The 144,179-nt window shown below is 41.3% G+C and overlaps 2 protein-coding genes and 2 long non-coding RNA genes across 7 annotated transcripts in view; all 4 read right to left on the bottom strand.

Annotated features, from left to right (window-relative positions):
* The window catches only part of LOC140713613 (uncharacterized), a 15,651-nt gene extending 947 nt beyond the window's left edge, over positions 1-14,704 (bottom strand). Inside the window, exons 1-3 of the long non-coding RNA XR_012095677.1 lie at positions 14,232-14,704; positions 13,537-13,662; positions 1-3,079 (exon numbers count right to left, since the gene is read on the bottom strand). The exon at positions 1-3,079 is cut by the window's left edge and continues 947 nt beyond it. This is a non-coding gene — a long non-coding RNA (uncharacterized lncRNA). The remainder of the gene's footprint in view (positions 3,080-13,536; positions 13,663-14,231) is intronic.
* Positions 14,705-23,142: 8,438 nt separating this feature from the next.
* Positions 23,143-31,403, bottom strand: LOC140713611 (uncharacterized). Its single transcript, XM_073023932.1, has 5 exons — positions 31,254-31,403; positions 30,707-30,831; positions 28,332-28,560; positions 26,901-26,992; positions 23,143-26,622 (listed from the first exon to the last, which is right to left on the bottom strand). The coding sequence occupies exons 1-5, from the start codon at positions 31,315-31,317 to the stop codon at positions 26,512-26,514; spliced, it is 621 nt and encodes a 206-aa protein (XP_072880033.1). The 5' UTR covers positions 31,318-31,403; the 3' UTR covers positions 23,143-26,511.
* A 13,669-nt stretch (positions 31,404-45,072) lies between these two features.
* On the bottom strand, positions 45,073-139,574 carry rmp24 (ribonuclease MRP subunit p24). Of its 4 annotated transcripts, none has more exons than XM_073023929.1 (6): positions 139,459-139,574; positions 120,404-120,501; positions 113,256-113,278; positions 112,969-113,168; positions 57,433-57,656; positions 45,073-49,375 (listed from the first exon to the last, which is right to left on the bottom strand). In XM_073023929.1, exons 2-6 carry the CDS (start codon positions 120,487-120,489, stop codon positions 49,222-49,224), a joined length of 687 nt encoding a protein of 228 aa, XP_072880030.1. In that variant the 5' UTR covers positions 120,490-120,501; positions 139,459-139,574; the 3' UTR covers positions 45,073-49,221. The 4 variants fall into 4 exon arrangements, with proteins under 4 accessions (XP_072880030.1, XP_072880031.1, XP_072880032.1 ...); XM_073023930.1 differs by having other exon boundaries at positions 139,447-139,464; XM_073023931.1 differs by lacking the exon at positions 139,459-139,574 and adding an exon at positions 139,314-139,397.
* Positions 60,361-66,686, bottom strand: LOC140713612 (uncharacterized). Its single transcript, XR_012095676.1, has 3 exons — positions 66,201-66,686; positions 62,910-62,971; positions 60,361-60,634 (listed from the first exon to the last, which is right to left on the bottom strand). It is a non-coding gene; the product is annotated as an uncharacterized lncRNA (long non-coding RNA).
* Positions 139,575-144,179: the final 4,605 nt, after the last annotated feature.

Raw genomic sequence — 144,179 nt, 5'->3', positions numbered from 1 at the left:
TGATCATTGGACCCGAAGTGCTCCCCAACACATACCTCCATCACCGGACCTATTTCATTCCCTAACAGAAGATCCAACACTGCCCCTTCTCTAGTTGGTTCCTCTATGTATTGCTGCAAAAAACTATCCTGAACACATTTTACAAACTCCAAACCATCCATCCCTTTTACAGTATGGGCCTCCCAGTCTATGTGTGGAAAATTAAAATCTCCCACAATCACAGCCCTGTGCTTACTACAAATATCTGCTATCTCCTTGCAAATTTGCTCCTCCAATTCTCACTCCCCATTAGGTGGTCTATAATACACCCCTATAAGTGTTACTACACCTTTCCCATTCCTCAATTCCACCCAAATAGCCTCCCTTGATGAGCCCTCTAATCTATCTGAATAACAATTCAGAATGCTCTTCAATACAGATTCAGAATGGGGTTTGATAAGCAGTTGATTACAAATGGCGAGTGAGATCTATGAAGGGCTGGATACAGACACTGCGAGGGATTTAGTGTGGAGCTAAGCGTGTTTGCTGGGAGGGATTGACTATGGGGCTGGATACAGGTGTTGAATTGGAATTAGTTGGTGTGAACACCGACGTTGAGAAGAGATTTAGGAGGGACTGAATCAAGATGGTGGGACTAGTGAGAGGAGATCTACATTTGCTCAATAGGATTTAAATGAGGAAATGAATTAAGATGGTCATAGAGATTTAATCAGGATCCAAATATAAATGGTGCCTAGGGCTGGTGAAGGGAACACACACACACAGTGACAGGAACTTATTGTAATGGTTAACACAAATATGGAACGGACTTTAGGATCCCCCTGATTCCGGGATGGGGCCTACCTTCTCTTAGAGATTATTATTTTGCAGCACAGTTGAGAGCTGTGATATGTTGGTGCAACCCATCATATGACGCTCAATGGAAAAACATTGAGGAGCGGGTACTTCCCATCCCCATACAAGCAACTTTGGCTGATAACAACCTGCAAAGGTACATAAATACTATTGATAACCCATGGGTGAAATTGACTCTTAAAATATGGAAAACTACTATAAAAGAATATAATCTAGAGGGAGATATTGCAATTCTTAAATGGTGTGCATATGACTTGGATTTTACACCAAATAAATTGGATGCTAGATTTAAGGACTGGGCAGCTAAAGGAATAACAGTTCTTTGCAACATAATGAAAGAAGGAACACTGTTCACTTATTAGAAAAACAAGATTTTTATCGATATTTACAGATGCGACAATATGTTAATAAGACGCTTTAAAATGTAACCAAGGCAAGTACATGCTTGATAGAGCTCTTTAGAAAAGCATATAATTCAGATAATGGTAGTAGAATCATTTCAAGCATGTATAAGGGGTTGTCAAATCTTAAAACACATTCGACTTCATACATTAAAACAAAATGGGAGAAGGAAGGAGGGATAATTATATCTGAGGAAGAATGGACAACAATGTGGAGGTATCAATGGAAGTGTACCAGTTCACAGAAATGGAGGGAGTTTGGATGGAAAAGCTTGATAAGATATTTTATTACACCCTCTCAGAAATCCCATTATGATAGGAACCTCCCTGTTTGCTGGAGAAATTGTGGAAATCAAAATGCAAATCATTATCATATTTTTTGGGACTGCCCTGTTATCAAAAACTATTGGAGGGGGATACACAATGCCCTACAAGACATCTTTAAATATGAAATACCCTTAGAGAGTAAGACCATATATTTTGGATATATACCTCAAGAATGGTTGAAAAGAGATAAATATTTAATGAATATACTGTTGGTGGCTGGTAAAAAGACTCTTACTAGGAAATGGTTATCACAGGAGAGCCCAACTTTAAATACATGGATGGAAATTACAATGGACATTTACAAAATGGAGAAGTTAACAGCATCTGTTAATCATAAGCTGGAACAATTTGATTCATACTGGGAAAAATGGTTTAACTACATAATGCCTCATAGGCCTGATTTTATTCTCACAAATCAATGAATCTGTTGTAAAAAAAAGATCACTCCCTACTTGTACATAGTTCTTTCCTTTTGCTTGTTTTTTCTTTCCACTCTTTTCTATAAGTGTATACCTCAGATAAATACTTTGTGGAAATTTATGATATATATGATCATATGATATATATGTACAATGTCTGAAATACATCTTACGGAAATGTTTGTTTGATGATGAACTTCAATAAAAAAATAAATTACAAAAAAAAAGAATCCCCCTGATTCCAGACAGTCAGTGGGATAGGTATCAGGGTTGAAAACTTTTGTGGAATGTAATTTTGTTTTGAGTTTACTACAGATGAGTGGGATTAATCACAGGTCCAAATTCAGATGGTGACTGAGCCAGAATGGGACTTTTCCTTTTGCTGAGGGGATGATGCCGCTTTTGAAGGGAAATTAGTATGAAATGTGGATAAGTGCTGAATTGCATTTACTAAGAGATTGAGTACAAATGGTAAGTAGAATTTAATAATGGAACATATCTAGAGTATGAGAGAGATTTAGAAAGGGTGAGAATACAGATGTTGAATATCATTCGGGGTGAAGTTCAAAGCTGATAGTGAGTGGGACTGGTAGCAGCTCCCAATTCAGATCGGGACTGTGATGTGGTGCCTGAGTGTTTACTGGAGTGGTATTTAGTGTGGGCACAAATTAAGATAGTGAGTGGGAATTGGTGGGGCTGAATATAGATGTTGAAGGGGGTTTACTGAAAGTTAAAGGTCAAGTTTATTGCCATGGCCATACATCCCCAGGGTGTAAATGCCATGAAAATTCACCTTTTGCAGCAGCAGCAGCACAGTACTTTACAAAGATAATAAGTATGAATGACATAAGTTTAAATTAACATAAACTATGTATAACACGAATGGCAACATAAACATAACAATGTTAGTGTAAGTTGAAGGAAATAGAGTCCGAAGTTTCTTAGGTCAGTTCAAGAACCTGATGGCAGTGGGAAGGTGCTTTTGTTAAACCTTGAGGTCAGAATCAGGTTTATTATCACCAGCATGTGACGTGAAATCTGTTAACTTAGCAGCAGCAGTTTGATGCAATGCATAATCTAGCAGAGAGAAAAATAATAATAATAATAAATAAAACATTATAAATAAACAAGTAAATCAATTACATATGAATAGATTTTTTTAAAATGTGCAGAAACAGAAATACTATCTATTTTTTTTTAAAAAGTGAGGTAGTGTCCAAAGCTTCAATGTCCATTTAGGAATCAGATGGCAGAGGGGAAGAAGATGTTCCTGAATCGCTGAGTGTGTGCCTTCAGGCTTCTGTACTCCTACCTGATGTTAACAGTGAGAAAAGGGCATGCCTTAGGTGCTGGACATCCTTAATAATGGATGCTGCCTTTCTGAGACACTACTCCCTAAAGATGTCCTGGGTACTTCGTAGGCTAGTGCCCAAGATGGAGCTGACTAGATTTACAACCCTCTGCAGCTTCTTTCGGTCCTGTGCAGTAGCCCCTCCATACCAGGCAGTGATGCAGCCTGTCAGAATGCTCTCCATGGTACAACTACAGAAGTTTTTGAGTGTACTGCACAAAAACTTGTGCAGCTTTTCAGGCTCCTGCTCGAAGGCAGCAATAAGAAAGGGGCATGGTGGGTGTACCTTAATGATGAATGTCACCTTCCTGAGATGTCGCCTCTTGTAGAGTGGATAGCAATGGGAGATCTAATACTAAATTAGATTTAATGTGAATTGGATGTAGATGTTGAGGGGGATTTAGTGCAGGAATGGATACAGAAGGAAGGAAGCATTTAGTGATTCTGGATACAGATGTTGATTGGGACTTAGTGAGATACAGATGGTGTGTGGGATTCTGTTGGTGTTGATGCAGACAGCTACCTGCGTGCAGTACACATGAACAGAACTTCCACCTTCCAAGTTTCCTCACAGCAATCATTTCTATATTTATCTTGTGCACAGAGCTAGTCTCATCCAGCATGGATGATTAGAATATCTCCGTGGGGAGTGTTTGGTTTTTCCAGTTGTTGCCTTCGTGATCCTAAGAACAATGAAGATCGGAACAGCTGGAAAGTGGTACTCTTTGTGTTGATTACATAGTAACCGATAAATCTCTCACTTTCAAAAACAGTGTTTTGTATGGCTTTGGAAAGATGGCTGAGTGGTGGTATAATTGGTGTGTGTTTGGTTGTTGGGGGGCGGAAAAGCACCCTGAACATTTAGTAAGTTTAATATTCAGGTGCTGATGGATGAGATAGAACATAGAACATAGAAATCTACAGCATATTACAGACCCTTCGGCCCACACTGTTGTGCCGACCATGTAACCTACTCTAGACACTGCCTAGAATTTCCCTAGGGCATAGCCCTCTATTTTTCTATGTATCTATCTAAGAGTCTCTTAAAATACCCTATTGTATCTGCCTCCACCACCGTCGCCAGCGGTAGATTCCACGCATGCACCACCCTGTGTGAAAGACTTACCCCTGACATCCCCTTGGTACCTATTTCCAAGCACCTTAAAACTATGCCCCCTCATGTTAGCGATTTCAGCCCTGGGATAAAGCCTCTCGCTAGCCACATAATCAATGCCCCTCATCATCTTATACGTCTCTATCAGGTAACCTCTCCTCTCATCCTCTGTCACTCCAAGGAGAAAAGGCCAAGTTCACTCAGCCTATTCTCATAAGGTACGCCCTTCAATCCAGGCAACATCCTTGTAGATGTTGTGAAGTTTGCAGGTACAGCCTGTACATGTATTGAGTCTGGTGCAGTACAGACCTACCAAATTACTTCCTCAAAGATGAGGAGACTGGGCAAAATTCACCTGAAATAAGTAAGTATAGGATGTGATACAAGTTATACCAGCTTCTGAGCAAGATTGACAGAATAGATAGCTTCCTTAAACTGGAAAATCTAGGCGAAGAGACATATTTTAGGACAAGGGACATATACATTTATGGTTCAGGTGAATGAGATATTCATTTGTCATCTTCGGGCAGAGAAATCCATCTAATACAAAAGAAAATAACAGTTTTCAATATCATTTTGTTACTTCTTGGTGTTCTAGTTTCTTCAGTCAACATGCTAACTTCTGTTGCCAGTCCACCCACAGAGAAGGAGAACAATGGAACAGAAACCCAGAATAAATTACCTCATTGCTCATGTAGCTCCCCATCACAGAGAGCTTTTGATTCACTTTGCCCAACTTTAAATATCGCCTTATTTCTATAATCACAAACAAGAGAAAACCTGCAGATGCTGAAAATCCAAGCAACACACACAAAATGTCGGTGGGACTCAGCAGGTCAGGCAGCAAACATGAAAAAGGGTACAGTCGATGTTTTGAGCTGAGACTCTTCATTAGGACTGGAGAAAAAAAGATGAGGGGTAGAGTTAAAGGGTGGGGAGAGGGGAGGGGAGGGAGAAACACAAGGTGGTAGGTAAAACCAGGGGGTGGGGGAGGGAAGGAATGAAGAAAAGAGCTGGGAAGTTGATTGGTGAAAGAGATACAGGGCTGGAGAAGAGGGAGTCTGAAGGCTTCCCCCCTTCAGAACTCCCCCTTCTGCAGCCCTGTATCTCTTTCACCAATCAACTTCCCAGTTCTTTACTTCATTCCTTCCCCTCCTGTTTTCACCTATCACCTTGTGTTTCCCCCTCCCCTCTCCCCACCCTTTAACTCATCTTTTTTCTTCAGTCCTGATGAAGGGTATTGGCTCAAAATGTCAGCTGCCTGACCTGCTGAGTTCCTCCAGCATCTTGTGTGTGTTGCTTATTTCTATAATGTTATCTTTCCATAATTGTATCTTTCAGGATTGTCAAATACTTCAACACTATCAAATCAATATTGCAATGTCTGACTCAGAATTAGATATATATTGTGTGAACGCCCAATACCAATTCTGCAAGTGTTTTATTATGATCAATAAAGCAGTCATACATTTTAACAACTTCAATGTTGCCTCTTTCACTCAGAAGTCTTAAAATTTACAGCGTGCATCACTGAATTCTGATCCTTTTACAAATTACCGTCATTTTCTGATCTCCTCTCCAATTATTTACAGCACATCAATCAGCACATTATCAGTATTTCATCAGTCCACACAGTCATGCATTAAATAAAAATTCATCATAACTGGGAGCCTTCAACCATATGGACTGACCACTAGAAACCTCTGCACCTTCCTCACTCCGATTTCATTGCTATTTAAATGAATGCTGCTTTGACCCAGAAGTCCTAATATTTTCTGTACAACTGAGGTTTGTGCCAGCAGGGCTGAAGATGAAAATTCATTCTGATTAACAAAAAATGGGAACAGTATCAGGGTGGGATTTTGCCTGAAAACTGTGTAATTGTTTCTGCTCAACTTATCCTGTTCCTAAGCTCAGCTGATCCCATCTATCCAGGGACAGAAAAATCTCCCCCCACCCCTTCACAGAGATAAAATATTATTAATCTTTTTCCAGAGGGTAGTGAATCTGTGGAATTCATTGTCACAGGCAGCTGTGGAGGCCAAGTCATTGGGTATATTTAAGGCAGAGGCTGATAGATCCTTGATTAATCAGGACAGTTAGGGAAGGCAGGAGAATGGAGCTGAGAGGGAAAATGGATCAGCCATGATGAAATGGTGGAGCAGACTCGATGGGCCAAATGGCCTAATTCTACCCCTATATCGCATGGTCTTAAGGACAACAATCCTGAACAACAGAGGAAAACAGCTGACCCATTTTTTACAATTCCTAGTGCCAGTTCTATAATGATTGCTATCTTTCCAAGTTGGGACTGACTGGGAGTAACCCTGGAGGAAAGATGGAAGTTTTCCTGGCACAAGCCTCTGTTCTTCCTCTGTTGAACACCTATCCAATCCAGTCTCTCTGGGTACTGCCTTCCTATTGCAACTAGAACGTAACAAGATAAGTATCTCTTTGAATGGTGCCGGACTATTGGATTTTTAACCAGACTAAATGGCTGTTAAAAGATCAAACTAAAATTCGACATGTTGTTCATGAGATGATTGTGGCATTACCCTGACGATTTATTGTTGATCTCCTGGCAATAAACATGCCCCTGATTTGAAGACTTTTCCTTGCTTTTTTCTGAAACTAGCATGTCTCTAAAGATATGATTCAGTTTGTTTCAATGTACAATGAAGAATATTCGTATTGACTTCAGCTATCAGGTGAAGATTTGGATGAGTGCAAAAGGTTTTGAAAAGTCTGAACTCCTGTTTGGTTTAATAGTACATTTATAATAAAATTTTACCACAACCCACTTGAAAATATTTTATTATACCATAAGACTATAAGACATAGGAGCAGAATTATGTCATTTGGCCCACCACATCTGCTCCGCCATTTCATCATGGCTGATCCAATTTTCCTCTCAGCCCCAATCTCCTGCATCCCTCCATGCCCTGACCAATCAAGAATCTATCAACCTCTGCCTTAAATATACATAAAGAGGACTCTTTACATATAAATATGTATAAATAAACATATATATATATACATACATATATATAAATAATATATATATATATATATATATATATATATATATATATAATTTATATATATATAAATATACATATGCCTCCATAGCTGCCTGTGGCAAAGAATTCCACAGATTCTGCACTCTCTGGCTAAAGAAATTGCTCTTCATCTCCGTTCTAAAAGGACGCCCCACTATTCTGAGACTGTGTCCTCTGGTCTTAGACTCTCCAACCCTAGAAAACATCCTCTCCACATCCACTCTGTCAAGGCCTTTCACCATTCGATAGGTTTCAAGGAAGTCAGCCCTCATTCTCCTGAACTCTAGTGAATGCAGGCCCGGAGCCATCAGATGCCCTTCATATGACAAGCCATTCAATCCTGGAATCATTTTTGTGAACCTCCTTTGAACCCTCTCCAGTTTCAGCATAACCTTTCTAAAATAAGGGGACTCACAATACTCCAGGTGGGGCCTCACCAGTGCTTTATAAAGTTTCAACATTACATCCTTGTTTTTATATTCTAGTCCTTTTGAAATGAATGCTAACATTGCATTTTCCTTCCTCACCACAGACTCAACCTGCAAATTAACCTTTAGGGAATACTGCACAAGGACTCCCAAGTTCCTTTGCACCTCAGATTTTGTATTTTCTCCCCATTTAGAAAATAGCCAAGCCTTTCATTTCTTTTACCAAAGTGCATGGCCATACATTTCCCAACACTGTATTCCATCTGCCATTTCTTTGCCCATTCTCCTAATCTAAACCCTCTGCAGCCTTTCTACTTCCTCAAAACTACCTGCCCCTCAACCTATCTTCATATCATCTGCAAACTTTGCAGCAAAGCCATCAAATCCATTATCCAGATCATTGACATATAACGTAAAAACAATTGGTCCCAAACAGACCCATGTGGAACACCACTAGTCACCGTCAGCCAGCCAGAAAAGGCTCCCTTTATTCCCACTCTTTGCCTCCTGAGAGTCAGTCACTGCTTTATCCATCCTAGAATCTTTCCTGTAACACCATGGGTTTGTAGCTTGTTAAGCAGCTTCATGTGTGGCACCTTGTCAAAGGCTTTCTGAAAATTCAAGTACACAACATCAAACGATTCTTCTTTGTCGATCCTACTTGTTATTTTGTCAAGAATTCCAACAGATTGGTCAGGCAAGATCCTCCCTTGAGGAAACCACACAGACAACGGCCTATTTTTTCACGTGACTCCAGGTACTCTGAGTCCTCATCCTTAATAATTGACTCCAACATCTTCCTATCCACTGAGGTCAGGCTGACTGAGCTATAGTTTCCTTTCTTCTGCCTCTCTCCCTTCCTGAGGAGAGGAGTGATGCTTGTAATTTTTGATTTCTTTTCCCGCTCCAGTGAGATTTTCCTCTTACCTACTTTTCTATGTCAGACACAGAATCCCTTTAGATTCTGTTTTTTTCTGTTTATGCATTTTTTTAATATCTGGGTGTGACTAGCAAGACTGGCATTTATTGCTTTGCTCTGATTTCTTGCAAACTAAGTGACCTGCTTGGTCATTAAAGATCCATCACATTGGTGGTTGGAAATTACATAAAGTTTGAGCTGAGAAAAAACGGCAAATTTTCTTCCTTGAAAATAAGTAAGGAAGATGGATTTTTAGAGCAGGCCAATTTTGCAGTAATCAATATTGCTGACTAGTTTATTGTTTTAAATTCCAGATTATCAATTGTTTAAAATCCCACAACTGCCTCAGTGGGAGTTGAACTCGTATCTCTGGATTAGTCGTGGTAGCTATAACCATTGCACCACCACCTGGTGTTGAAAATACCTTGAATAATAATCTAAAAAATAACGAAGTACAAATTCCATCATAGTGGCTTTAACCTTAGAATTCCGTCTTACATATATGGGAATTAATAATTTTGTCAGTAGTGATTAAGTACTCAAGAAACTCTGACAAGTTAATGTGAGAGCCTTCCCTTTCTTGTGCATGAAGAGATAAAGCAAGGTTTCACTGCTTCTTCCCTTGTACCTCTAATCACCACCTGTACAGAGTATGGGCTGCCTTGTGTATTAGCTCAACAATGGTTCAAGCACCATGCCCACAGGTTTAGAAGTTGTGGTAGACAATAGATGGGGATTATGATCTGGAAGTTATGATATGATTATGATATGGAAGTTATCTGGGCAGTTATGATCTGGAATATACTGCTGCAAAGAATGAAGGAACTAACTGATCAGTGCCTCTATAGGGAGATTGGATGGGCATGAATTTGCAGGGTCTTGGGGAAAGAAGGGAGAATTTAAATGATGGGGTAGTTTTATTAGGATCCAGTATAGACTCAATAGAATGGTCTCCTCCTGTGTACCTATTCCTCTAACTCAATGTCAGCAAGACCAAGAAGCTGATTATAGACTTCAAGAGAAGGAAACCAGAGGTCTATGAGCCAGTCCTCATCAGCGGATCAGAGGTGGAGAGTGTTAGCAACTTTAAATTCTTGAATGTTACTACTTCAGAGGACCTGTCCTGGACCAAGCACGCAAGTGCAATTGCAAAGAAAGCAGAGCAGCTCCTCTACTTCCTTAGGAACCTGTGGAGATTCGGTATGACATCTAAAACTTTGATAAACTTCTATAGACGTGTAGTGGAGCAAATATTGACTGGATGCATCATGGCCTGGTATGGAAATACCAATGCCTTTGAATGGAAATCCTACAAAAGGTAGTGGATTCAGCCTAGTACCTCATGGGTGAAGCTCTCCCAGCCATTGAGCACATCTAGATGAAACACTATCAGAGGAAAGCAGCATCTATCATCAGAGATCCCCACCACCCAGGCCATGCTCTGTTCTTGCTGCTGCCATCAGGTAGAGGGTACAAGAGCCTCAGGACTCACACCACTAGATTCAAGAACAGTTACTACCCCTCAACCATCAGGCTCTTGAAAAAAGGAGATAACTATACTCACTTGCCTCATCAATTAAATGTTTCTACAACCAATGGTCTCACTTTAAGGATTCTTTCTGTCAGGTTCTCATTATTTATTGCTTTTTTTTTTGCATTTGCACAGTTTGTTGTCTTCTACACTCTGGTTGATTTTTCATTGATCCTGTTGTAGTTACTGTTCTATAGATTTGCTGAGTATGTCCACAGGAAAATGAATCTCAGGTTTACATATTGTGGCATACATGTACTTCAATAATAAATTACTTTGTATACTTCTACTGATTCCTAGCTTTTTCTATCTCTACTATTAACCATGAAAACACACATGAGTGCCGGCAATGAAATTTCGAAAAGTCAGTAACCTGGAATTTTCATTTGTTACCCTCTGTACAAGAGCTGTCAGAACTGGAATTTTCTGTTTTTATGCCCACAGATTGTCACTTGAAAATATTTTTTCACAATAAGTAAATTGTTCAGAGTCAGTAGAAAGTTTTAAAAGCAGCACTTCTTTTCAATAACTATAAATCAAAGTTTTTTTACAAAATGTCACTGTGTCCTTGAAACCAGTCATTGCAGAGATTTGCGTGTATTTGTGGTACAGGGACCTTGCTTCAGCATTGCTGTGTTCTGGCTTTGTTTATGCTCCATTGCACAGGTACCACACTCTGCAATTACAGCGATTCTGGGTCCAAAGGCATGAAGCAGAAAAAACTGGCTTTACCTCTGCAAGCAGAAAAGCTATTCCAGCGGGAAAAGATCCCCACATTAACTTGTCCGAGTATCCTGAGTATTTCATGTTTTCTCAAATGAAGTAGATTGTTTTGATTGTGATGCCACCCTTCAGGAAGAATATGAAGACTTCAAAAGAATTCATTTCACTGAATATGCCCACAAGAAAATAAGTCTCAAGGTTGTATATAGTGACATAATTGTACTTTGATAGTAAAATTTACTTTGAACTTTTGAGGATTATCAGAATTGCACCAACATTGAGAGATCTCATTTCTATTTCCTTACAACATATGAGGCTATTTGGCCCATTGAGATGAGACAAGCTCTCATGGCAGTGCCATCTGCTTGATTTCCCTATTTACTTCTGTGTAACCTATTCTCTCTTGAACGTCACAAACCACCAATAGATGGAATTAATTGAACAGGCTCTATGTTCTTGATTGTGATCTGTCTGTGGCACAAAGACATTAAACCTTCAATAAAACTGAAGGAGAAAAAAGAAAATAATTTTAATGACCAAATTTTAAAGACCCAATAATATATGGTTAATAGTTTAAGTGACTACTTGTTTATCTTTCCATTCTGCGTATTCAAACTGACCATATCCAATTTCCCATGAAATGTGTTGAAAGTAAGCATGTTGAGAACAAACTCCTAAAAGGACAATGAACGGTCCATGGCCTCCTCTTGTGTCTAGATAAAGCCACCCTCAGGGTGGAGGAGTAACACCATACATTCTGTATGAGTAGCCTCCAACCTGATGGCATGATTATCGATTTCTCCTTCTGGTAAACAAATCCCCCACCCCCACCTTCCCCTACTCCCCACTCTGACCTTTTACCTCTTCTCCCCTATTACCTGCCCGTGGGTCCCTTCACCTTCCCTTTCTACTATTGTCTACTCTCCTGTCCTATCAGACTCTTTCTTCTCCAACTGTTGACCTTTCCCACCCACCTGGCTTCACCTTTCACCTTCCGGCTAGCCTCCTACTCCTCCCCCCGCCTTTTCATTCTGACATCTTCCCCCTTCCTTCTCAGTCCTGAAGAAGGGTCCCAGCCCGAAAATATCGACTTTATTCATTTCCACAGCTTCAGCCTGACCTGCTGAGTTCCTCCAGCGTTTTGTGTGTGTTGCTCTGTATTTCCAGCATCTGCAGACTTTCTCGTATTTATAAGGAACTTTTTTCAAGCACCCAGTTTGTCAGATCAGATCAAATTAGTTTGTTGACATACATACCAGGGTGCCCTGAAATTCCTTGCTTGTGAGAAGCTCACAGCAAACAGCACAGGTGTCCCCCGCTTTACGAAAGTTCGCCTTATGTCACTTCGCTTTTTAGTACCTGTTTTTGCTAACTGAAAGAGATCTGAAGAGGATTTTCACTTTTACTAAAAAAGGCACCTGCTTTAAACTTGCGTTTACCCCAAGAAAGACTACCATGACTGTGAAGCCTAATCAGTTTTTGGCCGAATCTTCACGATTCTGTAAGTGAAACTACACCGAACATACATTATTACTACTTTATATAGGCTGTATATTTATCGTATCATTCCTGCTTTTACTATATGTTAGTGTTATTTTAGGTTTTATGTGCTATTTGGTATGATTTGGTAGGTTATTTTTTTGGGTCTGCGAACGCTCAAAATTTTTTCCCGTATAAATTAATGGTAATTGCTCCTTCGCTTTACGCCATTTCGGCTTACGAAAGGTTTCTTGGGAACATTCTACTTTCAGGTAGCGGGGGAAATCTGTATATACAACTGTAAGTACAGTAGAATGGTGCAATTATCATAATGCAATCTGAGGTAGAGAGAAAGAAATGCTAATGTAACAATAACAGAAAAACAGAGAGAATAAAGGAATTTATATTTTATTTAAATTTCCTAGATTAAGTTCCAAGAAATGAATGTTAAATGTAAAATATAACTATAATGATTTTCCATCTTTAAGATGATAAACTAAAATGGTATTTGATATTGTTTTGATGTTTTTTAAATCATCCCTGGACTTGTTCTGAAGAAAACATTCTGGTTTCTCTAGCTGTGCAGTAGAGTTGAGGACACATCTAAGCTGCAGATGTCACATATAATAAGGACTTCATCATGTCACGAAACACTGTGGATATCGACCACCTAGCAGGACATGGGGAGACACACCTCCATGTGTGTCCACACTGTGTTACATCATCTGGTGGAATGGCCTAAGAGTGGAGAGGAGCCTCATTCGTTGCTTAGCAGCATACCACAGCTGCCTGCTTGTGGTTGCTTGGATGCTGTTAGTGCATCAGGTTTGCTGTTGTCAATTTCTACTTTAGAAATAGTAGCCAACTGGAATCTGTGCATTTGCTTCCTGAAAGTTCCCACCATAATCAAACCAGATCCCTTATACTCACTTCTGGTAAGCAGCTTTGCTACATCTGACCCGGATTTTATGGAGAACTGCAGATTTGTCCGCAAAAATCCTCACGTGTGGCTAAAAGTTCAGGTCTCCAGTGTGTAAGGCCATAAATGCAGAAGTCCTGGACACAAGAGATATGGAAGTTCATTCATGCTTCAATGTTGGACTCCTCTCAGACTTTATATTTAAGATAGCTTTTAAGCAGACTTGTGTTATGATCATTTATTTTTAAATTTTTAATTATATTCCACATTTGTTGATGGCTTTGGAACCTGCTCAGTCGTTTCTAACTTAGGCTTAGTCAATAGACAATAGACAATAGGTGCAGAAGTAGACCATTCAGCCCTTTGAGCCTGCACCGCCATTTTGAGATCATGGCTGATCAACTACTATCAATACCCGGTTCCTGCCTTGTCCCCATATCCCTTGATTCCCCTATCCATAAGATACCTATCTAGCTCCTTCTTGAAAGCATCCAGAGAATTGGCCTCCACTACCTTCCGAGACAGTGCATTCCAGACCCCCACAACTCTCTGGGAGAAGAAGTTTTTCCTTAAATCTGTCCTAAATGACCTACCCCTTATTCTCAAACCATGCCCTCTGGTACTGGACTCTCCCAGCAACAGACAGTCTTATCTGAATGGGACTCACTTTGGCCACTTCCCCAATCCTCTCTATGATGGGACTTACTGCTGGAGGTTACTGTCGGTATCAGAATGTCACCCGAGATACAGTGCACTTCCATGATCTTCGGCGGTCCAGACTAAGAATGTCGTAGGTAGAACTCAAACAGTTTGCGGCCAACCACGAATTCTGAGCCTAATTCTTTGGACTTGATGATAAAGGACCTCAATGGCTACAGAGAAGAAGGATGAATAAAATATACCATTACAATCACTGAAACTTTCTTGCTTGTTAGTTGGCAAAAATGTTTTGCTTTAAAAACACCACCTCACTGTCCCCACCAACATAATGAAACTGCTGCCAAAGAACCACATGACATTAAAGTGACATCAACATTCACTTAAAAATACAGAATATTCACCACCAGGTTCAAGAAGCAGCTTTTTTCCTTAAACCATTCCTGTTTTGAACCTAACTACTACCTTGGTATAGCAATACCAAAACCACTTTGCACAACACATTTTGTTTTCCTTCTTTTTGTTCAAATTGAGTTATTTCCTGCAAAATTTTGTATAATGTTGTTAATTTATGTTTTACTTGTGCATATTGTGAATTTATTTGTCTGCAATGCTACTGCAAGTAAGTTTTTCATTGAACCTGTGCATACATGTTACCTGTGCATACGACAATAAACTCGACTTTGACTTTGTATGGGAGTGTAGCGATGTACTACATACAGAGCTAGAGACGACACGCAGTCGGTAAGTCGTTTCGAGACTAGTTTATTCAAACTTCGCGGCGCTGGCATTTAATCCGTGGCGCCCGCCCTCCCCGGGCAGAAATGACGTCAGAGGTGCATTACCAAAGTCTCTCCCTGCGCGCTGGCTATTTGTGAGCCAGTTCGCCTGCGCAGAAAGTGGGTCGCCACAGGAGTTGGGTTTCTAGCCTGGGTTGTCCCCATTTTCTGAGTCTGACTGCTACTTACTTGGCAGTATGAGTGCAGTGATACACAACCTATCAACTCTATGCATGGATTTCAGCTGGTATTAGAAAGTCTAATACATTTGTACTGAGTGAACATGTTGAGTCTGAGAGTGGCTAGATGGGTGTAGTCCTTAAGAGTGAGCAGGATAAGTAGCCAACAGGAAGGAAGTTCAGAGACTTGTGGAAAGGACAGGAGTTGAACTAGCTGGATTGCTCCTACCTAGAGCCAGTACAGGTTTCTTGGGCTGAATAGCCTCTTTCTCTGCTGTAACCCTTTTCTGTGATTTTGTGCCATTGGGTGACCAGAGGTGGTGCCATGCTTACTCCATTTGTGTTTCTATAGATATGGGGTCATGTCATCCATCAGTGGGGCTCCCAATTCACCAGAGATCAGCTGTGCCCCTGCACTATAACACGTCTTTCAACTCCAATTTCTGCTTTTCCTCTCACCTAGCCTCATTGGCTATTTTTTTTCTCTCTGCACCTACAGCCTTTGCAAGAGCTGCCAACTTCAGGATTAGTATCAAAAAAGATTTCCTTTGTAAGTAATTACATTTCCTTTAGCAGAAATAGGTGCACTTGAAATAACTCCAACAATATTAATAGAAGCAAAACTGGTTAGGCAAATATTATTTTCTCTGTGCACTTGGAGTACCAGAAATTTAAACCTGTTCTGTTTTTTCAGTTTGAAATTACACTCAAAAATGTATTACTCTTCTGTTTAAAATATTTTTTAAAAAGCAAATTAAAATTGTATTACAGTATTAGTAAGAATAATATCAATGGCCTGAAAAATCAGCTCGTTCAGCACCAATGAAGTGCAGCCTTGCTATTGACACAAACTTATCACACTAAAAGCACCGATGCTAAGGGGTAAATTCACACCATGAAATTACCTTTATGAAGGTAATCATGATTTTACCCACATTCACCACATGGAGGCGAGCTTACCACATAATGGCCCTGCTGCATTCAAATACGTACCCTATAATCTGGCATATTTCTAGCAGATGCTTCTGGGCCTGGGAGATCTAATTTCCAGAATGCATATCAGGGATTTAAGTGTGGCTTTAGAATTTCTGGTTCATTTGGTCAGCTTTTGAACCTGAAATTCTGGGAAACCCTATACAAGTACCTCAATCCTGATGCATTTGAGTATCTGCACTCTGTAGGAAACCCAGACTGATTACTGATTGTTCCTTCAGTGGAACAGAGCCAAGTGCCAGGTATTTCCCAGTGTCAGCAAGGTTACTGCTGGATATCGACCATCTAGCAGGACATGGGGAGACACACCTCCATGCAGACTGACTCCATCCACTCTGACCCACCCTCACACACAGAAACAGACCCTGACCCCTCAAGCACCTGGGCCTGCACTTGAAGGACTTCAGAACGATGAGAGGGGAGGGGGATCTCATTGAAACCCACTGGATACTGAAGGGCCTAGATGAAGATGTTTCACTAATAACAGCATATAGCATCTGAGGGCACAGCCTCAGAATAAAAAAAATGACACTCTAAAACTGAGATGAGGAGTAATTTCATCTGCCAGAGGGTTCAAATCTATGGACTTCAATGGCACAGAGGGCTGTGGAGGTCGAGTCAGTGGGTGTGTTTAAAGCAGAGATGGATAGATAGGTTTGTAACTGATAAGGTGTTAAGGGTTCCAGGGAGAAATCAACTGTGATTGGATGGTGGAGCAGAACTGATGGGACTAATTGCCTAATTCTGCTCCTTATGGTCACCCCTCCTCCCCTCACACACACACACACACATTTCACTCACACTCTGACATTAGTGCCTTCACCCAAGCCACTTATATAAATTGTAAAAAGAATTGTGGGCACAGCGCTGATCCCTGTGGCACACCACTCATTTATGGCTACCCTGTTTCCTGTTACCACAACATTACCTCCTAGTCCACAAAATGATACATTCCATAATCACTCTGGAGGTGAAATCTTAAATCAGGGCACTAAAACACAGAGGTTCATTCCTGTTTGCTACATTCTCACCTTTTTGAATGCCTTTCCATATCCTATATAACAATTACAGCATGGAAACAGGCCATCTCAGCCCTTCTATGATGATATTTTAATTAACATTGCTATATAATATTTGTTATTATTTTATGAATTCAGTAAAACCAAACTAAGAGACCAGGGCTCCAATTCCAGCACTCTCTTGAAGCCTACTGAGACCCTGTTCTTAGACTGAGTTCTGTAATCTGGGTTTCTTTTACACTCACTGTGACCCCATTTATTCTGTTTAAAATTACATTGGAAACTGTATTACACTACAGTGTAAAACAAACAACCAAATTAAAACTGTGTTGCAATATTAGTAAGAATTACATCTAAAATCAGCTGGTCCAGTACCAAAGTACAATGTCTTACTACAGAAACAAAGCTTTGTCTCTAAAATCACAAACACGAGAAAGTCTGCAGATGCTGGAAATGCAAAGAAAAAGACAGATAGATAGATAGATACTTTATTCATCCCCATGGGGAAATTCAACTTTTTTCCAATGTCCCATACACTTGTTGTAGCAAAACTAATTACATACAATACTTAACTCAGTAAAAAAATATGATATGCATCTAAATCACTATCTCAAAAAGCATTAATAATAGCTTTTAAAAAGTTCTTAAGTCCTGGCGGTAGAATTGTAAAGCCTAATGGCATTGGGGAGTATTGACCTCTTCATCCTGTCTGAGGAGCATTGCATCGATAGTAACCTGTCGCTGAAACTGCTTCTCTGTCTCTGGATGGTGCTATGTAGAGGATGTTCAGAGTTATCCATAATTGACCGTAGCCTACTCAGCGCCCTTCGCTCAGCTACCGATGTTAAACTCTCCAGTACTTTGCCCACGACAGAGCCCGCCTTCCTTACCAGCTTGTTAAGACGTGAGGCGTCCCTCTTCTTAATGCTTCCTCCCCAACACGCCACCACAAAGAAGAGGGCGCTCTCCACAACTGACCTATAGAACATCTTCAGCATCTCACTACAGACATTGAATGACGCCAACCTTCTAAGGAAGTACAGTCGACTCTGTGTCTTCCTGCACAAGGCATCTGTGTTGGCAGTCCAGTCTAGCTTCTCGTCTAACTACTCCCAGATACTTGTAGGTCTTAACCTGCTCCACACATTCTCCATTAATGATCACTGGCTCCATATGAGGCCTAGATCTCCTAAAGTCCACCACCATCTCCTTGGTCTTGGTGATATTGAGACGCAGGTAGTTTGAGTTGCACCATATCACAAAGTCCTGTATCAGTTTCCTATACTCCTCCTCCTGTCCATTCCTGACACACCCCACTATGGCCGTGTCATCAGCGAATTTCTGCACATGGCAGGACTCCGAGTTATATTGGAAGTCTGATGTGTACAGGGTGAACAGGACCGGAGAGAGTACGGTCCCCTGCGGCGCTGGGAACGCTGGAAGAACTCAGCAGGCCTATGGAAACGAATAGACAAACAACGTTTCAGCCGAGACTCCTCTCCAGGACTGGAACGGAAGGGGGAAGATGCCAGAATAAAAAGGTGGCGGGGGGGGGGGGCGGAGGCTGTAACGTGAGAGATAAAGCCAGGTGGCTGCGAAAGGTCAAGGGTTGGACGTGAAGGAACCTGACAGGAGTGGAGAGTGGACCAGAGGAGAAAGGGAAGGAGGAGGGGAGAAGTCAGAGGCAGGTGAGATGAAGTAAAAGGTCAGAGTGGAGAATAGAGGAAGCGTCGGGGGTGGGATGGATTTGTTTACCGGAAGGAAAAATCGATGTTCAAGGCATCAGGTTGGAGGCTACCCAGACGGAATATAAGGTGTCGCTCCTCCATCTTGACACAAGATGAGGCCATCAATCGACATGTGAGAACCGGGACGGGAATGGGAATCGGAATCAAATTTGAAAATGTTTGCTGAGGGGTAGTACCGTAATGTTTCTGTGGGTGGTGCTACTGAGCAATATTTAAATACACGACAGGGAGGGACTGAATTTCAAGTCGTCACTTTTTATTGTAATTTCGACCATAACTGCTATGTACAGTACACAGTAAAAACGAGACAACGTTTTTCAGGACCGTGGTGCTACATGAAACAGTACAAAAACTACAGTGAACTACGTAAAAACAGCACAGACAAAAAAAAAACACTACACTAGACTGCATAAAGTGCACAAAGCAGTGCAGGCATTACAATAAATAACAAACAAAACAATTGGCACGGTAGAGGGCAGTAGGTTGGTGTCAGTCCAGACTCTGAGTATTGAGGAGTCTGATGGAATCTGAATGAGGGCTGCACAACTAACCACATAGAGCCAATTACTGGCATCTTAACACAAGTGCACGAACTTACGTTAGAATTTGTTAACAATTCAGGCTTTGTTCAATCAGGATCAGCAATTCTGTCCTTATTTAAGGGCAGGGGATTATGACAGACTTTTTTTTACTTGAAGTGGTTTTGCAGCCCTTTCACAAACAAGAAAAGATCCGCAGATGCTGAAAATCCAAAGTAACGCACACAAAATGCTGGAGGAATTCAGCGCGTCAGACAGCATCTGTGGAAAAGACGTTTCGGGCTGAGACCCTTCTTCAGGACTTTTCCATAGATGCTGTCTGACCCGCTGAATTCCTCCAGCACTTTTGTTTTTGTGTTTTGCTGCCCCTCTATCAGCTTGGGTAACTCAACTAGTTACAGCCAGAGGATATTTACTACGGCAGTAATTCCTCGATTTAGAGCCATTCGATTGACAGATTTTTGCTGTAACATCATCGATTGTAAGATCTTATCGCTCCCCGAGGGGCCGCTGCGTCCATGCGCTCCGCCATCTTCAACGAAGATTGTTATGTTTATTATTTAGTGTTGCGTTTGTTATTGTGGTGAACTATATATACATGTCTGGACACGCCCTCCCTCCCCCCCCCGTTGACTGCTCCTGTGGCTCCTCCTACTGACCCTGGTATAAAGGCGATTGAGGCCTGAACCCTGCCCTCAGTCTCCAGGATGTAGCATGGTGGTCAATTGCTGCTTGTTCTTTCTTCCAGTCGAGGTATCGGCTCACGTCTCAGAGTTATTGATAGTGCATCAATTATGATTGCACTGCTCCTGGGAAACGCTGTCTCATTCTGCCCTGCTGAGCTGATGTACGGTTAGAATGACAAAGTTTTTGAATCTTTGGTTTACAAAGCTGTTTTCTGCTGATTTGGAAATTGCAGTATGAAGAATGGAACGAAACCCTAAGAGCCAGCGCCAGCAGCCAGTAGGGAGAGAATGCCTTTGATTAGAGTGACCCAAGTGCTTTCTATCGTTTTGTTGGCTCCCACAGCAGGAAGACAACAATGGATGTTCCGAATAAAGCTGTGTCTGCTATTTTGGCGTTTATTTAACACTCTGTCAAACAGTACACTGAAATCTGAACTCAAGTCCAGCTGTCCTCCTGTTCTTGACAAAGCTTTTTTCTTAATTACTTCTCACGCAAGGAATGCATTGCACCGATTTCCTGGTGCATTTTAATCTTGTCCATACAGATGTTACACTGCTTAAATAACTCGCTTGTGGGAAACATATTAATCGCCAAAGGAAATGGTTATGAAATGCCAGTGAGAGATTATCAAGGAAGTGCTGGAAAACAGTGCACCAGGTTTTCCCCCGTTCTTCCCTCCGCACTCACACGAAAGTCCTGCACGAGCCTCCTTAGTTATAGAAGTCGTGAAATCCCTGGCAGCTGCTCAGCAGACACCCTACGAGGCTCTGCTGATAGAGTTGTGGCGGTCCCTACCACTTGAACAACCTGACCCAGCTATTCCTCTCCTCCACTTATTTTAATGGAGATTGAGAGGTAGAACAGGTTGTTCTACAGGTTGAACAGATCGAGAGGTTTTATTTTTCCCAATTTGTTAATCATGTGATTAATTTAATAGTTTTGGACCATTTATATTGGTTTGAAAGTCAGCTCTCTGCCATGGTTCTTAACACATTTCCTGGGCAGGCTGTTGAAACTTACATGCAGAACATCTCATGGAAGTCTTGGTAATGAGGTAATCTGCCAGTTCTCAACATAATGTGTTTTTGATCCAGAGGTCAACTACTAGCACCAGCAGCTATCACCTGCAAAGCACAGCCAGTTTATCATCTGCATTTCACAGACAGCCGTGGAGGCCGAGTCTTTGGGTATGTTTAAAGAGGAGGTTGCTAGGTTATTGTTTAGGAAGGGTTATCAAAGGCAGGTGAATGGGATTGATAAGGATAATGATGGCACAAACTCAAATGGGCCAACGACCTCATTCTGCTCCAAGGTCTTATACTCTGGGGACAAAGCAGACTGCTGCCGCCAAGTTGGATCTTTATTGCAGAAAAGGAGGGCTTCAAGACCTTCCCGATGGGGGAATGTGCTATGCAAGACTGAACATCCATGGTGAAGATTAGCCAGATGAAAATTGAAGTTGATAAAATGGTGGAAGTCATGCCAGTTGCCCTCAGTACAGGTGGGAAGGGGAGATAGAACAAGGTATGAGGAGGTTAAGTTCAGTGGGGTAGGAATACTGAAAGTCATCTGCTATTTAATTTCTCTTCAAGAAATTCTTCTGCATGCAGAGAGGGAAGAAGTCTGGAATTCCATTAAGTCACAATTAATGTTAACTTTAAAACTGGAGATTAATAGCTTTTTGATAATCCAGAAAATCAAAAAGGGAGGAACTTCTTCCTTTCCAGCCCTAATGAAGGGTCTCAGCCCAAAATGTTGACTGTTTAATCCTTTCCATAGATGCTGCCCAACCTGCAAAGTTCACCAACAGTTTGTGTTACACTGATTGTATTTCCAACATCTGCAGAATCTCCTGTGTTTATGAAACAAGCTTTGCCTGGCCAAGCTATTCTCATATTTCAAGATATCTAAGAATTTCCAGATTTTAATTTAGTATCAGATGGTGCATATGGATCTCTTTTAATACTTCACATTTCCTAATTCAATGGCTAAAATGAAAATATGCCGAAGTGTTCAGGAAAAATTATCAGACTGATTCATGTGGAGACAATTTTTGTTGGAGCTCATAATGAACAGGTTGAAGGCTCATAGGCCACCCAGCATGAATCATATTACATTGTGCATGGTGTTCACTGCTTGCATTTCTCACCATCAATAGTGCTGCATGTCATGAAGATTTAAAACCCATAGGGCCATGCCTCTATCACACCTCAGTTGTGCTCTGCTTACTTCAGAGGAAGAGGAAAATTCAGCCATTTGAAATTAGGGCTTGGCACTTCTGGTGCCAGGTGATGAGTAATCTTTGTCAGAAGAGCTAAATGAGAAAATGACCAAGAAGGAGTCAGTTAACAGTCCAGATGCTGCACACTTTGGGATCTATGAAATTATATAAAAACAGCTGCTAACAAATGCCAATAATCGTGGTAAAAGCCAACAATTGTTGCGTAAAACAATGTCAGACAGCAACAACTCCAAAACTAATTGAAGGTATGGATCCTCTAATTCCCAAACAAGGTAGACTGAGCCAGTTAATGACACCCAGGTTCTCAGTCCAATCAGATTAATTAAAACAAAGTAGCAGGAGAGAACTGGGTAATGCTATGAAGCTGGAAGATTATTGGACAAAAGTATGGAAGAGGAAATAGAAGCTTAACAAAGGTAGGCCTATTGTTGGTGCAGAAGTGAGATCTCTACAGGTACATTGTGTTATGTTGGAACTCACAATGGTCAACCCTAAAGTCTATTACTATTTGCTATCTTCCTCTGGAGAGAAGCAAGTTAAATATCATTGGGTAAAAAAGACCTACAAGATACATTATGGCTAGTAATGGAAGTTCAGAAGCAGGCCAGTCTTCTATGGCAGCCCCGATACTTAAAATGTTTTATTTAAATATTGGCTGCTGAAGCATCTTTTGTGTTTACGTGAACACCTTCAACATCCTCAGTTCATTGTTTTCCCAAGCCATTTCCAAACCACATTTCCAAACTGTGGCAAAAAACATTGTATGCAAGGTCATTTTAGAAAAAAGATTATTTATTTTGTGTGTGTGTGTAGTCTACTAGGTTGTTGCCATTCAAAATGGAACAGAATGCACAGCATAGAAAAACCACCACAGAAACAGGCCCTTTGGCCCATCAATATACCAATGGCTTACTCTAATCCTACATTAACTGTTTAATATTCTTATGAAATACAGTTATAGCAAGAATTGATTGTGAGTGGGACATGTCTGGTGTGAGAAAGGGTGTGGTAATTGGGGGCAAAGAGTGATGTAATTTATTGTGTACATCCAGCTTGAGTGATGTAGATGTATCCTCAATAAAAAACATTAGATCAGGTTGCAGGTGGTTCTGGCAAGCACCTCTGTGAATCTGTGTATCCACTAACATGGAGCAAGGGTTGTCCCAGAGCTTGGGGTGGAGAGGCTGGGCTGAGAGGTGCAGTCACTCAGTGCTGAGATCCAGGGCTCCAGGTTGAACCCTGGTCATCAGAGTGGGTAGGGGCCATTGACAGCACCAGCTTTGGATCGAAACACCAAATCCTCTGGTGTCTTGAATCCTCTCCTGCTGCGTAAGAATCTGTGGTATCTTCTTCTTTTGGTTAGGCTACACATCTCTCCCCACCCCGAAGATTTCACTCATGGCAAAGATCAGACAGTTGTGTGTGCATCTGTACACTTAGAACCACACATGCCATTCACCCCATCCAGTCCATGCATGCTCCTTGTGAAGAAACCACATCAGTCCTTAAATCACACAGAAACTGTTAATTGCAAAATATATAACATGTACCCTGTCTATTCAAACAGTGAACCTTCATGGCAAGGGGGAGGGGGAGAGAAAGGGAGAGGGAGAGAATCTCTCTCCTGGAATGAAGAACATGGGAAAATCTGCAAATGCTGGAAATCCAAGCATTACACACAAAATACTGGAGGAGCTCAGAAGGCTGAAACGCTGACTGTACTTTTTTTCCATAGATGCTGCCTGGCCTGCTGAGTTCCTCCAGCATTTTGTGTGTGTTGCTCCTGAAATGTTTTACAATTACAATTCTTCAAAATGAGGATAACAATAACTGTTAGCGACTTTCAATTGCTGTAATTACTCCATTAACATTCTGAATCGAGTCAGGTAAATGAACAGAATTTCATTCTTACGATGACACATCCAAGGATTATACGGATCTCCCTTCCCGCATTTGTGACATTTACTAGACAAAAGGCCTATCCCACAATCTCAACTCACTACCATCAGTAAGGAGGTACAGAAGCATCGGGATTGGGACTACTGGATAGGTAACAGCTTCTTCCTTCAGGCTGTGACACTAATGAATACAGTAGTACTCTGCTTCCACCGGGGTCTCATCATTACGACAGTGTAAGTTTACTGTTTCCCCGTGCTGCATTTTACTACACACATTTCAAATTATATCTTACTAACTCATTTACAGTATAACATTTTAGTTTATGTGCTGTGTGTGATACATATTTTGTGGGTGCACTATGATCTGGATGAACAGTGTTTCCTATGGTTGTAGGTATGTACAGTCAGATGACAATAAACTTTAACTTGAACATCCCAACGAGCAGAACCCCTTTGAATGTTCAATACTGGTGTCTGCTCCAACATCCAAAATATACCATCAGTGATGGATGGCTCCATGAATGTCCAACTAATGAGAAGGTTAAGAGACAAAATGGGGCAGTGCAGTAGCGTGGCAGTTAGTGTAATGCTGTACAGTGCCAGAAACCTGTGTTTAATTCCCACCGCTGTCTGTAAGGAATTCATACATTCTTCACGTGACTGCGTGGGTTTCTTCCAGGTGCTCTGTTTTTCACGTTCCAAAGATGTTGGAGTTAGTAATTGGTCACATGAGTGTAATTGGGCAATGCAAGTTGGTTGGGCTGGAAGGACACGTTACAGGGCTTAATCTCTAAATAGATAAAAATAAAACATCTTGGTCCTGCACTATGGCAGAGATACCTCTTTAACTACATGCATGTACAGGAATGTTCTCCTAGTCTTCTTGATACACCTTTAACAGTGTGTCAGTAGCAGAAACGTTCAGATGGAGGATCTCGGCCTGAAACATTGACTGTTTATTCTCCTCTACAGGTGCTGCCTGACCTGCTGAGTTTCTCCAGCATTCTGTGTGTGTTGCTTCCACCTTCACCATGTAGTTTCTTTTCCCATGTAGTTCCAATGGGACAAAACCAGTGTGTCCCATCAAACTGTGTACAGACTTTACTTCCTGAAGACTGGTTCTTATTTTAGTTATCCATAATTATTCTATCCATAATGTCTTAGATCCAGAATGATCCCTAACAAGACTTTCTGCATCATACAATCTCTCACATATAACATTGTCACTAACATTGTTTCTCTCATATAACATTGTCAATAAGAGCCAATTTAAAGTAATTAACCTACCAATAAATTTTGTGGTTACTTACTTATATAGTAAATATAGTAAAAATTGATCATAAATCATAATTAGAAAAGGGAAAGTACGGTAGTACAAGTCAGGTCCGGATATTTGGAAGGTATGGCCCAGATCCGGGTCAGGATCCGTTCTGCAGTCTTATCACAATTGGAAAGAAGCTGTTCCCAAATCTGGCTGTACGAATCTTCAAGCTCCTGAACCTTCTCCTGGAGGAAAGAGGGACATAAAGTGTGCTGGCTGGGTGGGTTGCTTATCCTGGTAGCACTGCTCCGAGTGTGCAGTGTAAAGTGAGTCCAGGATGGAAGGTTGGTTGCAAGGAGCTAGACACTGGCAGAAAATCACGTGATCAATTAAAGAATATGCAGGCACCACATGTACAACACTGAGGTCATGATAACAGATCTCTGGGTGATCCTGATTCCAATGGGCTGTGGGTTTGGTTGGCTCATTCACCACTCTGAAATCAAGTCTGATGCAAGGTTTCAGAGATGAGACAGTGCAGATACTGGAACCGCAGCAACGAACAATGTTGGAAGAACTCAGCAGTTGGCAGAAAGGAATTGTGGACATTTTGGGTTGAAACCCTGCATGACGTTCTGATGCAGTGCTTCAACCTGAAATACTGACTACCACTTTCTCCTCCAAAGCAGATGCTGCTCAAACTGCTAGGTTCCTCCAGCAGATCATTTATTAGTACAGATTACAGCATCTGCAGTATCTTGTGTCTTAGCAAGGAGTACTTGGGCTACTCAGTGACGAATGGGAATTCAACTGGAAATGCAAACAAGCATTTGCTTATTACTTGATACGTGATGTGCATACAAAAATCACCTGTCCATCCTAATGAGATGGCCATCCTCATTTTGCCTCTGGTACTTGTAGCAGACCTCACATGCAAGGCTTCCATTCCACCAAGTCCACCTTTTCATTCCCATCAGCTCAAGGTCACGTTGAGTTGAGCTTGTCCTTGATTGGTTCCTCAATTTGAATTTGAACGGAGTTCCGCAAATCAGTGTTTATTAGCTTTCTGTAGTTTTCACGTCCTCTGGTGATTTTCTGGAAATGGAATGGGTTGGGGGGTGGGGGTAGGTGGTGGTTTTGAGTAGGAAACACACATTGTTAGAAATACTGATATTACTTTCAATCCAAAGTACAGACCTATAGCTGCTCACTCCCCTTTGTTAGGAGTTTGCCTGTAGTTATAAGAGATTGTCTCTTTGTTAACATCCTTGTTACCAGCAGAAACAGTTCAACTGTACAGTTCTAGGTCCCTTCAAACAGGAGTAAGTAACAAGCAGTAATTGTTTTAAAAGTATAAAGTAGAGCAAACTTACCATGATCATAAAACACAAGCATAGTAAAGAAAGGAGGCAGAATACAGCTATTAAGGGTATCGTCCAGTTCAAACTTAGCAAGCTTGTATGACCTAGACAAGTAGAAATTCAGCTCAGTTAAAACCAGACAACAAATTATGTAAAGGGCATTATTTTCAGGTGTACAGAAGATGACAGTTTTCCAGCAGTCCGGAGATTATTAAGCGTTGGAACCCTTGGGTTGCTTGTCAAGGGTGTTACTGTCAGTCAGTGCAGAGATAACCCATACTTATGCAGGAGGACACATCACCCAAGTTTCACTCCTCCTCTTACTACCCCCTCCAGTTCTGCAGTTTATTCCCTCTCACACATGTTCATCAATTGATTCTTTCTGCATTAAGCAGTAAATTTCAGATACCAGTGCAAATTTGGGATGCAGGGGGAAACAAAGGGAACATGCATTCTCTATGCAGACAGGATCAAGGTCAGGATTAAACCCAGGTGTGGGGGCATCTGCACTAATCGCTGTGCCTAGGCTCTGCTGTGCAAGTCTCCTGCAGATACCACTGTTGTAACAGGATGTTAGATGTACAATTAGTTCTGGAGTGCAACCTTCGACTACAGCTGAAGATTTCCCAATGCCATATTCTTTTCTGTACCCAGTGTACTTGACAGCAAATGGGAATGGTGAATTGGCTGAAGACTGGCTTATGTGATATGGGCACATTAGGGGTGAAGATATTATAGACCATCCGCTTAGCACTTCTAGCCAAAAATATTTGCTATGAACTTGAGAACTTGAAGCCCATCAAGCAGACCAGATATGATGTGACTCCAGAGCTTTGATTTCTTCCTTTGCTCCGAGACCAACCATAACCTACCCACTTGGGTTCCAGCAGTACAACTGACCGATCCTAAAGCAATACCTCTACCAACTCAGCCCAGAATGGCCATCACTGGATTCAGCCAGACCCAGTCTCCTGAACAACCAAACACAACCCCCACACTGGCTGACTTGGGTGATGTCCCAGAGTGTACAAAGCGACCCTTCAACACCTTCAGAAGAACTAGCATGGCAACCTAACGTGTCATGATGACACATAATGGGAGAATTGTGGAATTATGTGGTAAATTGATCAATTGCCTGTCAACGGCTGTGCAACTGCTCATCAAAATCAATAAAAGCTAGCTGTAGCCATGGCAACTCTTTCACTGTAGCTGGCCTTGAATTAACAGGAACATACTGCAGTAAGAAAACAAATCCTCACTAAGACAGGAGCTGGTCCATTAAAGGAGTTCAAGGGAAGTAGCACCCAGCCCCTCAGTTCTATTCCGCATTATGATATGATTACAGCTGTTCTGTAACCTCAACCCTATACTCCTAACTACCCTGCACTGTTCTTTAACTTACATGATAACTTTTAACTTGTTACAAGGTAATTATCTACTTACCCATTTCTTTCAAATTCATAAATCCCTTTTTATTTTCTTCTCCAATTGGTGCCCACAAGAAACACTGGTACATTCCCAAGTCTTCACTGGAGATATTGGAAATAATCAAGGAATAGGGTTCGCTAGGTGTCGACTTAACCACTAAGCTACAACCTCTATACTTCCGGGGAGTTTTTTCCTTGAAATTGTTGAAAATAATTCCTGATAACTTGATCCCATCATCAGCCACCTGTTGAAGTGTAAACAGAAGTAAGAGAGTTAAACAGTACTGAATAACTTTCCACTTGGAGCTGAGAAATGAACCATTGGAACAGTTAAACCTGGTGGAGAAGGTGGAGGAATAGGATGGCATTCAGTCCTGCTGCCTCTCAGCTCCAACAACCGGGGTTCAGTCCTAAATGTCTGGTCCTGTCTGTGTGGAGTTTGTACGTTTTCCTTGTGAATGTGTGGGATTCTCTCTGGTTGCTGCAGTTTCCTCCCACAGCCCAAAGATGTGCTGGCCACTGCCAACTGCCCCCAGTGTAGGCCGGTGATAGGATTGATGGAAATGTGGGGAGAATGGGTCACAGGGAAATTAGACCTCTCTGAGAGTCAGCAATTATTTGATGGGCCAACAGATATGCTTCTATGTTGGAAAATACAGAAAGTGTATTCATTTGCCTTGCAAAGAGGCAGCAGAAATATGGTGAGCTCTATGAGTACCTTCAAGCTCTTCCCAGCTGGCCTAGGCAAATTCAATTGTCATTTATGGCAGAGGCCCTCAGTAATTTAAATTCAGCTATTTGAGGCAAAAAATATCTGGTGAAAGTGCGTATTAGTAACAGCAATCTTGAAATCACAAGACTGTCATTGCAAGAATGTCATCTGATTCACTAAATCCATTAGGGATAAAAAAAATTACTCAATCATGCCACAAGACTTGTGACATGCCTGTTTTTTTGTAAAATGACATTGCAACCCATTTTTAATCATGTCAAAACTGTTGTAACTGCAACCACAGCACTTTGGGGGTGGGGGGGGAAATCACCCAGTACTAGCAAAATTGAGAACAGGAAGCAAATGCAAAACCCGCATTCTACGCAAGAATTATAACATGGAACCCAAACCAACACCCACTGGACATGAATGCTCATGGAAATTCAGCACCATAGATAACACAGCAACAGCCAAAAGGTAAAATAATGTGACCCTTCTAAAAGCTGCAATATATAATTCAGAATGTGGTTTTCTACAAGCTTTGACACTGCGAAGTGATTACCTGCCCTAGTAGGTTCCTTTTTTGCTTCCTGTCTAAAATATAAGACTGTCTCTAAGTTTAACATCTAGCTGCATATTGCATGTTTCCACTACAAATATTCACTAATGTTTATGCTTCTCTGCAATTTAAAGCTAAGAAACAAAGGAACTGTCTGGGGTATTTTTTTCTTGGGGTTTCTGGGCAGTCCCCACCCACTCCAGAAAAATTTCAAACCCTTCATTTCCTGACATAGTAAAATATCTTTAAAAAACTTGGAATTTTTACTAATTTTCAATCTCAAATTTACTGCACTGTGGAAGTCATGACCCTGTACAGGTTGAGTGAAATGACTCAAGTGTCCAACATGGTGATTAAAGCCTCTCTCAATCAACTCCCCAAAAGGACAGGTTACTGACCTCAGTTACTGTTGCTGCAGTCCCTGAGTCAACATCTTCCTTTTGTATTTATTTTCTATTTGTAATCTCCAACAGCATTTATTGCCCATCCCTAAATCCCCTTGAGAAAGTGATAGTGAACCACCTCCTCAAGCTCTGCACTCCTTTTGGTGAATGTGTTCCTACAGTGTTGTGTGAGATAGATAGAGGCATAGAGAGGGGGAGATAAGAGATAGAGAAGGAAGAACACAAACTATGGAAAGAGCACTGAAGGAGGTGGTGTCCCATGCACCTCCTATCCTTGTCCTTCCTGGTGGTCGAGGTCATGTTGCATGGGAAGTAACCGGGTGCATTTTGCAGATGTGCACGCAGTGGTGATGGGGATAGGATGCTTTACCCTAGACGATAAGATGCACAGCTTCTAATTTAAGACCTGGATCTTGCTTGTATAGGAACTTGGTTGGTTAAAGGGTCTCCCCACAAGACACAGGCCTCTAGACTGGGCGTTGCCCTAGGTTAGGGTAGGGGTTAGTGGTTTGATGCCTGCTCATAAACAGTAAAGTCTGTAAGCAGCTGGCTGTCTAACAAAGTGGCACCAATATTTTAAGGTTCCACATACACATAGTGTCCTCTTTATTAGGTTCACTTGTATACCTGCTCAACATCATATCAGCGACTCAAAGCATAAATAGATGCTCAATAGCGACAATAAAGACCAACAAAGTAGCAATAACTCTACGTACCTTGTACCAGCTGATAGCCCAGTATGGGACACCTTCCTTCACCTGGGATATGCAGGATAAGGCCACCTCTTTGCCCAGATTTACAGGGATGTCACTAATCGCTTTTGCGCCCAGGCAGAACAGCCCTACAACAGTAGTGAGAAATCACAGGTTAGGAACCACGATATAACGAATGCAAATAACTGCTGGAAGCAAAAGGGCGGTTACTATTCCGGGCCCAGTCCCTGTATAACATTGACCGGCTAAGTTCCTAACAGATACGATAGTTGCTTTAGATTGCAATATCGGCAATCTCCTCTTGTCTGCAGACGCTAATAAAACACAAGGCGAACTTCACATATAAAATGGTAGGAGTCCTGACGAAAGGATCTCGGCGGGAATCAGGTTTACTTTCCTTCCGCAGAATCTACCTGGCCTGCTCAGTTCCGCCAGCATTTAGTCCGTGTTTCGCAAGATTTACAGTCTCTAGTAACAATGCATCCAAATAAAGCTTAGCGAATCTAGGATAAGTAACACTGCAGCCAGAAGAAAGCACAAATATAAATACCAGGTTGTAGCATTAAGATGAAAAGCGCGTTCGCCGTCAAGCAGGACAGGAAGTCCCTCGCCATCGTTAAAGCAAAGGCAGCGGTTCAACGAACGAGCAGGCGCATTAAATAGCATTTCGTTAGGTTTCGATTTCCTAGAAATCAGCAGGGTTACAGTAAGACTTGACGTTGAGCGTTTGATAGGATGACAGGGCTCCTAACTCACCACCCTGATGTGTACTGTACCAGAAACACCGCAATTGTGGCCATCGAGGGGTCTCAGTGGGGGTCTCTGTGTGGTCTGGGATCTTCCTTCAATAGCTGAAGGGCTAATACCCGAATTGTTGTGTGGATTTCATTCCCCTATATGGCATGTTAAAGATGTGGTTTCAGGTTACCTGCAGACACATGATAAAATATGTTGAAATCAGCATGGTTTAATTAAGTGAAAATCTTGCCTGAAAATTTCTTTTTACAGCGGCGATTCACTCAGGTTTGCCAACTGAGTAGCCAAGGAATTAATTCGCAGCAGTTTGGTGTTTTGAACAGCAGCCAATCAATGATCAGAATTGATTGGCAAGAACAAATTAAAATAAGGCACGGGCAAGAGGAGCGGCTATTGTTGAAGTGGGTAGTGTTAGAGTGGTCATTTGAGGCTTTAGCTCTTCGAGGCTTCAGCGAGCAGTGGCTTGAGTAGGAGAAAGCAAAAAAGTTATAGGTAGATTTTATTTTTAAGTTTATTTATTGTTTTCCTTTTTCATGTTTGCTCAATTAAATAGCCAGTATCCCTGTGGCCAATCCCTGCAACAACAGTAACCACTTTGGATACTGTTGAGGGTATGATCTAGCAGAAGAAAGTCACACTAGTCAGGTCACTGGTGCTGAGTCTGGCTCTGTGACTCAGAAGGGAATGGGGAGAAGAGGCAGCCTGTGGTGACAGGGGATTTGTTAGGGGAACAGAAAGGAGGATCTGTGGATGAGAACGAGATTCCCAGATGGGCTGTTGTCTCCCAGGTGCCAGGGCCTGGGATATCTCGGATTGGTCCTCAGCATTCTTAAGTGGGAGTGTGAGCAGCCGGAGGTCCTGGTCCACTTAAGTACCAATAATATGGGTAGGAAGAGTGACAACACTTTGCATAGTGAGTTCAGTAAGTCAGATGCTAAGTTAAAGGACAGGACCTCCAGGGTGTGATCTCAGGATTGCTCCCCATGCCACGTGCTAATGAGGCTAGAAATAGGAAGATTATACAGTTTAACATGGCTAAGGAGTTGGTGTATAAGGGAGGGCAGAAGATTTTTGGATAATTGGGCTCCCTTCCAGGGAAGTTGGGACCTGTACAAAAGGATGGTTTGCACCTTAACTGGAGGGGGACTAATACCCTAGTGGGAAAGTTTGTTAATGCTGCATGGTGGAGAGGGATGGGAACGAGAGTGCCAGAACTGATAGCAGAGAGGTTGTGGAGGCAGTTGCTGATAAGACCTCAGACAAAGTTAGGAATTAAAAGATTGAGCATGGTATGACTAGTGCCATGAGCTGCCTATATTTGAATGCAGGAAGTTTCATAGGATAGATGACAGTGCTGAAGATGAGGTAGTGGGTTTGCAAACAGAGGCAGATTGGGAAAATCACGTTGGTGCTGGATTCCAGGAGGGGGAATTTCTAGTGCAGCTTGTCATTGAGACCACTAGGGGATCAGCTGTTCTGGATTGGGTGTTCTGCAATGACCTGAATTGATTAGTGAGCTTAAGATAAAAGAACCTTTGGAGGAAGTGATCATAATATGATCGAATTCACCCTGAAATTTGAGAAGAAGCTAAAGTCAGATGTATCAGTATTACAGTGGAGTAAAGGGAATTACAGAGGCATGAGAGAGGAGTTGGCCAGAATTGATTGGAAAATAACACTGGCAGGGATGATGGCAGAGCAGCAATGGCTGGAATTTCTGGAAGCAATTTGGAAGGCACAGGATATATATATCCCAAAGAGGAAAAAGTATTCTAAAGGAAGTATGACAAAAGAGGTCAAAGCCAATATAAAAGCCAAAGAGAGGGCATATAATAGAGCAGAAATTAGTGGGAAGTTAGAGGATTGGGAAGCTTTTAAAAATGAACAGAAGGCAACTTAAAAAATGAAGGTAAAGATGGAATACGAAAGTAAACTGGCAAATAGAGGATATCAAAAGTTTCTTCAGATACATAAAGTGTAAAAGTGAGGTGAGAGTGGATATCAGATGGCTGGAAAATGATGCTGGAGAAGTAATCATGGGGATGAATTGAATAAGTATTTTGCATCTTGGAAGACACTAGCAGTATGGTGGAAGTTCCAGATGTCGGGGGCACAAAGAGTGTGAAGTAACCAAAATAGAGAGAATGTTCTTGGGAAACTGAAAGGTTTGAAGGAAGATAAGTCACCTGGGCCAGATGGTGTACATCCAGAATTCTGAAAGAGTTGGCTGAAGAAATCATGGAGGCATTAATGATCTTTCAAGAATCACTAGATTTTGGAATGATTCTGAAAGACTGGAAAATTGCAAATGTCATTCCACTCTTCAAGAAGGGTGAGAGACAGAAGAAAGGAAACTGTAGGCCAGTTAGTCTGACCCCAGTGGTTGGGAAGCTGTTGGAGTCAATTATTAAGGATGAGGTCTCATCATGTGAAGACACATGATAAAATAGGCTATAGTTAGCATGGTTTCCTCAAGAAAAAAACCTTATCTAAAAAATTTGTTGGGATTCTTTGAAGAAATAACAAGTATCATAGACAAAGAAGAATCGGTTTCTTGTTGTATACTTGGATTTTCAGAAGGCCTTTTACAAGTTGAGACTGCTTAACAAGCTACGAGCCATGATATTACAGGGAAGATTCTAACATGGATAAAGTAGTGTATGGTCATGCACTTTGGTAGAAGAAATTAAAGGGTAATTTTTTTTCCAAATGGAGAGAAAATACAAAAAATACACTGAAGTGCAAAGGGACTTGGGGGGTCATTGTGCAGGATTGCCTAAAGGTTCATTTGCAGGTTGAGTCTGTGATAAGGAAGACAAATATGTTATTAACATTCATTTCAAGAGGACTAGAATTTAAAAGCAAGGATGTAATTTTAAAACTTTATAAAGCACTGGTGAGGCCTCACTTGGAGCATTGTGAACAGGTTTGGGGCCTCTTAGAAAGCATGCACTGAAACTGGAGGGTTCAAAGGAGATTCACAAAAATGATTCCAGGATTTAATAGCTTGTGTTTGGTGGCTGGGCCTGTGGAATAGAAGGCGGGTGCTTTTAGAATGGCGATGAGGAGGAGTTTCTTTCGTCAGGGTGGTGATTCTGTGGCATTCTTTGCTACAGGCAGCCATGGAGGCCAAATCTTTATGTATATTTGAGGTAGAGGTTGATGGATTCATGATTTGGCAGGGCATGAAGGGACAGGGGAGAAGGCAGGAGATTGGGGCTGAGAGGAAAATTGGATCAGCCAAGATTAAATAAATGGTAGAGCAGACATGATGGGACAAATGGCCTAATTCTGCATCTGTATCTTATGGTCTTATTGCCATACATAATAATAGAAACTGGGAATTATAGTAAATATATATATAGTTAAATAAGTAGTGCAAAAAAGATGAAATACCCTGAATATGATGTGGAACTATTCCAAATAGAACAGTCAATGTATTAGGTTGTAAATTAATTTTCAGAGCTTTAGAAATTGTAGAAAATAAAAATTTCCAAAAGGATTTTAATGAAGAACATGACCAGAACATATGTGACAAAGTGGCTACTTCAGTTTTACACCTATTGGAGTAATTGTCTATGTTAGGAAATATTTTGGATAGTCTCTCCTTTGTTAAATAATAATGGTGAACAATTTTAAATTGAATTAAACAGCGAAGAAGAAGAAGAATTGATCATTTTCAGAACTTGCAACCAATCTTCATTAACAAAGGTCATATTAAGTTCTCTCTCCCAATCTTGTTTAATCTTTAGTGAGAGGTTATATTTTTGTAGTAAAAATAAATTATTGGCAATAAATTCTTGCCAACATTGTTGAGAGAGAAGTTGAGGCTCTTTTAATTTGAATTAATTTACATGGTTTCCTTCCAGTTTTATTTCATATAAACATGAATTGACGGTTGATGATTCTTCTTATATATATATAGTGATGGTAAGACGTATTGCTCTGGGAGTTGATTCCTAATGGTTTTTTTCTTTTTATTCTTTTTTCTTTTTCCTTCTCTTGTAGTTAGTGAGTTTTTTTTAGTAAGTTGGGGTTCTCTTTTTTACTTTTCTTTATAAAATTTTTTCATTATCATATATTATCCTTTTTTGATAAGTTTTCTTCTTCAGCTTTATTAATTGTACATATATCAACTTGTTGAAGTTTTGTATCATTTTATAGCTGTAGAAGATTATGTATCAATAAAAAGATTCTTAAAATGAAATAAGTAGCGCAAAAAAAGTAGTGGGGTAGTGTTCATGGGTTGAGTGTCTATTCAGAAATTGGATGGCGGGGGAAGAAACTGTTCCTGAATGATTGAGAGTGTCCTGTACAGTCTCCTGTACCTCTTTGCTGATGGCAAGGAGCATGAGAAGAGAGCATGGTCCTTACATGGAGAAGAGATGAGAAGAGATCATCTCTTCTCATGATGAGAAGAGAGCATGGCCTGGATGATAGGAGTCTTAAGTGATGGATGCCAACTTTTTTGAGGCTCCTTGAAGGTGTCCTGGATGTTGTTGGAGGCTGGTGCTCACTGACTTCACAACTTTCTCAAGATTATTTCGATTGTGTGTGGTGCACCTCCCCCCCATATCAGATGGTGACACAGGCAGTTCGAATGCTCTCCATGGTACATCTGTAGACATTGCTTTGTGGATCCAGAACTGGCTTGCCCACAGAAGGCAAAGAGTGCTTTGTGCATTGTGGATAGTGTGGAGGACTGTCAGAGGTTACAGCGGGACATTGATAGGATGCAAAACTGGGCTGAGAAGTGGCAGATGGGGTTCAACCCAGATAAGTGTAATGTGGTTCATTTTGGTAGGTCAAATATGATGGCAGAATAAAACATTAATGGCAAGACTCTTGGCAGTGTGGAGGATCAGAGGAATCTTGGGGTCCGAGTCCATAGGACACTCGATGCTGCTACACAGGTTGACTCTGTGGTTAAGAAGGCATGCAGTGCATTTGCCTTTATCAATCATGGGATTGAGTTTAGGAGCTGAAAGGTAATGTTGCAGCTATATAGGACCCTGGTCAGACCCCACTTGGAGTACTGTGCTCAATTCTGTTCACCTTACTACAGGAAGGACATGGAAACCATAGAAAGGGTGCAGAGGAGATTTACAAGGATGTTGCCTGGGTTGGAGAAAACATACCTTATGAGAATAGGTTAAGTGAACTCGGCCTTTTCCCCTTGGAGCGACAGAGGATGAGAGGTGTACAAGATAACAAGAGGCATTGATCGTGTGGATAGTCAGAGGCTTTTTCTCAGGGCTGAAATGGCTAGCACAAGAGGGCATAGTTTTAAGGTGGTTGGAAGTAGGTACAGAGGAGATGTCAGGGATGTTTTTTACGCAGAGAGTGGTGAGTGCATGGAATGGGCTGCCGGCGGCGGTGCTGGAGGTGGAAATGATGGGGTCTTTTAAGAGATTCCTGGATGGATACATGGAGCTTAGAAAAAATAGACAGCTATGGGTAAACCTAGGTAGTTCTAAAGTAAGGATGTGTTCGTCACAGCTTTGTGGACCGAAGGGCCTGTATTGTGCTGTAGGTTTTCTAATTAGCTGATATATCTTACTCTTGATTGTCTTCTCATCACCATCTGAAATTCTGCAACAATAGTTGAGTCATCAGCAAATTTATACTACCATGAAGAGAGCTACCTCTTCAATCAGGTCCACACTGAAGATCACAAAGGCAGAACTTCGCAGCAGTTTTTTGGAGTTGGACTGCGTTCAATCACTGAGCGGGATTCATTATAAAGGGCAAACAAAAAAAATGCAAGGTCAAGAGGAGAGGCCATTGTTTGGAGTGGCTTTGGCTCCTTAGGCTTGGGCGAGGTAAACTATCGAGTAAGCTTCCCTTTTTGTTCTTAATTCTTCATTCCTCATCTGTTAGGGCATTTATGCGTAGTGAGAATAGCTCCAGGGGCATTGTTTTGTACTGTGTGTGAGATGTGGGAAATCTGGAAAACTCCATTCTCCCAAATAACCACATCTGCACAGGTGCACAAAGCTGCAGCTCCTCAGAGAATGTATTAAGGAATCATATAGGAGAATGAAGAGGTGACAGACATAAGCTACAAAGTTGCGGAGACAGATAACCAGGTGACTGTCAGAAGAAGGAAGGAAAATACACAGCCAGTGCAGAGTACACCTGTGGCCATTCCCTCACGATAAGTATATAACTTTAGATACTATTGAGGGGGACTACCTACCGGGGGAGCCACAGTGACTGGGTCTCTGGCACTGAGCCTGACTCAGAAGAGCAGAAAGATGAAGAGGCCTGCAGTGTTGATTGAAGATCCCATAGTCAGAGAAATAGAGACAAGATTCTGTGAGACAGAATCTGGATGGTATGTTGCTTCCCTAGTGACCAGGGATGACTCGGATCAGGTCCATGGCATTCTCAAGGGGGCAGGTGAGCATCCAGAAGTCTTGGTACATATCGGCACCAATGACATAGGTAGAAAAGGTGAGAAAGTCCTGAAGAGAGATTTTAGATAGCTAGGTAGAAAACTGAAAAATAGGACCTCCAGGGTAGTAATTTCTTGATTGTTGTACATGCCACATACCAATGAGGGCAAGAATAGAATGGCTTGGCAGGTGAATGTGTGGCTGTTGAACTGGTTCAGAGGGAAGGGGTTCAGATTTTTGGATAAATTGGGATCTCTTTGGGGAATATATGACCTGTACAAAAGGTACGGGTTACATGAAAACCTGAAGGGCATCAATACCCTAGCTGGCAGGTTTCCTAGAGTTGTTCGGGAGGGTTCAAACTAATTTAACAGGTGGATGGTAACTGGAGTGATAGTGCTGAAGATGAGCCAGTTGGGTTTCAAACGGAGGCAATGTGTAGTGAGACTCCTAGCAAGGAGAGGCTGATATTAGGGCAAAGTTGCAGTTAACAGGATGTAAAAGGCAGTCAGAATTGAAAAGGGTGAATAAAGGACTGAAGTTGTTATATTTGAATGGACGCAGTATATGAATAAAGTAGATGAACTTGTAGCATAGTTACAGATTGATATGTATAGTTTTGTGAGTGTCACTGAATCATGGCTGAAAGAAGATTATAGCTGGGAGCTTAACATCCAAGGATACACATGGTATTGAAAGGGCAGGCAGGTAGGCAGGTGTGGTAGCATGTTGGTAAAAAATGAAATCAAATCATTGGAAAGATGTTGAATTGTTGTAAGTAGAGCTAAGGACCTGCAAAGATAAAGACCCTGATGGGAGTTATATACAGACCCCCAAACAGTAGTAAGAATGTGGACTACAAATTGCAATAGGAGATAGAAAATGCTCGCCAAAAGGTCAGTGTGACAACAGTCATGGGGGATTTCAATATGCAGATTGGGAAAATCAGATTGGAGCTGGAATCCCGGGGGGGGGGGGGGGGAATTCCAGAATACCTACCAGATGGTTTTTTTTGGCGCAGCTTGTCATTGAGACCACTAGGGGATCAGCTATTCTCGATTGGGTGTTGTCCAATGAACCAGAATTGATTGATGAGATTAAAGTAAAGGAACCATTATGATAGAATTCATCCTGAAATTTGAGATCTATCAGTATTACTGAAGAGTAAAGGGAATTACAGAGGTATGAGAGAGGACCTGGCCAAAATTGATTGGAAAAGAGCACTGGCAGGGATGATGGCAGAGCAACAATGGCTGGAATTCCTGGAAGCAATACAGAACATATATACACCCCAAAGAGGAAGAAGCATTTTAAAGGCAAAATGATACAACCATGGCTAACAAGGGAAGTCAAATCCAACATAAAAGCCAGGGAAGGGGCATATAATACAGTAAAAATTAATGGGAAGTTAAAGGATAGGGAACACAACAAAAAAGGTCATTAAGGAAAAGATGGAATATGAAAGTAAGCTAGACAATAATATTGACGAGGATATCAAAAATTTCTTCAGATACATGAAGTGTAAACGAGAGGCAAGAATGGATATTGGATCACCAGAAAATAATGCTAGAGAGGTAGTAATGGGGTCAAGGAAATGGCACACAAATTGGGTAAGTATTTTGCATCAGTTTCCACTCTGGAAGACACTAGCAGTATGCTGGAAGTGTGAGAGTGTCAGGGGGCAGAAGTGTGTGAAGCGGCCATTACTAGGGAGAAAGCTCGGGATATTGAAAGATCTGAGGTAGATAGGTCACCAGGACGAGATTCTAAACACCCCAGTGTTCTGAAAGAGATGGCAGAAAAGATTGTGGTGCCATTAGTAACAATCTTTCAACAATTGATTCTGGAATGGTTCCAGAGGACTGGAAAATTGCACATGGCACTCCATTCTTCAAGAAGGTAGGGAGTCAGAAGGAAGGAAATTACAGGCCAGTTAGCCTGACCTCAATGGTTGGGAAGATGTTGGAATCAATTGTTAAGGTTGAGGTTTCAGGGTACTTATAAAACAGGCCATAGCCATCAGTTTCCTCAAGGGAAATTCTTGACTGACAAATCTGTTGGTATTTTTTGAAGAAATGACAAGCAGGATAGACAAAGGAGAATCGATGGATGTTTTGGACTTGGATTTTCAGAAGGTATTTGATAAGGTGCCACACATAAGGCTACTTAACAAGTTAAGAGCCCCTGGTATTTCAGGAATGATTAAAGCATGGTTAAATTAAATTCATGGTTAAAGCAGTGGCTGATTGGCAGGAGACAAAGAGTGGGAATAAAGAGAACCCTTTCTAGTTGGCTGCCAGTACTATTAGTGTTCCATTGGGGTCTGTCTTGGGACTGATTATTTTTATATTTTAAGTCAATGATTTGGATAATGGAATTGATGGCTTTGTTGAAAAGTTTACAGACAATATGAAGATAGGTGGAGGGGCTGGTAGTTTTAAGGAAGTAGAGAAGCTACAGAAGGATTTAGACTGATTAGAAGAATAGGTAAAGAAGTGTCAGATGGAATAGATGGAATGCAGTGTCAGTAAGTGTTTGGTCATGCACTTTGGTAGAAGAAATAAATTTTATAAATGGAGAGAAATTCAAAAATCTGAAGCACAAAGGGACTTGGGAATCCTGTGTAGGATTCCCTAAAGGTTAATTTGCAGGTTGAGTCTGGTGAGGAAGGTAAATGTGATATTAACATTAATTTCATGAGGACTAGAATATAAAAGCAAGAATGTAATGTTGAGGCTTTCTAAAGCACTGGTGAGGTCTCACTTGGAGTATTGTGAGCAGTTTTGGGCCCCTCATCTAAGAAAAGATCAGGGATGGTTCAAAGGAGGTTCACAAAAATTGATTCCAGGATTGAAAGGTTTGTCATATTTAGAGTGTTTGATGGCTTTGGGCCTATACTCACTGGAATTCAGAAGAATGAGGGTGACCTCATTGAAACCTATTGAATGGTGAAATGCCTTTGCAGCGAGGATGTGGAGAGAATGCTTCCTAGGACGGTTGAGTCTAAGAGCAAAGTTCACAGCCTCAGGATAGAGGTGTCCTTTTAGAACAGAGATGAGGAGGAATCTCTTTATCCAGAGAGTGGTGAACCTGTGGATTTTGTTGCCACAGGTGGCTGTGGAGGCCAAATCATTGGGTATATTTAGGCCGAGGTTGATAGATCCATGATTAGTCAGGGCATGAAGTGATACAGGGAGTAGGTAAGAGATGCGGACTGAGAGGGAAATGGGTCAGCTGTGATGAAATGGCATAATACTGCTCCTATACCTTATGGTGTTATGGTTTTGGGCCTCTTATTGAAGAAAGAATGTGCTGGCATTGGGGAAAGTTCAGAGGTAGTTCATGAGAATCATTCCAGGAATGAAAGGGTTACCTTTTGAGGACCGATTGAGAGCTCTGGGCCTGTACTCACTGGAATTCTTTAGAGTCTTATTGAAATGTTTCCTGTGGTGGGGGAGTCTAGGACCAGAGGGGTCACAGCCCCAGAATAGAAGGGAATCCATTTATAATGGAGATGAGGAGGAATCTCTTTATCCAGAGGTTGGTGAATCTGTGGAATTCATTGCCACAGATGGCTGTGGCCAAATTATTGTATATATTCAAAGCAGAGGTTGATAGGTTCTTGATTAGTCAGGACTTTAAAGATAAGGCAGGAGGGTTGGGGCTGAGAGAGAAACTGATCAGCCACAATGAAATGGTGGAGCAGACTGGATGGGCAAAATGGCCTAATTCTGCTTCTACATCTTAATGGCTTTATGATCTGCACCAATCAACAACTCCAAGAATAAGGGGCAAGTATCAACATGCGACTTGCCCCAAGTGTGTAGCTCAGAAGTAGACTCTTAAGAGAGGCTTGTGGGAATGTAGGGAGAATATCTGATGGGGGGATATTGTAGGAATTGGCGCAGACTCAATCTCCTTCAATGCTATAAAAAAATACACAGGCATGTAACTTTTTTAGTTTTCACAAAAGCCTTTGCCTGTATAGATCAGGAGGGAGCATGGAACATTTATCAAGTTAGGCTGTGCATAGAAATTCACCTCCATCTTACATCTTGTACATGATGCTGTGCCAATCTTCACCTTTACCAGGTTCTACCACTAAAGCAGCCCATACACGTCCCTGAAGAACCTCCTTTCCCAGCATTTTCAGATCCCACAGTGGTCCCATCAGCCACAACACGAGTGAAAACAAGTCATACTCAATCCCAAGGGAATGACTGAGATAGGAACAATAGAGTATCAATTAGTCTAATTCCTGATCAACCATTTATTTTTTTTCTTTCTACTTGACTATCTTCTCAACAAGTCAGTTGTTATTCTATAACTCAAAATTTTGGGAGGGTCAGATGGAGTAGATAGAATCTCTCCCCCCCCCCCCCCCCCAGGAAATGCCAAATTCTAGGTGAGAGGTGAAAAGTTTAAAGTTGCTTTATACAAGTCTGCTTTATATACACAGAAAGTGGTAGGTGTGTGGAACAGGCCGTCAGGGGCAGGAGTAACTGCAGTAGATATGATGGTGACAATTAGAAGTCTGCATGGAATGGAGGGCCACAAATCACTCTCGTGCAGGAGAAACTTTGTTTAATTTGGCATCATGTTTGGCACAGACATTGTTAGGTCAAAGGGCCTATTTTTTATAACAGTACTGTTCTATGCTGCATTGTATTTATGTTCCATTTCAATTAGTAGGGGCTCCAAGGGATTAACCCTAATCCCTGTAACTGCATTGTTATTATGTACAGACAGCTGAGTCTCCTGAAGATGTAGACTCAAAGGTACACGAGCATTGTTTTTAACCTGTAAGCCTGGCGTTACCTGCTTTCGATTACAACCCGCAACTACTTCTTTTAACCCAGCCACAATGCCTCACTGAAAAATTTAACAAGCTTGTAAAGATAGAAACATAGAAGGCATTTCAGTAAAAATAATTCCAACAAAGATTGCATTAAAAAACAAAACTGAGATAGTGAACTTGAACTTTGTTGTTAGTTTCTACCCTCCTCTCACAGGGCCATCAACATTTCATGACGTGGAAGCCCGTCAGGAGTACACGCACTGAGAGGATACCCGTTAATCCCATTCTCGCCCTTATTTCGTGTAATATTCTCTCCTTTGTGCCTATTAATATTCACCAGAAATTTGGTGGTTTGCTCTAGATTTGTGGCACTGCCAGTAGGTGGGATAGGGGTTTGTGCCGGGTTCATGGTACAGCAGTGCTGCCAGTAACACATCTCAAAGTCCAATTTACTGTCATAGGCACAGTGTGTGTGCACAGATGCAATGAGAGAAAACCCAATTGCAGCAGCATCTGACAAACAACATTCAGAAAAACAAATTAACATAAATGAGTAATGAGTAAGCTCTTCTTGGGCTTCCAGCTGGGTACAAGGTATGCCCAGCATCTCAGCTGAGGAACAAGGAAGCCTTGTCTTCTCTTTATGCAATGACTTAAAGCGATGAATATTGCGGTGAACTTCCTCCTCATAGAGGCAAGTGAAAAATGATCAAGAGCTGGAAGCCTAAGAGTTTATTTGTCTTATACACAAGGAAAGCTCTAGATCCTTTTTTTTTAAAAAAAAAGTATAAATTATACAAATAAATACAAGAAAAACAAAAATCCATTGCAGTACGAAGTGGTCATAGTGTTTCTCAACAGAGGTAGGGATTAGAATGACAGTACGTGAGACAATCTGCACTTTTTACATTGGCTTTTTGACAATTTCTGATTAGTCCTGGCCCCCTATCCTTTGAAATGGAGGCTATAAGAAAAATTATCTTCTGATTTAGTGATAGAGCCTTTGCCATGACACTGAGAAGTCACCAATTTAAGTGCCTCCATCTTCCCAGATAATATTGTCAGATTCTTGTTAGTCTTCAGACCTTTCCCTGATCTCCAGATCCTCCCAGGTCAGTCTGCTTCTTTAACATGCCTTCAGCAGAGTCTCAATAATGGCTGGACCTCTGTGATGCCTCCAGACGTAGCCCAGTACCTCCGTATCACATGTACAAACTCTCTAGATGTTCTAGTTCCTTAACAGCACCCCCAGTTTTCCTGTTTGCCAGACCACCCTCACTGTTTATAGAATCCCTTAAATGGCACTTTACCTCCCCAGTGGCACTAGGGTGTTTGCTAGCCCCTCCAGATCCTCTTCAGTATAATCAATGGTCACATATGCCAGATCCTGCAGACCCTCTGATAACTGGTTCTGTGCTCTACATGCATTCTACCCTTATTATCCAAGTTCTCTATTATATTGTCAGAACTTTGCCTGTATCTCAGTATTCCCAGATCCTCATGATACTGACTGGCCCTCCGCACTGCAAGCTGGCCTTCCCTCATGTTCCCAGTCTCTAAACTCTACACTGCACCTCATTTGTTCAGTTTGACCAGACCATGCCCAACACGTTGAAAGTTTCTCAATAAAACTGGACTCTCTTGGGCATCTTCAAACATTATACTTATTTCTCCCCCATGGATTTCAATAGAATCTTAAGACTATCTCAAAAAAAATCACCAGATCCCTGTATTACCCTGTCCCCCTCTATGGGTTCCAGGCCACCCTGAGCTACTCCAGTGAATCCTCAGCATCTCCATGTATCCAGTTTTCTCCTCAGTATAACAGACATTTCACTACATCCAAACATTGTCGCCCCTCTACACTCAGCTTCTAAAGTCCTACTTTCAAGCTACTTCAGATCCCCCACTGTTTCAAACTTGTGGATATGTTCCATAGGCCATCCTGAGAAAATACAGATGATTAACATTCTCCACAGTACTTCCAGAGAGTACATCAGTATGATATCTTTCTCATTACTAACTTCTATCAAATCTTAATATTGGAGCTACACCTGAATTTGTTTCACTTCAGATGTGTTTGGTTTAAATTGACTCTCCAGAGTCTCTTTTGCGCTGCTATATGAGTTAGTCTGATCGTTAATTCTTTTTACCTGGATTGTTCTTACAAACAACCAATGTGGAGTCAATGGGTCACAAGGCCTCCTTCCATTCTGTGATGCTGATTGTGATAGTAACCCCAATTAGTGTCATAACAAACAATCATGAAGTAAGAAAGATGACAGGACTCTATCATATTTGTTCTATTAGTGTTCTCCACTTTCATTTACAAGTTATAAATATTTCAATTCTGATGAACAGCTAAATTTATTTAAAATAAATAAATTACATAGATGCAGAAATTCACAGGAAGGAGCTAGTGGTAGAATATCTGAAATACTTTATTTAGAAAGATTCAAGTATCAAGAATTCTGAAGTTTTAGCATTACTTCCAGTAACCTTTGAATTGAGTCTTTGATGAACCAGGATTTGATGTATATATTAAAAGAATAGGCTGTACATGGCAGGGATATAAAAACCCTGAAATATTAAGGCTGCCCAGATATTCCCTGTCTTTCTTAAGTGAACCAATGTCTTGTTGATGAATGAATTAATGAATAAATAAGTAAGTAAGTGTATGGTTAACTGGAAGTTAGCAGTGTTAATTTATGATGACCATCTCCCTTTCAGAGAAAGGCCACTTAACTTGAAGGGACCAGCCTGCATATATTGGGTTACATCCAATATGTATTCTGGTACAACATGGGGGTTTTGCTTGGCTCATTATTTCATTCAGTTTGGAATGATTTGCAAATTTAGTTTGAAATATTGATATATACAAACAGCATATTAAAATGTTACATTTATGGCAACAATCAGATAGGAGTTTAATTTTACAGTTGAGCAGGCCTTTATGTTTTTAAAAAGTTCACTGAAATTACATTAACAATTTTAGCATTTAATACATTATAAACACCCTTTTCATGCATGCAGACCCTTTTTAATATTTTGTTGCTTAATTCTTTGACCAAGAAAATGGGTAAATTTCATCATTTCTCAGGTAATTCACCAACAAGACAACATTATCTGCAAATAGTAATGTCATAATCATTTTGGGAAAGCCGAAAACAACCAAAGTAATCCATTCTTTAAGTTCAGTAAGCTGAGTTCAGTAACTCAGCTCTCCTTCCACAGAAACTGAAAATGAAGTCCAGAAAAAAATCAAGCTTTTACTTTTTGTTTTACAAGAAATGAACAAGGGACTTTGTCAAAGCCTATTAAACATATCTAATAATTATAGAAAGGGATTTTCCACATCCTTGTCACTAATAACTGGGCTAGAGTGAAAAACAGGCCTGCCCAGTAGAATCACAAAGGAGGTGGGAGTTGTGGTAGATTTGTTATACCAATGTTAATCACAAAACAAGACTGCTCGGATGGGTAGTGAAGGATAAACGATGCAAATTGCCTTTTCTTATGTCGTGCCACAACCTAGAAAATATTTTATTTCTCAAAACCTATAAAGAGCCAGTTCCAAACCGAGCAGCACCAGAATGTCACTTCTTACAATGTGATCATCGCTCTATCACAATACGTTCTGCTGATAATCTGTTTCTGCAGATGGGTTCTTTCCCCTTTGCTCAGGAGAGCACTGTCTAAGGAAACTGTACCAGACTGATTCTCAGGTTCACATGACAGGCTACTCTCTTGCTTTCAGTTTAATTTCTACTTCAGTCTTTCACTTATGATTCTTTTAATCATGGCCATTTTCAAGAACAAGGAGTACACAATTTGGAGGAAGGGAAAAAGAATGGCATTTGCTATTGAAATGATTTTTTTTACTTATATGGTAATAATTTTCACTTTATATGGTACCAATGGGAATGAGGGCAGCAATTTGCATAATCTCCAACTCATCCAGTTGATTTCCAGGACTACATGGTACAGAACACTTAGGGAAAAGAGAGCATGAGGATGGGGTGGTGCTGAGTGTGTGCATGGAGAGGGGCGGCCTGTACAGAGAGGGTGGGGAGGTGTGCATGGAGAGCAGGGAGCCTGGGGGTGTGAGAGGGCCTGGAGGGGAGGTGCGCACAGAAGGGGGAGGGCCTGGGGGAGGGGGGTTGCGCGGAGGGGGTGGCCTGTGGGGGGTGCGTGCGGGGAGGGGGGCCCTGTGGGGGGTGCGTGTGAAGTTGGGGGGGGGGAGAGAGAGAGAGAGGAGAGGAGTGATCACCAGCAGAAAAACTGATCTTTTTGAGGCTGGAAGGATATCACTGGTACCCTGCTCCGGGGATCAGCTTTTGGAAATCAACTATTTGCTAGTTACAATAGTGACTTGGAGAATGGAACAAAATGTTATGTTTCCACATCTGATGATGATGATACAAACATAGGAGGAAGGCATGTCATTAAGAAGACAATAACGTCTGCAGGGTAGATTGAGTTAGTGGTTGAAAACCTGGCAAATGAAGTCTAATGAAAGCCTAAGTACTTGGGGGAAAAGAATCAAGAGGTGGATTACCCAAATGAAAAGAGATGGCAGATGTGTGAAGTTCAGAGGGTTTAAGTGCACAAATCAAAAAGTCATCAGACATGTCCAACAAATAATTAAGGCAAATGGCATGTTGTTTCTTAAATCATGAAAGGTTTGAAGTTTACAAACAGGGATTTGTTACAGTTGTACTGGGTCATGATGAGACCATACCTGGAAAACTATGCACTATTTTGGTCCCCTTATCAAAAGAGGATATCATAGCACTGGAGGCAGTTCAAAGGAGACCTACCTGGCTAGTTCCTGGGATGAAAGGGCTGGCTTGTCAAGAAAGGCTAGACAGTTTGGGTCTATACTCCTTGGAATATACAAGAATGAGCGGTGACATTTAAGACATGGGGTCAGGTTAGGGTTTAGAAACAGGAATGAGAGGAAGTTAGTGGTCAAGGGTAGCAAATCTGGGCAGGAATTAAAATCCAGGTTAAAGTGCTCCGATGTTGAATTTCAGTGATCCCAGAAGATGTGATGCAGGCTCTGAGAAGATAGTTCACCTGGTCAGAAACTGGACCCAGGCAGGAAGTCCCAGGTATGGGTGGGAATCACAAGGGCTAGTGGGCACTAGGGTTGGAGGTTTGGGGAAGACTGGAAGTCGAGGCTTGAAGATCAAATCAGCAAAGTCTGGAGACAAAGCTTAAAGGTAGAGGCCCAGAATAGTCATGAGGGCACAGTTCATCAGGAAAGGAGGTCCATGCAACTCGTGATTGGTGTGCTGGGTAGAGTTAAAGTTGGAGGAAGGGCTAGAGGCATCTTGCCCAATGGGTTTGAGGCCTTTTTGAAGGTGTGAGAGGGTGGGTGGGTGCTTTACAGCTGCTCGTGTGTTTCTGAGTAACATTGTGGGCTTGTGATGTTGGTGCCAGAATGTGTGGCAACATTTGTGGGCTGGTTGTTAAAAATGATGCATTTCACTGTGCTTTGTAATAAATAAATCTAATCTCAAGCTGTTAATACGTATTGACAGGATAGATGTTTTCAGTCACGGGAGGTCACGAAGGAACAGAGGCCTTCAGAAAACAGAATTTTCTGCCTTAGAGGGAAATGAAGGTCAGATCATTAGATATATTTAAGGTGGAGACAGAAAGATAAAGGAGCTGAGGCCAGCAGAGATCAGCCATAATCATATTGAATTACAGGGCAGACAAAAGGCCCAGTGGCCTTACATTGTGTTCTCATATGAAGCATCGTCAAACTGCAGTTGTGCTTCTTCAAATCTACATTTTAATCACAAGGAATTGAGAGTATTTTATACACAATCTGTAAGTATATCATCACCCTTCAAGCAACCCAACTGGCAAATATGAATAATATTTTCTTTCAGCACAATTAAAACCCTTTTCCTAGTCCACCTCTCCTGACCTTCTTACTTCTCTCTTCTCCTTGCTCATATTTATCTCCCAGCTGACCAGACACTCATGCATCTTGTCTGATCTTTCCCACCCGCAGTCTCTGCTTAAGGAATGGTTTCAGGGAGAGATGAAAAACACTATAGAATCATGCATAAGATTAAAATATTAAGAAAGTAAAACTCATCCTTTAAGACTTAAGCAGAGACAAAACTGAAAGCAGTATTTGGTTAAATATATATTTGTTACTGTAACCATTCATCTGGAATTTCAATATCTACAAGTGTTTGCATCATCCTGCAAACAGCAGTATGTTTCTGAAATAACCAGATGGCAGATCAGCTTATCATACACCAGACTGCACACATGCTTTTGGGTAATCTGCAGTTCCACATTTGCACTGTAGCACAGAGCTCCAACATGCTTGCTCTTGTAATGTTTCCAGAAGTTCATCTGTAAACAGCAAAATCTATTTTATGACAATACTACAAAACTCAATTGGCACAAAACTAAGGCTGTACATCCAAATGATTATACATACTGACAATCAATCCATCTCCCCTCAATTATATTTTCTCTTGTGTAGCCGAAATCTAGGCCATACAAACCAGATTTTAAAAATATTGCACCATTGCATTTTACACTGAAGATAGGAAATCTTTCAGAGAAGCCTTTGTGCTCTGCTGTTTCTGCTCAGAATTCAAAAGCATCTTAAGACGAGAGCATTGCAGCTTCTTTCCTTTAACTGATTTCAATGATGGTGAAGATGTAGATGGTGTAGAAACAGATGTCCTAGAAAAATAAATGTGGAAGTTAGAAACAGTAATATTAATGCACTAGATAACCATTTACATTTGAGGTAAACAACATTTCTGATCACGTGCACTAAATTCCTCAGACCAAAATTAGAAATTAAGAAATATCGTTTGTTGACCACCAACATATACGCGAAGAGAAAAGGATGCTGGGTATTTCACTTAAAATATCACTCTTTCACTCTTAACTTTTATCTGTTATGATAAAAATCATTCTGCATAAATAAATGCTGCATTCTGCACTGTCACATACTGATTATGATGTGTTTACACTGACCACATTATATACCTTGCTCCCCAAATCTGCCCAAGCGAATGCTGACGAAAGATGGACTTTGTCAGTTCCACTTACCCAGCTCTTGGTTTCCAGACCCGTACATTATAACACTGCAAGTATTCACATGGGTACTTACTGAAATGTGAGAACTCCTGCCCTCACCTGTCTTACATTTTTAGAACCCCCCCCCCCCCCCATAACTTAATGACTGAAGCTACTTCTAAACTCCCTTTCTATTTTTCTAACATGTATTTGTGAAGCTGAAGTCATAGAAGGACATACACAATGAATGCTAGGGCCCTATGGTATATTGAGAATCAGAGGGACCATAAGACATAGGAGCAGAATTAGGCCATCTGGCCCATCGAGTCTGCTCTGCCATTCAATCTCTTTCGCCTCCTCAACCCCAGTTCCCGGTCTTCTCCCCGTAACCTTTGATGCCATGTCCAATCAAGATCACATCAACCTCTGCCTTAAATACACCCAACAACCTAGCGTCCACAGCTGCATGTGGCAACAAATTCCACAAATTTACTGCCATTTGGCTTAAGAAATTTCTCTGCATCTCTATTTTAAAAGGGCGCCCCTCTATCCAGCGGCTGTGCCCTCTTGTCTTAGACTCTCCCAAAATGAGAAACATCCTTTCCACATCTACTCAACATTTGAAAGGTTTCAATGAGATCCCTCCTCACCCTTCTGAATTCCAGCAAGTACGGACCTAGAGACATCAAATGCTCCTCGCATGATAACCCTTTCATTTCTGGAATCATCCTTGTGAACCTCCTCTGGACCCTCTCCAATTCCAGCACATCTTTTCCAACATGAGGGGCCCAAAACTGTTCATAATACTCAAGGTGAGGCCTCACCAGTGCCTTAAAAAGCCTCAGCATCACATCCTTGCTCTTGTGTTCCAGACCTCTTCAAATGAATGCTAACATGGCATTTGCCTTCCTCACCACCAACTCAACCTGCAAGTTAACCTTCAGGGTGTTCTGCACAAGGGCTCCCAAGTCCCTCTGCATCTCAGATTCCTGGATTTTCTCCCCGTTTAGAAAATAGTCCGCACACTTACTTCTACTACCAAAGTGTATGACCATGCATTTCCCAACATTGTATTTCATTTGCCACTTTCTTGCTCATTCTTCTAATCTGTCCAAGTCTTCCTGCATTCTACCTGTTTCCTCAACACTACCTTCCCCTCCTCCAATCTTCGTATATCTGCAAACTTGGCAACAATGCCATCTATTCCATCATCTAAATCATTTATATAAAGCATGATAAAAGTTGTCCCAACACCGACCCCTATGGAAAACTACTAGACACTGGCAGCCAACCAGAAAAGGATCATTTTATTCCCACTCACTGCCTCCCACCAATCAGCCAATGCTCTAACCATGTTAGTAACTTTCCTGTAATACTCTTAACTTTGATAAGCAACCTCATGTGTGGCACCTTGTCAAAGGCCTTCTGAAAGTCTGAATATACAACATCCATTTCATCCCCTTTATCTATCCTACTTGTAATCGCCTCAAAGAATTCCAACAGGTTCGTCAGGCAGGATTTTCCCTGAAGGAAACCATGCTGACTTAGTACTATCTTCTCCTGTGTCACCAAGTACTCCATCACCTCATCCATAACAACTGACTCCAACATCTTCCCAACCACTGAGGTCAGGCTAACTGGTCTATAACTTCCTTTCTGCGGCCTACCTCCTTTCTTAAAGAATGGAATAACATTTGCAATTTTCCAGTCCTCTGGCACCATGCCAGACTCTAATTTAAAGTCTAATGCCACCACAATCTCTAATGCTGCCTTTTTCAGAACCTTAGGGTGCAGTTCCTCTGGTCCAGGTGACTTACGTACCTTGAAGTCTTGCACTTTTGAGCACCTTCTCTCTTGTAACAGTAACTTCATCCACTTCTCTTCCTTCGCACACTACAACATCAGGCATACTGCTAGCGTCTTCCACAGTGAAGAGTGACGCAAAAATCTCACTTAGTTCATCAGCCATCTCCTTGTCCTCCATTATTATTTCTCCTGCCTCATTTTCTAGCGGTTCTATATCCCCTCATTTCTCTTTTTTTTTAAACATACTTGGAAAAACTTCTACTATCCACTTTGATATTATTTGCTAGCTGGGACCTTGTGGTTGCAGCAAAGGTAGATAGATGCTTGAGAACACATACCACCAGACTCAAGAACAGCTTCTATCCCACTGTTACAGCCTTCGAATGGACAGCTTAATAAGTTACACAACTCAATCTTTCAATGTACCTTGTCATGGCCATTGCTCTGTCTACCTGCACTTCACTTCCTCTTTAACTGGAACATGAAATTCTACATTCTGTTAATGTTCTTTTGTACTACTCAACGTATGCATGTATGCCATGATTTATCTGGATGGCATCTAAGCAAAAGTGTGTGTTATTACACGTAAACCAATTACCATTTAGGGTGGTAAAGAGAGCATACAAGATGCTAGTCTTCATTAACCAGGAAACAGAATACAAGACAGGCACATTATGGTATAGTTAAATTTTATTACCACAGAACTGCATTGTATGCAAAATGGTTAGGTAATCAGAAACGTGCATCTCTGAGCTAACTGGGTGAAGACCATGTTGCTGCCTGCTACAGGAAGGCATCAGCATTGGTGCGTGAAGGTGGCAGGCAGTGTAACAGTGGGTAATTGTCTTGGACATTTCTCTTGTGATTGCAAGACCCTGTTAGACATTGATAATGTAAGATGTTGCAAGATTGTTTCCCTTGTTTGGTGACACAACTGGTGGCGGAGAAGTTGCGTACCCTTGGTTGTAGTGAGGACAAGGCCTCAAGCTGTGGGCTTGTTGCTGTAGTCCAGGAGAGGAGATGTCAAAGGCAGTGTAGCATGGCATCTATGCTTAGTTAGGGGTTGGCCTCTTCCATCACTGCTGCCCTTCAGTGTTTGATCGGTGGAATGACAGACTGGATTACGTATGTCTGTGTAGTGCCAGGAATTGTACCATCAATTTGCAGGACATGCTACTCAGAGACTTGGGCTATATACATGTTTTTTTTGTGTGACTATGTTTTATGCTCACTATGTGGAATTGCTATAGAACCATAGAACACTACAGCACAGTACAGGTCCTTCAGCCCTCCATGTTGTGCCGACTCATATAATCCTTAAAAAAAAAGTACTAAACCCACACTACCCCATAATCCTCCATTTTTCTTTCATCCATGTGCCTGTCCAGGAGGCTCTTAAATACCCCTAATGTTTTAGCCTCCACCACCATCCCTGGCAAGTCATTCCAGGCACTCACAACCCTCTGTGTAAAAAAAACTTACCCCTGATGTCTCCCCTAAACTTCCCTCCCTTAATTTTGTACATATGCCCTCTGGTGTTTGCTATTGGTGCCCTGGGAAACAGGTACTGACTATCTACCCTATCTATGCCTCTCATAATCTTGTAGACCTCTATCAAGTCCCCTCTCATTCTTCTACGCTCCAAAGCAAAAAGTCCCAGCTCTGCTAACCTTGCCTCATATGACGTTCTCCAAACCAGGCAACATCCTGGTAAATCTCCTCTGCACCCTCTCCATAGCTTCCACATCCTTCCTATAATGAGGTGACCAGAATTGAACACAATACTCTAAGTGCAGTCTCACCAGAGATTTGTAGAGTTGCAACATGACCTCTCTACTCTTGAACTCAATCCCCTGTTAATGAAGCCCAGCATCCCATAGGCCTTCTTAACTACCCTATCAACCTGTTCAGCGACCTTGAGGGATGTATGGATTTGAACCCCAAGATCCCTTTGTTCATCCACACTCTTAAGTAACTGACCATTAATCCTGTACTCAGTCTTCTGGTTTGTCCTTCCGAAATGGATCACCTCACACTTATCTGAATTGAACTCCATCTGCCATTTTTCTGCCCAACTCTGCAGCCTGTCTATATCCTCTTGTAACCTTCAACAACCTGCAGCTCCATCCACAACTCCTCCAATCTTTGTGTCATCCGCAAACTTACTCACCCATCCTTCCGCCTCTACATCCAGGTCATTTATAAAAATCACAAATAGCAGGGGTCCCAGGGCAGATCCCTGCGGCACTCCACTAGTCACCGACCTCCAGGTAGAATACTTTCCTTCCACAGCTACCCTCTGCTTTCTTCCTTTAAGCCAATTTTTTTTATCCAAACAGCCAAGGTTCTATGTACAATTTGCAACTTGGCCTCAGAGGAATGCTGTTTTGTTCTGCTGTATTCATGTATGGTTGAATGATAATTAAACTTTGATTTGATTTGGAACTGGCCATTTAAATGAAACTGTGGGTCAGTTTCCATTCAAATTAGGTTTGGCTCCCAATCTTTATCTAGACTTAATCATATTGTCCAAGATGACAACTTTCAGTACATAATCAATTTCCCCGAAGACATTTACTAATTCTGAAATTGTTTTACAATGATTACATTTTCAAGCATGATCACTAGAATTATCAATATGCCAGAAATGTACTGTAAGAACAAATCAGGCCAGGCAGGGGACGATTTCTGAATGACTGCTTTACAGCCTCTACAGCTAGATTCAAATTCCCACCGAGTCACCACCCACCCTTGCTGACCCAAATGACTCAGTGATTCATACTTCACACACAAATTACATTGCTTTACTGCTGTGCCTCTCTCCTGCGCATTTGTAACACATTTATATCACTACCTTCTAATGTTGTATTAGTCCACCATTAGTGGCTGCTCTTGTATTTTCTATCTTATCCTTCCAGTTCTCAACATCTCCTTCATGTCTTCTAAAGCACTTCTTCAGCCAATTACCTCCCATTCTCTTTCTCTCTGGCACTGGACAGGTTGTCTACATGTCCACCTGGATTGTCTTTGTACAATTCTGTTATTTACATGCACATTGTTGTTAAAGGGGAATTAGCTTTTACTCAATCCTCTTTTTCAAAAAGTATTGATACAATTATCAGCAATTCTCAGCCAACTTTTTGGTCAACATTATGCTTTTTACAGTTGTATTGAGATGGCGTGAAAGGAGATATTTTATGAGGAATCTCCTGTTGTAGCAATGAACTTTTGATAATGAAACCACAATTCTGACAAACCATTTTTGCATTAAGTAGCATGTACAGTGAAGTAATGATTCAGGAATGAGGGATTTTAATTATGTGTATAGACTGAAGATGCTGAAGTGGCTCTCCTAGGTTTGGGAGAGTTGCAAGTCGTTCTGAGAGAAATATTTGTAACCATAATGAATACAGAAAGTAGGTCGAGAGGAACTGTGCTGGCCCTACAACTGTTCTGTATATATATTAATGATCTAGAAGAGGAGTAAGGAGTGTAGCTTTTGCTGTTGACACTAAATTGAATGAAAAAGCAAATTGTACAGAGCATGCAGAAAGTCTGCAAAGAGATATAGATAGATTAAGTGAGTGGACAAAGGTCTGGCAGATGGAGTAAATGCAAAATCATCCACTTTGGAAGGAAAAAATAGATCAGATTATTTAAATGGTGAAAACTTGCATCATGCGGTTGGGAGTGGTTGTGAATGAATCACAAAATGTTGTTCTGCAGGTACAACAGGTTATCAAGCAGGCAAGTGGAATGTTGACCTTCATTGCATAGAGAGATTGAATCTCAGAACAAAAAGTTAAACTGTAACTCCACAGCATACTGGTGAGGCCACACCAAAGTCCTGTGTCTTCTGGTCTCCTTATAGTACTTGAGCAAAAACATACTGGTTTTAGAGATGATACAGACCAGCCATGATTTTATTGAATGGCACAGCAGGATCAACTGGCCAGGTGGCCAACTCCTGCTCATAATTTTTATGTTTCCTATAATGGTGATTATTCTAATTACTGTATTCAACATTGAGCTGGACAAGAACTTGAGGACTCTGGAGAAGAGAGCAGAAAGGAGGACCAGCTGGATTCTATTATATAGAGCTGGTTCAAAGTTAACTTGCCAAATGGCTGCCTCCTACACTAACTTGTCTTCATTATTAATATACTTTAAATCTAAACATTGACATCTAGCTTCTTACAAACCTAACTTTACCAAAGCCCTCTCACACATTCATCAAGGATCACTTGATAACCTGTTTGGCAAGCTCTCTTTTCACAGAAAGACTTCTCCAAAATCATAAATCCTGGTAATCACCCTCTTTAATGAACTAAACTTGGCACCGTTCTTCTCCAATGGATTAGTTCGAAGTGGCATTTTACGGCAATAATTGCACATCATGCTCATCCTGATGGTACACTCTCATTTCCACTACAGCCTTGTTGATTGCCAGCTTTACCCATATCACTATCAATTTGCCTCATTTAGCCCTTTGATCTTCCCCTTTTTAATTTCTCTCCTCATTACACTCACCCCACTTCTATCAGTTTGCTGTTGTTAATTTAAAAGGACTAGACTGCATACCACCTTGTGCTGCTGCCATTGGAAGATGTAAAAGTCTGAGTATTTACTTTAGTATAGATTTCTACTCACATTCTCACTATAGTGTACAAGGCCAGTGAACTCCTTCTCTAGTGATAGCTGCAGTATGAACAAGTCAATAGCAGCTCTTAGGGAGAAGTACTGGGTGAAGGGTGTGGGGTAGGAGGGTTATAGATCCAGTCTATAGTGACACACATACAAACACTATCATGCTCTCTAGAGCCTGAGAGTAGAACCTGCTGGTGTGAAGTACCAATAACTGGAATGAAGGCTGAAAGCTTGGAAGTTAGATTTACTCTAAATTGCTAAAGTTTTGGATTTTCATCCCTTATTGTCCCTATTTGGAAATGGCTCTGAATGTCACAAATAACATACTTTGCAAAGTTGAAGGCTGTACAATAACACTTCTCCTTGGTTGGTTTCACTTTGTTGGAACCAGATAATCAACTGCAATGGTTTTTCTGCCCAGATTCACCCAGTTACCTTTGAAATGTCACTTTAAGTAATTTGGTTGTCTATCCCTTAATAAAGTTGTTAAAATCCTCCAGGTTCCACATGTACACTGATGGCATTCAGTTCCTTCAAACATCTCACTGGAGCACTCCAGCAATTTTTGATTGTCATATACATTGTATGTCATTTAGACACTACAGGAGGACCAACATTTCCTTGAATTAAACAAAGAAAATACTAAAGCCACTGCTTTTTGTTGCATCAACTCAGATCTTTGACAAGCCCTCCCATAGCCCTTCCATAATGTGCGGTACTATTCTATGTTCCATACCAGGAGCTGATTGAACCAAGAGTAACATTGCCTTTTCTGTCTTAGTAACACCAGGTTCAACAGGTTCAGACCACCAGGCTCAGTTCACCAGCTGCTAAAACTGTGGCATCTAAATTTGACTACTTCAGTGCTCTCTTTTTCAGTCTCTGAACTTCTAACCTACATAGATTTGTGCTCATTCAAATCCCAGGGGTCTACAACATGCATCTATGTAGCCTATGAAGACAAAATGCTAAAATTAAAAAAAACACAAATAGGTTTTGAAATATCTTCAAGATCTTATATAGCTTAACATTGTTATTTCTGTGCTTAGTTTTGTTTCATAGCCATATGATATTCTGTGATTTGACCACACATGAAAGAATTAAGGGTAAAGGGTTTTAGATTGAATCCAGAAAATCGTAGAAGAGAGATTTTAAACACCCAATTTCCTCAGGATACTGGTTCACCTCATGAAATCCCTATTACAGTTAAGACCTAGATATAAATCATGAGGAAATGAAGTTGAAATAAATAGTATAAATACCGTGGGGTTGTAGCTGGGCTCTTGATTTCTGAACTCAATTTATTCACATGCGGGGAATATTTGGTTACTTTCTCAGTGGACTGGGGCATCCTTCTTCCTTCAAGTGTCTTTATGTCACTTTTAGTCTTGGTTAAGCTTCTTGGGATGTGGGGCCTTACAGCCAGAGATCTTCTTTTTGCTCCATTAAATCTTGATGTTTCCTTACATGTATAGCATGTAACCAACTGCAGGGATTAAAAAAAATATTGTTAGCACAATATCTGTTCAGGGTCAAAATTGAATGCAAGTGATTTCTGAGTCCTCCAAGCAATTTTAATAAAAAACCATGAGGAGCAAGTAGCCAGTTCATCCAAGAAATTCTAAAACTCTTGCAAAGTAAATTTTATTTTTCTCCATCAGCTGTAACATCTAGACAGCATAGCGGCACTGCTCATAAGTGCTGCCAGACAGCTCCAAGGACTCGTGTTCGATCCTGTGCTCAGGCATCATCACAGTGACATTTACACATTTTATCTGCAACTGTGTGGGTTTCCTGAGTACTCCAGTTTCTTCCCACGTCCCAAAGATGTGCTTATAGATTAAATGACTGTTGCAAATTTCCCCTTAGTATAGATCATCAGTAAAAGATTCAAAAAGATGTTGGTGTGTGAGGGGGAATGGGTTTAATGGGATTGGTGGGCTATATGCCTGCGTGAATAAAATGGGCCAAATGGCCTCCTTCTCTGCAGTATAGTTCCATGTTATGCTGTTACATTAAAACAACATTATTTTCTAAATATGAGGAAGTCTACAGATGCTGGAAATCCAAACCAACACACAAAAAATGCTGGAGGAACTCAGCAGGTCAGGGATCATCTATGGATATCAATAAACAGTTGACGTTCCGGGCCGAGATCCTTCTTCAGGACTTGGGGGGGGGGGGGGGGGGGGAGATGCCAGAATAAAAAGGTGGGGGGTGGGAAGGGAAGGAGGAGAGCTAGACGGTGATAGGTGAAGTCAGGTGGGTGAGAAAGGTCAAGGGCTAGAAAAGAAAGAATCTGATAGTAGAGGAGAGTGGACAATAGGAGAAAGGAAAGGAGGAGGGAAATAATAGGCAGGTGAGTAATAGTCAGAGTGGGGAATAGAGGAAGTTGTGAAATTTGTTTACTGGAAGGAGAAATCGATATTCAGGTTGGAGGCCACCAAGATGGAATACAAGGTCTTACTCCTCCACCCTGAAGGTGGCCTCCTCTTAGCACAAGAGGAGACCATGGATCGACATATCGGAATGGGAATGGGAATTAAAATGTTTGGCCACTAGAAATTCCCACTGGTGGCAGATGGTGTGAAAGTGCTCGGTGAAACGGTCCCCCAATTTACAACAGGTCTCAATACAGAAGAGGCCGCATCGGGAGCACTGGACACAATGGACAACCCCAGCATATTTGTAGGGAAGTCTTTCTAACTGCTGAACAACAAACATTACACTTCTGGTCGTGCACAATACTTGGCAATAATTCTGTACTTACAATGGTAAGCTGTTCTTGCAGGGGTTCCCTTGGAATGCAGCTTTCCAATAGTGAAGTCAGAACTTTAATCCTTAAATGTTTTCAAGGAACTATCTATTGGAATTGCTTTTGCTCCTAAACATTTGCTTCCCAGTAAGTGTATGGGCCTATTGAGAGTAGTCGCAGCTGGTGGCTTGAAGGCAAAAAAGAAAACTAGTGCCACTACAAGATAAAATCTTTTAAGTTGTAAGATAATTGCAAAATTCTAATCAGCTATTCTTATGCAGTCTGGCCCACATGCAATTCCAACAAAAAAATTAATTCTTAAAGTGCTTCTGAAATGACACTGCAGCCATTGCTGCATGAACTACTTTGAAGTGGAACAACTAAAATTACAAACGGATGATTTGGCCCTGACTGAGACACTAGGTTCAGACAGAAGGAATGTGGGCCCACTCAATTTCAATGATGACCTCATCTGAGAATTTATTGTAACAGATTAGTGAAATGTCAGTGTCAGAAATGTATCACAAAACCATACACCAACATTACTGGTGTATTTTGCACACATTGGAAGTGGAAGCACAGTAAGGAGTGGCTCAGTTCTCAACGTCATTTAAGACTCAATTAAGTCATATGGTATCACTGCAAATAATATCAACAAGAAAACAAAAAAAAAGAAAGCTGGAAGAACTCAGCAAGTGAAGCAGCATCTGTGGAGACCCAAGGTGTACATCAAGGTTTCAGATTGAAACTCTGCTCTAGATGCTACTTGATCCACAATGCTTCCCATGTTCCATTTTCTGTGATCAAGATTCAAGTGCCTACAGTCCCTTCTATCAACAAGAAACTCCTCTCCTGATTACTGCCCGTCAGTTAGTACACACTGTACACGTAGCAGGAAGTACACTGAATTTACTCAAGGTGGGGACTTCAAACCTCTATTGCTAAGGGCAGTTTTGAGGCGGTGTTCCTACAAGCTCTGCAAACAAGAACTGCAAACAGAAAAGCTATTTCACTGCACCTCAGCAGATTACACTGGACAACAAAGAACTTGCTTCCTGAATACTTTTGGGTGTATCCTATGGATTTTGGGCTGCTGATATGAAAATCACCATGAAATTTCCCTATTGATTTTGAAATCACCTATATTTGTTATTTCAATTCATAATTTAAGTCAATTAAAATGCTGCCCACAATGTAAGCTGAAAAGTTTTCTATCTTATCCGGGCATGCCTAAACACACTTAGGGAGGGTGGATGCTGCATGGCAGGGCAGGTTTTAGAAAGGCTATAAATTTCCATGAAGGATTTCGATATTTAATATAGATGTTTCCCAGAATAGCTGATGCCAAGATTAAGGAAGGCATTTTTGCTGGTTCACAAATCAAACAGGTCATCAATGATAGGCAATACAAAGAAATTCTAGTTGGACCGGAGAAAATTGCACAGAAGACATTCAAGGATGTTTTTGAAAATTTATTGTAAACTACAGAGCACCAAACTACATGCAGCTGGTTGACAACATGCTTCAAGCATGAAGTGCAACATGTCACCGAAGATTTGTTTTCTGCATTCCCATTTAGACATCTTTGCTGCAAATCTTGGTGCTGTCACTGACAAGCATGGTGAAAGGTTTCACCGAGACGTTGCGGTCATAGAGACGTTAGCAGGGCAACTGGAATCCATCAGTGCTTAAGCAAGAAGCATCAAACTCTAAGGACAAATAAAAATGATCAACATTTTTAGCTTAGCTGAAGTATTACAAACATCAGCACCGTTATTCAACTAAATGCATTATATTCAATAAAAAATTCTTGTCGCTCCAGATTCCTATGCGATACAAGTAGTCCAAAATTATATTTGTGTTCAGTTTCAAGTGGTCTATCATTAAAAAAAAATCTGAGGAAGCAACACTTCTGAAAAAAATTATGGTCCAGTGTTACACTAAGTACACTGCAGATGCTGTGGTCAAATCAACACATACAACACGCTGGAGGAACTCAGCAGGTCGTTTCCACGGATGCTGCCCGACCTGCTGAGTTCCTTCAGCGTTTTGTACGTGTTGAATTGTCCAGTGTTAGCTGTGGCACATAGATCTGTGCATACCAATAGGTAGAACAGAGCATCAAACAGTCTTAGTGAATAAGAAGCCTTGCCTCATGTTATATGATATTACTACCATGGTATATGGGATAAAGTTAAGACAGATCAAAGAACTAAAGCCTGGAGAACTGTGAAATGATAGAGTCCCACAGCAGCAAAACTGTAATTCACATAGTTTGTATCCACATGATCTAGCATAGGTCTCATTTTACCATTATAATCAAGGAAGATGACCAAAACTGGTTCAATGAGAACAGGAGAGTAAATCAAGAGCAGTATCAAGCATTCTTGAAAATGTGATACCAACACAATTATGCTATAACAGGACCACACAGAGGTCATTTAGTTAATACAGCAACCAAAAGCTCAGATGAAAGCTTTACAATTCCTCCACCACCAGGTCAATGAGAATGCACTAATAAACAACTACGGTAGTGAGAGGCTATGGCTCCATGAACATCTCCTTTCACAGTAGAGGCCATCAAGTGAGGTCAAAAGATGAAGCTGGTATTTGTAATCAACTTTTCACAAAAGTGACAAGATAATGAATTTGACATTCTCCCGGGATCTTAAGACTTACACAAGCCAGCCTCTAGTTATTTAATACACACCTTGCTACCAAAAACCTGATTGCAGCAGATATTGAAGGTCACTGTTCTGGTCGCATTCTGGCTGGCTGAACCAAACATGCCGCAAGTCAAGCTGTTACAGTACAGCTATAACACTGGCATCTTTCCAACAATGTGGGAGAGCTGCCCTCACCTCCTCTACACTATGTACAGGACAAATCCAACCTGGTCAATTACTACCCCATCAGTCCACACTCACTGAGGGTACTGATAACAATGCTATTATGCAGCACTTTCCAATTCCACTTTTAGAAATGATTGGTTTGCTTTCAGTCAGTAATACTCAATCTAGACCTGTCAACAAAACAGCTGGATACCAGACAGGAGGTTGAAGTGACCATTAAATGCTACTTCAGTATCTTGGGCTCAATGTGGCCACAAGATCCCAGAGAAATTAAAGTCAATGAGATTTAAGGGGAATAATCTCAATTGGTGAAAACATAGGGAGACACAAGAAGATAGTAGAGGTTGCTGCAGGGTAACTTCACAGCCAGCCCCAGGATATTTATGGATGTTTTCCAAAATGCCAACTTACATAATTTTCACCCTTCCATCCTAATATCAAAAGGGGGGATTTTTACTGACTGCAATGTGTTCATTTTATCATTTGTTGGATTATGAAGTAGTCAGTGCCTGCATATAATAAAATTTGGACAACATCCATGCTGGGGCCGATTAAATGGCACAGAACATTTACACCTTACAACTGCCATGCAATCAACATCAACAGGAATCTAATCACCTTTCAATGGCACATGAAAATGTTAACAGCAAATTTCCCACCATTATCTTGGAACACCAAACAATAAACTTAATTGGACCAGCTATATAAAAATTCTGCTTACAAGAATGGGTCTGAGTATTCTGTGGCATTTGATTCCCGACTTCCACTGTTTACAACAGAGTCAAGAATGTTAGAGAATGGCTTTCACTTGCTGAATAGGTGCAGCTTAAACAACACACCACCTATAGCAATGCCATCATTTGATTAGTACCTATTCATCATCTTCAAAAATACTATGCTCACCATAGTCACAATGTGTATCAATGACTAGATATACTATTGTACCTTACCATGGTTTCTTCATTACTATCTGCCAAGTTCACGTGCTTTATTACAAGCACCATCAGATACAGGTTAGACCCCATTCAAACATATGAATAAGTACTGCCCCTTAATTTCTCTGTCAAAAGTCTGAAGCCACTAATGTAACATGCCTCTACAACAAAAATTATAAAGATGAGTAGAACAATACCTTTTATTATTGGGATGCAAGTACAAGAACAAGAAAATCAAAAATCTGCAGGCTCTGAAAAGCTGAAATAAAAACAGAATATTGTAAATACTCAGCAATTCAAGCAGCATCTGCGGAGATAAACAGGTAACATCTCAAGTGTCATTTCACTGGAACTAGGAAAAGTTAAAAATCAAATAATTAAAAATAGGCTTGATTTCTAACAGTTTCGCATTTGATGAAAGGTCATTAACCTGAAAATGGAGATGGACTATTCCTCTCTTTCCTGTTAACCCAACTTCTATAGAGAGTAGAGTCTGCAAATCTCTGCAAGTCCATTGGGAAAGCTGAAGTCTGCTAGTCAGAGTCTGCTGAAAGTTGGAGACTAAAGTACTGTGTATGTGTGGGTGGGAGGGAGGAGTGGGGCTTGCTTTGCTGTTTGTTGTGTTCTGTGTTGTTTGGCTGAGCGTTATGGGCATGTTATATTGGCTCCCAGCACAGCCTTGGATGTGCAGGTTGTTAATACATTTCACTGTATGTTTTGATGTATACATGATACTTAAGATTTGAAATGACCACATCTGGAGCATTGTAAAGGGCTTCACATTCATCAAAGTGCACATTTAACTTAGAGGCAACTGAAACAAAGATTGACTGATTTTAGGTTTGGGATATCTGTTCCATGAAGAGACTATGTTCTGTGGAGAAATTAGAGACGAGCTCATTTAAGGTAGAATTTTTTTTGAGGGCTTGTCAGCCTAGATGCCTGATTGAAGCATGTAATACCAGACGTAACCTTAGGACAAGAAGTCAGCCATTTTGGAAAAAGAATTTTCTTCAAAAGTATAATCTTTGGAATATTCTAGCAAGCTGCCCTGAATATTTACACACACACAAACACACTAGAATTTTGAACCACAGAGTACATAAGAAAAAGGAGAGAGTTGGATAGTAAAGCAAAATCTCGTTCAATGGCAAAGCAGGAAATCTGGTCGGTTTTTATGATTGCACTTATGAAAGTACACCTAGTCAACTGCTGCCACACCTGAAAACAGCTCGCCGCCACTTTCTCTTGGGGCATCTAACAGCAGACATAAGATGCCGGTCTTGCTGATAAACACCCGCATCCTATGAGTGGAAAATATAAGTGAAACTGGAATGTTTGTATGAGGCAGATTAACGCTGGTAAAATTTAACGTTCTTCATGCAACCATTCGATTCTTCTCCAAAACCTAAGTTCTAAAATCTTTAATTGTGAAAAGCAGCTCATCACCATTAAACACTTAAGTGAACACTTATCAGCATTCTTAGAGCTAGGAACTGCAGATGCCCAATTATATATTATTTGTTTACAATTCACTGGCTTTGTGCTGTTATTGAAGATAAAATCTGACCTTATGATGTCATAGTGAGAACAGCCATTTGTACTATTATTTCAGGGCTTCCAAACCAAATCCTACTCAACATTATATTCCTGATTGAATCAGAAGTACACAAGTATATACACAGGACAGTCTCACAAACATCAATGAGTGAATGACGCGTTAATTTGTTGTTGCTGATAATGGCTGAGAGGAAAATTTTAGAGACACAAGTGCTTCCTGCAACATTCGAGAAATATGACCAATTCTTTTAACAAAGTGTCCCTGAAGCAAAAAATTACATCATAGAACAGATGAGTTCCTTTTTTTAAAAAAAAGAGTTACATAAATTTAAGCTATGGAAGAAAATAGGCTGTTGTGAATATAGGGAGCACAGGAAGAAGCAGCCTAATTATCAGTGAGGCAGCAACCACACAATGGTTCAACATCCTCCACATTCAATCGCGGCATCTGATAGTTCAAATGTATGAAAGAAAATTTTCATGAACTCCAAGAAAGCACACAAAAGGATTGGCTCAATTGAGTTTACATGGTATAAAGATAAAAGAGATAGAACTCAGAAGTCTCAGGATCTGTGGGAAATGAACCATCTCAGTGAGAGTGCGCAGGGAGATGGAAGTGAGAACATTACAACTTGGCCTCAAAGCACCTGGGACTGGTCAATATCTGATACAGTGAGAAACTGTTGGAAATGTGGAAACGGTAACATTTATGACTAACGTCAGGTAACATACTCAAGCAGTAGCTTGTTGAAATGTTATCAATGCATATACAAAGATGGCAATGTATTTTGGAACTTACTGACCTTTTCCATTGTTAATAGCCCAATGCAGCTGCAAGCACAGCCTACAAAATGTTGCATAAGTCAAATCAGTTACTCATAACACAATGAGGTAGGATTTGTTTAGTGTACCAGCTCAAAAGTGAACAGAAAGCATGCAAGTGGGCAATTGTCTGTCTTTTTGGAATAAATTATGTTTTGACAGAGAAAAGACAATTAGAGTCAGAGTCATAGAAATGTACAGCAAAGAACAGGCCATTTGGCCTATCTAGTCCGTGCTGCATCATTAACAATTACTGCATGAATTTCTCATCACAAATTGTTGTGGAAGGAACGACCATTTCTAAACAACAAATGTTTATAAAAGGGAAAAATCAAAGGATATGGAGCTATTGCAGTACAATGGGAGAAAAATACCCACGCAATTTTGATGAAATGAATGGCTTGTTTGCATCAAATACATTTGAAGATTCTATTTTACTCTCCCCTCACCTGTAGTAAAGTGGATTAGGTACACCACGACTCTGAGGAAGAATTGTTAATAAGCTGTGTGCAGCATGCATACCAAATAACAGATGTCACAGTAACAAATAATACATTGCTATAGAGCAGGATCAGTTATAAAACTCATTGTCAAATGAATAGAAGTATCTAGGTTACGACTATAAATATACTGAATTCATTAAATGGCCTTGGAGACAACATATATTGCAGAGATTAAATAAAAAAAGATGCACAAATCTAAAGGACTAATCAAATGCGACTGCATACAAATACTCCTGGTGGGAGATTATTATTTGTGGCCAAGAATTTATTGAGCACAGCATGGTTGCGACATCCTGTCAAACTCTTTGGTGCACTTCTTGTTATCTAAACCCACTGGGTTTCTCTGGATGAACAGACGTGCACTGCATGCTTAAATCTGAAGGTCAGTGCAATTTTGTTTTCCAATACAGAACAGCACATTTTCATTTGTAATCACTTGAAAAGGATCTTAAAGCCTTTTCACACAGCATCGAAGGGATTTTAAAATATACATTTCAATTTAGTATCTTGTTAATTAGTTACAGCTGAGATTGTGTTATTAAAAACCTGTCTACAGGTAATGGTAAAGAACGAAACAGTTCGATTTAAAAACTCAATACTCACCGACACAAATGCGGCCATAACAAAAGATACTTAACATTTACGATTTTCAAGCTGTAGAGCCGAATTGTACTGAACATTGGTTCTGACAAGAACAGATAAACGCACCAGCTTCTAGAGAGACTGGAGTACTGATACGGGGTGGGGCTCGTTGTAGCCACTGTCACATTTTACACAGAATTTTTAACCAATACCCTGCAATGAGGGAGGGTCAACAACTTATTCACGATGGTCTGTATCCTAATTACTGGAGACACGCACACATACAAAGAACCATGCAGCAAATCAACCTTGAGCAGATTTACACTAGGTGACAATTATGTATCACCATAGTCATTCATGCCTAGGGTGTAATTTGTAATACAAAGGATTGGGGTGAGGGCTACATTGGGGAGGAGTGGGTTTGCAGGCAAGAGGGTGAGAAGAATCACACAAAAAAAATCACTTCAAATGAATAGGCTCACAGCAACTAATGTTATAGCAACATGATGATCCCTACCCGAGGGATACTGAAGTCTTGATAATCTGCTGCAGAAAGTAGGGCAAGTGGATTTAATGATCTGTTTACGAGTGTAGTTAGTACTATCTGACTGTCATGTAAATTTTCATCTGATGCCATTTACTGTGCTTTTTCTGTACATATTTGAATATTTACCTACCATGCTAAAATAAATTTATACCACTATTTCAATTTTCTAAAACTGGAAATAATCAAGTCAAGTTCCATTTATTATCATTCAACCGTACATATGTATATCACCAAAGGAAACAATGGTCCTCCAGACCAAGATGCACACACAACACAGTACATATAACTTGCACACACACATACACACACACACAACAAAGTAATATTACCACAGATAATAAGGTGCATTTACGACACAGGTTAAAAAGGTAAACAGTGTATCAGTACTGGTGCTTCAAACATCATAAGACCCGGGTAGTGGCAGGGAGTTCGGTAGTCTTGCAGCCAAAGGAAAGAAGCCATTTCCCATCCTAACAGTTCTTGTCTTAATGCCATGGTGCCCCTTGTCTGATGGTAGAGGGTCAAAAGCGTGTCTGATGGACAAGAGGGATCACTGACAATACTCCAGACCCTATGTATACAGCAATCACGATAAATATAACCATATAACAATTACAACACGGAAACAGGCCATCTCAGCCCTTCTAGTCCCTGCCGAACGCTTACTCTCACCTAATCCCACCGACCCGCACTCAGCCCATAACCCTCCATTCCTTTCCTGTCCATATACCTATTCAATTTGACTTTAAATGACAATATCAGTTAGTGGTAGAATATCTCTAATGAATGAAAAGAAAGACCTCAATAATCCTCTCAGTAGTCCTCACAACCCTTTGCAGGGACTTGCAGTCAGATGTCTTTCAATTCCCATACCAAATGGTGACGCAGCTGGCCAGGTCACTCTCGATGGTGCTCTTGCAAAAATTGGTTAGAATGGGAGCAAGACAGAAGCCTTTCCCACCTCAGCTCCTCAGAAAGTGGACATACTGCTGTGCTTTCTCAACCAGAGGTGGTGTTGAGAGACCAGGAGAGATCCTCCATTATGTGCAGTCCCAAATGGGTTTCTCAGTTAGGATTTTAAAGAAATTCATGCATCAAGCCTGTCAAGATGCTTGAAAATTTTTATCAAACACAGGTCTTTCAGTGGAGTATTTGCAAACACTTCTACCCTCAATCTGCAGTTCATACCTGCTTTAAGACCACCATTGTCCTCGTACCCAAGAAAAACAAGATAACATGACTACTGCCTGGTGGCTCTAACATCCAGCATTATGAAGTGCTTCGAAAGGCTAGTCATGGCATACATCAACTCCAACCTCAACCCACTAATTCACCGACAACTAAAGCAGCTCTAAAGCCCTACACATCTCCAGGGAATCTGGACAGTAAAGATACCTACATTACAGAGTACTGATTATTGACTAGAGCTGCACTTTCAATACTATAATCCCAAGCAAACTCATGACAAACTCCTAAACGTGGGACTCAATACCTCCCTTTACAAATAGGTCTTTGACTTCCTGACCAACACACCACAATCAGCAAAGCTCGGGAGCAACATCTATCACAATTACTCTCACCACTGATGTCCCACAAGGCTGCTTCCTTAGCCCTCTACTCTACTCATTATATACTCATGACTGTGGCCAGATTCTACTCCAACTCTATGTACACATTTGTGGATGATACTACTGTAGTGGGCTGAATCTCAAATAGCAGAGTAAAGGAAGAAGATGCAGAGCCTAATGACATGGTGTCATAACAACCACCTCTTCCGCAATGTCAGCAAAACAAAGGAGTTGGTCATTGACTTCAGGAACGGGGACAGTGCTCCTGTTTCCACCAACAGCTGAGACCTTCAAACTCCCAGGAGTGAACAACACCAATAGCCTGTCCATGTCCTACCAATTAGATGCCACAGCCAAGAAAGCATCCCATCCAGATGCACCTTGGCTTTGTATAATAACTGCTCACCCTGTGACAGGGTTAGGGCATAGTTTGGAGATGCAATACAGCAAATATTAATTCGATTTCAACAGAATATGGATTGTGGATTGAATTCAAAATGCAGCTCGGAATAGCAAATTGTAGATCAGGAGATATCCAAATGATTGAGGTATCTGCATATGCATGAATTCAATCAACATTCCATTGCATGAATACAGCTCAGAGACCACAGTAATTCGCACTCATCTGGTGGGAAGACCGAGGAATTTGAAAACTACATGCAACTCAAAAGAAGCATTATGGGGGCATTATAATAAGATTTGTCCTGTTACCTTTGATTTTTAAAATATAAAAAGTGCTGCAATGTTGGATCTGGGAGTCTCTCTCAGATGATTCCAAAGGCTGTCTGCGCGTGTGTCCCAAATAAAAAACTACTTTACATCTACCAGCTGCATTTCTGCGGTGATTTGTTCATGTTACACCAACAGCAAGAAACTGCAGGAAGCTTTGGAAAAGTTCATGGACTGTCTATATTTCCTTGAAGTAGCCAGCATCAAAGACCCCATACACTCCAGACATTCTCTCTTCCAGCAGAATGCTTAATGAGATGTTCTATCTTGCAATGATAAGGCTATTGAACAGACCCTTACTACATTAAGATGGACTCTTGACCTCATACCTTATCACCTCCATATTCAGTGGTTTATCTGTAATTGCAACACTTTATTCTGCATGCTTATCATTTTACCTTATACCACCACAATGCGCTGTTGTAATGCATTGATCAATAAGAACTGGATGCAAGTTTAAAAAAAATTGTACCTCAGTGACAATATTAAAACAATTTAACAATTACTCATCGTTCTAAACACTTGGAAACTGCAGTCCCATTCACGCAAGCTCTGTTGATCATACCATCCTTGGAGCCGGTCTAATCAATCACTGCTGTACTCCTCTGTGGTAAGTACCATCTTTCTTAATCACTTGCATCAGTTAACACGCCATTTGTCTCCAAATTTCCCACTGCACTTACTTGTTGTCCTTCAGTGACTTTTGTAAGCTATACCCACATATTTGAAAATTAACACCCTCTGATCACTCACCACTTAACAAAGATTCTTATGTTCAAAGAGTTTACATTTTCCAATGTTATGTTCTACCTGTAATGTTCACACTATCACTTGGCTTATCCATATCCCCTTGAAGTCACTTTGCATCCTCCTCCATAATCATAATCCTACCCACTGTAGTAGCCAGCAGCAATAGCCTGTCTTGGACCAACCATGTAGATGCCACAACCAAGAAAGCCTACCATGTATCTCTGTCCAAAGGAGGCAAAAGAGTTGCTACGGTAGCATAGCATTTAGCGTGACAGTATTACAGCTTGGTGTGTAGGAATTTAGAGTTCAATTCTGATGCTTTCTGTTAAGGAGTTTGTATGGTCTCCCTGTGAACATATGGGTTTCTCCCAGGTGGTCTGGGTTGCCTCCCATGTTCCAAAGATGTACTGGTTAGTAGATTAATTGGTCACTGTAAACTGCCCTGCAAAGCTTATTAAGAAAGTAAGGAGGTATGGGATCCAAGGGGACATTGCTTTGTGGATCCAGAACTGGCTTGCCCACAGAAGGCAAAGAGTGGTTGTAGACAGGTCATATTCTGCATGGAGGCTGGTGACCAGTGGTGTGCCTCAGGGATCTGTTCTGGGACCCCTACTCTTTTGATTTTTATAAATGATCTGGATGAGGAAGTGGAGGGATGAGTTAGTAAGTTTGCTATGACACAAAGGTTAGAGGTGTTGTGGATAGTGTGGAGGGCTGTCAGAGGTTACAGCGGGACACTGATAGGATGCAAAATTGGGCTGAGAAGTGGCAGATGGAGTTCAACCCAGTTAAGTGTGAAGTGGTTCATTTTGGTAGGTCAAATATGATGACAGAATATAGTATTAATGGTAAAACTCTTGGCAGTGTGGAGGATCAGAGGGATCTTGGGGTCCGAGTCCACAGGACATTCAAAGTAGCTGCGCAGGTTGACTCTGTGGTTAAGAAGGCGTATGGTGTATTGGCCTTCATCAATCATGGAATTGAATTTAGTAGCCCAGAGGTAATGTTGCAGCTATATAGGGCCCTGGCCAGACCCCACTGACTGCGCTCAGTTCTGGTCGCCTCACTACAGGAAGGATATGGAAGCCATAGAAAGGGTGCATTGGAGATTTACAAGGATGTTGCCTGGATTGTGGAGCACGCCTTATGAGAAAAGTTTGAGTGAACTCAGCCTTTTCACCTTGGAGCGACGGAGGATGAGAGGTGACCTGGTAGAGGTGTACAAGATGATGAAAGGCATTAATCGTGTGGATAGTCAGAGGCTTTTTCCCAGGGCTGAAATGGTTGCCACAAGAGGACAGAGGTTTAAGGCACTGGGGAGTAGGTACAGAGGAGATGTCAGGGGTAAGTTTTTTTTACTCAGAGTGATGAGTGCGTGGAATGGGCTGCCGGCAACAGTGGTGGAGGTGGATACGATAGGTCTTTTAAGAGACTTTTAGATAGGTACATGGAGCTTAGTAAAATAGAGCGCTACAGGTAAGCCTAGTAATTTCTACGGTAGGGACATGTTCGGCACAACTTTGTGGGGCAAAGGGCCTGTATTGTGCTGTAGGTTTTCTATGTTTCTATGATTAGGTGGGTTACTGGTTGGGTAGAAAGGGCCATTTCCCATTGTATTTCTAAAAAAGCAAACAAAATTTAAATGTCATGACCCTGTCTATCCTTTTCAATTTTTACTAATGCACCAGAGAAAGCATTTTATTGAATGGCAACTCCTCCAGTCATGACTGCAAGAAAGTACAGACAGTTGTGGACTCAGCTCAGCGCATCATGGACACCAGCCTCAACTTCTCACCGCCTCAGTAAAGCAGACAGCATAATCAAAAATCTCACCACAATGGACATTCTCGTTCCTTAGTATGATGAAATGGGCTCAACCTCACAATCTATAAGATCTTGCATCTTGCTTATCTGCACATGCTCAGTAGCTGTTACACTTTACAGTCGGCTCTCCTTATATGCGGGGGATTGGTTCCGAGACCCCCCACAGATACCAAAAAACGCGGATGCTCAAGTCCCTTATTTAACCTGAATCAGTTGTGGTCTTTAGGACCCAGCGGAACCCCAGACTTTATTTAACATGTTCAGTGCGGTGGACATTAGGACCCGGCGTAGCCCTGAATCCGCAGTGTTTCTGTTCACGAAAATAATCACAATTGAAAATAAGGTGGAAGTAACAAAGCAATCGGAAAAATTTTATGGAGCATTTGAAAGGCCCCACCCCGATGAAAGCTACAATTATTACCATGCAATGAAGTGGTTTAATTATTGAAATACTTATGTTTCTTAAGTGTTTTATATGCATAGAAAGGTAAAATATGTACTATATACTAAGAAAAACATTTGACTAACTGACGCTAAATAATACCGGATGTACCTGTTCCGACTTCAAATCCGACTTAAAGACAGACTCAGGAATGGGACTCATTCATAACTCGGGGACTGCCTGTACTTTTAAGTCATTTCCATATTACTTAAAATACCTAATACAATGTAAATGCTATGTAAATAGTTGTTATACTGTATTGTTTAGGGAATAATGACAAGAAAAAATAGTCTGTACATGCTCAAACAACGAGTGCTGGAGAGAACTTCCAGGTTTTCCCGATCTGCGGTTGGTTGAATCCACGCATGGCGAATCCACGGATAAGGAGGGCCGACTGTATTTTGTGTTATTGTACTACCCCAATGCACAGTATAATATTTGATCTGTATAAACAATACACAAAGACAAGCTTTTCATTGTATCTCAGTATGGTGACAGTAATAAACCAATTTCATCAGCAAACTTCAAAATGTATCCCTCTTCTTTAACATTGACAAAGCATGTGAATAGCTAGGGCCCAGGAACCGATACCCCTGATGTTCCAATAATTACAGCCTGGCAAGTTGAGCGAGATCCATTTGCTCCAACCTTCAGTTTTGTCTGACAACTACTTCTCTATCTTATCAATATAATACTCTTGATTCCATGTGCTCAAACCTTGATCAACCTCCTGTGTGGGATGTCAAAAATACAAATGTATCACATCCTCCAGCTCCTTATCTATTCTATTAGTCACATCTTGAAACTACAGCCGATTAGTCAAAAATGATTTACCTTTCTTAACTGATGCTGCTCACCCCTATTATTCTTTTCATGGTTTTTGTTATTCATTATAGATTCAGCCCTTTTCCCCACCATTACTATCATATTGACAAATCAGTCATTTCCTGTTTTTTCTCTCTTTCTTCCCTTTGTCACAGTTTTTTACCTGGGTATCCAAGGGAACAATTCTAAGATCTACATACTGCTAAATTATGACAATAGACAATAGGTGCAGAAGTAGACCATTCGGCCCTTCGAGCCTGCACCGCCATTTTGAGATCATGGCTGATCAACTACTATCAATACCCGGTTCCTGCCTTGTCCCCATATCCCTTGATTCCCCTATCCATAAGATACCTATCTAGCTCCTTCTTGAAAGCATCCAGAGAATTGGCCTCCGCTGCCTTCCGAGGCAGTGCATTCCAAACTCCCATAACTCTCTGGGAGAAGTTGTTTTTCCTTAACTCTGTCCTAAATGACCTACTCCTTATTCTCAAACCATGCCCTCTCCCAGCATCTGGAACATATTTCCTGCCTCTATCTTGTCCAATCCCTTAATAATCTTATATGTTTCAATCAGATCCCCTCTCAATCTCCTTAATTCCAGCATGTACAAGCCCAGTCTCTCTAACCTCTCTGCGTAAGACAGTCCAGACATCCCAGGAATTAACCTCGTGAATCTACGCTGCACTTCCTCTACAGCCAGGATGTCCTTCCTTAACCCTGGAGACCAAAACTGTACACAATACTCCAGGTGTGGTCTCACCAGGGCTCTGTACAAATGCAAGAGGATTTCCTTGCTCTTGTACTCAATTCCCTTTGTAATAAAGACCAACATTCCATTAGCCTTCTTCACTGCCTGCTGCACTTGCTCATTCACCTTCAGTGACTGATGAACAAGGACTCCTAGATCTCTTTGTATTTCTCCCTTACCTAACTCTACACCGTTCAGATAATAATCTGCCTTCCTGTTCTTACTCCCAAAGTGGATAACCTCACACTTATTCACATTAAACACCATCTGCCAAGTATCTGCCCACTCACCCAGCCTATCCAAGTCACCCTGAATTCTCCTAACATCCTCATCACATGTCACACTGCCACCCAGCTTAGTATCATCAGCAAATTTGCTGATGTTATTTTCTATGCCTTCATCCAAATCGTTAACGTAAATGGTAAATAGCTGTGGCCCCAATACCGAGCCCTGTGGCACCCCACTAGTCACCACCTGCCATTCCGAGAAACACCCATTCACCGCTACCCTTTGCTTTCTATCTGCCAACCAGTTTTCTATCCATGTCAATGTCTTCCCCCCGATGCCCTGAGCTTTGATTTTACCCACCAATCTCCTATGTGGGACCTTATCAAATGCCTTCTGAAAATCGAGGTACACTGCATCCACTGGATCTCCCCCGTCTAACTTCCTGGTTACATCCTTGAAAAACTCCAACAGATTAGTCAAGCATGATTTACCCTTGGTAAATCCATGCTGGCTTGGCCCAATCCTATCACTGCTATCTAGATATGCCACTATTTCATCCTTAATAATGGACTCTAGCATCTTTCCCACCACCGATGTCAGGCTGACAGGTCGATAGTTCTCTGTTTTCTCCCTCCCTCCTTTCTTAAAAAGTGGGATAACATTAGCCATTCTCCAATCCTCAGGAACTGATCCTGAATCTAAGGAACATTGGAAAATGATTACCAATGCATCCTCAATTTCCGGGGCCACCTTCTTTAGTACCCTAGGATGCAGACCATCTGGACCTGGGGATTTGTCAGCCTTCAGTCCCATCAGTCTTCTCATCACCGTTTCCTTCTGAATGTCAATCGCTTCATTTCCTCTGTTACCCTATGTCCTTGGCCCATCCATACATCTGGAAGATTGCTTGTGTCTTCCTTAGTGAAAACAGATCTAAAGTACCCATTAAATTCTTCTGCCATTTCTCTGTTTCCCATAACAATTTCACCCAATTCATTCTTCAAGGGCCCAACATTGTTCTTAATTATCTTCTTTCTCTTCACATACCTAAAAAAGCTTTTGCTATCTTCCTTTATATTGCTGGCTAGCTTGCGTTCGTACCTCATTTTTTCTCCCCGTATTGTCTTTTTAGTTAAGTTCTGTTGTTCCTTAAAAACTTCCCAATCATCTGTCCTCCCACTCACCTTAGCTCTGTCATATTTCCTTTTTTTTAATGCTACGCAATCTCTGACTTCCTTTGTCAACCACTGTGGCCCCTTTCCCCCCTTTGAATCCTTCCTTCTCTGGGGGATGAACTGATTTTGCAGCTTGTGCATTATTCCCAAGAATACCTGCCATTGCTGTTCCACTGTCTTTTCTGCTAGGACAGGGGTGTCAAACTCATTTTAGGTCACAGGCCGGATTGAGCAAAATGCAGCTTCATGCGGGCCGGATCAGTCGGACGCGTGCGAACGCAGCTTTCGTTGCCTCCGTTTTTTCAGCCTGCTCTCATGTGTCTCAGTCTCTGCTATAACTACAAAGTGTTTCACTTTACAAATTCCGTTTCTTATGAAGAAGACTGCCGAGCAAGACTGCCGAATAAACACTAAAAACCCTGAAAACCTGGTACCTGAATAAACTCAGCATTAGCCATATCATACGCCATAGGCGCTTCGATTACTGGGGCCAGCTTTAATAGTAATTAGATATTATCTCGCGGGCCAACGATAATTCCACCGCGGGCCGGATTTGGCCCGTGGGCCTTGAATTTGACATATATGTGCTAGGATATCCGTCCAGTCAACTTTGGCCAGCTCCTCCCTCATGGCTCCATAGTTTCCCCTGTTCATCTGCAACACTGACACCTCCGATCTGCCCTTATCCTTCTCAAATTGCAGATAAAAGCTTATCATATTATGATCACTACCTCCTAATGGCTCCTTTACTGCAAAATCGCTTATCAAATCCTGTTCATTACATAACACTAGATCCAGAATAGTCTTGTCCCTGGTCGGCTCTCGTACAAGCTGTTCCAAGAATGCATCCCGTAGGCACTCTACAAACTCCCTATCCTGTGGTCCAGCACCAACCTGATTCTCCCAGTTCACCTGCATGTTGAAATCCCCCATAACTACTGCGACATTATCTTTGCCATATGCCAATGTTAACTCCCTATTCAACTTGCACCCAATATCCATGCCACTGTTTGGTGGCCTGTAGACAACACCCATTTGGGTCCTTTTGCCCTTACTGTTCCTCAGTTCTATCCACACAGACTCTACTTCTCCTGACCCTATGTCCCCCCCTTGCAAAGGACTGAATCTCATTCCTCACCAACAGGGCCACCCCACCCCCTCTGCCCACATTTCTGTCCCTACGATAGCACGTATACCCTTGTACATTCATTTCCCAGGTCTGATCTCCCTGCAGCCATGTCTCCGTTATCCCAACAACATCATAGTTACCCATTCGCACCCTTTCATGTGAAGGTGAACATGCATTACACATAAGATCCAAAATGACCCTGATTTTTTGAAACTTAGAACATGAATATATTTATTCATGCTTGGTGCTGGAACAATTTTCTGGTTTTAAGGCGTAGAAAGCACTTACATGAATTATTGTTCTCTCAGCTGACTACACTTACATAATGCAGAAGCACCCATTTTATAAAATATTTAATAGCATTAAATTCCTAACCTTAAGGCAGGCTGTGCTTGAAATACTTTGAGAGCTAACTTTGAGTCAGTAGAAGCACATATTGTTGCCAGTTATGCAACAATACATAGCAATTTTAATAGCACTTTAGAGCACAGAGGCACAGCAAACTCAATTACGTTCATCTGCAAGGCCAATTCACACAGGATTAATTTGTATGAGGACGGAGAAGACTGGCAAATGACATTGTAGACAAAAGAGAAAATGCATAAGAGATGAAGGTGGAGAAAAGAGGAAGATATGGAAAAAAACAGCGGTGAGAAATGTAATTGCATGGCACTGCTTGCACTATATTACACAACAGACCACTAGACAGTGAGATTCTAAGAGGTGCTCAATATTTATTCTCAAAGAATTTCCACTCAAAATGGAGAAGGAGCAATTGGGATGGTATTGAGGACATTGATGCAATACATCAGGATCATACAGAAACTCTGCATAGGTGGCAGATTAATGCAATATTTCCATAGGCAGTCCTTCACCATTTTGAGTGATAGTCCCAGGATCCAGTAAAAATGTTGCACTTCAAGTAAACTTTGAGCATAACTTGGAACCTCTCTATTGGCAACCCGTTGTATAACACATTAAACTATCCAGCCATCCCTTCAACTACTTCATGAGAGGAGCTTAAAAAGCTTCACATTTTCGGTTCATTTGCCACCTCAGATCCCATACATTCTCCATAGCAACGGACTGCCCAAGAAGAGGTACAACTGAGTTAGCACTTTTCTAGGTCTTTTGACGACACTGTTTGTCATGATTAACAACTATGTGGTATGGGTCTATACTGGGGCAACCAGTTTTACTACCACTGGAATGCCAAATAGGTGAGTCAACAACTTATCTTCATCCTGTGACTCACACACATGCTCTGCGTTACCCTGATCTAAGCATTGATAGATTTCCCAACCAGTCGACAATCCTTGACCCACTTCCTTTTTTTAAAAAAACTGTGCTCCCACCTTCACCACAGCACAGACCAAATTGAGAGAATTCTTTAGGTTGAAGTGAGGGGGCAGGGTAGAGCAGGGAAACTCCAGAAAATGGCACTACTTCTTTCAACCTTCTAGTGAACATAGAATAGTACAGCACAGTACAGGCCCTTTGACCCATAATGTCATGCCAACCCTTAAACCCTGCCTCCCATATAACCCCCCCCAATTTCAATTCCTCCATATACCTTAAGTAGTCTCTTAAATTTCACTAGTGTATCTGCCTCCACCACTGACTCAGGCAGTGCATTCCACGCACCAACCACTCTGAGTAAAAAAAACCTTCCTCTGATATCCCCCTTGAACTTCCCACCCCTTACCTTAAAGCCATGTCCTCTTGTATTGAGCAGTGGTGCCCTGGGGAAGAGGCGCTGGTTGTCTACTCTATCGATTCCTCTTAATATCTTGTATACTGCTATCATGTCTCCTCTCATCCTCCTCTCCAAAGAGTAAAGCCCTAGCTCCCTTAATCTCTGATCATAATGCATACCCTCTAAACCAGGCAGCATCCTGGTAAATCTCCTCTGTACCATTTCCAATGCTTCCACATCCTTCCTATACTAAGGCAACCAGAACTGGACACAGTACTCCAAGTGTGGCCTAACCAGAGTTTTATAGAGCTGTATCATTACCTCACGACTCTTAAACTCTAGACCTTGACTTATGAAAGCTAACACTCCATAAGCTTTCTTAACTACCCTATCTACCTGTGAGGCAACTTTCAGGGATGTATCCCCAGATCCCTCTGCTCCTCTACAATACCAAGCATCTTGCCACTTACTTTGTACTCTGCCTTGGAGTTTGTCCTTCCAAAGTGTATCACCTCACACTTCTCCGGATTGAACTCCATCTGCCACTCCTCAGCCCACTTCTGCATCCTATCAATGTCTCCCTGCAATCTTTGACAATCCTCTACACTATCCACAACACCAGCAACATTTGTGTCATCTGCAAACTTGCCAACCCACCCTTCTACCCCCACATCCAGGCCGTTAATAAAAATCATGAAAAGTAGAGGTCCTAGAACCGATCCTTGTGGGACACCACTAGTCACAACCTTCAATTCCGAACGTACTCCCTCCAACACGAGCCTCTGGTTTCTGCAGGCAAGCCAATTCTGAATTACCCTGGCCAAACTTCTCTCGATCCCATGCCTTCTGACTTTCTGAATAAGCCTACCATGTTTGAGCATTTCTAGAAACAGATGGACTCCTTTGGTGCCAGAGATGTGTGACATATTGTGCCTCATCAGTCTTGTTTCCTCTCTTGATCACTATCCAATGAGCCACAAAGACAATGCTTGTACACTGATGCAGGACGAAAAAAAATCAGACAACTTGATGCTGATAAATCATGTGTAATAAGCTCTATGCAACGTACATACTAAACAATTTAATGTACAGCTGTCACATAAAGGAATTATATATTAATGCACAACAAGATCAGTCCCTAAACACATTATCAGTGAATCAATTATCTAAGCTATCATCCTATATAGTCAGAATTTATTAAGCATCACTGGACCAGTATCATAATGCTACATAGAGAGCATAGATTTAAAGAATTTTCTATTTAAATTAAACTCTCAAGTATTGCATAAATATCTTCACATACACTTCACATTCCCCCTTGTTAAACTGTGCTGATCACTACATTTTAACTGCACTATTTCCCCATTCTTTTATTTGAATTTTCTACATTTCGCCCTAGTCTGAACTCTTACACTCCTCTCCACCTGAGTTTCCATTGCTCAAAGCATTAGCTTGAGCCAGATTTATTCAATCTAGCAGAATACTGGTTCTGCCCTTGTGCAAAGCTTTCTCCACCTCAGGTACCAGCACCCTCTGAACCAAACTCCTTTCTCCAACACCATTCTGCCTGACACCAGATATTTATTCAGGAAGCAGGTTTCTGTGTATTAGATGTTCCTCTTATTCCATTTACAGAATTCCAATAAGGACCACATTGGAAATTCATTGCAAGGCCAATATTTCAGTCAAAATAAAAGTTATTAACAAAGTACATACATGTCACAACATACAACCCCGAGTTTCTTTTTCTGCAGGCATACTTATCAAATCTATAGAACAGTAACTGAAAGCAGGTTTAATGGACTACAAACTGTACAAAATGAAGATCTAAATAAATAGCAATAAATAATGAGCATGAGTCCTTAAATGTGTGATTATCTCCTTTTGTTCAAGAGCCTGATGATTGAGGGGCAGTAACTGTTCTTGAACCTGATGGTGAGAAAACAGCATGGCCTGGGTAGTGAAGATCTTTGATGGAAGCAACATTTCATGTAGATGTGCTCAATGGTTGGGAGGATTTTACCCTTGATGTACTGGGCTGAATCCACTATTTTAACTTTGGTGTGCAATGTAAAGGGAAATTGGTAGGTGGCCGAAGTATCTGTTCTTGCAGCCTCACCAATCTTGTTGATAGTGGTAGCAGTTTTGGACATGCTGTTGAAGTGGCCTTAGGAGTACAAGACTCCATGATTTTGATTGCGCACACAGTAGCTACAACATATCAGTAACAACAATAAACTTTAGTGTTGCCAATCAAGCAGGCTACTTCATTCTGAACTGTATCAATATTCTTGAACATTGTTGGGGTTGCACCAATGGTGCTAGTGGCCTGTTCTTGTGGCTTTAGTTTTACATAGCTGTCCAGCTGAAACTGGAACTAGCTGTAAATTGGAAACAGCTGTTCAAAGGTGAAAGCACAGAAGTAATGTGGAGGAAGTTTAGGGACCACTTGTTCAGAATAGGTTTGTCAGAATAGGTTAAGTTAGATATGGCCCTTGTGGCTAAAGGGATCAGGGGGTATGGAGAGAAAGCAGGTACAGGGTTCTGAGTTGGATGATCAGTTATGATCATACAGAATGGTGGTGCAGGCTCGAAGGGCCGAATGGCCTACTCCTGCACCTATTTTCTATGTTCTATGTCCCACTGAGACAAGGAAAAAATGGTAGGAAAAGGGAACCGTGGCTGGTGAAACACGTGAGGCAACTTGTCAAGAGGAAGGAGGAAGCATATGTTAGATATAAGAAACAGGAAGGGCTCCTGAGGAATATAGGGTAGCCAGGAAGGAGCTTAAGGAAGGACTTAGGAGAGCTCAAAGGGGGCATGAGCAGGCCTTGGCAAGTAGGATTAAGGAGAACCCCAAGGCGTTCTATGCGTATGTGGAGGAGGGTGGGGAGGTCCTAAATGAATACTTTGTTTCAGTATTCACAAGTGAAAAGGACCTTGATTAGGGTGAGGTTGAAATAGAACAGGCCTGTGTGCTGGACAATGTTGAGATTAAGGAAGAAGTGTTAGATCTTCTTAAAAAACATCAAGATTGATAAGTCCCCAGGGCCGGACGTGATATACCCCAGGTTGCTGTGGGAAGTGAGAGAAGAGGTCGCTGGAACAGTAGCTATGATCTTTGAATCCTCTTTGGCTGTAGGGGAGGTGCCGGAGGATTGGAGAATGGCAAATGTAGTTCCCTTCTTTAAAAAAGGTAATGGGGAGAATCATGGGAACTACAGACCGATGAGTCTTATGTCAGTGGTCTGCAAACTATTGGAAAGGATTCTTACGGATAGGATCTGTGAGCATTTGGAGAAGTACAGTCTAATCAAGGATAGTTAACATTGCTTTGTGAAATGAAGGTCGTGCCTCACGAGCCTAATTGATTTTTTTGAAGAGGTACCAAAAGAAATTGATGAGGGTAGGGCGGTAGATGTGGTCCACATGGATTTTAGCAAGGCATTTGACAAGGTCCCCCACGAGAGACTCATCCAGAAAGTCATGAGGCAAGGAATCAGTGGAACCTTGGCTGTTTGGATAAAAAATTGGCTTACAGGAAGAAAGCAGGTAGTAGTGGAAGGCAAGTATTCTGCCTGGAGGTCGGTGACTAGTGGAGTGCCGCAGGGATCTGTCCTGGGACCGCTGCTCTTTGTGATTTTTATAAATGACCTGGATGTAGAGGCGGAAGGATGGGTGAGTAAGTTTGCGGATGACACAAAGATTGGAAGAGCTGTAGGTTGTTGAAGGTTACAAGAGGATATAGGCAGGCTGCAGAGTTGGGTAGAAAAGTGGCAGATGGAGTTCAATCCGGACAAGTGTGAGGTGATGCATTTTGTAAGGACAAACCAGAAGGCTGAGTACAGGATTAATGGTCAGTTACTTAAGAGTGTGGATGAAAAAAGGGACCTTGGGGTTCAAATCCATACATCCCTCAAGGACGCTGCACAAGTTGATAGGATAGTTAAGGAGGTCTATGGGACGCTCGGCTTCATTAATAGGAGGATTGAGTTCATGAGTAGAGAGGTCATGTTACAACTCTACAAATCTCTGGTGAGACTGCACTTAGAGTATTGTGTTCAGTTCTGGTCACCTCATTATAGGAAGGATGTGGAAGCTATGGAGAGGGTGCAGAGGAGATTTACCAGGATGTTGCCTGGATTGGAAAACAAGTCTTATGTGGCAAGGTTAGCAGAGCTGGGACTTTTCTCTTTGGAGTGTAGAAGAATGAGAGGAGACGATAGAGGTCTACAAGATTATGAGAGGCATAGTCAGTGGTGGATAGTCAGTACCTGTTTCCCAGAGCACGAACAGCAAACACCAGAGGGCATATGTACAAAGTTAAGGGAATGAAGTTTAGGGGAGACACCAGGGGTAAGGTTTTGTTTTATATACACAGAGTGTTGTGGGTGCCTGGAATGACTTGCCAGGGATGGCGGTGGAGGTTAAAACGTTTGGGGTTTTTAAGAGCCTCTTGGACAGGCACATGGATGAAAGAAAAATAGAGGGTTACAGGATAGTGTGGGTTGAGTACTTCTTTTTTAAGGAATATATTGGTCAGTGCAACAGAGGGCCAAAGGGCCTGTACTGTGCTGTAGTAATTCTAGTGCCTAGTGAAGATGTCTGCCCTGGGAGACTGAGGAATTCCTGCAGTGAAGTCCCTCAAGCTTTTATTTTGGCTATATTCTAGCCAATGGAGCGTTGCTCCCTTCAAGCCCACTCACTTCAGTTTTACCAGAGCACTCAGTCAACAGCTCAACAACTGCCTTTTTATCAAGGCTGGTCATTCTCACCTTAAATTCAACTATTTCATCTATGGTTAGGGCTTGGAACCTCAATAACACAAAAAGTTATGCTGCTTGGAGTCAGGGCCTTGTATTTTGATTCTTGGTAGGATCACCCGTGTCAAACAGGTCAAAGGGTAGAGGCCACACTAAGAATGGTACCAGGTCCTCCGTGTTCAGGGGTTCAGCTCAGGGCTAACAACCCTGACTGGTCAAAAAATAATTGTAACAGAAACAGTAATGAAGGTGGAGGACCTTCATTGCTACCCTAAGTGTCACGAGCATAAGGGGCAGTAAATAAGTAGTAGGGTATTGGAGTGCAGGTGCTGTTTGATAACACTTAGCTGAAGTTCAAAAGTAAACTTGTTCGCAAGATTGGATTTGCCCTGCATTTTACTGAATCAAATTGAATTGATTTTATTACCTACATCCTTCATATACAAGGAGTAAAAATCCTTACATTACATCTCCATCTAAATGCGCAACTTATAGTAATTTATAATAAATATTATGTACAACAGGATAGTCAATATTACATAGAATACAGTTGCATCAGCATGAATTAAGCAGTCTGATGGCCTGGTGGAAGAAGCTGTCCCAGAACCTGTTGGTCCTGGCTTTTATGCTGTGGTACCATTTCCCAGATGGTAGCAACTACAAGTTTGTGGTTGGGCTGACTCGGATCCCCGATGATCCTTTGGGCCCTTTTTGCATACCTGTCTTTGTAAATGTCCTGAATAGTGGGAAGTTCACATCTACAGATGCACTGGGCTGTCCACACCATTTTCTGCAGTCCCGTGATTCAGGGAAGTACAGTTCCCATACCAGGCAGTGATGCAGCCAGTCAGGATGCTCTCAATTGTGCCCCTATAGAAAGTTCTTAGAATTTGGGGGCCCGTACCACACTTCTTCAACCGCCTGAAATGAAAGAGGTGCTGTTGTGCCTTTTTCACCACACAGCCGATATGTATAGACCACGTGAGATCCTTGGTGATTTTTATGCCAAGGAACTTAAAGCTGTTCACCCTCTCAACCCCAGATCTACTGAGGTCAATAGGGGTGAGCCTGTCCATTCCTCCTGTGGTCCCACAACCAGCTCCTTTGTTTTTGTGACATAGAGAGAGAAGTTGTTTGCTTGACACCACTGGGTCAGGGTGATGAATTCTCTGTAGGCTGCCTCATTATTATTTGAGATTAGCCAATCAGGATAGTGTCATCAGCAAATTTAATTAGCAGGTTGGAGCTGTGGGTGGCGCCAGTCACGGATACACAGAGAGTAAAGAAGGGGACCTAGTACACAGCCCTGAGGAGCACCTGTGTTAAGGGTCAGAGGGGCAGAGGTGAGGGAGTTCACTCTTACTACCTACTGGCGATCTGACAGGAAGTCCAGGATCCAGCTACACAAGGCAGGGTGAAGGCTGAGGTTTCAGAGATTCTTGTCGAGCCTGGAGGGAATTATGGTGTTAAATGCTGAACTGTAGTCCAAGAACAGCATTCTCACATAAGCATTCCTCTTCTTCAGATATGCAAGGACATAGTGTCATCCATCAATCAGCTGTGCCAGTAGGCGAATTGTAGGGGGTCCAATGTGGGTGGTAGCTTGCTGCAGATGTAGTCCTTGACCAGCCTCTCAAAGCATTTGCTTATTATTGAGGCGAGTGCAACAGGACGCCAGTTGTTCAGACATGTTACCTTAGTCTCTTTAGTTACCAGAACAATGGTGGATGCTTTGAGGCAGGAGGGCACTCTACACTGGGAGAGGGAGAGATTATAGGGGATATATTATAGTTACATAACGTATAGAGGATACATTATAGTTGGACAACTTAACACATTTTGGGCAGATGGCTGGTGTTTTAATTATACCAGCTTATTGTGCTGTCAGCTGTTCCTTGATAGTAGATGAAGTAAATCAGATGGCTGCATTGTGGCTGTTGTGATGGTGAGGATCTCATTGAGAGATGGATCATCCACTCAGACCTGCTGGTTGAATGTTACTGCATATGTTTCACCCTCGACTTCATACTCATGCTTGGCCACAGAGGACAGAGCTGTTTTTAGAGCCTCCTCTTTCTATTGGTTTCATTACAGTCCACCAAAAGGATAGTGGAGGACTCCTGAGTTTCAATTTCAATTCAACCTCAGGCAACTGAAGTTCGGCATGGGCCCCCAAATCCTCAAGACCTTCTACAGGGCACCATTCAGAGCATCCTGACTGGCTGTATCACCGCCTGGTACAGGAACTGCACCAACCTTGATCGCTGGGCACTGCAGAGAGTGGTAGGGACAGCCCAGCGCATCTGTGGATGTGAACTTCCCTCCATTGAGGTCATTTATAGCAGGAGGTGCATAAAAGAGGCCCGGAAGATCATCGGGGACACCAGTCACCCCAAACCATAAACCGTTTCAGCTGCTTCCGTCTGATAAACGCTACTGCAGCCAGCACCAACAGGCTACGGGACAGCTTCTTTCTACAAGCCATTAGACTTCTAAATTCACATGTCTGTACATTGCAAACGGGTCATAACACAAAGATTTTTACTCCTTCACGTTGTGGGATAGATGTAAGATTTAATTAAATTCTAATTCTGGTCATTTCTCTAGCATTAAAGTTCAAGTACTTTTATTATCAAAGTAAGTATGTGATATACAACCTTGAGATTTGTCTCCTTACAGGCAGCCACAAAAACAAAGAAACCCAATTTACAATGGATAGGAAAGATTTGGAGATATACGAGTCAAAGAATAGGGAAGCAGGACAAGCTCAGGTAGACAGTTTGATTGGTATGGACAAACTGGGCCAAACAGCCCGTTTCCCTGCATTCTAATTCTGTGACACCATAATAGTGAAGGTAGGATTTTGTCTCGATAAGAACAGTGCTTCTAACAATGCTGACATGGAGATGCACAGCAATACCTCATCCACACTGCATTTACCGGATGACAACCAAATTAACTCTGTCACCTACTAATCTGAGTTTTTGAATCCAGAACAAACGCCAAGCAAAACCAAGGTTAAATTTGAATTTACAAAGCATCACTATATTTTATGATGGGATTAAACATTCACTTTCCATACTCATCAGATATCAAACTTTAAGCACAAGGGATTCTGCAAAGGGTGGAGGGCAGAGACACAGAGGTGCACAGAGGGGGAGAGTCACACACACGTACAGAACCATTTGAGAGGGGGAGAAGGAGAGGCACCATCAGGAGGGGTAGGCGGGTGAAGAGAAGAGGTAGGAGGCAAAATGGGGAGACAAAAGAACAGGGAAGGAGAAGCTGATGTTGAAGCCATCAGGCTGGAGACTACCTAGAGAGAATAAGGTGTTGCTCCTCCACCCTGAGAGTGGCCTCTCCCTGACAAAAAAACACCATGGACCGACATGTCAGAATGGGAATGGGGCTATGAATTAAAATGGTTGGCCACTAGGTTTGGCAGATGGAGCAGAGGTACTTAACAAAACAGTCCTCCAATTTATGTCAGATCTCTCCAATGATGAGGCTGCATTGGGAGCACCAGACACAATAAGGGACCCCAACGTTACACCCCCCCACCATTTTATTCCGGTGTCTTCCCCCTTCTTTTCTAGTACTGAAGGAGGACCTCACCTTGAAACACTGACTGCTTATTCATTTCCATAGATGTTGTCTGACTTGCTGTGTTCCTCCAGCATTTTGTGGATATCAATCTTTTGCTCTTTGTGCTATCTACTTAACCAGCATTAAAACTGTGCTATTGGGGCGACCCACTTCCTAGCGCACTCGAACCGGCTCACAAATAGCCAGCGTGCCGGCACAAAGGCCAGTCCCAAAAGGGCACCAGATCTGCTTCACCAACAAAGGGAAAAGCCCGCGGGGGACTGTGAGTACGTGCCCCCTACAGCATCCGCGCCCGAGGAGGGCGGGATCAGGGAGGCTTTAAAGCGAGGCTGTGAAGTTCGAATAAAATCTTCTTTAACTACAGTTTACCGACTCTGTGTCATTATTTTAGCGCTGCGTGTAGCACACCGCTACAATTGGTGACCCCGACGGTCCAAACGATATTTGGACCGGAGATGAACGACGCCACATCTGTTCATGCAGTTTCGTTAAAACTGCCAAGCTTCTGGACGCTGCGACCTCACCTATGGTTCCAGCAAGCAGAAGCCCAATTCCACATTCGGCAAATAACCTCAGAGGACACACGTTACTATTACGTGGTGAGCTCCCTCGACCAGGAGACAGCCGCCCAGGTTGAGGAGTTCATACAGTCATATGGACTCATACGAGTTCATACGGAGGACGGCAAATACACGGACTTCAAAGCCCTACTCATAAGGACTTTCGGACTCTCACGGCGCGAGTGAGCTGCCCGCTTACTGCACCTGGATGGTTTGGGGGACAGACCTCCATCGGCTTTAATGAATGAGATGTTGTCTCTGGCCGGCGGACACACACCCTGCCTCATGTTTGAGCAGGCATTCCTGGAGCAGCTGCCCGAGGACATACGCCTGCTGCTGTCCGACGCGGATTTCAGCGACCCCCGTAAGGTGGCAGCCCGGGTGGACTTACTGTGGAACGCCAAGAAAGTGAGTGGGGCGTCCGTCGCACAGATCACCAGGCCACGCTCCCAGCAGCAAACCAGACCAGGCCCGGCCACAGAGCCCGCTAACCCCGGAGGAAGGGGTGAGGAGACCAACGAACAATGGTGCTTCTACCACCAGCGGTGGGGCGCAGAAGCCCACCGCTGTCGCCCGCCCTGCAAGATCCCAGGAAACGCCAGGGCCAGCCGCCGCTGATGGCTATAGCGGCTGGCCATCGAGATAGCCTCCTGTATGTGTGGGACAAGAGGTCTGGACGCCGTTTTTTGGTCGACACCGGTGCCGAGATCAGCGTCTTACCTCCGATGAGTTACGACACCCGCAGCAGGGCACCGGGTCCCGCCCGAGGGCCGTGAACGGCAGCACAGTAAGGACCTACAGCACCCGTACGGTGCAGCTACAGTTCGGCTCCAGCTGGTTCACGTGGGACTTCACACTGGCCACCGTAGCCCAACCGCTTCTGGGTGCGGATTTTTTGCGGGCTCACAGCCTGCTGGTCGACCTGCCAAGGCAGAGACTGGTCCACGCCGAGACTTTTCAGACGTTCTCCCTGGGTGCAGCCCAGTTGCCAGCCCCTCACCTCGACTCCATCACGCTGTCCGACAACGACTTCACCAGGGTCCTGGCGGATTTCCCATCGGTTCTGACACCGCAGTTCACGGCAGCCATGCCCCGACACGGCGTACAGCACCACATCCCGACCCAGGGACCACCCCTCCACGCCCGTGCTCAAAGGCTTCCCCCGGACAAGCTCCGACTGGCGAAGGAGGAGTTCAAGAGGATGGAGGAATTGGGGATCATACAGCGGTCCGACAGCCCATGGGCCTCCCCCCTGCACATGGTGCCCAAAGCGACAAGGGGCTGGAGACCATGCGGCAACTACCGCAGGCTGAACGAGGCTACAACACCGGACCGCTACCCTGTGCCGCACATTCAGGATTTTGCAGCAAACCTGCACGGCGCACGGATCTTCTCCAAGGTAGACCTCGTCCGGGGATACCATCAAATCCCAATGCATCCGGACGACGTCCCCAAAACGGCACTCATCACCCCGTTCGGCCTTTTCGAGTTCCTCCGCATGCCGTTCGGCCTGAAGAATGCTGCACAGACGTTCCAGCGGTTAATGGACGCGGTGGGACGCGACCTGGACTTCGCTTTCATCTATTTGGACGACATCCTCATAGCAAGCAGCAGTTGTCAGGAGCATGTGTCCCACCTCCGTCAACTCTATGCCCGACTGAGTGAATACGGTCTAACAATCAACCCGGCCAAATGCCAGTTCGGGCTCGACACCATCGACTTCCTGGGCCACAGGATTACTAAAGACGGGGCAACCCCTCTGCCCGCTAAGGTAGACGCAGTCCGCCATTTCCCCCGACCCACCACAATCAAAGGCCTTCAGGAATTTGTGGGTATGGTAAGTTTCTACCACTGCTTCCTCCCTTCATGCCCGAATCATGCATGAAGTTCTGTTCGCCCTGATGTTGGGTCCGGACAAGGACGTTACCTGGGACGAGGAGTCGGCCGCTGCTTTCATTAAAACGAAAGAAGCCTTAGCAAACGCCACGATGCTAGTGCACCCCAGAATGGACGCATCTAACACGGCAGTCGGTGGGGTACTGGAGCAACTCATCGCGGGTCGCTGGCAACCCCTGGCGTTTTTCAGCAAACACCTGCGACTACCCAAGCTCAAATACACTGCTTTCGACCGGGAACTGTTGGCGCTATACCTGGCAATCCGGCATTTCAGGTACTTCTTAGAAGGTAGGCCCTTCACCGCGTTCACAGACCACAAGCCGCTTACCTTTACGTTCACGAAGGTGTCCGATCCCTGGTCGTTCCGCCAGCAGCGCCATCTGTCCTACATCTCTGAATACACGACGGATGTCCGGCACGTCTCGGGTAAGGACAATGTCGTGGCGGACGCGCTCTCTCGCCCTAACATTCATGCCCTTTCCCAAGGGGTAGACTTTGAGGCGCTGGCAGAGGCGCAGCAGGCAGATGAGGAGATCCCCAGTTACAGAACCGCAGTCTCCGGTTTGCAGCTCCAGGACCTCCCCGTAGGCCCAGGTGAGAGGACCCTCCTCTGTGACGTCGCCACCGGCCAGCCCCGTCCCGTCGTCCCGGCACCTTGGCGGTAACGTGTTTTCGACTCCGTTCATAACTTAGCGCACCTCTCCATCAGGACAACTGTCTGGATGGTCTCCAGCAGGTTCGTTTGGCACGGACTCCGCAAGCAAGTCAGTGAATGGGCCAAAATGTGCATGCACTGCCAGACGGCCAAGATGCAGCGGCACATCAAAGCTCTGCCGCAGCAGTTCCACCCCACCCACCAGTGTTTCAACCACATTCATGTGGATATCGTGGGCCCCCTGCCAGTGTCGCGAGGAGCACGGCACCTCCTGACTATCGTGGACCGGTTCACAAGATGGCCAGAGGCGATCCCGCTCACCGACACCACCTCCGAATCTTGCGCCCGGGCACTGATCGCCACCTGGGTGTCCCGCTTTGGTGTACCGGCCCACATTACCTCCGACAGAGGCGCCCAGTTCACCTCCGGCCTGTGGTCAGCTATGGCCAGCGTTTTGGGGACACAACTGCACCACACCACTGCCTACCACCCACAGTCGAACGGCCTGGTGGAGCGTTTCCACCGTCACCTAAAGTCTGCTCTCATGGCCCGCCTGAGAGGCGCTAACTGGGTGGACGAGCTTCCCTGGGTCCTACTCAGCATCTGCACGGCGCCCAAAGACGATCTGCACGCCTCGTCGGCCGAGTTGGTGTACGGCGCACCCCCGGTCGTCCCCGGGGAGTTCATACCAGCCCCAAGGGGGCACGAGGCAGAACCTGCAGCAGTCCTGGGCAGACTACGCGAGAGGCTCGGCCACCTGGCCCCCATACCCACTTCGCAGCATGGGCAGAACCCGACCTGTGTACCCAAAGACCTGCAGAACTGTAAGTTTGTGTTTGTACGAAGGGGCGGGCATTGGCCACCGCTGCAACGGCCCTATGAGGGGCCGTTTACGGTGCTCAGGAACAACGGGTCCACGGTGGGGGGAGAGAGGAGGTTTTCACGGTGGACCGACTCAAACCGGCCCATGTGGACTTGGCGCAACCGGTCGAGTTTCCGGCACCGCGGCGCAGAGGCCGACCTCCCAAACAGGGTCCGGCCCAGACTGTGGACATTGGGGGGTGTATCGCCGGTTCTGGGGGGCGGGGGGGGGGGGGGGTTATGTGGCGACCCACTTCCTAGCGCACTCGAACCGGCTCACAAATAGCCAGCGTGCCGGCACAAAGGCCAGTCCCAAAAGGGCGCCAGGTCTGCTTCACCAACAAAGGGAAAAGCCCACGGGGGATTGTGAGTGCGTGCCCCCTACAGCATCCGCGCCCGGGACAGGACTGTGAGTACGTGCCCCCTACAGCTTCCGCACCCGGGGAGGGCGGGATCAGGGAGGCTTTAAAGCGAGGCTGTGAAGTTCGAATAAAATCTTCTTTAACTACAGTTTACCGACTCCGTGTCGTTATTTTAGCGCTGCGTGTAGCACACCGCTACACTATCATCTTTCTGAGTCACTTTCCACTCTCCCATCAGACTTTACATGAGAATCATTTCCCATTTTACCCTGAAAAGACCAGGCAATTTCAAGGGCACATTTTGCCATCAATAACACCTTCACCACTGTTCCCATTCACTATCAATACTAAAAACCCTAATATTCCATCAAATCATTGTTTCTATATTCCTCCAAATACAAATGTGGTTCACCTAATCTGTCAAAGTCTAAAGTTTGTGGCCCTATTAACATTCTTGTGAAACTGTGCTGCATCCTATTCAGGCCACTATTCCCTTTCCAAGGTATGTAGCTGAAAACTGCATGCATCATTTCAGACTGTCCTAAGGGTTTCGTACAGTAATAGAACAACCTTCTCCCCATTGTATCCTAGGACTAGTTATAAATCCTGACTCATATAACTTTTACACGTGATCTTTGTACGCCCTTTCAAATCTCCACTTCTCCTAGCTTTCCAGCATCACATACTTCAACACTGAATCAAAAGCATTACTCCTTTGTTCTCCTGAATTCAGAAGACTACCAGCCATCTTTTACCACAGAACATTACAGCACAGAAACAGGCCTTTTGGCCCTTCTTGACTGTGCTGAGCCATTTTTCTGCCTAGTCCCACTGACCTGCACCTGGACCACATCCCTCCATACCCCTCTCATCCATGTACCTGTCCAAGTTTTTCTTAAATGTTAAAAGTGAGCCCGCATTCACCACTTCATCTGGCAGCTCATTCCACACTCCCACTACTCTAAGTGAAGAAGCCCCCCAATGTTCCCTTTAAACTTTCCCCCCTTCACCCTTAACCCATGTCCTCTGGGTTTTTTTTCCCAAGCCTCAGTGGAAAAAGCCTGCTTGAATTCACTCTATCTATACCCATCATAATTTTATATACCTTTGATAGAGGTGTATAAAATTATGATGGGTATAGATAGAGTGAATGCAAGCAAGTAAAATGTGCAAATAAATGTTTACAAATAAGGGAGCTCAGTGCAAAAAAAAATCTAATGACCACCAAGCATCTCCATTAAGCCGGCAACCAACTGGCAGTAATATTACTTCAAGTCACTAGGTTGTATATTCAGTGCCACTCAAGTCTTGAATGTGCAAGCTTCCATCTTCTAAATGAAGCAGATACAAAAAGCTCCCAAAATAGTATTTTAGGAGTTCCATTGCTGGCCTTATTAACTTTCTTTCCTAACCTATATTAGGATAAACAGATCAGATCATTTATCTCAACTTGCAAAGGGTCTAATGTAGAGACAAAGTCTAGAATGGACCTTTTGAATAATAAGATTAACTCTTCAATTCACTTTCTCCTTTCTGATCCTGCACTTAATTGGCAGCTTTTACACTTTATTCTGGCTCAATAAACTGTGTAGTGATTTAATTTGTATAAACAGTATGCAAAACAAGTTTCTTCCAATTGATCTTGGTGCATGTAACAATAAAAAATCATTATTGTGGAAGTTGCAACAAAGCAAGAGTTAATAGGATGTCCAGGCTAGGGTAGACAGCCCAGGAAAAGCTTCTCTTCACTCAGCAGGGGGCTGCTAAAGATCCCTTACGGAGATCAGATAAGCAATTCAAGGAACACACCACCAAATAAAGCACAATTACTTTTAACTTCAAATTATTATTGGTAATGAGCTTGTAGTTTCTATTGACCCCACAGGTGCATTTTGAATGATGATTAATCTTGCAAGTAAAGAATTCAAACATACACAATTTACCATTTAACCAAAATCCATTAACTGCTAGTCAAGTATGTATAAAAACAGCATTTTCTCTGTTCAGACCTCAGAACATTGTGGTAACAAGTTCCATGTAGTTCTCCTTGTGCACAAGTAAAGTATGAATGAGGAATGAGTGCGAGTTTTCAGAGCCCAGTTAATCCATGACAACAATACTAAAAGGCTGCAGATGCAGAAATCTGGAGTAACAAACAAAACGCTGGAGGGACCTGGCAGACCAAAAAACATGTTTCCCTCCAGAGATGCTGTCTGACCAGATGACTTTCCAGCATATTTGTTGCTCACTGTAGTGCACTACTAAAAAAAAGCAAACTATGCTCAAGTGCTATGAAAAATCAACAACATGTTATGGTTGGATGTGTACCAAACTTACTGAACCAGGTAGTTATCCTTTTGTGGATCTCAAGAGCAAATGTTAGCAAGCTTCTAATACTCAAATCAGGTCACCCAACTACATTCATGTCCTCTGAAGATTTAGTCAAAAAGCTATTTTCCTTTGATTTTTTTGACGACAGGACTAAAAATTACAGGGGAAATCAGGGCACCCATATGAACTAAACTATTTTTATACATATAGATGCCCTTATTTCCCCCCCCACCCCCAATTACAGAGAAAATCAAGTCACTCATTGAACAAGTATTTCAATGTTCATATTCTTTGATTTATCTTTTGTTGTTAAAAGACAAAGTGACCAAGTATGTTGCTTCCATACTGGGGAATGCAGGTCAGGTAGCATCTACGAAAATGAATAAACAGTCGACATTTCAGGCCAAAACGTTTCTTCAAGAGTGAGAAGGCAGAGGGAAAGTGCCAGAATAAAAAGGTGGGCAATTTATGACAGATCTTCTTCAAGTACCTCTGCTCCATTTGCCGCAAGTGGGACTTCCCGGTGACCAAACATTTTAATTCAGGTTCCCATTTCCCATTCTGACATGTCGGTCCATTGCCTCCTCTTGTGCCAAGACGAGGCCACACTCAAGGTGGTGGAGCAACAATTTATATTCTATCTGTGTACCTTCCAACCTGATGGCATGAACATTGATTTCACCTCCCAGTAAACAAATTCTACCTCCCCTCTATTCTCCACTCAGATCTTTTACTTCCCCCAGGTCCCCTCCTCTTTCTCTTTCCCCTACTGTCCATTCTTCTCTCCTATCAGATTCCTTCTTCTCCAGCCCTTGACCTTTCCCACACACCTGGCTTCACCTATCACCTTCCAGCTAGCCTGCTCTCCTTCCACTCATCTTTTCATTCTGGCATCTTCCCCCTTCCTTGTCAGTCCTGAAGAAGGGTCTCTACCAAAAACATTGACTATTCATTTCTGTAGATGCTGCCTGTCCAGCTGAGTTCCTCCAGTATTTTGTGTGTGTTGCTTTGGAGTTCCAGCTTGTTGCGGCCACTTTGGAATGAATATCTGTAATCTGTCCAGTAGGGAGCCGTGTACAATCCTGATTTGATGGAGACGGACATATGAAGCACGGAGGAACATCTGGTGAAACTTTTGAAATGCCTGTTTCGCTGCCGCTGCTACTGTGTGATCGGAAAAATCTCCGGGAGGAAGGCCCCGAATCCTTGGCTTTGCCTGTTGCTTAGTGGCCAGTGCCGGGGTTGAAGCGCTTGGCAGAGATGATGCTCGGTGCCGGAGGACTGGTCGGAGGCTCGAAGTTTTCGGACGGACTCGGAGTTGGCTGTGGTCAGGGCTCCCAAAGTGCTGTATCGGCAAGTTGCGGCGCTGGAGATTAATGGCAGGAAGAGTTTTTCTTCCTTCTACCATTTGCATGAGATGATGGGCTGTCAGGACTTTGAGACTTTCTTTTAAACTGTGCCATGGACTGCTCTTTATCAGATTATGGTATTGCTTTGCACTGTTGAAACTATGTGTTATAATTATGTGGTCTTTGTCAGTTAGTCTTTTATCAATTATGGTATTGTCTGCACTGTTGAAACTATATGTTAACTATAACTATATGTAACTATGTGGTTTTGTGTAGGTCTTGTAGCTTTAGGTTTGTCTGATGGGTTTGTAGTTCCTTTCCGGGGAACGTGCTAAGATGGTAGCGTGATATCGATACACAGCAGCCTCTCCGGACTCTGGATTGGGGATTACCAAATGTTATGTGGTTTTTCTTGTGTGGTCTGTTTTGTGCTTTTTCGTGATATCATTCCAGAGAACGTTGTCTCATTTTTTAACTGCATTGTATTTGTAGTTTATAAATGACAATAAACTGAATCTGAATAGGACACCATGCTACATCTACAAAATGAACTGCAGAAACCAGGCTTCTTCAGCAATTTCTAAACCCATTATCTCTACTGGCAAGAAGGATAAAAACAGCAAGAAGCTTTCCAAATCATGCAGCATTCTGGCATGAAGTACACTTTTATTTTAAATGACTGCTATTTCAAAATCCTGAAATAACCAACCTAATAAAACAAAGTATCTGAAGCATTAGCTTTTTAGTTAAAGGTCAATTAGGGATAAATGGCCATCCTCACCTCATGCATGAATAAAAATGTGCTTAATAAGTGTGAAGGTTAGCAATGGTAATGAGGTCTGACAGTCTAAATCACATGCATGATGGCTACAGATGCACAATTTCAACACAACATTCTCTTTCAAAGTTGTCAGTGTATTTAATAGAACCTTAAAATAAAATATCTTGGCTGCATTTAGGGGGAGCAACTTGTAACTTAAATCAGGAATAAAAATCAATTTACTGAGCAAACAACTCTCACGCTGAGCAAAATTCATTAAGAACTGTCAATGAAATTAATGTATACAAATGTAACCTTACAGTTTCAGTAATCCAAACACTGTTGAGTGCACTGCCTAAGCAAATTATATTTACATGTCAAATTTTATCTGATTTGTCTAGTCTGATTCAGTCTGACTTTGGCAGTAAATGCACTTCCATTAATTATGCTTCTGATTTTGGCCAGCACAACATACAGCAATTTTAGATTAAGAGAGAAAACAAATGGAAAGATATCAACAACTTTAATTAGCGCTACCTGAAAGCAATGCTTAAGAGGGGTTATGGTAATGAATCAACTCCTCAGTTGAGTACAATATAAAAAAGAACCCAAGAACTGTGTGACAGTTAAATACTAAAAAAAACAGGAAAAGAGTTATTTTATAGCAGACTGCACTCCAGATTACAAGCTGCTCAGAAATTCCAAGTAGCATCGTCGACTTACTTTACCAATTAACAACATCAAAATTCATTCCTCATTTCCGGTAAGATGGCAATTGTTTAGCTGCTCCGAACTTTTGTTCCGTTACTGTTGCTATCTTTGCACTAAATGTCTCCATTTTTTAAACCTTAGTTAGGAATTTTTTCGGTATCTCTTACTTGCCTGTGAACATATCTAACTTACAATGTCTAGCAAGAGTTCTAAATCCGGGAGAAAAGAAGCTATGGCTCCCTCAGACGAGACCCTGGTTGCGCTCGGAAAGCTCCGAGATGAAATTTTAAAGGAATTTAAAACCGCTTTCAAACAGTTGGAAGACAAACTGGATCGGATCAACGATAAAGTGGACAAGCATGCCGAACACCTATCTCGCATCGATTCGACTTCTGAAGATTTAGAAAGTCAGGTTCGATACTTGGAGACTCTCTGTTCCAGCTTAGAGGAAAAATGTAACAAACTCCTTTCCAAAATGGTGGATCTCGAAAATCGCAGCAGACGCTGCAATCTCAAAATTCTTGGATTGCCAGAGGCGACCGAACAGGGATCAACCGTGAAGTTTTTCGCCAAGTTTCTCTGAGAGATATTCGGGAAAGATTTGCTTCCGAACCCGCCCGAGCTCGAACGGGCACACAGAGATTACGTTCCCTCCGGAATTCTGGGCTCCCGTCCATGACCAGTAATCTTGTGTTTCCATCAATACCAGGTAAAACACAGTCTGATTGTAGAGGCACGTCGCAGGGGGTCTTTTCCTTTCCAGGATACAACTATTCGCTTTGTGGAAGATTTTGCACCCCAGACCTTAAAGATGCGCGCTGAGTTTAAAGGCGCAATGAAAGTGCTTTTTGATCGTGGTTTTAAACCCTCTCTTCGCAATCCTGCCGATCTACGAATCAAGCTTAATACCGGAAAATACAAGTGGTTCAAATCAGTGAAGGAAGCTGAAGCATTTGTGGCACGTCTTCCGGCTATCCAGTCATCTTCGGAATCTGATCGGACCTCCTAAAATGGTGGATAAGTACTCCTCGTAGTAAAATTACTTTTTCTGGACTCAGACTTCACTTGAATCACTCAGACATTATTCATTGAAACTCTAAGGGCTGTTGACAATCTTTCCCGGGATTTGGTGTGTGTGTAATCTATTTTTATTCTTGTATAACTTTATCTACAGAGTTCTACAACTGACTCTAACTTGTTTTGGAGGTTCAAAGTCTTTAGTGAAGGCCTCCCTGTTTGTTGGTTCACAGTTTAATTGCTGATTTATTTTTCCTTTTTTTAATATTTATTTCTTTTATCTTTTTTTCTTTTCTTCACCCCTTTTTTCTAATCTCTGAATTTTTTTCTCTCCTCTCTGTAAATGGTTGATAAATACTCGTCTTGAATTTATAATTTTCCCCTTCCTCTCCTTTTTTTTCGTCACCTTTTTTTCCCCCTTTCTCTTACTTTATTCTTCTATAATGTTTCGCGGGTAGGTTAGTTTTGGTTTTCTTCCGATTTTCTCTGTATTAAGTTTTATATTTCTGCAGAAGGTGTTCTAATCTGTAGTTATGTTTTCTAGTGCATAAACTAGTTACTATTTGCTATAATATTTATACGGAACTGTTGTTAATGACACAGATCTGGAAGTTGTATTTGGGTTAATTTTTTTGGTAGAGCTAGCTACTTGTTTTGGTAGCCATCTAGTTTTGGGTTGTGTGGATGGGGTGGGTTTTCCAGTTCCAACATCACTCACTGTATTTATTGTTTCTCTTTATTGCTCAGGACATGTATACGTTTTGATTTTACGAATCTATGTTTACATCTCTGCTCCCAGACTGCTAGTGTACTGCTTGACTTTTTATATGCCTGCTGCCTTTTATGCATTAGTAATTGATAATGGCTAGTGCACTTAAATTCGTGAGCTGGAATGTAAAGGGACTGAATCACCCTGTTAAAAGGAGGAAGGTATTCTCACATATCAAACAACTCAAAGCTGACATTGCTTTCCTTCAAGAAACTCATATTCGTTGTTTTGATAACTCCCGGCTTCTGTCAAAGTGGGCGGGTCAGCATTTTCATTCATCCTTTGCCGCTAAAGCTAGGGGAGTCTCCATTCTTATTAACTCAAATATTCCTTTTGAACTCCATAATAAAATATCTGATACAAATAGCCGTTTTATTATTGTTTCTGGTAAACTATATAACACTAAAGTTGCACTAGCAAACCTGTATGCCCCCAACTTTGATGATGTTAACTTTTTTGAACGGTTTTTTTCCTCACTACCAGACTTAAACTCATACCCTCTTATACTGGGTGGTGACTTCAACTGTTGGTTGGATCCTAAACTGGACCGATCGTCCTCTGTTACCAGATCACCTACTAAATCTGCCTTAGCTATCCAATCGTTTCTCTCTAATTTTGGTATCTCTGATATATGGCGTTTCCTCCATCCTACGGAGAGAGATTATTCTTTTTTCTCACATGTTCACCATACCTTCACTAGAATTGACTATTTCTTACTCGATAACCAACTTATCCCATTTGCCCACTCTTGTGACTATCAGAGTATACTGATTTCTGACCATGCCCCAATTACCCTCTCTCTGAACTTTCCTGGTCTCCCTCAGAGGAATAAACACTGGCGGTTTGATTCAACTTTATTATCGGATGATGATTTTGTAAAATTTATTAAGGATCAGATAACCTTTTATTTAACACTAATACATCACCTGAAGTGCCATCCCAGATTGTCTGGGATGCCATGAAAGCATATCTGAGGGGTCAAATAATCTCTTACACAGCAAATCTCAACAGAAGATCCCGTGCAGATCGATCAGACCTCATTAACCAGATTAAAGATTTGGATCAAATATATGCCCAAACTAAGAACCCTGAATTATACAAGAAGCACGTTGAACTCCAAACTAAATTTAACCTTCTGTCCACTCAACCTGTCGAACGCCAACTTCTCGAAAGCAAGAGTCACTTTTACATTCATGGGGATGTTATGACCCCAGCCCCCTCCTTTGTGAGAATCGTGAGAGAGAGAGAGCAGCCTTACAGTATGGAATGTGGGCTGGCCTCTCAGCCAGACAAAAGCCATGGACATAGCCATTGTCTTGGGAGACACCTTTGTGGAATAAGGGACTGGACTACGTGCAAACCCTCAGGGCAACGTGGGCTGGGTGATGGGGGAAAGATTGCCTCACCCCCACCCTGATTGACATCTACAACCCTGCCAGTCCAGATAAAAGGTGGGCTGCCGAGGCGGGGCCTCAGACGCACCAAGGAGACACACGAAGAAGACACGATATCACTTCCCGTCGGAGCGGGAAGCCATTTTGAAGGAAGCCACGTGCGTTAGATTCCGGATCGGGAGTCTGTGGCTGAAACCAAAGGAAAAACCGTTTTAACTAACAACAGGGATTTGCTTCGCAAAGACGACGGGCAAGTGTTCCTTCTCTCTCTCTCCAACACGTGAAATGCCAGCGGTTCCCAAAATGGGGAAGCCTGCAGACTTTGAGTGACTCTTATATTCCATTGGACTCAGTATCCCCTAGACAACGATAGAGCTTATTTCTGATTGATTATTACTATACCTGTGCTTTAGATTGAGTTTTGACGATGTATATGATCTGAATGTTTTGTATTAACCATATGTTTGTGCCCCTTTATAAATAAAAACGTTTGAAAATAGTATCATCAGGCTCCAACGGACCTCTCTATCTTTGCTGGGATGTCACCCGGTTACTGGGAACGTAACAAGTGGGGGGATAAGTCTGGTAAATTCCTAGCCAATCAGCTGAGGCGTTCCAAAGCCAAACAACATATTACAAAGATCCGGAAGGAGAACAGAGACTTTACATCGGATCATTTAGAAATTAATGACGCATTTAAAAATTTTTATTCTTGGCTTTATTCCTCTGAATCTCTGAATGACAATATCTCTGTTGATCAATTTTTTTACAGAATCTGAATATCCCCTCACTTTCATCTGATTTCAAAGCCAAACTCAATGCGCCTATATCACCAGAAGAAATATCTTTTGCAATTTCTGCACTGTCCTCAGGGAAATCTCCTGGACCTGATGGGTTCCCTGTAGAACTTCATAAATCATTCTCTTCACTCCTTTCTCCTCAGTTACTTTCAGTATTATCTGACTCGTTTAATTACGGCAAATTGCCACCCTCTTTCAATGAGGCATCTATTATTCTTCTTTTAAAAAAGGGCAAAGACCCAACAGAGTGTTCCTCGTACAGGCCGATCTCTCTGCTCAATGTTGATGTAAAGATCTTAGCTAAAGTGTTGGCTCATAGATTAGAAACTGTTATTCCCTCCATTATCTCTGATGACCAAACAGGCTTTATTAAAAACCATCTCCCTTTTTTTAACATTCGGCGTCTATTTAATATTTTATACTCAGCTCCAACTGGGACTCCTGAATGTGTTATTTCCCTCGATGCGGAGAAAGCATTTGATTGTATAGAGTGGAACTACCTTTTTGCAGTCTTAGAAAAATTTGACCTCGGCCAAAGTTTCATCTCTTGGATCCAATTGCTGTATCTGTGTCCTACTGCTTCTGTTTTAACTAATTTTCAGAAATCCCAAGTATTTAATCTCAAACGTGGCACCCGTCAGGGATGCCCCTTAAGTCCCTTTCTCTTTGATTTGGCTATAGAACCTCTGGCGATAGCATTTCGAAACTGCCCTGAATTGACCGGGATTTGGAGAGGGGGTGTTGAGCATTAAGTTTCTCTCTATGCTGATGACTTATTACTCTTTTTCTCAAATCCATCTACATCCTTACCTCTAATGTTTTCACTTCTTGACCAGTTTAGCCAGATCTCTGGCTATAAACTTAATTTCCATAAGAGTGAACTTTTCCCAATTAATAAAGAAGCACAAGAACTAATATTTCGTGATCTCCCTTTTAAAGTAGTCCAATTGGGCAGTTAATATTAGATATTTGTTATGTTGGTTGAAGGAATGGGATGGTCCTTTTGGCCTTCATTGGGCGAGTTTGGAAATTAAATCGGTACCAGGTTATGCTCTGGGTTCTATTTTAGGGACTTCTCTCCCTTTTGCTCTTTCTAAATTGCCGAAACGAATTGACAACCCGATAGTTAAATATACCTTACGTATATGGTTTCAATTTCGGAAATTTTTCGGGTTGACTCAATTCGTTTTAAATATTCCTATTGTGTCTAATTGTTTTTTCCACCCTTCAATTATAGATCAAGCTTTTTTGGCTTGGAAAACTAGGGGTTTATTAAGATTTTCTGATTTATTTTCGGACAATTGTTTTATGTTTTTTGAGCAATTATCTAATAAATATAATTTGCCTAGATTTCATTTTTTTTTTAGATATTTACAGGTTAGGCATTTTTTAAGTACGGTACTTCCTACGTTTCCAAATTTTGTGTCTTCAGATATTTTGGAGAGTTTGTTTCAATTAAACCCTTTTCAAAAAGGGCTTATATCAAAACTTTATAATATAATTATGAAGATACGTTCAGTGCCCCTTGATAAGACCAAAAATGATTGGGAAAGAGAGCTTAATCTTATTATTCCTGTTGAGAATTGGGATAGAATTCTTCAATTAGTTAATACATCATCTATATGTGCCAAACATTCATTAATACAATTTAAGGTCGTACATAGGGCCCATATGTCCAAGGATAAATTAGCTCATTTTTATTCTTATATAAACCCTATTTGTGATAGATGTCAATTGGAAATCGCGTCTTTAACTCATATGTTTTGGTCATGTCCGCTTTTGAAAAAATATTGGAAAGATATTTTTGATATTATCTCTGCGGTATTGAACATCGATTTACAACCCCATCCTATTACCGCAATTTTTGGTTTACCGATGATGGACTCACTTCATTTATCTCCTTTCGCCTGTCGAATGATTGCATTTCTCACTTTGATGGCTAGAAGATCTATTTTGTTGAATTGGAAGGAAATTAATCCCCCCACTGTATTTCATTGGCTTTCTCAAACTATGTTATGTTTAAATTTAGAAAAAATTAGAAGTGGTGTATTCGATACTTCTATTAAATTTGAAAAGATATGGAGACCATTTATTCAATATTTTCATATGATGTAATATGACCCTGTTCCAAGCTTATTGGATTTTTCAGCTGTAATCTTATTTATGTTGAGAGGATCGGAGTTGACGACATTGATGTTTATGTATTCTTGTGAGATATTATAAACAGCCCTTTTTTTTCTTTTTTTTAGTTTTTCTTTTTTTTCTTTTTCTGCTTTTTTTTCTTTAGATATTAGATTAGTAGGTTAGTCAATTTTGCAAATTTTTTTTCCTTTTTTATATTATATATTATGAAATATCTTGATTTACCTTGTTCATACATATACTGTATGGTTCATGTTTTGGGGAAACTTATTTATACTGTAATCATTGCTTATGTATTCTTTCAGGTGTAATGGGAATTTGTATGTTTGTAATCCCTTTATTAATATATCAATTGTATTTTGTTCATAATATTATTAATACTAATAAAAAGATTGAAAAAAGAAAGTAGTCCATAATCAATTTACTTATCTTGGAATTACAGTCACAAGGAAGTTTAAAGATCTCTTTCGTGAAAACTTTGTCAATCTTTCATATGCTATAAAACAGAGTCTGGTACAATGGTCACCTCTATCTATGTCTTTGGTAGGTCATATTAATGTTGTTAAAATGTATGTTCTCCCCAAATTTTTATACTTATTTCAATCTATCCCAATTTTTATTCCTAAATCTTTTTTTGATTCCTTAGACTCTATTATTTTGTCATATCTGTGGCAGAATAAGCGCTCCAGAATTAATAAAATCCACCTCCAAAAATCTAAAAAAGAGGGTGGCATGGCTTTACCTAACTTTCGCTTATATTACTGGGCAGCTAATATACGTTGTGCTGCCTTCTGGTCTTTCTTCCACGGTCAACCCGAGTGCCCTAACTGGGTGGCAATGGAGTTGAGCTCCACTAAAGAATTATCTATATCTGCACTTCTTGGCTCTGCACTCCCTAGTAGTCTGCCCAGATCAATAGCTAATCCTCTTGTTAGACACACTTTGCGTATATGGGCTCAGTTCAGGAAATGCTATGGTTTCCAGGGGTTTTCCGTTTCTAGTCCTGTCGCACATAATCACCTTTTTTTTTACCTACTACGTACGATTCAGCATTTCATGTTTGGTATAGGAAGGGCATTAGACATTTTGAAGATCTCTTCATTGATAATCGCTTCGCTTCTTTTCAGCAGTTCTCCATTAAGTTCAACCTGCCTAACACTCACTTTTTCAGATATCTCCAAATCCGACACTTTATTGCTCCTTTAATTCCTAACTTTCCTGAAATGCCTGCGAAAAATGCTATGGACCTATTTCTTTCCATTAATCCACTAAGTAAAGGTTTAATATCAATTATCCGAGATAAACTAGCAGCCCTACGATGGGCCCCTGTGGATAAAATTAAAATGGCCTGGGAGCAGGATTTAAATATCTCCTTATCCGAGGAGAGTTGGGACTCAGTTCTCAAATCGGTTAACTCAACCTCTCTTTGTGTTCGCCATTGCCTTTTACAGTTTAAGATTGTTCATAGAGCCCATATGTCTAAATCTAAACTATCTCGATTCTACCCTGGCATTAATCCGCTCTGTGATAAATGCAAGGGGGCGTGGCCTCTCTCATCCATATGTACTGGCTCTGTCCTAGCTTGGAGAAATTCTGGAAAGATGTCTTCACTACATTATCGGGTATTCTGAATCAGCACCTAGAACCAAACCCCTTAATTGCTCTGTTCGGTTTTTGGGGCGAGACAGATTTATGTCTGGGTCCGACCAAATGCCGAATACTATCCTTTGCCTCTCTCCTGGCTAGACGCTTGATCCTCCTTAGATGGAGAGATGTTGCCCCGCCCACTCATGCGCAATGGCTTAACGACATTATGGCCTGCTTGGACCTCGAAAAAATTCATTATTCAGTTCTTAATTCGGATCTAAAGTTCCATAAGGCCTGGGGACCTTTTATCGAGTACTTTCATAACCTTCCTCTTGACTAGGGTTTTTTTCCCCTTTTTTTCTTCTTCTTTCAGCTCCCTTTTTTTTTCTGGTAGTAGGCATTATTATCCTCTGTTGCTAAGTGTATTCACAGTCTGGGAGTTTGACTGTCCTGACCTATACTCTTTATATTGTGTTGTGGTCGGTCTGGAGTTGTTGTTGTTTTTTTTCTTGTGTTGTGGGGCTTGGGGAGGACACTAAGCTCACTTGTCTTTAATTTAGGTGCTTTTTTGTTAAATTCTCTTCCTTTGTAGCATATTGTTATTGTATGCTTAATTTTGCACTGTATTAATGCTCCTCATTGGGATTTGGGGTTTTTAATTTGTAAAATGTTTTGAAAAACTAATTTAAAAATTTTAAAAAAAATTCATTCCTCGATGATGTTAAGGGGAATTGGCAGAGCAAGCAAAATCTGAAGTTTAACCATCACATTTTGAGAGTTGAAGATGCTTACCAAGTGGAAGGCAAATCTGATCTTTTAACTGAAAATAGTTAAGGTACATAATCTTCACAAAAAATCAAAGGTAAAATTATAACCATTTACCTTCAATCTCTATCTTCTTTAAGAAGTGAAAATTTTAAAAAACCTGCAGATGTTGGAAATGTCAACCAAAATCAATGTCCTGGAAAATCTCAGTTCTTTTTGGTTAATTGCAAGAATGGTCCTCAAGGTTGTTATAACTGGGGGTGGTGGGGGGGATAAGCTCCAACTACCCATTAAACCCTCCCAATGGCCAGTGTCTCAAACAACTTAACCATATAACTGTATAACAATTACAGCACGGAAACAGGCCATTTCGGCCCTTCTAGTCCGTGCCAGCGCTTACACTCACCTAGTCCCACTGGCCCGCATTCAGCCCATAATGCTCCATTCCTTTCCTGTCCATATACCTATCCAATTTTACTTTAAATGACAATACTGAACCTGCCTCTACCACTTCTACTGGAAGCTCATTCCACACAGCTACCACTCTCTGAGTAAAGAAATTCCCCCTCGTGTTACCCTTAAACTTTTGCCCCCTAACTCTCAACTCATGTCCTCTTGTTTGAATCTCACCTACTCTCAGTGGAAAAAGCCTATTCACGTCAACTTGATTTATCCCCCTCATTATTTTAAATACCTCTATCAAGTCCCCCCTCAACCTTCTACACTCCAAAGAATAAAGACCTAACTTGTTCAGTCTTTCCCTGTAACTTAGTTGCTGAAACCCAGGTAACATTCTAGTAAATCTTCTCTGTACTCTTTATTTTGTTGATATCTTTCCTATAATTCGGTGACCAGAACTGTACACAATACTCCAAATTCGGCCTTACCAATGCCTTGTACAATTTTAACATTACATCCCAACTCCTATACTCAATGCTCTGATTTATAAAGGCCAGCGTACCAAAAGCTTTCTTCACCACCCTATCCACATAAGATTCCACCTTCAGGGAACTATGCACCATTATTCTTAGATCACTGTTCTACTGCATTCTTCAATATGTAGCACCTCACACTTATCAGCATTAAACTCCATCTGCCATCGTTCAGCCCACTCTTCTAACTGGCCTAAATCTCTCTGCAAACTTTGAAAACCTACTTCATTATCCACAATGCCACCTACCTTAGTATCATCTGCATACTTACTAATCCAATTTACCACCCCATCATCCAGATCATTAATGTATATGACAAACAACATTGGACCCAATACAGATCCCTGAGGCACACCACTAGTCACCGGCCTCCAACCTGACAAAACAGTTATCCACCAGTACTCTCTGGCATCTCCCATCTAGCCACCGTTGAATCCATTTTACTACTTCAATATTAATACCTAACGACTGAACCTTCCTAACTTTCCGTGCGGAACCTTGTCAAAGGCCTTACTGAAGTCCATATAGACAACATCCACTGCTTTACCCTCATCAACTTTCCTTGTAACCTCTTCAAAAAATTCTATAAGATTTGTCAAACATGACCTTCCACGCACAAATCTATGCTGATTATTCCTAATCAGACCCTGTCTATCCAGATAATTATATATACCATCTCTAAAAATACTTTCCATTAATTTACCCACCACTGACGTCAAACTGACAGGCCTATAATTGCTAGGTTTACTCTTAGAACCCTTTTTAAACAATGGAACCACATGAGCAATACGCCAATCCTCCGGCACCATTCCCATTTCTAATGACATTTGAATATTTCTGTCAGAGCCCCTGTTATTTCTACACCAACTTCCCTCAAGGTCCTAGGGAATATCCTGTCAGGACCGGAGATTTATCCACTTTTATATTCCTTAAAAGTGCCAGTTTTTCCTCCTCTTTAATTGTCATAGTTTCCATAACTTCCCTACTTGTTTCCCTTAACTTACACAATTCAATATCCTTCTCCTTAGTGAATACCGAAGAAAAGAAATTGATCAAAATCTCCCCCATCTCTTTCAGCTCCACACATAGCTGTCCACTCTGATTCTCTAAGGGACCAATTTTATCCCTCACTATCCTTTTGCTATTGATATAACTGTAGAAACCCTTCGGATTTATTTTTACCTTACTTGCCAAAGCAACCTCGTATCTTCTTTTAGCTTTTCTAATTTTTTTAAGATTCTTTTTACAGGCACCTGTATTCCTCGAGCACCTCATTTACTCCATGATGCCTATATTTATTATAGATCTCCCTCTTTTTCCAAACCAAGTTTCCAATATCCCTTGAAAACCACAGCGCTCTCAAACTTTTAACCTTTCCTTTCAACCTAACAGGAACATAAAGATTCTGTACCCTCAAATTTTCACCTTTAAATGACCTCCATTTCTCTATTACATCCTTCCCATAAAACAAATTGTCCCAATCCACTCCTTCTAAATCCTTTCGCATCTCCTCAAAGTTAGCCTTTCTCCAATCAAAAATCTCAACCCTGGGTCCAGTCCTAACCTTCTCCATAATTATATTGAAACTAATGGTACTGTGATCACTGGACCCGAAGTGCTCCCCAACACATACCTCCGTCTGACAACCAAGTCTAGCTCCTGGCCTTCATGTGTGGCTTAGCTACTAAGCACAACGGAACTGTTTCTACTGATAGGAAAGGCAAGTTACTGTGCCTTAGAAAAGTCATTTCGGACATATGGGGCTCAAAGGCCATGGCTGGCAGTTCATCTAGAAGAAATGCTCTGATCTCAACCCTCCAATGCCTTGCAGCTATACCCATGCAAGGGAACGGCTTCAGGAGTGAATCCCAAGGAAAAAATCTGCATTTGGAATTCCTAAAACAGCCCTATGTTGAATTTAATGCTGGTTGGCAACTCCTTTCACACCTCAGGTGTCAATCTACATCGGTCTCTACCATTCCTTCAACTACGTGGAGAGGGGCAACAGCTTGCTCTCCATATTTCACTGCCCTTGCTTGTGTATCAACTAGACTGCTGGGACACAACATCCATGGTTGACCCTGACCAAATTGTAAGAAGTATTCCAAGCTCTTCAATGCTCAAAGACCATTTAGATTTGTGGCACAATCTTCAAATCCAAACAAATTTGTGTGGGATGTGGCCATGGAGTTGGGTAGATTACCTATCTTGTAGCAATTGGAATACACATAAATACCAAATTATTTTGAGATTATAAAGAATGAAAATAATGTAAATCTGATAATAAATGGCATCAGTTCCAAAGTACTGACATATATTTACATATTTAAAATTAGTTAATACCAGGACTACCATAAATGCATTGTTTAGAGGGTTATGTCCCAAAACATTCAGCAATTGTTGTCTTTCAAAAATCTCCACTACAGAGCTCAATTATTGCACTCCAGAATAAATGTTTGGACATCTAGATACCTTGCTTCAATGTTATTGTTCTTCTCTGTTCTATCACAATCAGATGAGAATTGTATTTTTCATAGCAGGGGACAAATATTAGCTGTTGCTTTTCATCAAAACATAGGATTTTGAATCCTGTGACCTGTGAACGTATTTGACTTAAAGTGATTTAATATTAAAGTAAATGTTTTAAAGGAAAAGCTATTCATATTTGTTTGCAACGGAAAATTTCAAGGGCTCGCTGTTATCTTTTTGACGCCCACATACCCTTGTTATTTAGTTTCATTAACTCTAAATTTTGATGAGCAACAAACCACTGCCCAAGGTTCCTGAATCATCAGATGTACCTTTCTTCCATCCACTGAATCAGTTCCTTAAACTAATCGAATCTAATCGGTTCTCACCCAGATTCCAGGGAATACAAACTTTGTTTGTGTTCGCCCCTCAGTTTATATTTAGAAACCACGTATTATTCTAGTAAATTGACAATTTATTCCTATTTATCATTGATATACAGATTCTAGTGCTTAAAGTACTTTATATAATATAGAACTTGGACCTCAGTTAAACAGTATTAATTCTCCAACTGGAGGCCAGCATTTAACTATTCTTTCCGATTTTCTTTGCATTTCATTCTCTGCTTGAAACCCAAGACAACAGAACTCCCACCACACCTTGGGCTTCAGCAGATATAAAGTACTCTAATGTTTCCTCTTAGATTCAAAGTGGATGACATCAAATTTGTCTGCCTTGACATTCATGCCATAATTTTGCACTTGGATGCTTCTGCCATCAACACTGCTTATAACACTGCCTACTGGTTGGGAAGTTGTTGGAATCGATTATTAGGGATGAGATTACAGACTACCTGGAGGCACATGACAAGATAGGCCAAAGCCAGCATGGTTTCCTGAAAGGAAAATCCTGTCTGGGAAACCTTCTGCAATTCTTTGAGGAATTTACAAGCAGGGTAGACAAAGATGTGGTGTACTTGGATTTTCAGAAGGTCTTTGACAAGGTGTCGCACATGAGGCTGCTTAGCAAGATAACAGCCCATGGAATTACAGGGAAATTACTAGCAGGGTGGAGCACTGGCTGGTTGGCAGAAAACAGTGGGAATAAAGGGATCCTATTCTGGCTGGCTGTCAGTTACCAGTGGAGTTCCACAGGGGTCGGTGTTGGGCCCACTGCTTTTTACGATGCATGTCAATGATTTGGACTACAGTATTAATGGATTTGTGGCTATAATTGCCAATGATACAAAGATAAGTGGAGGAGCAGGTAGTGTTGAGGAAACAGAGTCTGTAGAGAGACTTAGATAGTTTAGAGGAATGGGCAAAGAAGTGGCAAATGAAATACAATGTTGGAAAGTGTATGCTCATGCACTTTGGTGGAAGAAATAAACAGGTAGTTATTATTATTATTTATTATTATTTAGATGGGGAGTGAATTCAAAATGCAGAGATGCAAAGGGACTTGGGAGCCCTTGTGCAAGGTACCCTAAAAGGTTAACCTCCAGGTTAAGTTGGTTGTGAAGAAGGTGAATGCAATGTTGGCATTCATTTCTAGAGGTATAGAATATAAGAGCAGAGATGTAATATTGAGACTCTATAAGGCACTCATGAGACCACACTTGCAGTATTGTGTGCAGTTTTGGGTTCCTTATTTTAGAAAGGATATACTGACATTGGAGAGGGTTCAGAGAAGATTCACGAGAATGATTCCAGGAATGAAAGGGTTACCGTATGAGGAACATCTGGCAGCTCTTGGGCTGTATTCCCTGGAGTTCAAGAAAATGGGGTGGGGGGGGGGGGGAATCTCATAGAAACATTCCAATTGTTAAAAGGCCTGAACAGATTAGATATGGCAAAGTTATTTCCTATAGTAGGGGATTCTAGGACAAGAGGGCACAACTCAGGATTGAAGGACGTCCATTTAGAACTGAGATGTGAAGAAATTACGTTAGTCAGAGGAATTTGTGCCACAAGCGGCTGTGGAGGCCAAGTCACTGGGTGTATTTAAGGCAGAGATAAATTAGCAAGGGCATCAGGGTATGGGGAAGACTGGAAGAATTGGACCAGCCCATGAATGGAGCTGACTCCATGGGCCAAATGGCCCACTTCTACTCCTATATCTTATGGTCTACTTTTGTCATGCCAGTTCTTTGTCCTACTCTTAAAATGCTCCACTTAAATGTTAACAAATACCCTTAGCTTTTGCTGTTTCAGGGAAAGTCAGCCAATTTATACAGTCAATCTTGTAACTACAATTTCATAACACTTTAACTATTTTCATATGGCTCATTATACAGAGTCTTCATGGCTTCCCATTACATGTCAACAATTTTGTATATATTTAAATTGAACAACCGGGAAGCTTTGTTTTCCTATGCCATCACCAGGACAATGCTTGCTTTAACAGTTCTTTTGCTAATCTGAGGTACCATGTATATCAATTTGTACACCAATGTACTTTGGTCTCTGGCATTTGGTATGCATTTAACGTTTTACCAGATAGCATGGAGCAACTAGTCTGGTGATCAGCAAACTTACCTTGCGTCCCAGCTGGCTATGAGACACGCAGGACAGCACGATATGGAGAGCAAGCTGTTGTCCATGTAGCAGGCCTCCCCTCTCCACACAGCCGATGAATCCAAAGGAATGGCAGAGACTGATACAGTTTGGCACCAGCAGCATCACAAGAGTTACCAGCAAGCACGAACTCAAGCCTTAGGGACTACAGCTCCAGATTTTTCCCCTCATGGTTTACTACCAAAGCCTTCCCCATGAGTGGGTATAGCCGCAAGGCAGCGGAGGCTTGAGATTAGAGCTTACTTTCTCCAAGATGAGCTACCAACCACGGCTGACGTACTGAACCTCATCTGCCTGAAGTGACTGGTTTTAAGGTGCCAGTAAGCCACCTTTGCCCTTTCTCCTCTCAGTACAAGTTGTTCTGCCAGGCTTAGTAGCCAAGCTACACATGAAGGCTAGGAGCTAGACTATGAGAGGCACACCTTTGGGAATATTTAATAGGGAGTGGGAGCTTATCCCCACCATCACCCCCAGCAATAACAACCTTAAGAAAACTCATTTAACTGCTGCAACAAACTGGCTTCAATCACTGTCTGGGCATTCAGATTCTGAAATATATTTATCTGCCATTATTATATATTTACATCTACAATAGCAGTGATTTATACAAAATTGTATTATATAAATATTGCTCCAAATGAGCTGCTCAAAAGCCCTATTACACTATGAAACTTAAAAAAGGTTATCTACAGAGTGATGGGGAAGACAGAACAAAGATACTGAAAGAAGGACTCATGAGAGAACTGGGAAAGTGTTCCTAAGAGTGTCACAACCATTTCCCCAAATGCCCTCATTTTTTCACTTGCTTCTTCTCTGTGCTGAGGTTGGAGGTTTCCATCCGCTTCAAAAGAGCGATAGTCAAGACCAGGGCAAGTTGCTTCAATGACCATCACCCAGTGCACTCACATCTACTGCTCTGAGAGGTTGGTCATAGCAATAATCAGCTCCTGCCTAAGGAAGGACCTGGAATGCTGCAATTTGCTGATCACCACAATAGGTCTACAGCGGATGCAATCTCACTGGCTCTCCACTCGGCCTTGGATCGCCTGTATAATAATAGTTCCCATGTCAAACTGCTATTTATGGATTAGAGCTCAGTGTCCAATGCAATCATACCTTCTGTATTAATCAACAAGCTCCAAAATCTAGGCCTCTGTACTGCCCTCTGCAACCAGATCTTTGATTTCCCCACCAGGAAAGCACAGTCAGTACAGATTGGAAATAATATCTCCTCCTTGCTGGCCATCAACAACGCATGCTCAGCCCACTGCTTTACTCTCTGTACATCCACAACTGTGTGTCTAGGCACAGCTCAAATGCTATCTACAAATTTGGAAATGGCACAACTGCTGTTGGCAGAATTTCAGATGATGACAAGGAGGTGCAAAGGAGCTAGATAGATCAGCTGTTTGAATAGAGCTGCAACAATCACCTTGCACTCAACACCAGCAAGACCAAGGAGTTGATTGTGGATTTTCAGGAAGGGTAAGTCGAGGGAACATACACTAGTCCTCAAAGGCATCAGATGGGGAAAGGGTGAGCAGTTAAGATCCTGGGTGTCAACATCTCCGAGGATCTATCCTGGGCCCAACATATGGATGCAATTGAAGGCCGCGTGACAGCAACTAATATTTCATTCGGAGTTTGAGGAGAATTGATACATCACCGAAGCAAGTCTCAAATTGATTGAACATCACAGTCTGGTATGGAGCTGCCACGGCACAGGATCAGAAAAAGCTGCAGAAAGTTGTAAACTCAGCCAGCTCCATCATGAGCACTAGCCTCCCCAGCATTCAGGACATCTTCAAAAGGTGATGACTCAAAAAGGTGGCATTCATCATTAAGGACCCCCATTACCTAGGAGATAACCTCTTTTCATTACTACCGTCAAGGAGGAGGTACAGCAGTCTGAAAAAAAATGTTTCAGTAACAGCTTCTTCTCCTCCACCAGATTTCTGAATGAAAAATGAACCCATGAACACTATTCACTATTATTTTTTCTCTTTTTGTACTACTTGTTTAACATAGTTTAAAAACATTTATTTTAATTCATAGGTATGTTTATGTATTGTACGCAAATATATGCCAATGATATTAAGCCTGATTCCCACACATTCTAAAGCACATCTGTAGGGAACCCAATTAGTACATTGCATAGTAAATCACAGAACTGAAGTTCGATTACTGATTGGGCCCCAGTTTAGATAACATGTGGTCAAGAAATCAAATCACACTTCAAGGCTGCAATAGCCCACAGCTAGCACCAGTTTCCACCAGCAGGCCAACTATAGACCAACTATCAGCCCCTTCCTCATCCCCCATACTTCAAACACGAGCAGTTGCAAGATATTGGAAAAAAACAGGAGCTTTGATGGAATTTTTCTGTCATTTGACTGGCATCTCCCAGGTACTGTAGCTCTGTAATTCCTCTCAAAGAGATTATCAGTGTAGTAGAACCCAAGACAAGAACAACACAGCCACCCTTCTAATGAAAAAGTATTCCATAGATGAGAAAAGTCAACAACATGAACTGAAATGACACTCGTCACCATAAAGCTCAAGTTTAATACAATCCCACAGGAGGACTAAATTCACTACAAGAAACATCCAATCTTAGGATATTTAACCCATACAACAACTATTTTGCACAAAGTCCTGAATCAAGACCTTTACATGTCCTAATTTACTTACTTAGCTGTACAAATTCAGAATTGCCAACATCTGGAATCCAACTCGCTCTAGTGTTGAACCTCCATATACAACAAAAAGGGAAAAACAAAACTAGATATATAGTGGCTGAAAGGTTGTCACAGATCTCACCAATTTGTTTTGGGACTTCTCATATTTCCATAGCTTCCGTAGCTGTTTGAGGGTAAGTTTCCAATTGGCTGCCTTATGTTGTAGTAGCTTCCTTGTCTGTGTCGTTATCTTTTTTTTGGGTTTCAGATGCACTCGATGGTTTTCAGGATGAAGGATCTGAAAGCAGTGCTTACACACTCCACTGGACTTAATTTTCCCATCTGGAAGATAAACAAAGGATCAATAAAAAATTGTTCAAAAACTGCATGAAACCAAGCAATGTAGTAGGTATATTGTTTTATACTGACCTGGTATACAACTGTGTGTCCATCTGAAGGAAAAAAGTGAAAAATATGATTACAATTATTACACATCTTAAAATGATAGTTTACAGAAATGGTGTTATGATAATTATGCAAAACAGATCATGAACAGATCACTAAAATTCAAAGATCTAATTTATACAAATGTTACACCTCTGGTAAAATGGTTTCTTTGCTGACAAGAAAACAAAGGGAAAAGGTAAAACTGATATCATTGAAAGTGCTCAATATCATCAATTCCTCGGCTGGACGTACTCCTGAATTCAGTTACCTTATTCAGACAAGTCCTATTTCAAAGGATTTAAATACAATTAGCACTGACACTCTAGTGTAGTATTGGAGGGCTACAAAATTATAGCTATATCATTGGGGTAAGTGGGCACTCAAATGGATGTAAGAATTTCCCGGAATTATTCCAAAGAACAAAGTAATTACCCCAGCACTTTAAAAAATATTTCGTCAATGTTACCAAACTAGATTATGCAAGGATGTGTGGTTTTGCACAATGGAACAATTAAGATCACTTCTTAGTTTCCATGCAATCCATAATCAACCATTGTTAAACCTCCCCAAATGTATTGTCTCGTACTTCCACAGATGAAGTTCCACTTTACTGCCCAAATGAGCAAATTATCTTCCCAAACTTGTTTTCCTCCTCACTGTCAATCAGAATCAGGTTTCAGAATTAGAATCAGGTTTATTATCCTTGGCACATGACGTGAAATTTGTTAACTTAGCAGCAGCAGCTGAATGCAATACATAATCTGGCAGAGAGAAAAAATAATAACAATAATAATCAATAAACAAGTAAATCAATTACATATGTTGAATAGATTTTTTAAAACTTGCAAAAACAGAAATACTGTATATTTTAAAAAAGTGAGGTAGTGTCCAAAGATTCAACGTCCATTTAGGAATTGGATGGCAAAGGGGAAGAAGCTGTTCCTGAATCGCTGACTGTGTGCCTTCAGGCTTCTGTACCTCCTACCTGATGGTAACAGTGAGAAAACGACATGCTCCAGGTGCTGGAGGTCCTAAAAATGGACGCTGCTTTTCTGAGACACCGCTCCCCGAGTAGTTTGTATGCAAATACCCAAGATGGAGCTGACCAGATATACAACTTTCTGCAGCTTCTTTCGGTCCTGTGCAGTAGCCCCTCCATACCAGACAGTGATGCAGCCTGTCAGAATGCTCTCCACCATACAACTATAGAAGTTTTTGAGTGTATTAGTGTATTGAGTGTATACATCTCCGGGGCACCTAGACACCACTCAAGTAGCAGCAGTACTCTCAATGGATACGGTCAAACATTCCTGTTCAGCCTGTCAATTATATCATCAATTTTTGGATTACCTTTCAAATGTTACCATAGAAGTATCTTTGAACTACATTTGTCTAAAACACTAACTTATAGTGAGTTCTGAGGAACACCATTAATGGGCTTTGTCATGAAAAGACCCTTACAGTTTACTTTCTGTCACTGAGTTTATTTCATTTTGATTTCTGATGCATTTTATTATACGTACCAATGTTATTTCATACATTAAAAGCAGTTGCAGAGGATTGTCAACTCAGTCAGCTCCATCACAGGCACAACTCTTCCAGAATCGAGGACATCTTCAAGAGGTGGTGCCTCAAAGAAAGCAGCATCCTTCACAAGGAATCCTCATCAACTGGAACTGCCCTCTTCTCATTACTACGACTGTGTTGCTGGGACAGAAGCTTGAATACTCACATCTCACAATAAAGAAACAGCTTCGTCCCCTCCACGACCAGTTTTCTAAATGATCCATAAACATTACCTCACCTTTCCTCTTTTGCACTATTTAGTTTTTCCCCTCACCCCTTATGGGTGGTGCGCATGTGTATTTTTCCCTCAATCTCTAGTCCTCTACAGAGGCCTGGGAGCTTGACAGTCCAGCGCAGTATCATCGCTGGTCCTAGAATTGCACTCTTCTAGACCAAGATCACAGATGTTGCTCCTGGGATTTGTTGGAGCCATTTTCCCAGTCCAGATGTCACAGCTTCAAGATATATACATACACACACCACACCCACATCAAGGTAAATTAAATTAGTGCAAAATAAGTAGTGAGATAGTGTTCATGGGTTCAATGTCCATTCAGAAATCGGATGGCAGAGGGCAAGAAGCTGTTACTGAATCATTGAGTGAGTGCCTTCAGGTTCTTACACCTCGGACTTCAACTACTGCACAGGGTCTTGCCATCTTCACAAGTTTTCTGATGACTCTGCCATAGTTGGATGCATCAGCAAGGGAGATGAGGCTGAGTACAGGGCTACAGTGGGAAACTTTGTCACATGATGCGAGCAGAATCATCTGCAGCTTAATGTGAAAAAGACTAAGGAGCTGGTGGTGGACCTGAGGAGAGCTAAGGCACCAGTGACCCGTTTCCATCCAAGGGGTCAGTGTAGACATGGTGGAGGATTACAAATACCTGGGGATATGAATTGACAATAAACTGGACTGGTCAAAGAACACTGAGGCTGTCTACAAGAAGGGTCAGAGCCGTCTCTACTTCCTGAGGAGACTGAGGTCCTTTAACACCTGCTGGACGATGCTGAGGATGTTCTACGAGTCTGTGGTGGCCAGTGCTATCACGTTTGCTGTTGTGTGCTGGGGCAGCAGGCTGAGGGTAGCAGACACCAACAGAATCAACAAACTCATTCGTAAGGCCAGTGATGTTGTGGGGGTGGTACTGGACTCTCTGACGGTGGTGTCTGAAAAGAGGATGCTGTCCAAGTTGCATGCCATCTTGGACAATGACTCCCATCCACTCCATAATGTACTGGTTAGGCACAGGAGTACATTCAGCCAGAGACTCATTCCACCGAGATGTAACACTGAGCGTCATAGGAAGTCATTCCTACCTGTGGCCATCAAACTTTACAACTCCTCCCTCGGAGTGTCAGACACCCTGAGCCAATAGGCTGGTCCTGGACTATTTCCACTTGGAATAATTTACTTATTATTTAATTATTTATGGTTTTACATTGCTATATTTCTACACTATTCTTGGTTGGTGCGACTGTAATGAAACCCAATTTCCCTCTGGATCAATAAAGTATGTCTGTCTGTCTCTTCCTTGCTGGTAGCAGTGAGAAGAGGGCATGTCCAGGGTGATGGGGGTCCTTAATGATGAAGGCCACCTTTCTGAGGCATGTCTCAGATACTATGGAGGCTAGTGCCCATGATGGAGCTGACACCAGTTACAATTTCTGCAGCCTATTTCAATCCTGTGCAGTAGCCCCTCTCTGCATACCAGAAAGTGATACAGCCAGTTATGGTACATCTGTAGAAATTTATGAGCTTCTTTGTGACATACCAGTTCTCTTTGAACTCCAAATAAAATATAGCCTCTGTAGCTGCATTGATATGTGGGGCCCAGGATATATCCTCAGAAACGTTGATAATAAACTTGATTCGGATTCATGCCATCTCTTTAATTTCCATATTTTATATTTTATTTCATAACGACACTTGCGCTCCACCCATACATCTTCTTTTGCTGATTTCCAGAATTGCACCCACCCTGCCTTTACTCCTGCTGCATACTAGCTAAGGTTCTACTGAATGTAATTTAGAAACACTCTGCACTCTATTTTCTACTTAATATTAGGCTAATTGAAATTCATTACTGCCCTTGATATGCTCATTAATCTCCCATGGAATATCTGGAGATCTACAATATGCTCTTAACCTGTTACAATCAATATTGCTTCAGTCGATGGGCCTTCTAATGCATCTTATAGCCATGATGGTTTCTTCAATTAGTAGTCCTTTATATAAGGTGGCGCCAGCGATCATTGGTGACGTTCTGTGGGCTGCAGGAGATCCTGTTATATAGTCACTATTCTATAGATCTGTTGAGTACGCCCACAAGAAAATGAATCTCAGGATAGTATATGGTGACATATACACTTTGATAATAAAAGTTACTCTGAACTTAAAAACTTTTTTTTGCATCCAATTTTCTACTTCATCTTCAATGTGAACATGAATGTTAAGAAGCTGATCATGTTTGTGGCATTCTCTGCCCAATGAAGCAGTGGAGGCTACCTCAGAAAACATATTTAGGACAAGGCTGGATAGATTTTTGCATAGTAGGAGAATTGAGGGTTATGGGGAAAAGGCAGATAAGTGGAGATGAATCTATGGCCAGATCAGCCATGATCTTACTGAATGGCGGAGCAGGCTTGACGGGTCAGATGGCCGACCCCGCTCCTGTTTCTTATGTTCCTAGGGCACATTTGAGAAGTAACTAAATTATCACACTTTCTAATGTCTACCAACATCCCCTGGGGAGCCAGTGAGTAGTTTGATAACTGCATGGCCCTATAACTAGTATTCAAAGAAAAATGTTATAGCATTCCTACACAGCACTGACCAATTTGAAAAGATTTTCACCTCCAATCTGTTAAGACACTTCCACAACCACTGTGGGCGAATAAACAATATTTCTATTTTTGCCCCTCACAAATCTACTGTAACAGCAGAGGTTGGGTATGACTTACAAGCTTGATGCATTGTTTGGCTTATAGCTGTAGGCTGTGTGCTCATGGATTATTTGTAGCTGGCTGTGTAACTTTGAATTGGTTTCTGTGTCGCTCTACATTACAACAGCAGCTACACTCAAGAATGCAATTGATTTTGGGATATCCAAGGTCATGAAGTATACTAAATAAATGCAAATCTCACTTTTGGAAAAAAAATGTGGGTTAAAATTTAAAACAACCCACAAAATTTACCAATTTTCATCCCCAACAAGGAAAGCCCAGAAGTCAAAAGTCTAAATTGGTAACTGGAATTAGAGAGCAAGCTGTGGGACCTCTGCTGAACTGTCCCAACAGCACAAAATAGGGCAATTTCACAGGGACTGGGTTTATGTTTTGCCATATTTAAACTACTGAATGTTGTACTATATCCTTTCTTTGGCTATTTGGAGTTTTTATAAAATTCTACAAAAGACACTGCAACTTGAGTTTAGTACAGTAAAGTAGTATTTTTTTAAGTTTTGAGTCATGATTTACAAGCTTATTTCAAACATTAATGTATTTGGATTAAAGCATTGAATTTTTGTTCTGGTATTATGGCTTCTCTGATTATGTACAGAGAGCTGACAATCAATTATATCCTCCTGAGGCAGCTCAAGATATTAACATGCTCTAGGAAATCTAGATGTAATGTGATGCTACCAGAAGTTTCTGCTATAGAGACACCTTCTCCAAGTTCCTCTCCAAACATTGACCAGCTCCTGGTGACTTTTAATAATGGCATTTTTTGGAATTCACTGTCCATACAGCACATGCAAAGACCATGGGATGACGCGGTTAGCCAGCCAGGTGAAAATAAAGGCACCATAACCACAGAATGTGTGTTGCAACATTACACAGATACTAACAAATTCACAGAAATCTGAGGACCATCTGCTTCAGAGACTCCATGATTAAAAATAGTTGCTTTAGAAAACCTTGATGAAATCAAGATTTCAGCATTTTGATACAAAATATAATAAATAAAATGAAAAGAGCAATTTACCTGAACAGAAATGAGCAGTAATTTACAATCATTCTATTAAATTCCTCCTTACCCTTCAAGGAAATAGTAATTTTAGAAGTTATGTGATCAGCATCTCACATAACCATAGGCTTTCATTTCACCCCAACGCCAAAAGGAAGAAGAATAATGAATGAGAATAGGAACAGAATTAGTTTCTTTTCTCGGGGGCAATTGAAGGTTTCAATTTCTTTAATACCCAGAACAAACAAATGGCAAGATTACTTAGCAAAATGAGAAAATCAGCTTAAATAATCAGAGATAATTTAATCATATGCCCCAGTAATGCTCAAAAGTCCCCTTCAGGTCAGATAGAAAAAAATTCCTCAACACAGTCTCTGACAAAAAAGCAAGGTGTTTAAAATGGATTGCAGTTAAGTGCCTAAGCACTGTAGTGAACAATATCTTTAAGGAGTTATGGAAGTTCTCCTCTCGAATGGAAAAAAAAATGCTTCCATTCTCCTGCCTATATGATCAGGACTTTGCCAGAAACTATTTTATCATTGGGTTTTAAATAACTACCATTAAAATAGCTGAGGTTTAGTTTACGCAACACACACAAAATGCTGGAGGAAATCAGCAGGCCAGGCAGCACCTATGGGAAAAGAGTACAGTCGACGTTTTGGGCCAAAACCCTTAAGCAGGTCGGGAGAAAAAATGATGGGGAGTCAGAGTCAGACGATCAGGGGATGAGAGGGAGAAACACAAGGTGATAGGTGAAACCAGGATGGGGGGGCGGTGGGGGGAAGGGGTGAAATAAAGAGCTGGGGAGTTGATTGGTAAAAGAGATAAAGGGCTGGAGAAGGGGGAATCTAACAGCAGAAGACAGAAGGCCATGGAATAAAGAAAGCGCGGGGGGGAACAGCCCCAGACAGAGGCGCTGGACAGGCAAGGAGGGCCATTATTGGAAGTTCAAGAAATCACTGTTCATGCCATCAGGTTGGAGGCCTCCCAGATGGATTACAAGGTGTTGCTCCTCCAACCTGAGTGTGGCTTCACCACAACAGTAGAAGAGGCCATGGATTAACATGTCAGAATGGGACTGGGAAGTGGAATTAAAGTGGGTGGCCACTGGGAGATCCCGCATTTTCTGGTGGAGAGCGTAGGTGCTTGGTGAAGTGGTCTCCTAATCTGCGTCAGGTCTTACCAATATACAAGAGGCAACACTGGGAGCACCAAATATAGTAAATGACCCCAACAGACTCACAGCTGAAGTATCGCCTCACCTGGAAGGACTGTTTGGGGCCGTGAATGGTAGTGAGGGAGGTGATGTAGGGGCAGGTGTAGCACTTGTTCCACTGCGAGGATAAGTGCTAGGAGGGAGATCAGTGGAGAGGGAGAAATGGACAAGGGAGTCAGTTGGGAGTGATCCCAAGCGGGGGGTGGGGGGCTGGGAGGGAAAGATGTGCTTGGTGGTGGGATCCCTTTGGAGATGGCAGAAGATACACAGAATTATGTGCTGGATGCGGAGGCACTTTTCACCACATTAAAATAAACGGATCAGTTTCAGGAAAACAGTAGCTGGAAATGAAGGTGAATAAAATAATGCATTACTTACAAGAGGAAGCTTGCTACTGCTGGGCATGTCTCCTTCAGCTGAAAAGCTGAATTCTTGAGAAACTGCAGCCTTTTTAAATTGTCCATTATCACAGGGAGCTAAAGGGAGAGTTAATAAGCATCAGTTATTTAATCTCAAGTTTATTTAGACACCAAGCTCAAGAAAACAATGAGAAACAAGAAAATGTAACAAGAGCCAATAACAAGGGACTGAACCTCCTTGCAAGACCACTGTATTTGGCCTGGAACCAGTAGTTGAAGCTTTGCTATAGCCATGCAAAGAAATGGCTTTTATCCTCGATTTCCAATCTGACCAAAATGTAGGATACAGTTTGCTTCAAAAGTGAGAAATTTTGCCTGACGCTGGCATTCTCGACCCCAAATCCACAGGAGAGAAATCCATCTCCAGCCAGACACCCCATACGCCCTGGTTCAAATTCATGATTTCAATAGACAATAGGTGCAGAAGCAGACCATTCGCCCCTTCGAGCCTGCACCGCCATTCTGAGATCATGGCTGATCATCTACTATCAATACCTGGTTCCTGCCTTGTCACCATATCCCTTGATTCCCCTATCCATAAGATACCTATCTAGCTCCTTCTTGAAAGCATCCAGAGAATTGGCCTCCACTGCCTTCCGAGGCAGTGCATTCCAAACCCCCATAACTCTCTGGGAGAAGAAGTTTTTCCTTAACTCTGTCCTAAATGACCTACCCCTTATTCTCAAACCATGCCCTCTGGTACTGGACTCTCCCAGCATCTGGAACATATTTCCTGCCTCTATCTTGTCCAATCCCTTAATAATCTTATATGTTTCAATCAGATCCCCTCTCAATCTCCTTAATTCCAGCATGTACAAGCCCAGTCTCTCTAACCTCTCTGCGTAAGACAGTCCGGACATCCCAGGAATTAACCTGGTGAATCTATGCTGCACTTCCTCTATAGCCAGGATGTCCTTCCTTAACCCTGGAGACAATACTGTACAAAACTGTACACAATACTCCAGGTGCGGTCTCACCAAGGCCCTGTACAAATGCAAAAGGATTTCCTTGCTCTTGTACTCAATTCCCTTTGTAATAAAGGCCAACATTCCATTAGCCTTCTTCACTGCCTGCTGCACTTGCTCATTCACCTTCAGTGACTGATGAACAAGGACTCCGAGATCTCTTTGTATTTCTCCCTTACCCAACTCTACACCGTTCAGATAATAATCTGCCTTCCTGTTCTTACTCCCAAAGTGGATAACCTCACACTTATTCACATTAAACATCATCTGCCAAGTATCTGCCCACTCACTCAGTCTATCCAAGTCACCCTGAATTCTCCTAACATCCTCATCACATGTCACACTGCCACCCAGCTTAGTATCATCAGCAAACTTGCTGATGTTATTCTCAATGCCTTCATCTAAATCGTTGATGTAAATCGTAAACAGCTGTGGTCCCAATACTGAGCCCTGTGGCACCCATCAAACTATCAGACTTCAGAGCCATTTATCAGTTTTATTGTACATTCCTGTTTCACAACCAGGAACTTGCCACACACTTCCCAGCACTGGTAAGGGGTGTGTTTGTGGTTGGAAAGCAATGAGGAAGTCAACTCTTGCAAACCAACCTCCACAGACAAGTTCCACAAGTCCAGACTCTTCTCCTTTTATTACATGCAAATCACATTCAACCCATTCAGAATTTGCCTGAAATTGTGTAGGTTAATGAATCAGTCAGTTTTTAAAAAAAATTACTACACAAGAGTCAACTTGCACTAACTTTAGGCGAAGAACGATCACAAACAATTTGAAAGTGGGGTAATATGAATCTAATGTGAGCAAAGATTATTTCACAACTTATATCACTTGTTCAGCTTTAAATGTCTCAAAACTGCTAATTGCAATTAGCAGCTATTATGAATTACTATTAATTACCAGAAAGGTATGGAATGGCCAGAATGGAAAAGCTGCCAAGAAGAGATGGATACAGCCCAGACCATCGCAGGTAAAGCCCACCCAACCACTGAGCACATCTGCAAAGTGTGTTACCACAAAAAAGCAGCACCCATCATCAAGGACACCCATCACCCAGGCCATGCTCCTTTCTCACTGCCCCCATCAGGAATGTGGTGCAGGAGCTTTGGGTCCTGTACCATCAGGTTCAGGAACAATATTACCCTTGAACCATCAACGTGGATAACTTTACTCCAGCAAAGAATTGATCACTGAACACAGCCTATGAACTCACTTTCTCACTACTCCTGTTCTCACTACTATTTATTATTTGTTTTCTCTTTTGTATTTGCAGTTTGCTTTCTTCGGGCGCTTGTCAGTCTGTGTGTAGTTTTCATTGAGTCTATCGGATTTCTTTATTCTACAGTGAATGCCTGAAAGAAAATGAATCTCACGATAGTACATGGTGACATATATGATACTGTGCAAGCCTTAGGCACATGTTAAAAAATTCTGCAAAGCGAAGATGCTTCCAAAAATAATGAAAAGTTTCCAAATATCAAAATATTTACTATAAAGAGCATTAAATAGTAAAAAAGTAAATCAAATCAATATTTGTTGTGGCTACTCTGCCTTTAAAACTACATCAGTTCTCTCAGGTATACTGCTGTGCAGTTTTATAAGAAAATTGACTGGTAGGTTGTTCCAAGCATCTTGGAGAACTTACCAAAGTTCTTCTGCGGACTCTGGTGGTCTCACTTGCACCTGTCTCTCCAGGTAGTCCCAGATAGCCTCGATGTTGAGACCAGGGCTCTGTGGAGGCCATTCTATAGCAGAATTTCGTTTTTCTTTTCACTTAGGATAGTTCTTTATGACCGTGTACGTGTGTTTGGGGTCATTGTACTGCTGCAGTATGAAGTTGGGACCAATCAGGTATTTCCCTGCTGGTATTGCGTGATGGATGAGAATCTGCTTGTACTCTCCATTGAGGATTCCATTAATTCTGACCAGATCACTAACTCCACTTGCAGAAATGCAGCCCCAAACCTGCAGGAAACCTCCACTGTGCTTCACTGTTGGCTGCAGACACTCATCCATGTAGCACTCTCCAGCTCTCCTACAGACAAATTGTCTTCCACTTGAGCTAAAGAATTCAAATTTTGACTCATCAGTCCAGAGCACTTGCTGCCATTGTTCAGCACCCCAGTCCTTGTGTTTTTATGCAGAGGCGAGGCTCTGGGCTTTGTTTAAACTTCAGAGGAATGGCTTTTTGGCAGGAACTCTTCCATGAAGACCATTTCCGACAAGACCTTTCCGGACTGTAGAAGGGTGTACTTGGATTCCAGTGGTTTCAGTGAGTCTAAAGCTGACAGCAGTGCTGGATTTCATCCAATTTAGAAGGGACGCCAATTTGACCAATCTCTCATCTGCTGCGCTGTTTCCATGGCCAACCATTGTGCTTCTGATCCTCAACCTTGCCTGTTTCTTTGTGCTTCTTCAGAGTTTCTGTTTGGGAGAGTTCTTACTGTTGCAGGACGGCCACCTTGTGTCTTGTTACTGTGCTCATTCTTGCCATGGTATAAGAATTGATGATATGAAGGTTAAACTGGCACACTCTTAGATTGATTGTTCTTTCCCAGTTTGATTCCTTCTATACCCATTTTCATTTCAGTTATTCAGTTTAGTTCATTCAACTCCAACCCTAACAAAATACCAAATATTACTCTAACATTTAATTTTTTGGAAAATGAATGTTTGGAAATCTAAGATTTGCTCTTTTCTACTCATACACCAATGCAGAAAAAAAAACACAATAAAAATAAAATGTATATTTTTAAAAATCAAGGATGCCCAAGACTTTTGCACAGTACGGTACGTAGTTTAATAATAAATTGATTTTGAACGTTAAGATATCCTATTGAGTTAATGTACATTGTTATACTGCACATTGTTATACTTCCTTTTATTGCACTCTTTTGATGTAGTAATTGTGCTGCCTGTTCTTCATACGAATAGAATTAAGCCCAGTGTACATGCACCCAACATTGAAACTCTTTTGAATAACCAGAATATCAGCTCATAAACCACTTCTGAACCTGCAGCCCTGAACTACTCATTTTAAAGCACTGTCTATAACATGTTGAAATACAATATTAGACTAAACTTTCAAACAACTCTCAATATTTGTTAATGATCTTCTGGCTGTTTAAATCCACCGAGTAGACTTGGACATTTTTATGTTGGATACAATTATAAATCTGTACCTTTAGTGTTTCTTTTATTTTTATTTTTGTGATGTCAACAAAATGTACACTCTGAAGTGAACTTACCATTTCATTAAAATGGAAGTATATTTGGTTACTCAGTCTTATTTTGGTTCATTCTTATTTTACTCCACAACATGATGCTACAATCCTTCTTCTGGCCAGTCGATTAGAAGCTGAAATGTGCTGTTAGTCAACTTTATGTGCTTGTATATTCAATACAAGTTATTTAATACCACACTGTCAATTAATTACTGACAGCAGGAATGAATAATCTAGATCACAAATTAATAATTTTAATGCATTAATTATATTTATTACTAGACCAATCTTATTTGACCCTGAAAATATATTTGATATTTTCAGCCAGTTTAAGATATTGGTATGTAAAGAAACTATGAAGATAAATGATTTGTTATAAGGGAGTACAAATATAGAGAAGTTTGTTGAGTTATTCCACATTGGGGTTAACTGTGTAATTTTGTCCTCTCCCTGATGTAAAATGTAGCAGCGTTGGATTGGGTGGAGTGTAGAATTAAATAATTTAAAAGCATATGTGCTTTGTAATTCCTCTGATCAAAGTCCAAATCATATTTTTCCTACATAGCTCTGCATTTACACCAATCTTACTCAGTTCTTTAAGCAGTTTACTTATATCCCTCATTTCTTTATCCTGTTCACAACTACTTTCCCACTCAGCTTTGTATCAAAGGCAACTTCGAGAAACAGACCCTGACCTTGTTGGCATATCCGTGCCGGCAGCAAAGGGCTCCCACCTCATTTCACTCTTGCCTACCATCTCCCACCACCACCACCTGGCAAATCACATTTAAACTTAACCAGTGAGAGCATACTTTGTTAACAAAGTCTGCCCTCTACCAGCATGTCCTCAACTTGCATGTAATTTGCATAAGCACCACAGATCAACAAATATCCAGGCTGGTACATCATGTCCTTTCATCTAAAAGCCTCCCACTGATAAATGTGCCAAACTGAAAAAAGGTTTTTTAATTTTTACTCAGCATTCTGTTCTTCAGTCAATCCTGTATCCATTCAGGAGACTGCAGATACTGAAGTCAGCAGCAACAAGCTGCTGAATTGGTCTAGAGTAGGGATCCCAACCTGACTGCAATATAACCTTCAGTAAGGGTCCACAGCATTAAAAAAAGGTTGGGAACCCCGCTCTAGGGTTTGTTGTTTCGGTAACCATTCTTCATTCCCCAAACCCTGTTGCTATTTATTCAAAACCCCTTACAGTAACTTTGGAAAATCCAGATAACCCTTTATCTATCCCTTTATCTCATGCCTAAAATCTTATGAATTTGACAAAAAAATTTCCCTTAAAAATAAGATTAGATAAAACACACAATTCCCACATCCTTTTATCAGCTGTACTGATATCAGATTTCTCAACAGTCCATGAACACAGTCCTATTTTTTTCTGCAAAACTTATAACTTACAGTAATGTTTACACTGTAATACTGCCTCAAGATAACAAACGTCATAATAAACCTAAGGAGGCATGGGATCCAAGGGGACATTGCTTTGTGGATCCAGAACCGGCTTGCCCACAGAAGGCAAAGAGTGGTTGTAGATGGGTAATATTCTGCAGGGAGGCTGGTGACCAGTGGTGTGCCTCAGGGATCTGTTCTGGGACCCTTACTCTTCGTGATTTTTATAAATGACCTGGATGAGGAAGTGGAGGGATGGGTTAGTAAGTCTGCTGATGACACGAAGGTTGGAGGTTTTGTGGATAGTGTGGAGGGCTGTCAGAGGTTACAACGGAATATTGATAGGATGCAAAACTTGGCTGAAAGTGGCAGATGGAGTTCAACCCAGATAAGTGTGAGGTGGGTCATTTTGGTAGGTCAAATATGATGGTAGAATATAGCATTAATGGTAAGACTCTTGGCAGTGTGGAGGAGATGTCAGGGGCAAGTTTTTTTTAAATGCAGAGAGTGGTGAGTATGAGGAATGGGCTGCCGGTGTCGGTGGTGGAGGCGGAAACGATAGGGTCTTGTAAGAGACTCCTGGATGGCTACATGGAGCTTAGAAAAATAGAGGGCTATGGGTAAAGCCTAGGTAGTTCCAAGATAGGGACATGTTCGGCACAGCTTTGTGGGCCAAAGGGCCTGTATTGTGCTGTATGTTTTCTATGTTTCTAAACCTGATTCTGAGCAGGGAAGGAATAAAAGAGCTTTTGGAACTAATAGTTAAGTGGTGGTGGGCTGGAGATGTCTCTACCAAAAGACATTTAGCCCCTCCATAGGTCAGTGAATCTATGGGACCAAGTGATAAATGACTGTCTTACAAGTTCTGGTTACGCCAGGCAGATAATCTCTGAAGAGTAATAATAATGGCTGGGGTCACCTGTCTTGCAAAGACACTGACCAGAAGGCGGCAATGGCAAACCACTTCTGTAGAAAATGTGCTAGAAACGACTAAGATCGCCGATGTCATGACACATCCGATGATGATGAGTTAAGCACTCATTAAAACAAAATCAACAAACATTAATGGACCCATTACCTCATGAACTTCAGATGGAGGTGCACACAAGATTACCTAATGCAATTTATACAATTTCAAAGAGGCGCATTAGTGTACAGAACCTGGAATCTGGGGAAAAACAATCTACTGGAGGAATTCAGGTGGGGTGGGGTTGTGGAAGGGGTCAAGCAGCAGAGAGGAGGGGAGCTGTCACTATTAAAACTGCATCAAGACTGAGAGTGAAGAGTTGAGATGGCTGGCACAAGGGGGTGGGGAGTGGCAAGAAAGGAAGATAGGTCAACTGAGGAGGGGTGTAAGATGATAGGTAGTTAGTGCCAGGTAGAAGAGATGGGAGCTGGAAAACTGTGCAGGTGGATGATGGATGGATGCAAAGAGAGAGGAAAAAAGAAAAAAGATGGAGAAAAATGAGGGAAGGGGAGTATAACGATGGCGAGAGCTGCTGGTGAGATAACTAGGAACACCAGTACTAGAAGTGAGAATGGGAACAATAAGATTAAGGGAGAGATTAACAACAGTTGGAACCAGGTGGGGATCTTTTAGAAAAATAGGTGGAAGAGGGAGAAAGAGGGGAAAAAAAGGAGGACCACAGGGTTAAAAGGAGATGGGGGGGGGGGGGGGAAAGAGAGAGAGTTTACCTAAAATTGGTCATTAGGTAGGTGTTACTCCTCCAGTCTGCATTGTGCTTCAGTCTGGTGGTAGAGAAGGCAAAGGATGGACAGAGAGTTCAGTGTGGAGAGAGCAGTCAAAATGACCTGCACTGGAAGCTTGAGGTGGCATTGCAAACTGAGCATAGGTGTTCTGCAAAACAGTTACCCAAGTCTGATTGACTTAGGCCTCTGGATGAAGAGAGAGGAACTGTAAGGACAAGTGTTACATCTGCTGCGGGGTGTGGGAAAGTGCCAGGAGTAAAGGAAGAAATCAAAACACTGAGAACTCCTTTCCTTCTCCCAGTGCTATTCAACCCACTGGTTCTTAAGCAGACTGTGTTGTTTTTAAAATATAGGCAGTCCCCGGGTTACGTACGAGTTCCGGTCCTGAGTCCGTCTTTAAATCGGATTTATACGCAAGTATTATTATTTAGTGTCAGTATTATTTAGTGTCAGTTAGTCAAACATTTGTCTTGGTATATAGTATATATTTTACCTTTCTATGCATATAAAACACATAAGAAACACACAGTATGTATTTCAATAATTAAACCACTACGTTGCTTAGTAGTAATTGTAGCTTTCATTGGGGCAGGGCCTTTCACATGCTCCATTATTCTCACTTTATCCTTTAAAATTGTTCCGATCGGTGACTGACTGAAGCCTAACGCTTTTCCAATGACCGAATGCGTCTCACCTCTTTCCAATTGCTTCATTATTTCCACCTAAAAGTATTTTCAACCGTGATCGTTTTCTGTCAATGGAACAGATACAGTACAGTATGTACTGTACACCGCGGGTGATGCGATCTGAGCTGCCCCGGGTCCTAAAATCCACCGTACTGCGACAGGTTAAATGGGACAAGTGGGGGCGGTGCTGACCCAAATACGTACACTAAAACATCTTAAACATAATAATACAGTACTGTACATAATAATACGGTAATAATAAAAGTAACTACATACGGTTGCATCGATGTCTTGCATACTGGAAGGGGCATTTGTGAGGTAACATTATGATGGACCAGGTGCTGGAGAGTCAGGTTTTAATTCTGCTGGGCAGGTTTACTACTGGAGTCAATTTCTTGAAGTAGATATCAAGGGAGGCTTGTACAGAGCTTTTCTTTTTTTTGTCATAAATGGCCTTGTAGCAGCTGAGGTTCTCGGTAACTGCACCGTAAACTATGGCGAACCTCTCTGTATTAGGATCTTGCTCCTCTAACTTTGCCATCCTTGCTTCAATGAGACGAAAGGTTTCAGCTAACTTTTTCGGTTCCGGTGTTCCCAGGTCACAGTCTTCTCTCTCAAACGCTCTCATCTGCTGCTCTAGTTCCATAAGGTCAGTTCTTCGGCATGGGAGTCGAGCAACTCTACAACATCAAATACTGAAGCTGGCGATCTGTTAAAATTCTTTTCAGATATGTTGTACTCACTTTTCAATGAGACCCTTAAAGCTAGCCCCTTAATTGACAGAGCTCACAGAATTCCATTTTCTCGGCGTTCATCCGAATTATGTCCTCGAGCAGTTGTACTTTCTTTGCATTATTATACGACTAAAGAAGCTATTCCTCGAGAACCAAGAAAGAAGCGGAAATTATTCTTTAATTCAACATAGATTCGTATAGTCGAAGACTATCCTCCCAAAATCTTTGCCGAAAGAAAGAAATATCAAAAAGTTATGAGTGAAATGTATAAATTAGATTAAATCCCTCCCTTCGCTTTCCAGCAAAGCTGATAATTTTTCCTGAAAAATCTCAGTCACTGAGAATCTACTCTCCTCAGGAGGGATGGGAGTATATTAAAAACCTTAAAGTTAAGTCTACTGAATAAAATATTAAAGTTATTCCGATTACTCAATAGGCAATTTTGAAATATTTGCTGTATGAGTTGTTTATGGATCTTCTGAGTTAAGTACATTCTATACCTTTTCATTCTTTGGTATGGGACGTGACTGATTTAATTTTATTTACCTTATTAATAATTAGTACATATAACTGTTTTGTAGGGAACCTCTATAGTATTGTAATTTAATGGTCCGTGTAGGACCTGTTGTGTATTAATCTTTTTATTTCTTTTATTTGTTTCAATACTTATAGTTTTAGGTCTGTTTTATATATATATTCATTTACTTTTCTTTTTCGAGAGAAAGAATATTGTTTGTAATATTATTTGCTCGGATTTATTCCTTTTTTTGAATGTGTGTTTAAGCTACTTTAGCTGATTCTAAGTTGGCCATTGTTGATTATGTTTTTATTAATGTTAGACATAATATTATAGTAGTTGAATTCTGTTTGTGCCTTTTATTATGGCTATCTTCCGTGGGATTTTTGCTTTATTTTAATATACGGAGCTGCAAGATGGAGAACCGGGTTAAGCGTTATTAGTTAGCATGGGATCAACCTATCGATTCCTTAATTCTTATCTTTTGGGAGGGGGAGGGGTCTATCAGAGTAGATTCTTTTCTTGATTGGGCAATTCTTTTGATGGATTTCTCTTTCGTAAATGTGTCACTCCTTCTGGTTGTACCCGCGCCTTTTGGTTTAATCTGTACTTGCATAACATTTCTTTTATATAATATTAAATTCAATTTTAAACATGAATGTTAATAAAATCAATATAATATCTTGGAATTGGAACTGTGTTAACCACCCCATTAAGCGTAAAAATATTTTTAAGAAATTAAAAACACTAAATGCAGATATTATTTTTGCACAAGAAAATCATATACGAAACCAGGATGAGGACAGGTTTTTCCGCTTCTGGAAAGGATCTTTATTTCATTCGCTGTCAGATAGTAAAATAAGAGGCGTTTCTATATTTCTTAGTCCCAAAATCCCTTTTGTACATTTTAATACTACTACTGATTCGATTGGAAGATATTTAGTTGTTACTGGTTTACTATGAGAGCAAAAGGTAGCTCTGGTGTGTGTATACGCACCTAATGTAGATAATTCTAATTTTTTTAAGAAACTTTTTCTGAGTTACCAAATCTCAATGAATATAAGCTGATCATGGGTGGTGACTTTAATTGTTGCTTAAATCCAGCGATTGACAGGTCATCAACCAATCCGTCACTTCCTAATAAAGCGGCAGCTTGTATTAACTCTTTTTTATTAGAATATGGCCTTGTCGATATTTGGAGATATAAACACCCCAATGATAAAGATTTCTCTTTTTTCTCACATGTCCATCACAAGTATTCTCGAATTGATTACTTTTTTTTTAGATACATGTCTGTTAAACTCCGTTGTTGAATGTGCGTATGACATCATTGCGCTCTCAGATCACGCGCCTTTAAAATTAACCCTTAAGCTTTCGGATAGATTTTTGAAAATCTCACAGTGGAGACTGAACCCCGTATTGTTACAGGATCCAGCTTTTGTTAATTTTATTAAGGAGCAAATTTCTATATTTTTTTAATTTAATACAACTGAAGGAATGTCAAATCTGGTTATATGGGACAAGTTGAAATCTTTTCTTAGGGGACAGATAATCTCATATTCAGCAGCCTTGAGAAAAAAAGCTAAAGCGGAATTGTCAGTGCTTATTAATAACATAAAACAGATAGATAAAACGTATTCAGTTAAACCTACTGAAGACCTATATAAAGAAAGGGTCGAACTTCAATCACAGTATGATTTGCTTCTGACCTTTCCCATTAAACAGCAAATTTTTAAATCTAGAAGTTTATTTTATATACATTGGGAAAAATCTGCTAAACCTTTAGCTGGTCAGTTAAAGGCTGGGACGGTCAGAAGACAGATTTTAAAAATTCGCCAACCAGATAGAACAGAAACTTTAGATCCTTATGAAATTAAGGAGATATTTATGGACTTTTATTCTAATCTTTATAAATCTGAATTCTCTGATAGCACTATTATTATGAATAGATTTTTGCAAAGGTTAAACATATCTCAAATTTTGATTCAAGATGTTGATATGTTAGATGCATCTATTAAACAAGAGGAGATAGCCAAGGCTATATCCTCTATGCAATTAGGATTTTTTCAAGACTTTTCATGAAATGCTTATAGCTCATCTTCATCAAACGTTTACCGATTCTACATCCTCTGGGAACCCTCCTAAAACTTTTTATGAGGCATTAATTTAACTGATTCCAAAAAAAGGAAAAGACCCATTGGAATGTGTATCCTATAGACCTATTTCTTTACTGAATGTAGATTTTAAAATCCTCTAAGATTCTAGCAAATAGGCTTGAGAATATCTTGCCTAATGTTATCTCAAACGATCAAACAGGATTTATAAAAAAATAGGTACTCACATTTTAATATTCGAAGATTGTTAAATATCATTTATTCCCCCTCAGCCAAAGAATCTGAATGTACTGTATCTTTAGATGCAGAGAAAGCCTTTGATGGGGTGGAGTGGCCTTATCTATTTCAGGATTTGAAGAGGTTTAATTTTGGTCCAGGATTTATTTCCTGGATTAAATTGATTTGTCATGCCCCGGTAGCTGCAGTTATAACTAATAAACAAAAGACTCCTTATTTTAGATTATATAGAGGTACCCGTCAGGGTTGTCCCCTTAGTCCTTTATTATTTAATTTGGCTTTAGAACCACTTGCTATTGCTCTTAGAGATTCTAATTCTGTGCAGGGTATTAGGAGAGGGGATAAATTACATAAGGTTTCATTATACGCAGATGATTTATTAGTTTACATTTCAAATCCTAGGAAATCTATTCCTTTTATGTTATCTATATTTATGGAATTTGGTATTTTTTTCCTGGATATAAACTTAATTTACATAAAAGTGAATTTATTTCCTATTAATAATTACTCTGATTATTATGATCAAATAACTTTTAATATTGCCAAAAACCATTTTACTTACCTTGGTATCAAAATTACTAAAAATTTTAAAGACCTATATAGGTATAATTTCTTCCCTTTAGTTGGTTGGCGTCCTAAGAAGGTTGGCGTCATTCAATGTCTGTAGTGAGATGCTGAAGATGTTCTATAGGTCAGTTGTGGAGAGCGCCCTCTTCTTTGTGGTGGCGTGTTGGGGAGGAAGCATTAAGAAGAGGGACGCCTCACGTCTTAATAAGCTGGTAAGGAAGGCGGGCTCTGTCGTGGGCAAAGTACTGGAGAGTTTAACATCGGTAGCTGAGCGAAGGGCGCTGAGTAGGCTACGGTCAATTATGGATAACTCTGAACATCCTCTACATAGCACCATCCAGAGACAGAGAAGCAGCTTCAGCGACAGGTTACTATCGATGCAATGCTCCTCAGACAGGATGAAGAGGTCAATACTCCCCAATGCCATTAGGCTTTACAATTCTACCGCCAGGACTTAAGAACTTTTTAAAAGCTATTATTAATGCTTTTTGAGATAGTGATTTAGATGCATATCATATTTTTTACTGAGTTAAGTATTGTATGTAATTAGTTTTGCTACAACAAGTGTATGGGACATTGGAAAAAAAAGTTGAATTTCCCCATGGGGATGAATAAAGTATCTATCTATCTATCTATCTAATATACCCAACAGGCGCTTTCTAAATGGTCACCTATGTCGATGTCATTGATAGGTCGAATAAATGCTATAAATATGGTTATTCTACCGAAATTTTTATATATATTTCAAGCAGTTCCCTCTTTTGTTCCAAAAACATTTTTTGATATAATAGATTCTCTGATTTTGTCTTATGTTTGGAATAATAAAAGCTCTAGAGTGAATAAACTTTTATTGCAAAAATCAAAAAAAGATGGAGGACTGGCTTTACCAAACTTTAGATTTTATTATTGGGCAATTAATATTCATTACATTACTTTTTGGATTTATGATATAGACGACCAAGATCGCCCTTCATGGTTACAGCTGGAGGAAAATTCAGTAATGGGGTCTTCGTTAGCTTCTTTATTAGGAGCTCCCCTTCCATTTTCGCTCTCCAGAATAGGTAGACAAGCTCTCAACCCTATTGTTAAACATACTTTAAAAATTTGGTTTCAATTTTGTAGATTTTTTGAATTAAATGATTTTCTACTTTCTAGTAATATTTATTCTAATTTCTTTTTTAAACCATCAACTTTGGATAAGGCTTTTTTAACATGGAAAATTAAGGGAATAAAAACTTTTTTAGATTTGTTTTTACAAGACTGTTTAATGTCTTTTTCACAGTTAATGGATAAATATGATATCTCTAATACACATTTTTTCAAATATTTACAGGTTAGGAATTTTTTACGTGATTTTTTAACTGAATTACCCCTCGGCCTGCTCTTTAAATTTGGCTTATGCTATTTTTCAGTTTAAACCTTTTCAAAAACAATCAATAGCTATCATTTATAAACAGTTAATGAATGCTCGCATGTCACCTAATGATAGGGTTCAACGCACCTGGGAAGTTGAACTTCAACATTCACTTTACACAATGTAATAAAATTTATTATTTAGTCAATAATTCATCTATCTGCGCACGCCATATCTTCATTCAGTTTAAGATAGTACACAGGGCCCATATGTCCAAAGGTAAATTGGCGCATATTTTTCCTAATATAAGCCCTATTTGTGACAGATGTAATGCAGAAGTGGCTACTCTAACTCATATGTTTTGGTCATGTGTAAATTTAAACAATTTTTGGAGGGATGTGTTTGGAATATTATCTAAAGTTATAGATGTGGATGTTTAACCTAATCCACTTACAGTAATTTTTGGGATTATTCCAGAGGAAGGAAGCAAAGTGTCTGCTTCCGCCCAACATGTGATAGCTTTTTCAACTTTACTGGCAAGGAGAGCTATTTTGCTACACTGGAAAGAATCTAACCCACCTGTTTTTTATTGGCTCTCCTCCATTATGTCTAAGCTTGGAGAAAATTGGAAGACAGACATTTGATACATCCTTTAATTTTGAACAAGTCTAGCGACCCTTTATTCAATATTTCCACATGATTTAATTTATTTTAATTTATTTATTTTTCTTTATTCTCTTTGGGGGAAATCCTTATCCGTGAAGGTTCGGAGATGACTGGAAGAATGTTTTTTTTCCTCTCTCTCTTTTTTAAATTTTATCCTCAATTGGACTGCCCAATCTTTCTTTTTTTTTCTTTTTCTCTTTCTCTTTTTTTTTGTTTCAGTTTAGTGGGTTTTTTTTCCTTTACCAATAAAATTTCCAATCTTTTTTTTAATGATTGCTATGAGGAGTTGTAGTTTTTTTTGACCATTGTATAATATTGCATAATATTTTACCTATTTGATTATGACATTATATACTTTGTTTTTATTATTGCTGTTTATATGTCTTTTACATTATCTGTTTGCTAAACTCCTCGTCTGATTTATATATTCTTTATTTGAAAATCAATTAAAAGATTGAAAAATGAAATGAAATGAAACATCATTTTCACTGATGTCTAACTGCAGTTCATTACCAATATCAACCACAGCTTGCCTGGCTTTGATGATGTCGTCAGCTGTAAATTCCTGAGAAGCATGCGCAAACTGGGGGCACAATTTAAACCACACTCCTTTCATATTTGACTGCTTCACTTTATCTCAAGAATCAGCAATATTTTTGATGGCATCATAGATGTTATAATCCCTCCAGAAGTCCCCTGAGCTCATCACATCATCTTGGGTAGCCCTGACTGCTTGTGAGAAGGTCCGCCGTAAATGATAGACCTTAAAGGAGGCTATGACTCCCTGATCCATGGGCTGAAGTAGCAATGTGGTGTTGGGGGGTAAAAATATGACTTTTACATTGGGGTGAAGGTCATCTAAAGTGCTTGGATGTCCAGGTGCGTTGTCAAGCACAAGGAGAACCTTGAAAGGAATTTTCTTGGCCAAGCAATAATGTTCAACAGCAGGAACAAAATGGTTCAAGAACCAATCTTCAAAGACGGCAAATGTAACCCAAGCCTTTGAATTTGCCATCCAAATAATAAGAAGAGATACCCTAATGATATGGCGAAGTGACCTGGGATTTAGGGAGCAATACACAAGCAAAGGTTTGAGCTTGAAATCCCCGGATGCGTTACCCCCAAGCAATAAAGTCAGCCTATCCTTCAATGCCTTATGCCCTGGTGCACTTCTTGCCTCTTTCGAAATGTAGGTCCTTTCAGGCATTTTTTTCCAAAATAAGCCAGTCCCGTCTACATTAAATATTTGGTCTGGCAAATAACCTCCCTCCTCAATAATTTTTTTAAACATTTCAGGAAAATCACTCGCAGCACTTACATCAGCACTCACTGCTTCACCTCGCACTTTAATATTATGTAAATCTGCCCTCATTTTGAAACGACTGAACCAACCCCTACTCACAACAAATTCTTTATCACAAGCACCTTCACTTGCTATACATGCAGCTTTTAAATCATGGAAAAGGCTTCGAGCCTTTTCTTGCAGTAAAGTAAGGCTAATAGGAATATTACGCTGATTTTGATCGTCTAACCAAATTAAAAATAACCTTTCCATTTCAATAATCAAACCACTGCATTGCTTAGTAATAACTGTAGCTTTCATTGGGGCAGGGCCTTTCACATGCTCCATTATCCTCACTTTATCCTTTAAAATTGTTCCGATAGTTGACCGACTATAGTCTAATGCTTTTCCAATGACGTCTCACCTCTTTCCATTTGCTTTATTATTTCCACTTTATTTTCAATCGTGATCATTTTCCTTTTTTTTGATGCATCACCAACACTTGCATCAGATTTACGCTTTGAAGACATGGTTACAAGGGTAATTACGAGAAAAATTTAAGCCAAATACAAAGTCACACACTCAGCACACTGTCAACAGCAACGTGATCTGACTTAAAATGGTGGGACAGCTTTCCACGAGGTGACAAACTGCTGAAGCCGCGCAATGTTTTCATGAGCATCACATTGTAGTGCGTGCATTCGTTACTACGAACCATTGTACTGTATTTACAGTAACTCAGATTTATGCTTTATGGCAGGCCGTTCATAAGTACGAGTTGTCCGTAAGTTGGACGTTCATAACTCGGGGACTGCCTGTATTCAACAAGGTTTTCCACATGTCAATATAAACAATAAGGTGCAGCACTAGATTAAAAAAAACCAGTACCAAACACTCTGACACTTTAAGTGAATAGAGAAACAAGTGTAAATCAGTTGATCTTCTGAGAGCATCCAGTCAAAAGCAGTTATTGTCTTAGTATACCTCATAGTTTAACACTGTTTGGCACACAGTACAAGTTGCAGTGGCAATGGTGTTGTCTGATATAAAATGATAATAGTGCAGACAATAATTTACATATCTTCTGGTGCTGAAGTAAAATTTCACAGGACTTAACAAAGATTGCAAACTTCTGGGTGAGCTCTATGAAATTTAAAAACAACAAAACTTTAAGTCAAACATGCAAGATTAATTTTGAAATAAATAAATGCAACAATGTTTAAATCATAAATGTAAGAATGCCCAGGTTAAAAAAAAACAGGTGACCTTTTGCAAGTGAATTGGCAAAACAAAGTTGAGCAGGTTAAATGCAGTATTGACTTTTGGAAAACCCTTCCAATTTCTTTGCTGGGAAGGGTTCACGCAGTCAAGATGATTGTACTGCCAAGATTTCTTCATCTTTTCCAGTCAATTCCATGTCTTATTCCTCTATCATATTTTAAGCAATTGGATTCAATTATTATACCCTTCATTTGGAATTATAAAGCCATTAGAATTACTAAAAAACACTTGTCAAAGCCCAAGGAAGCAGGTGGTTTTGACCTACCAGACTTTAAAATGTATTACTGAGCTGCCCACCTATTCATTCTTGCATGGTGGAAAAAAGGCCCACCCTCTACCTCAGACTCATGCCCAGCATGGTTACTCATAGAGTGAGTGCTTTGTAAGAAGACTTCCTTACCAGCTCTCCTTAATAGCCGCACTGCAGTTAATAAGTCACATTTTAGTAACAGTTTTGTGGTTGGCATCACTATAAGAATTTGGAAGCAGATTCAACTACACATTAAGGCCCCAAAAACTTGTATTTACACTCTGATTTGTGACAATCATTCCTTTTTGCCTAGCCTGAACAATACTATTTTTTCTTCCTGGAAACTGAGTGGCATCTGTAGTATAGGTGACCTATATATTAATGGAAACTTTGCCTCATTTGCGCAGTTACAAGCAGTTTACAATATCCCTGCATCTAGTTTTTTTAGATATTTACAAATTCGAGGTTATGTTGGGAAATATATACCTAATTTCGAAGTTTTAGACAAACATGAGTCCCTGGAGGCAATAAATAAATTTCATCCGATTACTTGTAGTGTCGTACCCTATTTTTATCAGATCCTACATAATGGAGCTCGGGTGAATACTGCAGGTCTTAAACAGGCATTGGTGGATGAATTGGGTATAGAACTGACAGAGGTGGTCTGGGATGAGTGTTTCAAGAGTATACATGATTGTTCAGTCAATGTCAGACACAGACTTATAGTTTCAAACAATACATAGACTCCATTATTCTAAAGAAAAGTTGCACAGCTTCTATCCTGATATTTCACTAGTTTGTAATAGATGTAAATCTGAGGACAGTAACTTGTCACATTCATTCTGGTCATGTTGTAAGCTTTATGCATACTGGAAAAGTACTTTTCACTGTTTCTCTGAGGTTTTTGGGAAGCGGTGGGAACCAGACCCACTCATAGCCATCCTTGGAGCAACAAGCTCCCTATCTTCAGCTAATAAGTATGAAAAAATAGCTGTATTGTTTGGAATGGTGATTGCTAAGAAGTTAATCCTGCAAATGTGGAAAATGGACTCTGTCTACGTACGATCTGCGGCTGAGAGAACTAGCAAACACTTTACATTTGGAAAGACTGAGACTATGGACAGAAGGGACATCTTTGAAAGGATATGGGGCCCTGTATTGGCCTTTCTTACGGGGTGAGGACTGAGGTTTTTTGGTGCGGTGCACCTCTGCTGTGTATGTTTACTTTTGCCTTTATATTTTTCTCCCTTTTGCTGCTCAATATTTAATTTGATTTTGTTAAGATCTTGGTTTTTGTGGATGTGCTGTATTTTTTTTTGTTTGTAGGGAAAAAAATAAAATATATTAAATAAGAATGCTGCTGCACACATTCCAAAAAAACCCCACAATGCAGCATGTTATCCATTCAATTACTCAAGTTCAAATTCTAACACTGTTTAGATCAGAGCATTTACAGTAACATGGGCTGCTCCAGATGCAAACAGCAGTTACAAAACATAGAAACAGGCCAGTTGCCCTCAAATGATTAAGGTCAAGTTGTCTACCTGAGCTAGTCCCAACGTTTGAGCCATACTTCTCTGAATCTTTCCTTCCCAAGTACTTGCTCAAATGCCTTTTAATCATCGTAACTGTACCTCTCTACAGCACTCTCTGGGGATACAATGATTCCAGATGCTGCAATCTAGAGCGACAGAGAAATAGTGGAAACGTCGGCTAATTCCCTCCGTGGATGCCATGTAATTTCCGTGGAGGAGCTGAACTCCTCCGCTATTTTGTTGCTTCAACGTTCTCCAACAGCTCGTTCCATGTATCCACCACCCTCTGTGTGAAAAAGTTGCCTCTCAGTTCCCTACTCACCTTAAATCTAACCCTTCCATTGTTAGGCTCCTCTACCCTGAAGTCCTGACCCAGCTCAGACCTGGCAGCGGGAGGATGAGTCCGTTTCAGGCGTTAACCGCAGAGGCACGGCATCGAATACCGGCAAACTTACTCGTTCACTTACCTCGCCAGTTTCCTTCCTCTTCCCAAACGAACAGGACACCCAGCCACTGCAACAGCACAACACGCTCGCCTCCAAGCGGAATCTCCCGCTCAGTGGCGCACACTGAGTGACGTCCCCTCAGGAGTGAACCAATCAACGAGTTAGCGACCGCCGTTACGGGGATGCACCGCCCCGCGCGCTGGGATGACGTTGCTGGAACAGTTCGGAGTGTTGTCTTTCGGTGCTCTGTACATCCAGAGTTCATCTGTCCAAATGTCAGCCCATCAGCGGAAGATAAAGTTCTGTAACGCGAGTAGTAAATCCTGGCGTCGACCATGAGACATAGGAGTAGAATTAGGCCATTCAGCCCATCGAGTCTGCTCTGCCATTCCATCGTGGCTGATCCCGGCTCCCGCTCAACCGCATACACCTGCGTTCTCGCCATATCCTTTGATGCCCTGATCAATCAGGAAACAATCAACACATGGAGTTGGCCTTCACCGCAGTCCCTAGCAGAGCATTCCACAGATTCACTACTGGCTAAAAAACAATTTAACAACATAGAAAACTTATAGCACAATACAGGCCCTTCAGCCCACAAAGTTGTGCCGAACATGTCCCTACCTTAGAAATTACTAGGCTTACCTACAGCCCTCTTCAGCTCCGTGTACCTATCCAAAAGTCTCTTAAAAGACCCTATCGTATCCGCCTCCACCACCATTGCCAGCAGCCCATTCCACGCACTCACCACTCACTGAGTAAAAAAACTTACCCCTGACATCTCCTCTGTACATACTCCCCAGCACCTTAAACCTATGTCCTCTTGTGGCAACCATTTCAACCCTGGGAAAAAGCTTCTGACTATCCACACGATCAATGCCTCCCATCATGTTATACACATTTATCAGGTTACCTCTCATCCTCTGTCGGTCCAAGGAGAAAAGGCTGAGTTCACTCAACCTATTCTCATATGGCATGCTCCCCAATCCAGGCAACATCCTTATAAATCTCCTCTGCACCCTTTCTATGGTTTACACATCCTTCCTGTAGTGAGGCGACCAGAACTGAGCACAGTACTCCAAGTGGGTCTGACCAGGGTCCTATATAGCTGCAACATTACCTCTCGGCTCCTAAATTCAATTCCACAATTGATGAAGGCCAATACACCATATGCCTTCTTAACCACAGAGTCAACCTGCGCAGCTGCTTTGAGTGTCCTATTGACTCGGACCCCAAGATCACTCTGATCCTCCACACTGCCAAGAGTCTTACCATTAATACTATATTCTGCCATCATATTTGACCTACCAAAATGAACCACTTCACACTGATCTGGGTTGAACTCCATCTGCCACTTCTCAGCCCAGTTTTGCATCCCATCAATGTCCCGCTGTAACCTCTGACAGCCATCCACACTATCCACAACACCTCCAACCTCCGTGTCTCTGTTCTAAAAGGTCGCCCCTCAATATTGAGGCTCTTGATACTTCCACCATAGAAAACATCCTCTCCACATCGGCCCTATCTAGTCCTTTCAACATTCGATAGGTTTCAATGAGATCCCCAATGATTCTAAATTCCAGTGAGTACAGGCCCAAAGCTGCCAAATACTTCTCATATGTTAACCCCTTCATTCCTGGAATCATCCTCGTGAACCTCCTCTGGACTCTACAATGACAACACATCCTTTCTGAGATATGGGGCCCAAAACTGTTGACAATACTCCAAGTGTGGCCTGACTAGTGTCTTAGAAAGGCTCAGCATTATCTCATTGCTTTTATATTCTATTCCCTTTGAAATAAATATCAATATTTCATTTGCCTTTTTTACCACAGACTCAACCTGTAACAGGCCTCCTAATAGAAGGTGGAATGTGGACCACAAATTACAACAAGAAAGAGAAAAGGCAAGTCGAAAGGGCAATGTTATGACAGTCATGGGAGATTTCAACATGCACGTCGATTGAGAAAATTAGGTTGGTAATGGATCTCAAGAGAATGAGTTTGTTGAATGCCTATGAGATGGCTTTTTAGAGCAGTTTGTCATTGAGCCTACTTGGGGACCAGCTATACTGAATTGGGTGTTATGTAATGAACTAGAGGTGATTAGGGAGCTGAAGGTAAAAGAACATTTAGAAATTAGTGATCACAATATGATTGAGTTCAACTTGAAATTTGATAGGGAGATTGTACCGAAAGAGGGTTCTGAAAGAGGTAGTTTTAGAGATTATGGAGGCATTAGCAATGATCTTTCAAAAATCATTGGACTCTGGCATAGTGCCAGAGGACTGGAAAATTGCAAATGTCACTCCATTCTTTAAGAAGGGAGGAAGGCAACAGAAAGGAAATAATAGATCAGTTTGCCTGATCTCAGTTGTTGGGAAGATTTTGGAGTCAATTGTTAAGGAATACTTGGTGACACAGGACAAGATAGGATAAAGTCAGCATGGTGTCCTTAAGGGAAAATCCTGCCTGATGAATCTATTGGAATTCTTAGAGGAGATTAGGAGTAGGATAGATAAAGGGAATGCAGAAGATGTTGAATATTTGGACTTTCAGAAGGCCTTTGTCAAGGTGCCACACATAAGGTTGCTTATCAAGTTAAGAGCCCATCTTATTACAGGAAAGTTACTGGCATGGTTAGAGTGTTGGCTGATTGGTAGGAAGCAGCGAGTGGGAATAAAAGGATCCTTTTCTGGTTGGCTACCACTGAGTAGTGGTGTTCCACAGGGGTCAGTGTTGGGAGCACTTCTTTTTATGCTGTTCAACAATGATTTAGATGATAGAATAGATTGCTTTGTTGCCATGTTTGCAGATGATAAGAAGATTGGTGGAGGAGCAGGAAGTGTTGATGAGACAGATAGGCTGCAGAAGGACCTAGACTAATTAGGAGAATGGGCAAGAAAGTAACAAATGAAATACAGTGTTGGAAAATGCATGGTTATGCACTTTGGTAATAGAAATAAATGTGCAGGCTGTTCTCTGAGATGCAAAGAGACTTGGGAATCCTTGTGCAGAACACCCTAAAAGTTAACTTGCAGGTTGAGTTGGTGGTGAGGAAAGCAAATGCAATGTTAGCATTCCTTTCAAGAGATCTATAATATAAGAGCAGGGATGTGACGCTGAGGCTTTATAAGGCATTGCTGAGGCTCACCTTGAGTATTGTGAACAGATTTGGGCTCCACTTCTAAGAAAAGATGTGCTGGCATTGGAGAGGGTTCTGAGGAGGTTCACAAGGATAATCCCAAGAATGTAAGGGTTATCATATGAGGAATGTTTGGTGACTCTGGATCTGCACTCACTGTAATTTAGAAGGATGGGGGAAGGGGTGAATTCATTGTAACCTTTTGAATGTTGAAAGGCCTAATGATGGTAGATATGGAAAGGATGTTTCCCAGTCTAGGGGAGTCTAAGACAAAAGGGTAGAGGGGTGTCCATTTAAAAGAGAGATGCAGAGAAATTTCTTAGATGAACTTGTGGAATTTATTACCACAGGCAGCTGTGGAGGCAAGGTCATTGGGTATATTTAAGGCAGAGCTTGATAGGCTCTTGATTGGACATGGCATCAGAGGTTTTGGGAGAAGGTCGGGGAGTGGGGCTGAGGAGGGGAAAAAGGCTCAGTCATGATTGAGTGGCAGAGCAGACTCAACAGGCCAAATGGCCTAATTCTGCTCCTGTATCTCATGGCCTTATAAACGAGAGGATGAAACAAATGTTAAAAATAATGACCCTAATTGAAACCTTTCTGATAACCTGGCTCATGCCCTACCTCCTGCTCCACAACATTCTGTATTTTTAGATTCTTTTCATTGTTTTATATAATCAGGCTGGTGTTCTCACAGACATGTCCTTCAAATTTGCATCAGAGGATGATTTTCTAAGTTCAACATTAACTTTTTATGGCAGTGCTGGAAAATCTGTCCTTAAGCTAATAAATGACAAATTGTACTGTTGCCTTTCCAAGCATACCCATGCTTGGAAATATTGCAACAATCATCAGTCATTATTTCTACTTTCAAAGTCTCTGTAAACATCACTTTAGATTTCCTCTATCCTGAACTATGCTACGCTCTTCACAACCACTTTCACAAAAATGTATCTTTCTCTTCTGTTAAGATGTTAGATTATTGCTTTATCAGATTGAGTTCAGTTTGCTCTTTTGCAAAGTCCATATATTAAGTCACAGAAAATTCATAACTCACTTGTCAGAATGTGTTAAAGACTGCATAACTCTATGCTTCAGGGATTTTAACTGAAGGATATTTAATGATTGTTTTAGGTCCACTGCTATCAGGTGCCCACGAACTGCTTAGACTTAAAGGTGTATTAAGTATCTAGGTAAAATTCTCTTTCCATCTTTGAACATGATGTTCAGAATAATTTATTGTATTTCTTGTTCTTCAAGCTCTGATTATACTCTCTTTTGAAAAAAAAATGTGCAATGAGATTATATCACATCTCAAGGAAAAGGACTATCGTTATACATAAAAAATTTCAACTGGTAGGAAGGTCTCTTCAATTACGCAAAAAGGAAAATTTACAGCCCAGACCTAAACAACACAAAACATTTAAATTCCGATCAACGTTATTGGTTATGGTAAAGTTGATATTTAGTTTTAGATTTTGCTTTCAGGAAGATGTGCAATCCAAAAATTCATGGCATAAACACTGACAAAAACCATAGACCATAAGTGGGGCTGAGGAGAAGAAAAAGGATCAGCTGTGATTGAATGGCAGAGCAGA

The sequence above is a fragment of the Hemitrygon akajei genome, chromosome 20, assembly GCF_048418815.1.
Source record: "Hemitrygon akajei chromosome 20, sHemAka1.3, whole genome shotgun sequence".
In the NCBI taxonomy this organism is placed as follows: Eukaryota; Metazoa; Chordata; class Chondrichthyes; order Myliobatiformes; family Dasyatidae; genus Hemitrygon; species Hemitrygon akajei.
The sequence above is the reverse complement of the archived record's forward strand: the minus strand, read 5'-3'. Positions and strand labels throughout refer to the sequence as shown.

What these genes read in the sequence shown, in the direction of transcription:
- LOC140713611 (XM_073023932.1), bottom strand. Translation starts at nt 31,317, where the DNA reads ATGGCGAGGGACTTCCTGTCCTGCTTGACGGCGAACGCGCTTTTCATC. An exon ending in CATCTTAATGCTACAACCTG is followed by an intron (nt 30,832 to 31,253) that starts GTATTTATATTT and finishes CTACTGTTGTAG; the next exon opens with GGCTGTTCTGCCTGGGCGCA. An exon ending in GGGCTATCAGCTGGTACAAG is followed by an intron (nt 28,561 to 30,706) that starts GTACGTAGAGTT and finishes ACACTTCAACAG; the next exon opens with GTGGCTGATGATGGGATCAA.
- rmp24 (XM_073023928.1), bottom strand. Translation starts at nt 121,493, where the DNA reads ATGTTGGCCTTTATTACAAAGGGAATTGAGTACAAGAGCAAGGAAATC. An exon ending in GCAGTAGCAAGCTTCCTCTT is followed by an intron (nt 113,279 to 120,403) that starts GTAAGTAATGCA and finishes TTTTTCCTTCAG; the next exon opens with ATGGACACACAGTTGTATAC. An exon ending in AGAAGTCCCAAAACAAATTG is followed by an intron (nt 57,657 to 112,968) that starts GTGAGATCTGTG and finishes TAATCCCTGCAG; the next exon opens with TTGGTTACATGCTATACATG.